Consider the following 144,179-nt stretch of genomic DNA (forward strand, 5'->3'; position numbering starts at 1 on the left):
TAAATGAGGAAATCAGAAGCAGTCCTTTTAAAGGTCTTTTAAAGACCTTCATTTGAAATCCAGAGATTCTGGGAAACACATATGACCCTTGAAAGTGTCCAGTCAGGTTCAGCTTGCAGACACCTCTTGTAACATGGGTGCGTGCCCACATTATCCAAACCTCTTGTATCTAAAATTAGAGTGGAGGTATAAAAAGCAGCTTCCCTAGGAGACTTCCTAGAACTGGTGCTTCTGATGCCAACTGAAGATACTGGGAACAACCACTTTTCTCACAATGATTTGGAACTGCGGCTCCTGGATGGCACCTTGAAGCACAAAAAAAGAAAAGGAAAAATGATCTGAACATTTCCGGATTTCAGCAAATCTTTGATTTTCAATCTGGAAGGCTCATGTTTGAACTGAGGAATTTATTTGTTCAGGGATATTTTTCACCTTCTCTCTCTTTTATAACACCAGTAAATCCATCTCTGGCTTCACTTCTTTATCTCTCTTTATTTTTTTTATTTTTTTTAATTTTTTTTTTTTCTTTTAGAAAGTCAGTGGGAGATAAACTGCAAAGGAAAAATATATCTGCCAGCAGTGATTTCTTTCATAGAAATGAAAACATTGAAAACATGTGTTTTGGAGAGGTATGCGACAAAGGCGGCAGGGAGTGAAAGAGATAGAGCCTTTCCAAAAAGAAAACATTTAGTCTGCCTTCCAAGCAATGGAAATTCCAATTTTAGAAATTGTGCTACAGGGTAATAATGTACAATATTGTTGGCTATGGCACATGGAAAAAATAAAAAAAAAAAAAAGCTTTTGTAATTCTGCCCCTCTCGCCAAAGGAATGATGCAAAACCAGTCAAGCACATCAGAGGAAAATGCTGTTTTCCACAGATACAGCCTAAGAGCTTTCAGCTAATATTGCTCATGCGTAACTATGTTGTGTACCTATGATGCAGAGGTGTGTCATATTGTTTGGTAGAACATGAACTTTCAAGTTCTCCAACAACGGCAACCCTGCAAGCTCCAGTTAGTTAACGTCCCTGCAATCAGCATGTAGGGAGCCTAGTGGACTAAGAACAGAAGTTCGTTGCATAGCTCTCCTAAAATAACGTTGTTATTTTGTGTAGCTTATGCCACAACTCCATGACAACCCATCCAGGGAAGATGGTGACTGAATGGTGACAATGATGCTGAGTTATATCCTGATAACCTCACTCACCCCCTTTCTGGACAAAGTGTCATGCTAGTCAGCTGCTGATGGCATGTTGCCACCAACCTCCACCAGACTGAAGGAGAGAAAAGTTGTGAAAGAACTGCTGAAAAATAATGCCAAATGTATGCCTGGACTAACTGTTTAGTTTAGCTGTTACCACAAGAGTGAATTTGGCCTATGGCTATGTTTAAACCACTTTCTCAAGGATGCTGCGCTGTTTCTTTGGAGGCAGGGAAGATAACTTGTGACACATGAGCACAGTAATCAGTGCAGATATGTCCTCTGTGACTCCTGGAATATGCAATATGGCTCATGGAGAAAGAATGATACTATTAACAGCTGACACGACAGCAGCGGGATGCTCAGGATGAACAACAACAACAAAAATCATTACAAATGCATGGTACAGAGGAATTCAAAATATTTCTGCATGAAATCCCCACTTTACTTACAGGCTTGAACTGTATATATTTGGCACAGTTTAACAAGAGAGAAAAGAATAAATCCATAACTGTTTTCCCATGTTACAGACCAATTTGTGGTTGGTAGCTCCTAATGCATTGCAGAGCAGCATGAAGAATGCCCTTCCTTGAGTATTGTTTCCTTTGGTCATGATGGGTCAATTCAACAGTTAAGGATCTAGTAGGGCTCAAGGCAGCTCTGAATGTATCCACTACTATTTGGGCACACCTTGAGATAGCCATGAAAGACCAACAACATAAAGCAGTGACAAATCCTAATCCTGTGACTAGAAGAGTTGTCCCTTCTCAGAGTAGCCAAGGTGGACCATAACTACTAATCACACATATTGATACTTAAAATCCCTAAGTTATCCTATAATCCGCTATAAAGCTGCAGCTGAAAGTAGGGTTTTCATTTAAGTGAAAATCTAAAAATTTAAAAAAAAAAAAAAAAAAAAAAAAAGTAAATCCTTCACTTGCAGCCAGGGACAGGGTTTCAGATACATTTGGGTACCTTTGGAAACAGAGAAATACTTCTGTGGATTGGAAAAAAAAAAGGCAAAGGACAAAACCTGTGAAAAGCTTTAAAGCTTAAAATGTCACCATACTTAGCAAGATGACTGCTAATTTGTAGTGGTCTGGCCATGACACATCCTTGGACTGAGCTGTGTGAAGGCCAAGGGAAGAGAACCTGTAAGAACAAGTTGCTTTTCCCTCCTCAGCTGTGTCACTAAGGAGTTGTTTCTGAGCATCTCCAGAGTTTGAGACTCCCTTTTTATAAGGAGTCACAGGGAAAAGAGGGGTGATGGGTACAAGTTACTCCTGTGGAGATTCTGATTAGACGCTACAGGAAAATTTTTGACACTGAGAACAGTCAGCTATTGGAATAATCTCTCCAGGGCAGTGGTGGGTTCCCCAACATTGCACAATTTCAAGATTCATCTAGACAGAGTGTTGGGCTGTCTTCTCTAGACTGTGCTTTTGCCAAGAAAGGTTGGACTAGATGATACTTGAGGCCTCTTCCAACCTGGTATTCCATGGTATTTGATGTTCTCTTTCACTGCCAACAGGACTTTGCTGCTTACTCCTACAGGTGGTAGCAGGATGGAGACTTTGAGACTTATGGGATTGTATTTAAGTGCCCCAAAATAGAGATTAGACAGAAATTTATTGAAACTTTGCACACCTGACAATGAGTAACTTCCACTGATTTGTGAAGTCCAAGGTAATGTGCTTTGGAGAGTCCCAGTCAGTGCCTATCTACATGCTTAGGCATCAGACTGCATTGACACCTTTAGCCGACAATGATCAGCTTTAGCCTTAGTTCCAAAGATGATACTAAAGCAAATAGAAGTTAAAAACAAAACAAAACATGCTTGGAAGTAGCTTCCAGAAGGGGTGTCCCCAGTTATCCATGGTAGCAAGCTCTTCTTCAGAAAAAGTATGATCATGGAGGCCTCCTGGAACCACTGCCAGAAGGCGTTAGCTGCTCACTTTGGACCATCTGATACTGAGAGAGTGACAGGCTTTGTTGTAAAAAGCAAAGAGATCCTTCAGGAGCAGTACAACTCATCAGTCAAATGGTGATAGATATGGATAGCTTCCGGACCAGGCTTGAGGGCTGCCAGGGAAAGTGACTTGCTGAGAAAATTTATGTACTTTTGTCACTGTTCCTAGTCTGCAAGTTGAAAGTCAATTTCAGACTCGGAAGATCTGCAGCATTGACAATAGAAATATATAGAGATGGCACAGGTCCTTAGCAAAATTGGAGAACAAATGTTAAAGCCTACTTGTTAAATGAGCATGATAAATACCATTTTCTTGGTTGTGTACTCTTTCTTCTGCACCCAAAGCCATGCTGATGGCATGAATATTTCTTAGAGCTTCCCCTTCAGCATTCCTGGTGACAAATTGAAAATCTCAAAACAGAAAAAAAGAAAATGGGGTTTCTTTTGTTTGATTACTCTTTCCTGGCTGTTCCATTTGTTTTGGACATGCACGTTTCCAAAGACATGCAGCTGTGAAGCTGCATGAATTGACCTTTCCTAGCTGTCACTTAGGAATATAGTCAGTTGGCATTTACTGCTAAGGTTGTTTATACTGCTTGAGCATTAAAAACACTTTCAACCTTAGAGATACACCAGGTCCAAGTAACAAAGTTGGTATTTTCTCTTAGTTAATGCCATCCATTTCTGCCTGCACTTCTTCACATCATTTCCAGGCATGGTCATGATAAAACCACTGAAGAAGACTTCGTCATTGGTGTTCCCTTAGCACAAATCCAGGTTCAGGACTGCATGAGCCCAGCTTTTTTGCTTTGATAGAAATCCATTTAGCGCTAGAAAGGAAAGAGAACTGCTGGCTACATTTTGTTACTTCTTAGCTAATGTACCTCAGTTTACTCTGATCCATGACCCGGGGCAATGACTCTTGACCACACACAGCGGAGATGGCAGGATCTGTCAGTACAGACATGTAGCAGGCCTGGCACATATTCATCTGATCAATAAATCTTCCACCAGCTCTATTTACTCAGGTTTATCCCCACCTGACTTGCTGCAATCATGACACCGTAACTTACCTGGATGCCAACTGTACACCTTGTTCCAAAAGTTTCTGAGGTTCCATTGCCTTCCATGAGGACAGTGAAAGCTTTCCATGGTATTTTTAGAATATCATGGTGTTGGAAGGTTCAGTAGTTCCAATCACCACATGTAGCCTCAAGTTAACATGTATAAACCCCCCCTTTAATGACAGGTTTTAACAGCTAAATACTATATATAGCTTTGCAGGAGATAAGGCTAATTCAGCCTGATACTCGAAGGCGTAAAATCATCAGCAGTGAGAGCTGGAGAGAAATGCTTTACTCCATGTATTGCAGTGCCTAATTGGGTAAGGACAGCATGTTTTGTCTGTAATTCCATTTGATCACCACGTGCTATTTGTTACTACCCAAGCTGAATACCAGATAGAACTGACTAACAGCTTCATCCAGCGGGCTAAATTTATGTTCTGAAATTATGGCTATTTTTAGAAATGCAAATCAGTACAGAGACATACACGGAATCAAACTTAGGCTTCTCATCTTTACCTCAGAAGACCTTCTCAAGTTTTCTATTTCTACTGTAAAGTTATCATAAAGCTCCTATCTTTTATCAGTGTCAACACTTTGGACTTCACCACCTTCTCTTTATGTAACACAAATTTGTTGATTTTTTGCACAATCTAACTCCTTCTTTGAGCAGATCTCCCTCTCTTCTGTCAATTCCCCTCCTAAAGCCTGTATCTTCATTCAGGGTCTTAGGCAACATAAGCAGAGCAGCTTAGCTGAGCATTAAACTCAAAAGTTCTGTTGCTGGTTCTGAGCAAGCCCATCACCCACTTTGTACCTCATTTCTCTCAATTGTAAATGCTGCTGATGGCAGGTTTTAGATCTAGTTACAATCAGAGCACAGTAGGCAGCACATACTACAGAGTAATGTCAAAACTGGGGTCTACCTGGCTGTGACTGTATTGCAGACTGAACAAAGTGGCTCCTAGCCAAAAGGGTGGTATAATGTCCTCCATCCATGCAGCTCCATTCCAGTGGTTCTAGAGCAAACTGGCTACATTCACGCATTGTAGCAGTTGGCCCTGGGTGTCCTTAAGTCCCATGGGTTATGTCTCTGGCTTTAAGACATAATAACTATCTTTTTTGTGATTTTTTTCTCCCCCAATTTAAAGTGATTGAAATAATGATAGGGTTGTTTTTCAGCCCACCAAGCTGGTGGTTTTGTGTCCCAACACTGAGGGCACGCATACCATGGCTTGAGGCTACAGGAGCCATTCCAGGGGACAAAGCTTATTGGGGTACTACGTAAGGAAGGGATGCCAACTCTAGAGCATCCATAAAATCTTTTGATACTTGTCTGTTAAGTGGCCTGTCACTCAATCTGTGTTAAGAAATCTGGTTGGAGTGATCCAAACCAAACTGAGATAAGCACTTAAGCAATATATAGACACTTTTATGTATAGTGCCTCACAGACCGTCTTCCATTTAACATATGTCTCTCAGTGACACCAGTGTATCAGAAATCTAAACCTAAGGCTTACAGCAGGAAGCTCTCCAGTCTTATAGTCACAGTGTACTGTCAGCAGAAAAGGTCTATAAAAGTCACCTTTGAGGCATATCTCTGTGTGTGAACAAGAAAGACTGTCGGAGGAGACCCTGGCATGACTTCTTCCCCATTTCTCTTGATAACCATCTTGCATTGCAAAGGGGAAATCCAGAAACAGGACACTCACTTGTGATGCGGATGCACCAGCGGGGTGTTTGACCAGGGTGATATTCTGCCGGGTGAGAGTAGTGCTTATCACTTCTGCAGTTGCCTTTTCCTTCTCCCTCCCTGCGTCAGCCTCTTCTGCAAAGACATGCCAGCTCTGAAGCTCAGGTAGATACGTGTACATGTGTCGTTGTAGCCTGCCTATAATGCATCCATCCTGGCTTATGTGGAGCTGTAAAAAGATGTGCCTTTCTTTCCTTTGCATTTGCTATTACTTACGCCAAGGGCTGTTCATACAAGTCTGGGGACCAGACACATAAAAGCTAGGAGCAAAGCATGACAAACTGAGGTTCCTTTGTCCTTGATCCTGCCTCAGATCCAATGGAGTGATATGCTGATTCTGATTCATGTGTATATCAACAGCAAATACTCACACTCCCCTTTGGGCCTCCTCCACTTCCCCAGCCTTCTCCGCAGAGTCTCCGGGTGTATTAATTCCAGCTGGGCACACAAGTTCAGAGAGCCCTTTTGGAAGAGAAGTGGTGAAACAAAAGGAAGAGACAGACGCTTTTGATGCTGTTTTGTTTTGCTCCAGGAAGTGAAGAGACAGCCGTCCAGACAACAGAAACCTCAGGTCATGGAGCAGGCACTTCCTACGAGACAGGAAGCCATAGCACCCTTTACACATGGTGCCGCAGTGGGCTGCAGGCTCCATTCCCTCCTTTGGATTTTTATTGGCACAGCAGGCACCGTGGCAGCTCAAAGGCACTACTGCAGTGGGCAAGGCACTCTGCTGCAAAAGAAGTTGTTTGAACAGCCTTGTGTTTAGTGTAGGATGCCACCATCAAGCAGAAGTCTCCAGCTGAGTTATGAAGAGCTGCACAATGCCAGCCAAAGGAGCACCAGGAGCACAATCTCTGGGTCCCAGAGGCACATACTGAGTCAATGTGAACCATGAGCGGTGGTCCTACATCACCTTTATGAGGAGAAAAATGCAGCTGGCAGACATCCAAACTACATAAAATAGGTCTTCATTGATCTGTTCACTGGTGTCATACCTTAAATGTAAGTTCATCAATGTGAAGGGGTATTTGAGGAGAGCATAACTTTTTTTGTGTTAAATAAATTCTAAAAGAAATTACAACTCTGCCTATATTTATAGCCTATATTTATCATTCCAGTGTACTTGCTGTTTACATTTCACAAATGTGTAGAAGCTCTGGGCAGGGATTATAATGGTGGGCCATGTACATATGGCTGACCAGCTATTACAACAGGCTTCCCAGAGAAGTGGTGAAATCACCATCCCTGGAAGTGTTCAAAACAATATAGATGAGGCCCTCAGTGACATGGTTTACTGGTGGTCTTGGCAGTCCTGGGGTAATGGTTGAACTTGATGATCTTAAAGGTCTTTTCCAACTTAATTGGTTCTGTGATTCTAAGACTCTTGCAAATATTGATGAAATACACTCCAAGGAATGTGTGTGTATTAGAGAGCAAATTAATACACAGGAGAGGGAAATCTGGATCCTGTCAGGAAATGCTCACAAATATAAACATGTGCATATACTTGTGCATGTATATAATCAGTTTCTACTAGTTCAGCTGAAGGGAAAGCACAAGAGTGTCAGCTATGACACTAATTTAGGAGTCCTGGCACTTAAAACGGTTGGTGCATCCTGATAACTTTCCCACTCTGCTGACCAGTAATGGCCCATTGCCACCTGTGCATTGGCCCAAAATGGCTTTAACTTCTAGAACTGATAGAAGGTGGCATGATAGTGCATGTACAAGCCCTTCAGAGCCTGTTTTGCTACTGGTGCAGCCATCAGTGGGGGATACCTGCCAGAGATTTTTTTCTCATGGAAGTACAAGATGGCAATTTGGCTTCATATAGCACAACTCATTTTGATTCCAGGGATGTCACCAGTTGCACTATAATGATTTATAGCTGATAATACACAGACACTAATAAATACAATTAATGCTCAGAAATCTGGAGTTAATTTTCTATACCACACTTATTAGATTGTCTTGAGCTCAGGAACCAGATGTGACATTATGTTTCTAAGCTTAGGCTTTCGAATGATCTTCCCAAGACAAAACATGTTCACATTTTCAACAACTAAATGTGTGAAGCTAAAACATGCAAGTTAAGACAGGAACAAAGAGACCGAAGTATGGAAAGACCCCAACTGCTCTTTCTGAAAAAGCAATGAGTGTGGTGATATAACAAAAAGGGAGAGGTGAATGAAGTTCTGAAAGCCTCAAAGTTTTCAAATTGCTCCAAAAGTTGAGTTGTTGCAAAGCAGACATGTCTGCATTGCTCTTGTGGTTTGTGCTGGAAACTGCATAGCTGTCAGTAAGAAGAAATGTGACCTAGTGAGGTGCTGAGATATACACCAGTAAGAATCAGCTACCAAATGGAACAAGCATGGTTTCCAAGCCTGTGGGGAAAAAGATGAAAACAGCATGGAGAGTTATGTAGGAAAATTACTGGAAATTGGTTAATTACAGGAGTTACGGAAGGAGATTTGATACGAAGACCCACATATTCCTTTACTTACTGAACTGTGCGTTTCTAAATGGATGAATACTTCTGAAAAAAATCTTGTCTTTATTCCAGTCAAGCTGAGAGTACTGTAACAGCTCATATTAGTTTTCATGAAAGATTATCCAGTACTGAGTAAGCCCTAGGGGGTACTTCATTACACAGTAAAAGAACATGAAGATTGTGCAGAATATCAGCATAAGTTTGTTTCAAGATTGAGTAGGTTCATTTGAAAAAAATAAAAAGGAAAAAAGAAAAAAAGCCACTAGTAATATTTTAAGAGTTTTTTAGAAAATGTTTCTGCTAAAAAGGTGACATCTTTTAAGTTGCTGAAAGATTTCAAATGGTGTAAGATTTAAGTAATTTCTGAATTTTCAGTATTTTTCAGAAGCTGTTTTCCTTTAAAAGAAACAAACAAAACGAAAAAGACCCCAAACCTCAAACCACACCATACTTCTATTGTATTTGGAAAAGACTACAAAAGTGCATCACACTGATTTCGTCTTGCCCATAAGCATTCTTTTTCTATATCAATTTTGCCTTTTATAGAGCTGCAAAAGAGCTAGTGAAAGCCAAGTGAATTATTTCACCTTTTACAGAGCAGGAAACACAATAGAAAAATTCCAGTGACAAATGAAAGCTGTCATCCACCCTCCAGTCCCTTGTTCTTACTGCTGCACAGAACAAGGAGGTCACCTATAGTAAAGTAAAGCTTTATAAGTTATGAGATACCTTAAAATGACTGTACTGGGTAGATCATGCTACCTTGCCCATTCCCTTTTGTAACCGTTTATACCTAGGCCAAGTACGCTTCAAGTAGTACCTTAAATTCACAACTGCTTTATGTTGCCAGACTGTCACAGAGCAGCAGGAGTAGATGGATAAATTTGATTCCAGTCAATCAGCTGGACTCAAAGGAGAGCTGGATATAGTCCATCCACATGATGCTTGCATTTTAATTAGGGTATCTGCTTCAACAAACCATGTGCTGTGTTTGCTAAATAGGTCAGATTTCAGCTCAGGTGTCTTGGCTGAAGTGTGATCTGAATTCAGTCCTAGCTAGTGTAGGAGGGCTCCAGCAAAGGGACTGGTTTTTGCACTGAATAGCCCTTTTCTGCAAGAGATGAGAACTCTGCACTTCATCACAACAGTGGTGAGTTGGATCCAAAGGTTATTGAAGCTGATGGAGGAAAAGCTCCAGCTGAATTCAATAGCCCTGGAGCTGGCTCATGTGTGTAATTTATACTTATCCTTATCTCTTTTTTTTTTTTTCTTGAAAATTTTAGATGCCCATTTTCCTGCATATAGCCACAACTTTCGTATTTCTTATTTCTTGTTTGCATTTAACAAATATTGAAGAGTCCTTCACAGACTCTGCAAGAGTGAGATAAAGAGGAAGTGACCAGAGTTATTAGTCAGCTTGGGGATATTTCTCAAGTTCTAGGGTAAAAAAAAAAAATCCAATTTTTATTTGTTGTCCCATACTTCTGATCTATCGTCATCAAGCTGGAACACTTGCCTCATATTGCTAAATAAAAATATCTTTAGAAAGCTTTGCAAAAGTATGTTTGTTAGTCACTGTTTTGTGAACTCTTTGAGCATGAGAAATTCTACCTTGTATTTGTTTGGATTAAAAAAGCAGAACTTTTTCTTCCAAAAGGAGTTGCGCATGTTGATTAAACTGATATTCCTGTTTTTCTCTGAAAATTGTTCCACTGTTTTCTTCCTTACCTAGAATGGACAGAGCTAGAAATTTTCCACCACCCTTTTTATCTGCAAAAGTGCTGTTTCTAGGCCTGACAAGTGCTGCCCTTATTAAGATTAACCAAAGGAAATACAAACAGCATATTCCATTTTACCAAACATGACGAACAACAGATAAAATAGTAGGCTTTGACTTGCTCTGCCCCATACTTGAATGCCATGCTCCTGCAGTGCATCATTCTGCATGTGGTTTTGCATGGAGCACTCGGTGTGGATGACCATTTTGAAGGACGTGGTAATTTCACTGTTTTATTATTAGTAGTAGTAGTAGTAGTAGCAATAGTAGTATTTATTAGACTTCACGATGTCTTGCCAAGAGGTTGTTTTGCTACTTTCACTTCCTCAGTTTTGGGTGTTTATGTTTTGCTGAGCAAATGCAGCACCAGAGGTATGAGACTGAAACCATGGCAGAGACTGTCTTCATCCCTTCTCATTGAGATTATTTGAAGTGTTGGTCACAGGGTGCAGGAAAGCTGTGGACAGAATATTGTAGAGTATGAGAAAAACAGTATGGAAAAGAATGAAAAGCTTTCACATTCAGTTATGGGGGTTTTGCCCCTTGCTAGCAATTGTTGTTTCCAAGTGAACAGTGTGACTAGGCATAGGTAAGGTGGAGTGTGCTCTTAGTTACTTTGATCCCTCTTACCTCCTGAGGTCTTATCCAACCTTGTGATGAGGAGAAAAAGAGCCTATTGTTATCAAGGCTAGTTACCCCCTAATAATGATGGAAAAAGTAGGATCTGACAAAATAACGGGTTTTACTTTCATTCCTGAAACAACACTTCCTTTGTGGTTGTTGAAGATATTTGTTGCCAAGAAATTGTTTTTCTTTATAAACATAAGAAATCTTTCAGACACTAGGTAATCTGATACTTGGATAAGAAAAAGCTAGATTTAGCTTCAACTAAATCAAAGGCAGACTTTCTTCTGACATTTAAATCTGAAGAAAAATTACCACTATTTGCACAATTCTTTCAATTTCTGAAGGAAATCAGAGTGCTTCTCTAACACAGAGAATTGATTGTGTGGTGAAAGAGCAATCCTAAGAGATGGGTTTTCCTTTTAAGCTGATTTCCTCAGACAGGTGAAGACATCAGCGTTTTGACCACCTTCTGTCCTTATATCTAACATATATGTACCTTTTGGTTAGTTTGAAAAACAGAGATTGCAATGGGAAGCGGTTTATATTTAGGTGGCAGTTTAATGCACAGTACAGCCTCTTATAACATTCTTGTTTAAGTGCTACTATGTAAATACACATGGGCACTCCTTTCACAGGCAGAACTGCAGCCATCCATGAGCAGTTATTCAATGAGGAGATACATCTTTTTTTCAGTGTAGCTATTCAATTTTTAAACTTTCTTTTTTCCCAGTCAAATGAAAACACATTTCAAAATCTACATCTGTTTTCTTGTTATTCCCACTAGCAGGCTTAGCACTGAATAATTCAGCAGACTGACTAGCCTATGCCAAGTATAACCCAAAATCCCCACACTTACAAAACTCAATTTCAAGTTTCTCACCTTAAGCAATACGTTTAATAAATTATGTGTTTTCTCTTCTAATATGCATTTTCCAATGGGTTGCAAAGAGCTGAGATACTATCCCTGATACTATTCATTTTCATATTAAAGGAAGAAAAAATGCTGAATGTGGTATAAATATTCCCCTAACCAAAAGCCTTAATGCTTTTTTTTTGTTTGTTTGGTTTTTTTTTCATTGAATCTAACCCTGAGAAAATGTGACCATCCAGAAAAATCATTCTGAGTTCCTGTAATCTGCACTAGTTTATTACTGCATGAAGAAAACAAGAGGTAAACATCTAATTAAATGTATAATCATCTCTTCGTGTAATTTGCAAAAGATATAATTTATTCTAAATTTACTAAGAAAAGTACAGAAGAAGGAATAATCAGCACAAGCTGGTAATTAGGTATGTGTCCTCTGGCACGTGGCCTGACATCTTTTAGACCAAAAGCAGATCTGAGCTGCACATTTTTGGTGCAGATCTTGACTGATTACGAACTCTCCAAAACTCAGGGTGTTTGGCTTAGGACGCTGACAGAGCCCAGCAGAAAGGGTACAGCTGTGCCCTGTATGCCGGTCAGATTTCTACATCTGTGGACACACACGATTTCAGATTGATTTTTAGCCTCATTGTGCTCTCATTGATACATACTACAGAAAGCAATTAAGATGTTGCAAAATCTAAGTGATTGTGAAGCTTCAGAGCTTGTTAAAACTGCTTGTTATATTCCTTACAAGAAGCAAACATGGGGGAAGAAAACCCATCAAGAGCTACTGTGACCTCTTTTGACCTATCATCTTTTGAGAGCAGAGTGAAGAGATGTATAAGTGCCTGTGTTAGTAACAAGCACACGTCCCTGTAGGTGGATCAATTCATTTCCAGTAGCGTCACAAGTGGAAGCAGAGCAGTGATCTAATCTACAGAGGCTTTTATCAAACAGCTTGCCTCCTTCACTGAGCTTTTTTCTTTAGTCCCTTTTTCCAAATTAACCTTGAATGTGTAACATGACTTTCTAGATCCTACCCAGCATCTGCAAAGGAGTTGTTTTTTATTTCTGAATGCTGTAGTGGTGGGAGTCAAGGACAACATTTTAACATTATTAAGTAAATAACAGATTAGTCTTTCTTAGAATAATCTTCAGATAAGCAAGGAACTGATCGTCATGCTCGATGCCTTGTAGCTATATCCACAGAATGAGTAGAAATGATAACGTCTGGCTTCACATTCCCAGAGTCATTCTACAGGAGATGAGTCCTCTCACTTATTCTGAGTACTCACCATTTATTCTAAAGACACAGCAAGACTACTGACAAGGCAAAATACTACACTGCATGTCCCCCTACATCTCCGTGATGAGAAATGACCTTCAGTGACATTACTAGGACCAGTTGTATAGGAGACACCTTTTGAAGAGACAAGAAATCATAGTCTTGCCAAGAGAAAGCAATGATGTTGGAATTTATCTCTTGAGGAAATGTGATTAGAAAGGTGCCATAGAAAAGGGGATAAAAGAGAACTAGAAACAGTGGAAACAAGAGAAACAATTGGAAAGTCTCTAATGGAGAAACATTCTTTAGGAAGACCAAGGACAAAGCCTGCATTATATCAACTGTTGGACAGATTGGCTGGACATGGCATCCGGAAACATGTAGGAATTTGCACAAAAACTTTAATTTTCCTTGAAAGCCATTTTTATGTTAGATGGGATTCTCGCTTCAAGTTTGTTCGCAGCACTAATAATTGCAACTTTGTCCTGTCTGAGGAAAATAGAATAAAATTCTTCATTATCCTTTGTCTTCATTTATAACTTTCATGTACATTTGAAACACTTTATGTGGCAATGAGAAATAAGTGGCCACTTTTCTGGGAAGAGCCACTTGAGCTGGCTCAGCTGATTCAGTCCTGTGGAGTTTAATGAAATCTGAAAGAAATTTTTCCATCCCCCACAACCATTGCAATTTGCTGCTTGTTTCGAAATAGCTCCTATCTTTCTTAAGCCATCTTTGTAATATCATAAGACCTTCTCTGCTCTTTGGATAGATAAGGTTTTTAAAAGCATATAAATTAAAAAAAAAAAAAAAAAAAAAAAAAGACTATATGAACCCGATTTTGAAGGAAGAAACTCTATACTTGGAATAACAAACATTTTAATGCCCTCAAGGCAGGTCATATTCAAAGATGGGCAATAGAAGAAGAAATAGTGAAAAAAGGGATCAGAAAGCTAAGGATCAGAAGTCACCAAGGTTTTTCCTGCCTCCATACAGTGACATAGATCTATGTTCCATGAGTTATCTCCTCTGTTTTCTTCCTTTGTCAATAAATAAAGCTCAGACAACTACTGAATAAAGTCCCCATCTCCTTCTAGAAGAGCTGACTGGTACGCAGCTATGGGGATGCTGATCTGAGCAGAGCCTCCTATCGTGGGCCCCTGATACAGCTCACTCTATCTGGGCAGGCAAGGTGCCTGTGAGGCTTCCGAACTCCTTCTTCTTATCAACATGTGATTTTTCTTTTTTTCAGAACTAGTTAACAGATCAAAAATTGTATCTTTTCCACGGTGCTCTACTGTTCAGATAGAGTATTAAATACAGATATTACTAATATACCTGGTGCACCAAACAATGTAAGAGTAGTGAATTCGTATTAGAGTATAAATAAACCCATATAAATTCTCATCTTTGAAGATCTTTTTAGTTAATTTCTCTGGCTAGGACTTGAGATTAAGAAAACAAACTGTAGCTAAAGAACCCACTGCAACTGGGTCAACACTAATTACTTGATCATAAGTGTTTATAAAGGAAATAGGTAAGGTGAAAAGGGGGAAAAAGTTAATAAGAAAACATGCTGCTGCTCTAGCTTTCTTTTCTTTCTATCTTTGATTTTCTTTCCAGGAAGCTGCTGGCACTTGGAGCAGAAACCTCTGTTGCTACACATGCAGCCGCTTACTTGAATAGATGCCTTTCAAATTCAGAGATCAGCCCAACTAATGAACACGGGTAACTATATACAATTAGCTCTCAGGACTTGGTGCATGTTGCTATGAAGTCTGAATGTGTAGGCAGAGATGAGCTGCGCTCACATTTGGATTTCCCCAAGGAGAAGGGTTGAGGTAAGCTTTTATACACTCTCCATTAACTCTCTATGACTCAGCTGAGCACCAGGAACCAACAGGCATCTGTCCCCAGGCAGCACTGTGCCATTTTCCCACTGGAAAAAGGCAGTCCTCTGCTGTCCTGCCTTTATGAGAGCTGTGCCTGCTGTTGGAGCTGCCTGTGCTCCCATCTGTTGTGATGGGAAACTGGCACTCTGAGAGGGGTGCAAGTGTCAGAGTGGGGAAGTGAAAGCCTGAAGACAGCAGGTCTTCCCAAAGGCAACAAAAGTACTCAACATAAGTATCCATCACCAGTTCCTGGCTACCACAGCTCATAGAGATTGGAAACTTGGGGATGTGGAGGAAGCTAGAGAGCGTAATACAGCCTAATAAAAGTCATGACTGATCTTCAGTTAATATATGAATATATAAGTTACTGGTCAGAGAAAGATGTGCAAGTAATTTAAATCCAATAGAAAGACAAAAGTGAAAGTTATAATTTGATCTCAGCTTTATAGCTTGACAGGAGCAAAGAAAGATGGGAAAGGTGGAGGACTGGTGAGGAAGGGGATGGATAGGCCTTAACCTGCATACGCAACATGTAGCGTGAAAACTGGAAGATACAGCATTGTCTGCCAGAAAGAAACAGCTATTGTTTTTAATTGACAACAACTTGTAAGAAATAACTATAAAGGCTGAGAAGGGCAGGAGAAAAGCAAAAAGCCAGCATGAGCAAATCAGGAGGAGGCAGACAACGTGAACACATTCTCAAGCCATTGGAGAAAGAGCTATGTGCCCAGCATGAGCGGGAAGCAGCACATGCACGGGGCACGGGTCACAGATACTGCAAATGGAAAAACCTCTCTCCAAGCCAAGTATTGGAGATGTGAGCAGGCATGTTGACAGGCAATTGAAGAGGAGCCAGTGCTTATTTTTGCCCTTTAAGTCTACTGCGAAATCATCTGTTATGCTTCAATTTCCTCTTTGAAGGTCTGCATCTGTTTGTTTTCTCCTTCCATGTGCCAAGTGTATAGTGACATTTTACGCGACGCTGTTCATCACCAGGAAAAAGATGGAGAAGAATCTTGCACAAAGCCCAGATTCAGCCCTGCTGTATCCAGAGGGTCTGGCCCCAGAGTCACACCAAGCCTTCGACTCTGTCAGCCCAAGAGAGTCACTGTTCTCAATGAAAGCATAATAATATCAATGTTTCACAGTGTGATGGCACAGTAACCCGGATGTTGCAGGAGATGCTTTAAACTTCTAGGCATTTCATAAAAAAAGTGGATAAAAAACAAGCTGGAAGACTAGTCAGTTCACCAAAAGCTTATTACTTTTCCTCATTCCACTGACTGGATGAGTGAAAAATGACTGTAAAATTACTGAAAATCATAGTAATTTTTCAAAATGACTGATTTCACTTGTAACTCATCTAGACGTGCTTAGAATAGGAAATTACATGGTGATCATTGCTGCAATAGTGAGCTGTACGAAACTCATAATGTCTCTTCTTACACAATGAAAAAGACTGAAATAATAGCCAAAACCAGCTAGAAGGCAGAGGAACATCAGTGTGTTCTTTCTCAGCTTAGGGTATCTCTAAATTTGACTTCACACTTTGAAGGAATTGTTTTCCTGTGTTAGGTCTGTTATGATGTTTTAATCTGTGGCAGCAGTGTCCTGATACTTTCCTTAACGTTCTGTTAAACTTGAAAAGGCTGGAAACAGCCAAAAACTGTGGGGAGGGAAAATATGGGGAAGAAGGTGTCTTTGATGTGCAGCATTCTGCTTCAGCAGATGTAAAAGTACAACATACCAAATCACTTCTTACTCTGTAGGTTGTGAGGAAAAAGAAAAGCCCACTTTCATTTTGCTTTCTTCTCACTGAGGGAGCAGAAGAGGAAGAAGTTGTGTGTCCCCTGCATCTTCTGTAGCCATTTCCTTAACCCCCCTCCATCACCCTTCTAGATCCAGCCCTCCTGGCTCAGCAGTTCAGTGAGATAAAAAGCTTACCTTGAATAAGGCCATGTCCTTTGGCAACAGGCAGAAGTTTGCTGTTCACTAGTGGGCCAGACAGATGGCTTTGTGCTATGAACTTGCTTGTTACTGCAATGGTTAAAAAGAAAGCCAAGAAATTCTAAGAATATGAATGAAGAAGGGACTTATGTAGTATTCAAGTATGTATTATTAAAGGAAATACTTATGTAAATATTTACGCAATGCTCAGAACTCCTGCTCACCTTCTGTCAAATCCTGGAAGTATCTAAATTCCCTGAGAGGCTTGTTAGTCTGGTTTTCTAAGGAAATCAGTTTATGAGATTGCATTGGCTGTCTGTGTCATCATGATAGCTTTTGAACCTTTAGGACAATTCACATCATGCTTGGAAGATATCTGGAACCTCAAAGATAGTTTTGTTCCTATGTTTTTTGGGAAAAGTTGAAGACAGTGTAACACTCAATCCTAACAGAAAGCCAGAGGCAAAAGGCTTAGATATCCTAAACATCTGCAATGATCAAGTGAAGTTCCTGAACACTGGAAAAAAGGAAATACAACCCCCATTTTCAAGAAGGAGAAAGTGGATGACCCAAGGAATTACAGGCCAGTCAGTCTCACGTCTGTGCCTGGCAGACTCTTGGAGCAGATTCTCCTGGAAGGCATGCTAAGGTACATGAAAAACAATGAGGTGATTGGTGACAGCCAGCATGGCTTCATTAAGGGGAAATCCTGCCTCACCAATTTGGTGGCTTTCTATGATGGGGCTATGGAACTGATGGACAGGGGCAGAGCAGTTGATGTCATCTACCTGGACTTGTGCAAAGCATTCGACACTGTCCCACACGACATCCTTGTCTCTAAATTGGAGAGACATCAATTTGATGGGTGGACCACTCGGTGGATAAAGAACTGGCTGGATGGCCGCATGCAAAGAGTTGTGGTCAACGGCTCCATGTCTGGCTGGAGACCTGTAACGAGTGGTGCCCCTTAGGGATCGGTGTTGGGATCAACCTTGTTCAACATCTCTGTCAGTGACTTGGACAGTGGGATTGAGTGCGCCCTCAGCAAGTTTACTGGCAACACTAAGCTGTGTGGTTCGGTTGATACGCTGTAGGGAAGGGATGCCATCCAGAGGGAATTTGACACGCTTGTGAGGTGGGCAGATGCCAACCTTAGAAGTTCAACCAAGCCAAGTGCTTCATTAGGGACTGTAGTGGTAGGACAAGGGGTAACGGATAAAACTTAAACAGGGGAAGTTTAGATTGGATATAAGGAGGAAGTTCTTTACTGTGAGGGTGGTGAGGCACTGGAATGGGTTGCCCAAGGAAGCTGTGAATGCTCCAACCCTGGCAGTGCTCAAGGCTGGGTTGGACAGAGCCTTGGGTGACATAGTTTAGTGTGAGGTGTCCCTGCCCGTGGCAGGGGGGTTGGAACTAGATGATCTTAAGGTCATTTCCAACCCTAAATATTCTATGTTTCTATGATTCTATGATTTGGTAGTTACCACCAGCTTATGTAGGAATCCCATATTTACATGGCACTCTGCTCAGGTGTAAATTCTTCCACCACCTTCCATCACCATCCTCTGGTGATGATTTCAAATATTTTCCAGAGTATATCTTGCACATCAACAAATGAAAGAACACCTTCCTAAGACATCTGTGGCTTTCTTCAAAAAATACAGCCAAATGAAGACTGGTGCCCTGGCCCACTTTTAATCTCTTTAACTTAGTATCAGCAGAGGTGTATTTTAAGGAGTGCTTTGGTTTAAGGAGTGCCTTTCGTATTAGTTGGTTCTACGTAGCAGTTCCTTGTGCTTGAATGTGATTTTAAAGCAACCATTTGTTCCTCTGTACTGGCCAGGAGTTTAACATTGAACTCTGCACAGCAAGGCAGGCACCTAAAAGCTGATACTGCAGCGTGAAAAGGACATGTCAGTATGACAAAGTCTTGTACAGATGTAGCCTGAACCTCTTGCAGTCCTTAGTTGTCTTGGTGGTCATTAATATTCTAACTTTCAGGGCTCCCCCAGCACTGACAGAGACCAAGAGTGTTACAAGAGTGCTATCGCAGACAGACAGCTAGGTCAAATAATGTAAAGTTCGAGTGACTAAGACAGAATCAGCAACTCACCTGGTGAACACTGCCATGGGCCCACTGGTTCTTTAATAGAGTTTTGACAAGCTTTAATGTCAGCTGAAAAGAGAATACCATTTCTCGGTGGTGTAAAAGTTGCCAGTGCCCATCTGTCTTCATATTCTTGATAGAGAGGTCAGGCAGAGCTCTTGAAACCTGGCTTTGAAATTTTTACAATGGTATTCTGGAAAGTAGCAACTTCGCTATTATCCTTTATTGGTTTATTACTTATGTGTGTTTTTATATACGTATACATATACATACAATATACACTATACTTTTGTATGTATATTTAGCATACAAGCAGACAGCTCTAAGTATAAACTTTTCTGTGCTTTTTTTTTTTTTAAGTAAATTACGTACTTGTAGACTCTGTGTATTGCTCTGACATTAAGGTTGGAGACAGCCTTGAAAATGTGCAAAGTACATAAAGAATTTTCCCAGACAGATTAGTAAAATACTTAAGTTCTATAAACCTAGTCTTAACCCTCTTTTTCAAATCTTCTTTTCTAGGAACTCCATTAAAGCATGAAAAACAATAGTTTGATTTTAACTGTTGTAAATAAAGCTATATTATGTCCTGGTGTCTTGCTCTTGCTTTCAGTGAGCTCTAGAGCAAAGAATTCTTTGATTCAGAACCTTAGGGACTAATTTTGTCAGGTTACCAGAAAGATGCCTCTAAATGCCCTCATTCACCTGCCACAAAACTGTTTGTATGTCATGCTTTAAGAAAAAAACAAAAGTAACCACAAGTCTATCATGCTGTTTGCTCTGGCAGAGAATCAAAGTTACCTGCCGTGTGGAAAAGGAGGAGGTTGTCCTCATTTAGGTTTATCAGTGGCAAGACTGACTTTTCTATATCATGTCCATAGCATAAGCCCTGAAAACTAAGTTTCTGAGGCCCTCTGGAAAGGCGTTTGTGGCTGTGCTGACATTTTGGCTTGGAGTAGCAGCGTGTTTCTGCACAAATATCCTGGTTGCTCCCTGACAGTGCTTTGGCGGGATTTGCATCGTGATGCACTAAGAACAGAAGGGGAAGCTTCAATTTACTGATCCCCACCTACTGCACAGAATTACATGCTAATACAGACACAATCTATAACACCCTGGTAGGTCCTTTTCCACACAGATTTTACATTTACCTACGTAAGCAAATGCCTACCCCAGATACATTGGAAATGTATTAAGCCTGTCTGAACTCTGTGGTATCATGACTGCTTTTCAGTTGTTCTGTAGGTTAAAGAACTGAAATGCAAAGCTCATTGCAGAATCTTTTAACTGTGTCACTGCCTCTGCTGTCAATGCAACCCCCAGTACAATTCAGGGAATGCTCTCGGGTTTTGGTTTTAAATGGAGCACAACTGATCCTATGAAGGAATGGCTAAGAAATTAAAGCTGACATGATCTTGCAGCTATACGTGAAGATTTCTTTATATGTGTACAATTAAATGGTACAAAAAAAAAAAAAATTACATTTTACGTAGGTGCAGTTGTAGATACCTGAATTGTGCATGCAGTCTCCCAAGAGGTTTTCTTGCATCAGTGACAAATAGCTCTCTGCAGCTTTAAGATCAGATTTCTCATCTGTATATACTACATAGAAATCTGGACACAACTGTCTCATTGTCGTTTGATCCAGCCACTCTTAAGACCTGGAACAGTACAAACAAAGGAAGACGTGAAATTAGCGGTAGTCTGAGCACAAGCTAGTTTCAATAACTCTACTTAATTATTCTGGAACCATGGTAACAATATAGCTTACCTTAGAGCTCAGCTGTATGGTCTGGTGATCTGTGGTTGCAGTGTTATAAAATTAATGGTATTTTCATTGTGTACTGTTTCTACTTGGTTGCTTGACCATATAATCCCAGGTATTCTTTTTACAATTGATCATGAAATCATAGAATCATACAATCCTAGATTCACAGAATGGTTTAGGTTGGGAAGGACTTTCAAGATCCATCCAGTTCCAACCCCCTGCTATGGGCAGGGACACCTTCCACTAGACCAGGTTTCTCAAGGCCCCATCCAACCTGGCCTTAAACACTTCCAGGGATGGGGTAGCTGCAGCTTCTCTGGGCAACCTCTGCCAGTGCCTCATCACCTTCACAGTAAAGAAATCTCCCCATTTGCCCCTGCTTAATTCTGAGAATTTGAACCTCTGTTTAGTGGGCAGGTATTTTCCAGAGTCTCTAATGAGCGCTTCGGGTGGCAGTGACTACTAACAAACACACACAGAATCATAGAATCGTAGACATACACCTTTCAATAGAGCAGTTTGCAAAGGGTTACTTCCATTCTATGAAAAATTTGAATATTTCAGATTTTATTTTTAGTCCCAATTGGGCAAAATGACAATTCAGAATAACTCACAGAATATCAAAAGGATCTTATAAAATTGCTATGTCAGAATGTTTCACTTTGACTCCTTGTTACGACACAAGTCCATCAGACCCATCACATGTATGTTTATAAAATTTTAGAAAAAGCTATGTACATTCCTGTGAAATATTTTGACTTAGTGAAATCAACGTTTTCTAAAAGAATAGTTTTCTATCAGAAAAGTTTCAGCAAGTTTTATTCTTGGTTCCCAAACTCTCTGTTAATATTTACTGAACTTTTGTCTCCTACACTTCTTTGGAAATCCCATTGTTTTTCTTAGTCTAGTGCTTGGTTATGACTTAGGATGCTTTTCTAGTTGACATGGCTTGTCAAATAAAATAGTGTAAAAATATGCCATTCAAACTAGTTTGTACCTTTGGATTTCTAATCCTCTTAGTTAATGAGTGAGCTGCACCTTCTTTCTCTAGACCTCTGTCATCCTTTGTTTGGAAGAAAGGCAACAACACAATTCTTCTTAAGGATTAGAAATTCATCTCATCAGTGCTTATACTTGTCAGTTAGTTACCTGTTGCTGCCAACAAGAGCCAGTTCCAGCAATATTTGGTCAGAAAGTTATGTAGTACGATGAACAAGACAGCCAAAAATTTACTCCCGCTGTTCTGTGTTCTTTGACCTCTCAAACCTTTGCTTTCAAGTATTTTCCAAAAGCAAGTCATTCATGGTGGTTATGTAAAGACCAGATTTGGCTTTTTGCTAAATAGGTTAGGCTTTTTTTTCGTTTCCTGGTCCTGCACTGTAATTTATAATTGAATTGAAGGAAGGTTTGCCAAACAATGGTCACACAGAGAAGATTTGAATGCTTCAGCTGATCTTTGGTCTGGAAGGTTCTCAGAGTTGTTGTTCTCCTATCTGTGCAAGCGTGACTAAAAGAGCTAAAACTTACCCTGCTGTAATTCCTCCCCTAAAAGATGGGCATACAATGTGTCTCCTGCTTCCCCTGTGAGGATTTTTCTCCTTACAAGTTGAAAGTTTCAGAGTTTCAGCCCTGAAGTGGCCATTGTCCCCTGATGCAACACCATGTACTAGGGCAGAACAGGATATACTAGGAAGTAGGGGAGAGGGTGAGGTAGGGCTGTAGGGGAGTAGGATCACCTTCCCCAGCACTTGCAATGCAAAGCCTTCCCCTGCTGCGCTAATTGCATGTGACCAAGGAACCATCAAGAAACTGCTGTTGCTGTGCTGGCAACACTGAGTTTCCTCAGCTGCAGCAGGAAACTGGGAGAGAGAAGTTAAAGTCTCTATGGTTGCTGCAGAAATGAAGCTTGTGGGAATTTCTCAATGTCAAGCACTTCTGGGCAGAATATCAGTGTGGCAAAAGCAGGGTGGAAAGGCCTGTCTCAATCTTCAAGTAAATCACTCATTTCCCCACTCATGAGTGAATGTAAGAATCACTCTTCCTAAGTTTTCCAATCTGAATGAATTTAAAATAAACCTAATTCAAGATCCCCTACTTCTTCCACAACTTTATACACCTTTATTCCTTCTTTGTGTGTAGCTACCAGTTATGCTATAGCCTCAAATACTTTGTCTTTGAGAGTGAAGACATAGAAAAGAGTGGAGCCAACAGAGCTGCAAGGAATTGCTCTGCCAGAAAGTGCACTCAGGGAAAATGGAAACTATTTGTTATGTTGGATCTAAATCAGTAAATGGTTTCAAGCAGCAGTTTGCATTTGAATCAATCAGCTGCAGTTGAAGGGTTGTGTTATAAAAAAAAAAAAAAATTTGAAACATGTTCATGGTTACATTTCCAAGAATTTCAACTTCTGGTTTTGAAACAGATCTGATTTCACCCAGTAAAGTATCTCTTTAAAGAAAGAATTAAATACTTCAGTCTTAATTGATCACAGCCTTTCAACCTAGCAGAAAATGAGGTTAGTCAGCTATTTAATTAAAAAAAAAAAAAAAAAAAAAAAAAAGAAGAGAACAAAATCTGTTGTGAGTACCCTGGACCAGTTAGGATCTTTCAGTCTTAGCTTGGCATCCCAGAGAAAAGCAAGCTCATGTGGGTGCTCTCTGTAACAGAGTGCATCTTGCCTAATCACCATGAATATTTATCGTGATCACTGTCTGATTTGAGCTGCTTGCCTGAGATGCAGATAGGCTGCAATGATATTTAACATTCTGAAAATTTTATAAATACCAGGAGACAAGAGAGACTTAGGCTTACTACAGCAGAACATAAGTCAAAAAGAGGAAGAAGCACTGTAATGATCTTGATTAAAACCCATCCTAAGGCAGCACTGCAGATGTAATAAGGCAGTGAAGATGAGACTATCCACTCATCATGAGCTGTTATGGCTCCTGCTGAAACACAGTGTCTCATACAGTGTCAATACTATTAACACCCTTTAGAACTTCCTCATCTTCTTTCAGTACAAGATAACAAATAATGTGCTTTTTTTCCACTAGCACAGCATGTGAGGATCCTTCCATGGATTACTGCAATTTATAGATGATGAAAAGCATGCTAGCAAGAAAAGGAGCTGAGATGGACCCCCATTTCCCCTGTACTGACACTCCTATGCTTGTTTACTAAGCTTCCTTGCCTAGATTTGGTTAATTCATAGAATCATACCATAAAATCATAGAATGGCTTGGGTTGGAAGGGACCTTCAAGATCATCTAGTTCCAACCTCCTTGCCATGGGCAGGGACACCTTCCACTAGACCAGGTTGCTCAAAGCCCCATCCAGCCTGGCCTTAAACACTTCCAGGGATGGAGCAGCCACAGTCTCTCTGGGCAAACCTGTTCCAGTGCCTCACCACCCTTGCAGTGAAAATTTTCTTCCTAGTATCTGATGTGAATCTACCCTCTTTCAGTTTAAATCCATTCTGCCTTGCCCTATTGTTCCATGTCCTTGTAAAAAGTCCCTCTCCAGACAATTCAAGACAATCTGGTTCAGCTACTAGGAGGAAAGGATGATTTGCTTGTATACATTGGTAAGAAGATAGAAATGAATAGAATTCTGTTAGAAGATCAATCACCTACAAGGTAAAAGCCAAAGGAAAACAGCTTTTGATGACTCTCTCAAAACACCAGGCTTCAAACATCTCTTGAGTCTACATTGTACATAAAAAATCTCCATAGCAATCAAGAGTTGAGGGTATTGTTTTGCCTGCATAAAAAGAAAAGGGAAAAATAAGCACATGGCATTCTGTACCTCCATGGAAGTGTGGCCACATATTTGCTTTCATGATGGAAAACCACTTTCCTAATCAGCACAACCATTTTCATCATGAAACTATTGTGCTGTTTTCCATTCAAAAGAATCTAGTCACGCTGCCTCTATACTAACAGCTTAAAGATTGGCAGAAACAATGACGAGAATTGACCTTACGTAATCCTCAGCTGATGCCTGGGTTTGAAGTCTTGCCCAGTGCTCCCATGCCAACTTCAGCAAAACAAGCTCTTTCAGGACGCTGCACTTCTATTATTTTTCCAGATGTAGCTCTGAGACTGATGAAGGGGATGAGAAGGAGCCACTCGAATTTTTACTGAAGATGCATTTTGCAGCTCTTGGATTCTGCACAGTTTTATGATTATTCTATTTTCATTCACTGACTAGATAAAAGGACAAAATATGCCTACTTTAACTCAGTTAACATTAGACAGGAAGAATAATCCTTTACATCACATTCTGTGGAAATGCGCTCACAAATATACCGTGTTCTTTAGCTTCAGCCATTTACTACACCTCATATCGTTTGCTGGCATGGATTAACTAACAGAACTACATCCCTAAGCCCTTCTCTGCCCTAGCGGTGGTAGATTTAGCTTTGTCAACATAAGGGAAACTTTGCTAAAGTTTTGCAGTTTGCCTGTGTTTGTTAAATATGACTCTTACATCCATATTCCTAACTGGTACTGAGCATTCGGTGAAAGAGCTAGTTTTGGGTGGAGTTAAATGCTAGCAGACTTCTGTACTGTAGAGATGGAGACACCCTGATCACATTAATTCACCAGAGAATGGTGAGTTTCAGCCACGTCTGACTGCCACTAGGATCAATTTTATTCATGGGTAGAATTAGATGGATTACGGAAAAAGTATTCACAACATTTCTTAGGAAAATTAAATCACTTCTCAGCTTAATGTGAGCCATCACTTATTTTTTTCTCTTCCATTAACATACCTGCAGCACATCTAAACTTTTATTTGAATGACATGATCATTTTATAGGTTGCTGTTGTTGTATCTACTGCACGTTTACAAACCTGAACATCAACTATATTTGCTGCTGTACAAGCAGAATAAGAAGACAATGAATTTACAACCTGTGTACAAAGAAAAGTAGAGAAGAGGCCTAATGACTTGGACTTCCTGACCATGCTACCACCAGTGACTGACCTGAGATAAGGGATGGCAGATCCTGGCCCAGGATGACCCTGTTGACTCCAGAGCAGGGTACCCCTCTAAGGTAGGTACCCTTCATGGTAGCTACTACATGATAGCTACTACAGCAACAATAGATAGCTACTACCCAGCCCTACAAAAGCCTCCTACAAAAGTAGCAGAAGTCAGCCTGGCTCTCTGGCAAAGGCAAAGTAGGCAATAAAATCATGGTCACTTTGCTGCCTGTAGCAGAAGAATAAAACTCCTAAGCACTTTGGGTGATGCTTAATACCTTCAGTAAAAGCTTGTATTTTGCTAAGGACTCTGAAATAAAGCAGTTATCTACTTGCTTTGTTTTAAATAGGAGAAATTATTTTTTGCCATAAGCTCTGAAATGTCTCTGTTAATTAACAAAAGCAGAAAGTGTGACATGCAAAGCACTTTAGTGTGTAGGTCTCTATTACTAATTTATTATTTTAAGTATTGCAATGTGAGTACTTTTGCATTGACTTTTGATGATTCATAGAAGAACACCTACGGTAGACAACTGCTCTCCTTTTGGAAATGTAGCAGATATTAAAAAAGTTTAAGAAATGGAGTTCAATGATTAGACCATTGATTTAAATATCTAGCCATTAGTGTCAGACTGTTCTTACAATGAAGGTTCTTCCTCTATAGTGTCACAATAATGTGATTCAGATGAAGTTCTATTACTAAATTTCTTTCTTCCTCTCTTTCTCCCTCCAGAAAACACTCTTTTAAGGTCATTAATTTCCATGAAACCTGCAAGCTCTTTCTTTTTGTGGTGTATTATTGCTTGGGTCTAAATTAAGTATGGACAGCATTTCAGAAAGCAAGGAATAACTGCACGTGTAAATGAACTTGGACATGTGCTTATTCACAACTTACTGAACTTTCTCATTTCTCTTGGTTGTCCAGCAGGCTGTGATTATCTAGATGCTTCTACCCCAGCTAAGCAAAATGGGTGAGATTACTTAACTTACATGCTGTTCTGCAAGTTTTGTAGCTTTCCTGCTTTACATCAGTCACTGTGAACTTTGAAATGGGTGACAGAGTAAAAGACAGCAGCAAGGACATTCTGCTGTGTGCTTCTTAAGTACTATGGGAGATAATGTAGCAGGCAGGCAAAAAGCAATGGTTCTGTCAATTTTCAGATGGCCTGCAGGAGCCAAAACCTGGCTCAGCAAGGAATTCCTGCAAGATGAGGTGGATCCTGCATAACTGATACAGAGATGTGGCTTTTGCTCCAAGGCCAGCTATCTATCCTATTTCCTGGTGCAAACTGTACATTAGGAGAGAGGATGAGCATGTGAAGCATCTGAAGGACAGTAGTTCACTACTACTGTCCTCTATAGAGAGGTTATCTTTATCACAGATATGGTGAGTGCAATATGAGCCCCTCCTCAGTTCTGTCCCTTGCACGTGATAAGTGGGCTGCTGGTGAGTGCCACAACATGGCAGCAGACTTAAGATTCCCCTCTGCTTGATGTAAGCTGCCAGCAGAAGAGAATATGGTTTTGTGTTTTTTTTGTCTGCCTACTGATCTACACTTTAATTTTCAGACCAAAGAGACTATTCTGACCATGACATCTGACCTTCTAGGTAAAAAGGACTTAGAAAATGACCAGGAAAACTAACTGGCCCAAATGGTTAGCTTCATTACACGGTTAAGTAAAGGCTGGATGACAAGAAAAGGAGGATTTATTACTTTGTTTTTACAAATAAAACAACAGAAATTAATCTGCCTAAGCTTTCCACTTACTGAAGCTATATTTACATATGTATGTCTATAGGTGCATACAAGTTTGAGCTATTATATAGTACCAGATTCTGACTCAGTTCATAAAACAAAGATATCTGTAAATGTGTTTGTCACTCATTAACTGTCCTTTTCCTTATATGTAAAACCTTAGGGCTTGCTCCCTCTAACTGTTTAGCAATTTCAACTTCAATATCACCAAAACTAACTTAAAAGATCCAAGATGTTCTACTTTGTCTAGCTTGCATTTCACTTCATAATACAAGTTCATAGATGCTGAAGGATAGCCCACCTAATTAGGCTAGATGGCACTTGAGTAATGTCAGTTGTCATTTTAAAATTTTCTATTTTTATAAGTACCAATTTCAGGCCCTTCTGAAAGAACGTAATTTAATTATTTAAACATCTATCAATTTAAATTTACTGTGATTTATGCCCACTTTCTCAGTAGAAGCAATCATTGCTCTGTTAACAAAAACAAGAACTAAACCCAGTGGAAAATGTGAGCAAAGTGAAACAACATAAGAATCTTTTAAAATGCTGCCATTTAGAAACACATTAAAAAAAAAAAGAAAAGATTTCTATTGTGAAATCTGTATGAATAGGTAATACATACTTTCTTATATATTGATAGTATTTTTCCATTTATATGAAGGTTTTGATTTTTAAGTAAAAAATGGCTGATAATCTCAGCTGTGGATATCTCTGTGCTTCCCATGACTACAGCTGATAAAATGCTATAAATGAGCTTTCTGAAATGTACTATGACATATTTCTTTGTGAAACCCATTTACTTCTGAGGAATTGTGGTAGGAATGAATCTACTTCCACTTAGTTTAGTAAATCTGAGCATAACTAAAGGCACAGTCTGTATAGAATGTGGCAGTCTGTATATCATGCGGACATATAAAGTTCATGTGATTGTTGTACTTATTGCTATGAATAAGATGAAGAAGTCCTTCTTCCACACTGACAGAGGATAGAACATTAATATATTTGTAAGATGTTGAAATGTATTGCAGCTGTCATGAGTAGTGGTTGTGAGAAAATTCCCCTTCCTTCTGTCTGTGCTTGAAATTTCTTACATTTAAATGAGATCTCCCCACAGTTTGCTTGCTGCAGCACTGCAGTGGAATATTTGCTAATACATTACATACTAACATGATGAAATTCAGACTATAATCTCCCAAGAACAGAGAGGTTGTCAGGTCAATCTTTTGATAAGTATGACTGATTTGCCTCAATACAGCAATGGAAAATATGCAAATTCACAGAGTGACTAATTACCCCTTAGGAAAACTTAAGCAACTGGTCTGAACTGTCCTCTAATTAAAACCATCTAGATAATGTAAATAATTATCTTGTAAACATTTCACATTGGAAACTTTCTGCAACTACTTATTCCAAGGCCTGGCTTTGTATTTGCCAAACTCCTTAATTCATTTTAAGCTCATTAAGGTTTGGCTCCTGCCAAGGACTTTCTGTCCCAAGTCACCCAGTTCTCGCAGGTGGCAGTGCCAGTTGGAAGCTTGAACTATAACATTGCTAACTATTCATAGCTGAGGGGGCAGCACATCACATGTCTGTGTCGCGCAGCTTCAGCAAACCTGGCAGCAAGACTGCGGCAACCAGGCTTTTCAGAAGCACCTGAAACTTCAGCTGGAATACTGAGAGCTGGAGATGTAATGATGGGGGGAAATAAACTGGGGAAGGGTGGGGACTGGGGATGCATACACATGTGAAGCAAGGGTACTAGGTGTAAGTAAAGTCAGTTGCCTGTTACTTTGTTGTGTAAAAGCTCCTGCTGTATTTCTTGCCTCATTTTTATTCAGAAATGTCCTTCCAAAGGTGTTAGTAAAACGGTGAATCAAAAGAGTCTTAGACCCAGTTAGACTTCTAATCTAAAGAATAACAACTCTCTGTAAGTAGAGTGAATTGTTGATAAGTACATGAAACAACAGAAGTGTTTTGTTGAGTGGGCTGTGAAACTTGAAAGTGATGCTCGGAAAATTGGTTTTACTAAAGATTTGTCACTGATCACAATATTTCTCTATGTGACATGCTTTGAACACGTTCTAGACATCTGTTACTGGGCACTGAGAATTCATGTTGTTTCCTTCCAGCTTCCCTGACTTTTCCCCTTCTGGTATGAGAACAAATTCGCTGGTAATGGTAGAGGATCTCAGATCTCTTGGTGATGACTTGCAGAGCTCATGAGCTACTAGTAAGTAATACTGCCCTTGGAACGGGATTTGGCTTGTGCAGAGCAAGAGCCACTAAATGAAGGAAAAATGTAACATTCTGTAGCTGCTCATCAGCTGAGCATCACATATTTCAGACCCTGACTGAGGCAAGGGCCACTGTAATATGTATTTGTAATAAAAAAATCTTTGCCATAAGGCATACATCCAGGACAGCTGAAATAAGAAAGGATAGAGAACCGTAATTCTGGATTTTGCTGGTTTCTTGAATGCTGGAGTATGCAGCACAGTATCTGCATGCATGCATATGCGGATCTGTGTTTTGTACCAGAAACTGGTCACAAGAGAGCAGTGAATTGAAATTCCAGTTGTATGGGATTTCAGCCAGATCTATATTCAAAAATGAATTTGAACCTTTGTAACAGGCAAACAGTTGGACTGAATGACATCATGTTTGTGTTGTGCTTGGAATTCAGCACTGAATCTGAATGCAGCTGAGCTGTGAAACTTCAGTTTGCCTTACAGACAAAATAAATGCAATTTCCAGAAGCCATTTGTTGATGGTCCAGGAAATTAGTCCTTTGTTTAAGGACCACAGAAAAGGTATAGGAGAGCAACACACAGATTTCCTTGTGCATTATGCTGAGACGTCCCCTTCTCCAAAACTGCTTGTTGGCTGGGAGTAGGCATATCCCAGAAAAAAAGATGGGGAAGATCAGAATCTGTCTTTTGTGTTAGTTCCCAGCCTTCTTGACCAAGGTCTTTGCAAAACCTTTCAGGTTTTAAATGTTGTTGGCTGGGAGCTGCTCTTTCGCTGAGGCTCTGCTGCCAAAATGAATTGCTACTTACCGCTATCCTCCTCTATCAGCATTTTCAAAACATTTGACAGAATTTACCATGACTGCAAAATGGGGCAGAGGAGCACCACAGGGACATTTTCTTTTCTGTTCTGAGAATTCAAGTTGCTATTTCTTTAGTGTCAGTGTTAGGACTAGTCTGTAGTGTAAGTTGCAGAAGAGGAAGTAGCGTCTTACTACGGTGTAAGATGGGACAAAGACCCTCTTATCACACCCTGTAAGCACATGGGTGTCCAACTACGGGCCCTAGCTTTATTTTGTGATGTCTGGCATTAGAGGAACTGAATACAACTCCCATCTTCACTCTCCAGACCTTCTGCAAGGGGATTTAATAAAATTAACATGTTATTCTGAGGATTTATGGTAAACTCTAATTGAGTAAAAAACTCTCCAGAAGGTTGATCTGGAGCTGTTTCAGTAGGCTTGGGTTGTTCTAGCACCGTGATATGAGCATAGTGTCAGAGGTGCACTTTCAAAGTCCAGCTTCACTTCTTTTGTACTCCACTACTTTTTATGTGCCTGGATCAAGAATGTGCATTGCCTCCCTCTCAGTAATTTTTATTTAGAAATATTGCTACTGAATGCAATCTCCAAGGCAAGAGTTATATATTTGTTTTTCAAATTGACGGAAGTTAGCTTTTTCCAAAATTTTTGAAACAAAGATAGATCCAACCCTGAGTCAAACAACAAACTACAGACACCACAGCACTTTACACAGTCAAGTGGTGAAGGAGCTTATATCCCTCCAGCCTCCCTTAAAACAGGTGATGGAAACTGAATTCTTTTCAGTTCCACCTCTAGATTTGTACTTGGTTAAAAACAGAAACAGTAGAAGTAAAGCAAGGGAAGTGGTTGCAGTTTGGGCTACCAGAAGTATGTATAAAGGGCATTTGTTAGCATTAGATATTTTTCCAGTCCAGAGCACAGAGAAAAGATGTAAATGTCTCAGAAGAAACTCAGTTTCTGTTCCTCTGTCTCTCCTGCTGGTAGCTAAATGTTGTGGAAGTTTGCCTGAGGCTCTGTAACACTAAAACCATTATCTATCAAAATCTGGGGCAGCTGAAGTTGCATTCATATGTTCATTAAAGCTATTCTGGCAACAGAAAATGAAAGATTCTAAGGTTAGATTACATCAGAGAAGAGTCCTTTTCCATTCTCACGGCGCCCCTGAGGTTATGTCAACACTGTAGGTTGCCCGTTCTAATGTTAAATCAAACCAAAGATAGCTGTGTACTACCACAATGAAATGCCTCCTACCACCCAAGCTGTTTCACTTAAAACCACCTGGCTAACCTGCTCCTCATTCTGCCTGTAGAAGTTCTTACAGTGGAAAAAAGTTCAGGCTTTGCCTGAGCTGCAAGAATTCTCTGAACTGCTGACAACAACTGAGAGATCTGAACAACAAGCCTTTTAAAACTAATCATGTTTCTGTTTTTGGAGGAGGAGGTACAAGTACTGTACAAACAGTTAAAAAAAATCACTGTCAAGTTGCATGTCAAGAATCATAATTGCATTATCATTCTTCAAAAGTGATTTTTCATGTTTCCAGAAAATTGTACCTTCTTTGTCTCAAATATGTTTTCCCAAATATAAAGTAATCAGATTTCTGAGTATTTGCCGTGTAAGGTTTGTTTAGGTTTGGTTTGTTTTCCCTTGCTCTTTCCTTATTTGCCATCTGCCTTACTATCTTGATTTGAAATTATATTCTTTATTGTTTTCATTGTCATGGAGTTTGAAAACCCAAGAAAAATATTGTCACCTTAGTGTCAAGCAATATAATAACACAAGTGGGGAAAAAGGAGCGGGAGTGTCTTTTACAAAGTTATAAGGTAACTAAAAATTGAGAGGCAAAAGATGGATACATCCTAAATGGTAGATGCAGTAGTACAGTACTGACCACTACATCTTGGATAATTTGCTCAGCATGTCAGCAGATAGCCAAGTTTTCTGGAAAATAATAATAATAATAATAGTAATAATAGTAATAATAGTAATAATAATAGTAACAACGAAATTTACATGGGCATCTGAAGAACAGTTTCTTGCAGTTGTTTACAGAGAACTTCCTAGTGTTAACTACCTAATGCTAAGGGTATCATGAAGTACATGATAAAAGTTCTCATTTCCAAGCAAATGCAAATCAAAGAGGAAAGACCAGTCAGTGAATGACTATGTTTATAAATGTTGAAAAAGGAAGATAAGGAGTCAGATAGGAAGTAAAGCGGGAAAAAGTGGAGAAAGAAGAAATGAAAGAGGAGAAGTTGATTATTACACGCTAGGGAGTGTGAGAGAAGACACAAGCAGCAGAAAAACTATCAAATACATCTAGGTGTTCAGCATAGCCAGCAGCTGAAGAGCACAGGTCATGTTGAGTTTAATAGTGCTAAATCATGGCAGAAATTAAGCTGGCTCTCAAGAAACAATGCAAGAGATCAATAGGCATGAGATGATGAAGGTGTTAAGGGGGCCAGACATAGGAGCTGAAGAGTGTAAGGCTGGAAAGAAGCCAGGGCTGGCAGCAAGGTGAAGAGAAGCCAAGTCAGGCAAAAGCAGGATGGCATGGGTATGGGATTTGCATTTGGCTTAATAGAAGAGAGGAAGAGATTCCAATGGAAGTAATAAAACACAATCACAGCTGCAGAGACATAATCCCAAAGGGGAAAGGAGAAGAGCAGAGAAAGGGGAGAAATGACAGAAGATGGGAATGACGAGAACTGTTGGCAAATGACAGGCAGACAATGAAGGGGAACATGCTCGAAATCTTTCAGTGGACACATCTGAGAAAGCTGATAGAAGGAGCATTCTGCAGCAGCAGTGATTTCCTGTGTTTTCCTCTTTATGGGTATCTTATTTAAATGACCCAGATAAAATTGCGGTGTTCTCCATCTGACTTTTCTACTACAATATTGACACTTATTTTGTGTGTGTGAAGATACTCATGACTAAGAAAAGATATTTCACGCAAGGAAATTATATGAGTTTTATCGATCCCTTGTTGTTTGTCTAGATACTTGGTATTTCAGACATTATACCTATTGGAAGAAACAGCCTTTTGTTTGGTGTAGGGGTATCATGTTGAATGGTGCATGGAAAATATTTTCGCTCATAAACACAGCAGGATCTTGCACAATAACTCCTAAGTATTTCATACTTGCATATGAACCAAACCACTGGGCCTGATTCACCACTATACTGCCGCAGTTTTCCACTGCATGAAATCTATTGACACACGCAGACTCACACTAGCATAATGCTGGAGTAATGCAGGAGAGATTCCCACATCCTAATTGCATTAGTGGGACATTTGCTATTGCATAAACTTGTGCCATTTGGACTTTTTAAGAGATTTCAGGGAACAGTGAGTTTATATATGGCTTTTGCTTTTTAAAACAAATAAACAATTTTCCAGGGCTTAGAAAAACCAAGCTGGAGAGGAGCAAAAACTGAAATGTGCAGATTTAGAGCCTCATTTTTTTCCAGAGTGTTTGGGTTTGGCTCATTATAGGCAAAAGTGTAGCCACAAAACCTGAATTCAGATCAACACTATTATTAATATGCATATCAGCCCTTGGCTGAAAATGACATAATAAAGAAAAAAACCAAAATTCTAGGGAGACTGTCAAGCCACTGTGCACTTATATCTTTCAGAAAGAGAATTTAAGTCAATAAGCAGACTGTTGGCTTGGGTATGCTCAAAACTGCTGCTTTCCATGAACTCAGAAGAAGAGGTATGAGAGCATGGCAAGATCTCCCTACATCTGTGAATCAATATATCAAAAACTTCACTAGAAAGGACCACTTTGAAGAGCAGCAGACAACCGAGTCTGTTGCTGCTGTTATTTATCCTGGCACATCTTGTCTAAGACTGAGAAGGGAGATGACAGTTATCTTGAGATAAACCCTGACCTGGAACCATTCATTCATTCATCTGTTTTAAAAACCCATTTGATAAAAACCTACCTTCTACATACATTGCATGGCTGGCGTTTCACCTTTTTCCTCCATTGTAGATAATTTTATAAGTTTCCTATTAATACCATCTGCCTTCTAGGTGTACTGGGACAGACGAACACCACTGAGGAGAGGGGTTGCTATGCTATGTTTGTAAATTCTGCCGTGACTATTTCATGGCTTATTACCATTTCTGGATACATGCTTAATGTATTCATTACATTAATGTAATAGCTAAGCCAAGAAGAATGTTTGGTTGTGTTGAGTTGTTCGGGTTTCTCTAACTAATTGAGGCTTTGCATATTTTAGACTTTTCAGTGGTGTGTCTAAAACCTCTTGGCTTTCACTTAAATGAAAGTTGAGATTTCTCAGAAGTCATTGGACTTCTGATGAAGCCTTTAGAATAATGAATTGTAGAGATGACTTTAAAGTCAGCAGAGCTAGTTACAACACACCCATACCCTAGAGATCCAGTCTAAATTAAAGTCAAGTTCTGATCCAAGCTGTAGTGGTATGAGTGTGGAATAGCAAGCATACAGATGTATGCTATAAAAACTGAAAACATGTATATACTGAAATGAGAAGATCCAGATTTATTTGTATGTTATGTAGGTTTTCTGTATTGCTAACTTAAAAAAAAAAAAAAAGCATAGAGAGAAACTGGAATAAATAATTCTATTTTGAAAAACACAGACTATGTTCCAATAGAAAATGTATTGAGATATTAACCAATGATGCTGTCTAGACAAACATTATAAGCTTCAATGTAGCCTTAAGCTAATAGCTATTGTTACATCAGTCTCCTTAAGGTGTGTTCATCCCAGGAAATTTAGTTTGTTGAAGAGACTCAAGCCAGTAAGTTCCACACATTGTGCAGCCCAGTCTAACAGGATTCATTATCTGGAGGATGCTCTGTGCCAGCACTTGGCTGACAGTTTTTAAGCTTGTTTTCTGCATAATAAATGTCTTGGCAGTTCTGGTACTAGACCCGGCACAGGCGATGTGAACTTGGATGTTTCTTTACCTCCCATAACTTACATGTCTGGTTCACAACTTGGGCATCTAAACCAAATTTGACTTAAAGTCTCTCCTCGCTGCCTTTCAGTTCTGGTGACTGGAACAACAGCAGCTGTAGGCCATGGGTCCATATTCCTCTTTTGGAAAACCAGACCTGGTGAGAAGCAACCTTTCCAACATTTATGAGTGGATGCCATGGCTAGGTCTTTTTCACAGAATTGCTTTTATTCTTACTCACTTACATACTAACTGACTTAAATACTTACTTTATACTTACTCTCTAGCTGTATATTTAACCCAAAATGTGCTGAATATATAAATTGACTTTTGATTTTATTGTTGTCAATGACTTATAATTGGATATATTTATGTAAAATATGTCACCTATCATATCATATCACATTATATCATAACATACTGGCTTGCAGCTGACACAGTATTGCTTGTTAATCAAGCAACCTCTCCAAAACAAGTTGGATAGAGCAGGGAAAAAAGCAGCAAAAGAGGGTTGTGGGTGAGTAACAGAAAAGATGCTCAGGCATGGAAGATGAATGGTCATTAGAAAGTAAGTGGAGTTATTTAGAATCTCCAAAGATTCCTGGCTGCCATTTGTCAGTGCTGAAAACTTGTATTGGACAGGACATGTGGAGTCAGTTTGTGCATGGAGCCTGTGCCAGCGCTCCATGCACAAGGAACTCCAGCACTGATAGGTATGCGTCTGCCGATGAAGTCCATTTGGCATCAACTGGCTGCCTCATAGCTCACTGATATTTTATCTCCTTGTAGTTATAGCTTAATCTACAGAGCTGCTTCTTTTGCACACTATCCTGTATTTATATGCCTCTATAACCAGGATTATTATAGCATCCAAAGTGGAATATCCGGCCGTTAGTACCTTCCCACAGTGTTGCTGTTCTGTAGTGAGGGCAGGGTTGGGTACTAATTAATTGCAAAGGGACTTCAGCCTCTTTTCGAGGTCTTCTTCAAAGACGTACTCCAAACAGCCTGCATAAATCAGACCACCTCTAGACTTACTGTCCAGACCACGTATGAACTTATTTTTCCATTTATGTTTACTGAAAACTGCAATTCAACTCGTTAGCCAGCCAAATTATAAAGTCTTTACCCATTCCTGTAGATTTTTTTTTTCTTTTCATTTACTAAGGAATAACCAGGCACTTCTAGCTTTGTCAGGGAAGGTGAATTACAGAGGCAATTCCTTCTCTTACTTTCTTCCTCTCCCTTCCTGCACCCAAAAATGAGAAATAAAATTAGTCCTATTAAGGTAACAACAGATAAAACAGACCCATTTGCTTTACTGTAGTGACTCAAAGCAGAGTCTCTCTTGCTCTGCAGAGAAATTGCCTGGCTTATAGTGCTGTTCACCTTACGTTGAGGGAGAGGAGATAGATCTTCAGAATAAGGTCTTACAAAAACATGGACTTCTATGGCAGAGCTAAACTGTAAGCTGCCTTCTAAAAGTCAGATATAAATGAACACCATGACAGTTCACATTACAGTTATAAATAAAAAAGGCATAGAAAAGGCCTGACCTGGCATCCTGACTGGTTTTTGCAAGTGCTATTTCACATTCCTACGAGTCAAGTGAAAATCCCCAAGTACTGGCAAGGATCCAGTGATATTTTCCTGTGTCCTGGCTTGTCTCCTTGGCCAAGTTTGAAGTGCGACAGTGGATTGCAATTGGTGGTTTTTCTGAGCCCATCCAGGCGGCAAGTGTAGCCAGGGAGCATAACAGGGGATTGCAGCGACTTAGAGCCTTGCTCTGAGGCTCTCGGCAATGCAGGATACATGTGCCTGCAGCACCCCATGTGTGCACCAACTCCAGAAGGGCGAGCACCAGGCAAAACGAATATTGAGGGAATGGTGCTGCCCAAGCTGTTGTCATCTCATTTCGGTGGCTAACAAAGTTACTGGGTTAGGGATAAGAGAGCATCCGAAACGCCAGGGCAAGCTTTCACAATTCTGGAAAAGGTTCAGCTCTTGTTTCAATGTGACCTTCTAGGCCTACTTCGGAGTTGTCTGCAGCTCAGCATCAGGTGGTTTTGCATCTGAAAACCAGAATTTAAGTATCGTACAGTGAAACTAGTTAGGGCAACACAACTGAGTGGGAGGGAATCTTACACAGCAGTAAAAGCATAGGGCAGGGAGTCCAGAATGTTCCTTGCAGTGGCACTTTCCTGATGTTACTGACACCTCTGTGTCTTTTAGTTCCTCCCAGGTAGGGTTGTCATAGACCTTAAGGGACATATTCATCCTGTGGCTTCCTCCCACCACAGTTGCTGGTTCCCTTCATATCCTTTTGACCCAGAAAAACACTGGAGCTTTCTATTTATTTCAAAATGTGCTGACGATCCCAGGTGGCTGCAGTCATGTCCCCTTCTTCAGAGCCTTGGGGACACAGTGTGGTCTTTTCTGCATCTCTAGTTTCGTGGCCTAAAAGCAGGCTGGGATTTTTATAGTTTTATGTACTGATTGTAAGATGCTACTCCGTGCCACACACAGATGAGAAATGCTGTGGGTGTGAGGGTGGAAAATATTCTTCCCTTGAATATATACTGTGGAAAGAAAAAAGTCTCTTCAGTGACTCAAGAGCAGCTTCATTCAGTGGGGAGAAGCTATTTGGCCTTTCCTAAGGAACTTTTGCTACCACAGCAGCCAGGACTTCTTGAGAATGAGGTTGTTTCTGTGGCACAGGAAGAAAGGGTCTTAAAATTTGTCATTAAGGGCAGGATAAGCATCCAGGCCATAAGTTCTTAACAACTTGTGGTTTATCACTAAGAAAACAAGGACAAATGAGTCACTTGTTGCCCAAGAAAAGAGGGAAAAAAACCAACCCCAAAACTAATAAAAGCTTTTCCTCACACTCTGTAGTCCAGTTTCAGGTTGGAGGTTCTGTGAGACACTGTGTAACTGCAGCTTGTGAGTGGCAGAATTAAGATGACTTGATTAAACCTGCACTGCAGACACAAGCTGGAGGGGAAGGAGAAATGGATAGGTTATTTTGATAGACGTGGGACAACTGTGTTCTGTGCTTCTGTTCAGGAGCTATTTTAGTCTGCCTGGGGAGCAAACAAGTCAATATCTCTAAGATAAAAAACTCTTTTTCGTGTTCCTTCAAAATCAGAATTTTTTAATGTTTAGGAAAAGAGGGTGGAAGGTAAATTTAATGTGTACTTGGATGAGCCAGCCTTTTTATAGAAAATAATAAACAAAGCACTGTTCGTTTTAGGATTGAAGAGTCAAAGTGTATGTGTGCTGGCATAGAAATAATTTCTGAGATTATCTGAGCTGGAAAGAAGCCTTTGCTTACCCCTGTGAACTTTCACAAGGGAGCAGAGAGCACCCAGATCCCTGCCCTCACCAGCAGGCAGTGCATGGTGACAGTGCAGTGTTTGACTTTCCACTGATGGCAGCAGCATTCCAAGACAATTCTTCATGAGGTGGTCAGCAGGAAATACATCTTGGTTTGCTCTGGCCACATGACACACACACAGTTAATCCAGCTGCAACTCTCATCACAACTGTAGACTCCAATTTACATCGTAGGAAGACACTACCTTGTTGTTTTCACCACCCACTGGTTTTTACACCAGCTGTTATACCAAGACTCAACTTCCAGACTCTTCTCTGCGAGTCAGACAGGTCCTCACGAGGTCAGACTGGCTAACATGGCTGTCATTCCTGGCCGTTCCAGCGCCAACAGCAGTATCTGCTAGACACCAGTGCTATTTGTTGGCTTGCCCAGCAGGCAGGTGACAGAGAAAGGAACAGTTCAGTCAGGGATATGTTGTTCCAGGATATACTCCCCACTTTCCAGTCATCAGTTTCTTACAGCTCCTACCTAAAAGTGTCCTCTGTCAGAAAGGACACGCTAGGCTCAGTATGACTACAGTATACATACACTGCCTGGCTGCCAGATCTAGCAGCAGTCCCCCAGCCATCTGCTGTCTCTCAGTGAGCAAGCCTCAGCATGAGCCCAGTCAGCACTTCTGGAAGCAGATGCAGCTCTTGGGACCAGAGCAAACTTTCTCACCTAACTTGCTGACTCAGGCTGCTTCAAGACAGTGATCTCACGTCCATTTTCTCTAATCCTGTCTTCCCTTTCAGGAAGCAACTGTTTACTGCTTGTCGGTTGGCTAGCTGGTTATATTGCTGTTGTGAAATCAAAGGCATCATTAGTTGTAATGCTCAGATCCACTTGCACTGACCTTCAAAATATTCTCAGCTTAAGGGCCACCTATGATAACAGTCTAGAGAGCCAGTAAGGGATACCATTTCTATTCCATAAGAATTCACAGCAATTGGACATTTGTTTTCATTCCAAACTGGAATGAAAATGCAACACACTCAAAATTTGCATGTCAGTGGAATTCTTAGTTTACATCAAAGAAATAATTTTTTATTCTATAATGCTGCAGCATTTGCTATGGTAACAGTACTTGCCTTCAGTAATGCTGCAACACTGCAGTATATTGTCAGATAAAATTTATGAAATATTAATATGTTTAATTTAGTGTTGCATTTGGATATATTGACTTTGTAATGAAACATGAAAACATATCTAAATGAGGAATTCAAAATATTGTGAATGCATCAAACGTAATTGGGAAAACAGAGGCAGCATATTTAAATCTGTGGTTTGAAATGTAGTAGAATTTAGCATACTTTTGCAGCATCGTCTTTCTGACAAGAGACATTTTTCTGACTTCTGTCCAGAAAGCTATGTCTGGTTCTAATAATCAGATGGAGTATCTTCTCTGCTCATCAGTGCAGCAGTTCTAGCTTCCCTTCAGATGCTTGTTCCTTTTCCTGTAGCTTCTGGGGACTTCTTCTGGGTGAAGGACAGTGATCAACAACCCTCTGTGAGACCCCTAAATTGCCAAACACTTATCAAGGAAGAGCTCCCAAGTTGCCCATGTGCAGGAGTTTTCAAAGTGCTGTGTGAGCACTGCCCCATAGCTGAGGGACTCATTCCGATTCCCTGGCTGAACCTAACAGGAGTTTTGCCACTTCTCCTTTTTCCACTGTTAGCAATGCCAGTATTTTAAGGAAACATTTGGGAGCTTCTGTGGCAAGAGACATGTTGGGACCATTCAGGCACTTGAATTAGTACAGAACATATTTGACTTCAGACCTTTGCTTCAGACTAAAAAAACCCCATATTAGGCCAGCATTCAGCATTAGCCTGCCCTATTTTCTAATTAGTTCCTGTTCTATGCTTAAAATATGATCTTTGAACTCTACAGCATTTAGCAGTGTGGACCTCTATCACCCCAGAGACTACTTTCCTCTCCTTGAGATACGGCAGTTGGTTGCAGTGAAAAGACTGAGATATGCTTTGTATGGGTAAAAAACTCCTTGGCCTGGTGGCAAAAGAATTAAACAGAAATGTCATGTGAGTTTCTCTCTGATGGCATCCAGACTGGCTGTCTTTCTGGAAATCCTGGAAGGTTTGTCCATTTCCTTGGACTTTGAGGAAGAAGACATACATAAGACCCGGTTAAAGAAGGTGATTTTGGAAAATGATTCAAGGGCATTAGCACTATATGTTTTTCTTGTGTGAATGTTAAAGCTTGCAAAAGTGCCCAGACTTTTGGACAGGTGTGTTTTCTTTAAGTTAGTGTTATAAGGAAACAACTCATATGTGGCCTTCCTTACCCTCTGCAGTGGGGTACCAGACTTACGTTTCATGCATGACCTCTCATGATGGGTTGCTCTTACTGTTTTTACCTTATTGCTTGCCAGATTGTTTTAAAAGAGAGCAAAGATGCTTGGCCCTTTTTTTTTTTTTTTTTTTGCCATGGAGGTACTATTAATTATGGTGTTAAGAAGTAGGATATTATAGTAAGAGTATATGAGATCACCTCACCTACATCAACAGTATCTAAAAGAAGGAAAAACAGACTAACTCAGGCTTGTGCCAGAGCTCAGAGATAAACATTAAAAGGGACATCTCACTTTTTGCATTCAAGGTACAATATGAAAAAAATCACAGGCTAAATACAAAACCAAGAAAAGATTTAGCATTGTGAATAAAGTGAGCATCTCACTGTGATATAGTTATGCTCCTCTATCTTGCTATCACTTTCTAGCCTTGTGAGTTCTCTCTTGGCCTGACAGTGGCTAATCTTGATCAGGAGACACCTCATCTTACTTTTTGTGCCATGGACCATCTTCTGAAGGTGTAGAAGGTGACCGCCTGTTCCTGAAAGCACACAGCTCTTTGCCTCTTAGGTAAGTGTTTTAACCACAAGCACTCAACAGCAATGGGAGTGACATCTCCTCATGAAGGAGCAGCAGGTATGGCCTGTATGAAAAAAATGAGATGGCTGTCTGTGCTTAAATGGGTGACTTAGGTGCGTATGTTTTAGAAGTGGCTTCAAAATAGTTTCCTCTTTCACCCTGGCATACCATTCAGGATGAGCAGCAGGAAAGTGTCTCAGTCCCTGAGAGTGACAAGGTTTCAGATGAATACCACTCTTTAGCCTTTGCCTCTTGGCTATCTTATGGGCTGTGGTGTTGTGTGTCCGGTCTCCCCACTTCTGAACTCCCTGTCTGTGGCGCTTGGAAAATAAGTGGCTCAGAAAGGCTGTGAATTCCACTCTCATAGCCAGGACCTTCAAAATTAGAGGGTATCAGTGTGTGGCATCATCATGCCTATATCCCTTCAGTTCTTAGAAGTGGAAAAATAGCCTCTGGGAACAAATGCTATCATAAATCAGGTGAAGAACTGGGAATATCTTTTTTCCCTGCTGACCAGTGTGTTTCAAACTGTCATTTTAATTAAATCAAACCTACTGCAAACATTTGGGCACAATGATAATGAGAAGCCACCATAAACACACCGTAACCCAAGGAACAATTATCAGTCCCATATCCAGACTAGCTATTCACAGGCATCAATTTCTCTTCCAGCATTAGAAAGGAAAGAAATTCAAATGAATAAATGCATTCTTTTTCCTTTCGTGCCTTCTGTTTTGTAAACATTTTCTGACATAAATTAGCACTTTGATATTTTGGTACAAAGTTAGAAAAGCAGAACCCTAGAACAGAATTTTAAAATGTACAGTTTTAACTTTGTATAAATGTTTACTAATTCTGGAGATAAAATGGAACTCATCCTTTACAGACTGGTCCTCAACCACCTTATCGACTGGTATTACTAGGCAAACTGAAGTATTTTCCTGCAGGGGTCCATCTTTCACCCCTCTTTCCTAGTTTCTTCCTCCTTTGAAATGCTTCATTTTGCACGTTTTATTTTGTTGAGCAGTTTTTAAATGTTTCTGGCAGAAACATTTTACAAGAGGGGAGGATGCCCTGGGCTTCTTCCCGGAAACTAAGAGACTGTGTGTGGGGAGGCTGACAGCAGCTCTGCAAACCTTGTAGCTTTGCACTTCAAAAAAAGTCTTTTCTTTTTTTTTTTTTTTAGTAAACAATGGAAATCCATTATTTACAGACTGTATTGTAAACATCTGTAGCACAGAAGTCTTCTTATTGTATGCCTGTAACAACAAGGGCAAACCAATACAGGAAGAAGGAAGGACCAACCCACTTAACAGAATGAGACTTGAATCCATTTTAAAGCCACCAACAAACAACTGAGGATTTAGCTGAAGCAGGGCATAGACAAATAAGAAATATTCAGGATACCTACATGACAGTCTGGCTTCATCAAAATGAGCAGGATGTTTAATGCTGGCATTATGGAGTCAAGGCTGAGTTTCTAACTTTTTTTTTTCCTAAAAACAAACCAACCAAAGTTGCTCATCTTAGACTGTAAAAAGAGTGTTAAAACTATGGTTCTGATCAATTGAGGTATTAGACACACATTTTTTAGAAACTTCCAGAACACATAACTATAGAAAAGAAAAAATATAGTGCTAACTCTAAAAAAAGAAAATACTATGATAACTTTATGGACCTTGGCAAAGGACACTTCCACATTGCAATTGGCTGGCTGAGCTTTTAGCCTTAAGCAATCAGTTGTTTCAACTAGTCATTTCTGCTATTCACTTCAACTGTTGTCATGGCGTTGTAACTGCATTTAGATATGGGAGATTGTCCACCGTTCTCTGCCATGTTGCACTGAAGGGTCTCCCCAGGAAATCCCCACAGCCCCTGTGATATGTAGCTCATCCCAACTCTGAGCCTCCAAAGAACGTTGGGGCAAATGTTTCTTGTTATACATTATGTTTTCACACAGTTAATCAGATACAATAATCTGGCTTTTCATACTTGTATCAAACCTTTTTCCTATTTTATATTATCTGCTGTAGCAAATCCCTCTGCAGACAAAGATATAGTGTGCATCCCCTGTGCTGTAGCCTTCTCTTCTCTGCTCACACTGATGTTCCTACACCCTTAAGGCTGACCTCAACTATCAGACACTTTTTGTGGGCTTTAGACAAGGCAGACCTTGGTGTAACTGGAGTGGCTAATTACTCTTCCCAGTACAAGATGGAAAAACCCAAATATGTCTCTGCAGAATTCAGTCCCAACTAATGTATTTTTATGTTGGTTGAAACTACTGAAGAAAGCTTTCTTTTCCCAGCATTCAAGAGAAACAATTCACAGAATCTAGAGTAAATGCTGTACCTTACATACTAATATGTCAGGCAGTGGGATGTTAGTCTTCAAGAACAATATATTGCAAGCTACTCAACTTCCCCTCAGTCATAAAAAAAATGTTAGCGATACCATCTATATCAGGTAGCAGATATCGGTGCATGTTCACTGGCTAAAGCTATTGTTATAAACGATTTTACTTAAAAAAAAAACCTAATAAAAGAACTTTTTTTTTCCTTTTGTCATTTTCTAAAATGCAACTCAGAGAATCAACTGATTTTGTTATTGTTGTTGCCAGCTTTCAGCCATGATGTCAATAAAAGTGCCTCAAATTCAGCAGAAAAAATTATGAGGTTAAAGAACTTAGATTTTGTTACAGTGAGCTATACAGTCTTATGCAGAATTCCTCTGTACAGCACTACAAAGCTAGGAATAACACGGGAGCCTGTGAGATCTATTTGACCTATTTCTACTGGTTTTTTTATTTTTTTTTCTTTTCTTGATGATTTTTTAAGGCAATCATATTTAGCAGAGTGGCTTGATTTACTAAGCAAAGACAATTATACAGACAATTATATACGGCACAATAAAACACACTCACTCTATTAAGGTTTGAAATAATTCTGTCACACTAGGAGTGGATCTTGCCTGGAACAGTTAGCCAAGAACAATCTCTCTAGCAAAAGGGAGTTTCTAGTGACTGACAAAACAAATATTCTAATTGTACAAGCTGAGCACTGGTCAAGACAGACTCACAGAAGTTGGGCATGATTTGGTCATTTAGTCCCATGCTGTAGCAATGCAAGATTGTTCCTTACACAGTTCCTTCATGCAATTCAGATTTTATGAGGTCTAGGCTGATTTTAAACTACCTAAATTTGCATTTCTCCACTCATTTTGTTTGAGCTGCTATTTACAGTCTAATAGAGCATAAGAAATAATTGTTTGTCATTCAACCTACAAATCCCTTTTAAAGTGTAAATCATGACTTTCTATGCACCTCAGTGATTCTGTCTCCTGTCACATTATAGACCCCATGGACCTCTAGAGACATCATTCAAACCTACCACATTCCTGCTAGCCAGGCTGTATGCATTTAGCATTCCCAAGCAAACCAGAAATCAGTGTCATCAAGTATGAAAGAAAAGGGTGGAGGCAGAGATAAATTAGTTAAAGAATGCAAGCTTACATTGGTATTCTTCAGCAGCTTTTAAATGTTCTCTGTGGCTGAGGGTAGTATTTGCATGTCTTTTAGCCCAGTTCTGGTTATAGTCAGATAGGTGTTAAATGACTTAAAGCTGTGTAAGTATCAGCAGAAAAGGCCCAACAGGTGACCATGGCAATGTCAGCTACAGCTTTCATTTGCTGGGTTCATTGCTGGGGATCCTTGCTATGTGCCTAATCCCAAATGTCTAATTTCCCTAAGCATTTGTTTTTAAAATATTGACTTAAAGGGAAGGGACAAAACACGTGGAATGTGTCCTGAACACTCATAGGAAAGGAAATGGATTAAGAGGCTGTTGTAGCTGCCAGCGAAACTGCAACTGGACTTGAAAATCCCAGTCCTGGTCTCTGACTACAAGCAAAAATATAATATGCTTTGGCATAGACATTGATGCTGCTGTCTAAAGTGATCCAATTGTAATGGTGGCAGAGTAGGAAGCAACGTGTGATGACAGGTTGACGTTATGGTTTCCCCAGTACTGAAAGGGTAGGACTTCACCTTGGAAGACGAAGCCATCTCAGCCTTGGATCCTCTGTCAGTGGGCTGGCAGCCAGGCTGTTGGACTCCACAGCAAAGAGCAGCTTTGTGCCTCTCACTGTCAGCAGTTTGGCTTTGAAGGAAATTGACATCCTGAATAGTCCTCCCCTAAGTACACAAAAGTAGATACATGATTTTGATCACACTACTTGTGACATCCTATAAGATTCATAAGAAGAAATAATAGGGGGGGTTGTACTTTTCCCAGAAGACTAAATATAAAACGGAAAATTCAGTGGGTGATAATTTTTCCTTGCCTTTTTCCTCAAGGTAGTTCTTAAAAGCACAGAAAATGGCCAAATAAAGTTCATGTTAATGATGGAAAGCTTTAGGTTCCTGTGGCAACTCATATTTAATTTCATTAATGAAAAGAGAGCAAGAAAAGTTATAACTTTTCCCAGAACCATAACGAATTTTTCCACTGTTATAGCAGGAATAACTTATATGCTAATTGTACATAAATTATGCAGATCTCCTTCAAATATTAATATAAGCATATAATATGAACTTTATGTTAAAACAGGAAGGTAATGTTCTGCCATTCTATGAATGTGCATTTCTGACCTTAAAACAGAAGTGACTAATGATGATTGTTTCAGCCTGATTTAATCCGTTCCATTTTACCAGCATAACCAAGTGATCTGGTCTTTTGAGAGAGTCTAGGACTGGCACCTGGCTAGGTCTAGCCTAGCCTAGTCCTGAAAAGGGAATAAATATAAAGTCCACTGGCAGGAAGAACTTTGTTAACACCTGGCTTATTAGGAAATACAAGACTAACCTCAGGTTTGTAGTGAAGAAAATACAGGCAGATTTTGCTGTGAATGTTTTGATGCAGACTGAGAAATGCTTCATAAAAAACAGAGAATATAGCCTAGACCATGGGGAGAAAAAATAATTGGTTGGATTGAGAGCTACAGAAGAGTTTATGAAGGAAACAGCATTTGTTAGGTCACTGCCACAGGTTAAAGAAAAGGGACAAAAGGAAGTTTAGTTCTGAGAGTGGATGGACAACCTGTTCAAAAGTGTTTTGTTGGGTCTGGCTATGTGGGAAGAGGGAGCTGGAGGTCAGATAGCAAAAACACTATGAAGAAGGACAATAAACTGGAGTTTATCTGGATACATGTAAAACTAATTAGTAGCATAAGCTCCTACGGCAGCCATAAGTCTAGGCTGCTGTCTGGCTTAGAAAAGGTAATGGTTAGCAGATGGGAAACTGATGCAGCAAGCAGGCAAAAGAGCAGACTGTTGAAGTGGCTGCTGTGGCATGTAGCTCTGCTTCTGTTGTTACAAATGCTTTAATTATATTTGTGAAAAGTTCAAGCTTACTGTCCCTGAGGTCAAGGAAACCTTGACACAGGCTTCATCTAGCAGATGCACTGCAAAATTAAACGAAATCAAGTCATGTTCACTTGGAGCTGAAAACTTGGATGAGAAGTTCATATTCACTACTGAAAGCAAGTTTATCCAGAACAAAAAATCAGTGTGCATGTAAGATCTAACAAGGGAGATTTAAGAAGTCAATACCCTGTAAAAGATGGAAATGGAATTGGTGTCCTGCCTCACCTTTCAAGAAGCTTTCAGTTCAGATCTGACGGAAAATGCCATTCCTCTGTTCTTTATTACTGCTTAAGGACAGACGTTTTTCAGGCCCTTTTTCGGCAGCTGACTCACATCCTAGCTGCTTGGTTTTGATCCTTAATGTCAGATTCATAATAGCATCATTAATAACATTAATTGATTGTCCTATTGAAGTGAGTTTCAGTCCAGTAGAAACAGCATTAGGAGGCATATGGCAAACCCACAGCAAACCAATCTACCGCTGAAAAAACCCTCCTATGTTTCAGTGCTTTAACTTTGCCAATGCCTTTGTTTTTATCCAGCGCTTGAGCATTTCACTTGTTTTACATGTATTTAGGGGAGGATAGGCTTCTGTAATATTTTCTCTGAAATTAAATCCCACCGCTTTTATTCTGAAAGTGAAAATCCCTGCTAGAAATTCTTTCCAGCCTCTCCGTGCCCTTTATAGGTACCCTGCGGCTGCAACCTCTTCATAACACAAACCCCATGCATTTCGACTCAGCTGTCTAAACACGTGGATGACCTGAGCAGTTGTAATAACTCAATTTTTTTTCTCTATCCAGCTTTGGCTTTTTGGAAACAATTCTTTATTTTCTCAGTGTTTGTATCAAGATTAGTTTGAATCAGCAGCTCTTATTCACAATACAGCATCTCTAGGAAAGACATTAATAACTGTTAAAATTAAGGGAATGAAGCAAGCAAACAAGCATGTGTTGACAGGTCAATTTTAGTGTTACTGTGCTGGAATGTAGCTGCTTGAAAGAGGGAGGAAAGAGCAGTTATTCTTTTCTTTAAGTTCCAGTATTAGAATATCCCAAGACATGGACATAGTCTCTTCAGAGCAGATATATTACTTTTGGATTTTGAGCCCATCTGCCAATGATTCAGAATATATTTCAAAATTTGAAATCTATAAAGATTTCTTCATCCTCTAATTGCAAGATAAAAAGAATTTTTCAAATATAGTCTATTGAAAAATGTGTCTCTGTGTTATAGATTTGCACAAAGACTGATCATCCATTTCACTTACTATTCCTTTGCAAAGGCAGAAGTGGATGATATGAGAAATACTAGTCATATATAACAGAACAGTTGAGACTGAACTTGCTCACAAATGGAAGTTCAGGCAGAAAAGACAAGAGTTGAAAAAAAAACCAACCCAGAAACAAAACAAAGTATTCTTAATGACCTGTTCTAGTCAAAATGGCAACATGGGCAACTAATTCAGATTTCAAAAATAACACAGATCATACTTTTTACCTGACTTTGCACCACATACCTTCTCTGTGATGTTAGTGTATAATCTGCTGCCTGGAGCTTCATGAACTGAAGAGATGCGCTATCATAATAAAACTCTGCTGTGAACTCTTTCATCACAGTCACATTTCTCTCCACATGTGGTTGCTTTTTGGTGGTTGGTAAAAGCAAATCATACACACAGAGGTTAAAACTACACAATGCTTTGTGTTGAAAAGCACTACATAAAGCCAAGCTATTCATATTATCTGTATTATTAGAAGTGTGATTCACTTTTTCCAGTCAGATGTTGCCCGATCTAATTTCTATCCAAGCTGATGGAAAGATTCCCATTGATTTAGTGGAATCTGGATTGACTCAAAACTCACAACAAAAGGAAGCAAAGAAATGAGACTGCAGGCAAATCCTTAGTGTGCAGGGTTTGTTCTCAGTGCTCTACAGGAGTAGAGATATTGAGAGTTTCCTAGTATTGGTGGTTTTTCTCAGCCATGAAGGATCCAACATATGAGGAACTGAGGGAGCTGGGTCTCTAATCCAGTCCTACCTCGTCTGCCAAATAGAGATACCCATCGGGTGGGGACATGGGCTGTATCTCTGGCCCTGGGATACTGCAATTCTAGCTCATCCATGGCCTAGCTTCAGAAGGAAGGTGAGGAGATGCAGTCTTCTGAACTGTATGAAATCTTGCAGCTAGGGCACCTCTTCGGGACACAGGAAAGAGAGTTTAAACTGTAAAGCCCAAGGTCTCACATTTTCTGAGAAAGAAAGCAGGCAGATAAAACAGATACCATGACTAATTTTGGAGAATGGAGAGGGAGGCTTTGGACACAATTCACAAGCCATCTCCCAGATCACGCCTCAGAGCATGTGTAAGAGCCTGAAGACTCCCTCCAAGGGAGGTATCAGGCAAGGTAGGCAATTAACGAAAACAGGCACCTCCAAAGTAAAAGGGACCTTGTGGTATCTAGCTAAATGTTAGTCTTGTAAGTCTGAGGTTTGACAAATGGGATCTCACCCTAGACCTTCTTCCAAACTCAGTGTTCTCAAAAGAGTTGTCCGGACGCAATGGGCTGTCCTGGTGTTTTGGTGTTCCTGGTCAAACCTTTGAATTATTCTCAAAAGACAAACTGTAGACAGGTCTTACCAAGTGTGGATTTATTGTGCTCAAGTGCACCTCTAGCCTCTCAAAGCAGCAAGTTTAGCCTGTGTGATTCATCAGACTATTCGTAAGTTTCCCTCTTCACAGCTCATGAGTGAATTTATATGATGTAGGGTATCTTGCACTAGCAGAAGGTGATTTTAAATGATAGGTCTCAATCAACTCTTGTATTAATCATTTATATAGATTCTCCATTCAGAAGTTATTTCTATCAGCCTATGGGAACTCTTGGTGCCTATTTCTTAAGGCTGTGAATTCACCATCACTCTTTCAGTCACAAAATTTCTCAACGTCTTCCCTGTGAATACATTGCTGAGAAGTCACTCCAGTCAGAAAAATGTCTGGAGGGGGAAACATCTTTTTTTGTTCTCTTATCAAAATAGCCAACATGGTAGTTAGTGTTGATTGTGGTGCTACTAATGGAAATAATGAAAAGAGATGTGAAAGAGCTACATTAGCATAGCTAGGTTGGCTACAGACGTAGATGTCCCTCACTTCATCTGATGCATAACTAGCTGAGAGAACTCCTAGACAAAGTCTCTATTCTTGTGCAAGCTGCTGTGAAGATTGCCCAAGTTGTGACTGAAGATACAATCTGAGCTGCATTCCCAGGAACAATGACAAAGTTTTAAGAAGACAAATTTACATATTTTATCTGAAGGCTGAATCTGACTTTCAGTATCTTGATCACAAGTGACATATTAAAGAGAAAGCACCAACTTAACCTCAATTGCACATTGTGACTTTGTGTGCCTGGTGAGCAGGAGCCTCACCCTTTCAACTGTCACTGAAAGTGATTTGATATGGAAATAAGGCTGGAATTCCACAATGCCATTGTCAGAGTTATTCACGTTGACTTCAATGGCTATTACCATAATAAACATCACTCAAACATCAAATACCAGGTCCTGATGGATTGCTTCACTAACTAATGGCTGGAGGCCATTACCAGCTTGACCCTGTACAGTGTGTGCTCTGTCTCCTTGAAAGCAGCTCTCCAGCAATTACCTGGTTACTAGTGAAGCAGCCATCACTACTGTTTTTAAAACTTTCCTCAGAAGTTCAGGAAGTTTCTTGCAATGCACTTTTAAATTTGTTAAGAAAAACCCCTCAGTTTTAACAGTAGGTGTTCAGAGTCAGATGACCCCTCTCGTACAGCTTTGCAGATGATAGATTTGAGCTGGATAATACACTTTAGGATCATCTGAAGACCCTTTTATACCAGTGGGGCAACACAAAGTTAGGTTTGTGGAAGTGTAAACCATGATCTAAATATTCAGAAAATATATATTGCTTTCAAAATACCAATAAGCATTTAATAGAATTACAAGTTTTCTTCTAATTGAAAGCAGAGCATTGGTCCTACAACACCAAAAACTCCCTTTGTGACTGTAATCACTGTAACAGGGTCTGCGGTTTTTGTAGAGCTGGGTGGTTGGAAATCAAGCATATTAAGAAAGCAAATCAATCCACAGGTGTTGCCCAGATATTCCTAACTCTCTTGGCTAACATACATGCAGCTCCTGTCCAAGCCTCGGGGAATGCTTACTACCCTGAAGCTAAACCAGGACACAACACAGGACACATTGTTCCTCTTCAGAGTTTCCTCAGTTCCCTGTACAGTCCCAGTCTGTCTGTCTCAGCTCTTCCTGTTCCTGAATCATACAGGTCTTCTGAGTCCCAAACAAAGGATACTCAACGCAAATAAAAAGATAGGCAGATAATGACATCTTCTAAATATTTGGTATGGGTGGGATTTTCACCACCAGCTAATGCAGGAGAAAAACGGATAAGGCACAGTTGCCTGAACAAAGGGTTACTAGCAGCCAACTTGGAAATGCATGCCAATCAGCAGAAAGACTTTGATTTAAAGTATAAAAAGATAATAAATTAGTTAAAAGGTGTATGAGTAATAAGAAGCCCTTACCAACAGTCACTGATTTCACATTAGATCATGTATCCTGAATCCGTTTTCATTGTTGTAACAGATCCATGAAAATCTTTTTAGTGCTTTGAGTATCACCCAAGTGGTATGTGATTGCTAAGAGGACCCAGGAGGGAGGGGGATGAAAGACGGGGCTATGAATGGAAAGCAGAAATGTGTGGAAGGCCCAAATACCTATCTCACTATAAACACGGCTAGCATGAACCCCTTGACCTTTTGAATTGCTCACAATTATTAGATGTTAAATCCTTCTGGAAACAGAGCAGTGCTGGTTTTGTTTTGCATAATTAAAGGAAGTTTGCATTTTAATACCTTCATCTGTGGTGGTGTCACAAACCACAGAAACTCTAGGAGCAAATTATGTGAAATGGAGGTGTGACACAGCTTCCTGATTTGGTCATTTTGTGCTTATAAGCTAAGGCAAATGTCTTAACATTACACATACAGTTAAGCGCCATGCATGAGGAAGCACCTCAGGCTGGAATATCATCCTCAATGATAACTGTCTTAATCAGCAAACTGAAGTCATCCCATGTGTTTGGGATCCACAAACATCCAAGCCATCCCAAACTTCCTCAAGAGTTCCAACCATGGATCAGAAGGAGGTAGTCACAGACACAGGAAGTAATCAGGCTACCAAAACAAAACCTGTTTACTAGTTGACAGCCTCATAGGTTACTTGTGCCATACCGCACTGAAAATTAATAGCAAAAGCACATTGATGAAGAGATTCAAGCTGTAAGCATTTTTATTTATCAGTTCAAGATGGACTCCTTGTGTTTTCATGCTACTTCATGCTTCATGTTTACATCCAAATAACCAACTTCCTGAAGCTGATTATGCTGTCAGTTTTTCTCCCTGGGGCTGAGTTAAAACAAATTTTAATAGCTAGTGAAATCATCACAGTGTGAGACCCAATGAGTGGTTAACAGCTGAAGAGCCTCTATTTGTCTGGGTCCTAAAGCACTCTAGGAACTGGACTGAAAACAAATTCTTAACAAGATGACATTAGATTTTCCCACGTGATTGCCTCATTTCCTGGGTTGCAACTGAACATGAGCCGGCAGTGTGTGCTCACAGCCCAGAAAGCCAACCATATCTTGGGCTGCATCAAAAGAAGCATGACCAGCAGGTCGAAGGAGGTGATCCTGCCCCTCTACTCTGCTCTTGTGAGACCTCACTTGGAGTATTGTGTGCAGTTTCAGCATCCTCAGCATAAGAAGAATGCAGAGCTGCTGGAGCAAGTCTAGAGGAGGGTCATGAGGATGATCAGGGGGCTGGCGCACCTCTCATATGAAGACACGCTGAGAAAATTGGGGCTGTTCAGCCTGGAGAAGAGAAGGCTGCGTGGAGACCTCATAGCAGCCTTCCAGTATCTGAAGGGGGCCTACAAGGAGGCTGGAGAGGGACTTTTCATCAGGGACTGTAGTGATAGGACAGGGGGTAAAAAGTTAAAACTTAAACAGGGAAAATTTAAATTAGATATAAGGAAGAAGCTCTTTAACTCTTTATTATGAGGGTGGTGAGGAACTGGAACAGGTTGCCTGAAGGAAGTGATACATGTTCCACCCCTGGCAGTGTTCAGGACCAGGCTGGACAGAACCTTGGGCGACATAGTCTAGTGTGAGGTGTTCCTGCCCACGGCAGGGGGGTTGGAACTAGATGATCTTAAGGTTCTTTTCAACCTTAGCCATTCTATGATTTCGTGATTCTATACATTCCTACACTATAGAGGCTGATGTACAGTTTCATTTTCCCCTCTGGTCTTCTTCCTTTGTAGCCTGCATGTAATATAATTTAATAGTCAAGCTAGACAAGTCTGTGGCAAGTCTCATTGTATTGCCAGCAATTGTGTTAGCAATTGTATTAGAACCTCCAAATGTGTAGGCCATTTTCAGATTTCCATGGTGGGCCTAGCTGATGTGAGTGGGAGGCACAGGAGCTCACAGCATCCAGCTGGAGAAACTCAGTTTCAGGTAGAACAGATCAGGAATTAAAAATACCTAAAAATAATAAATTGTCTATATATATTAATTGCCTATATACATAATAAAATGTCTATATACATTCAGACTGAAAAATCATGAGATTTTGTCTTGTCTCCCCTCTTGTTAGGACTGTGTCCTTTTAGAATTTTCTCCATTTAGCACTTAAGGTTCCTTTGGACACCACGAGTTTCATAGTAGAGCCAGTGGCAAATCTGATGTTGGGTTTGATGTGACCACAGCCATGCAAACACCTCAATTAACAGCCACAGTCAAGAGATGAAAGAATAAAGCAGAAGTAAAAAGAGCTGCTGCTTGCTTGGCTTTGTCCTAATTACTCCTCTGGCAACAGCCAGCCACAACCTGCATTTGAACATGTCTGGCAGTTCAATGCCTGTCCAGCCCACAGTTGCTGGGAAGTTGTTTTTCTCCAGGAGAGGGTGATTCCCCAGAAAAGCAACCTGTGGGTTCGTGCTCCAGCAGCCTGCATCTTTACGCTCCAGTGCTGCTCCCAAAGGCTGAGCAGTTACTAGAGCAGCGTCGGAAGGCAGGAAGTGGGGAAGACAAAATGCGCCAGGAGCAATTCAAATGCCTACGCAGAGGTGTCTGAGGTCACCTTTGGCCATGCACTTGACCTTCCACTGCTGTTCCAGAGGGGTCTGCTGTTGGACATGAGTCATAGCTGAGTTGTCTTCTTGGTACCCTCAGGTCTGGGCACCTGCATTGCTCTGCTTGTGTTTACCCTGTGAGTAAAATTGTCCTTCTCACTGACCTGTATCTGTGCTCTTTCACATACAGACACAAGGATCAAAATCCTGATCCTTGAACAATCCTGTCATCTTCACTGCCTTCCAGAGGCAGCCAGGTAGGTCCGGAAGCCTGAGGAGATTATCCTCATCCTCACCACAAAACCCTTATGACCAGCTTGGGAATTGCAGCATTGACTTTAAATTTGCTCTTTATACTTAGCAGAGCAGGAACAGCTGTTTCAGTCTTTTGATGATGTACCTGACATATATTTGGAAATTCCAAATAGTAAACAGGCAAAGCTTGTAAGTTCTGTGAAAAAAGTGTGCTTGCTTAAAACGCAGTATGGGAGTGCAGCACTTTTACACAAGAACATTTGAATTCTCATGAAAATGATTCATTTCATGGGAAGAAAGATGCAATAAAAATGGTTGTTTCAAAGTGACATTGAGAAAGAAAAACATTTTCATATAATTTCAACTCACGATGTCATTTTATTATTTAAAGAACATGTTGTAATAGAATTCCTTTGGTCCAGACAAAACAGTTCTCTCTGTTTCTCCTCTAGCTCCTTCACTTTCCGTATCTCTATCATTTGTACAAAATCCAACATTCCTAAAAACAGCAACAACTGTGTAAAATTTATTAAGCAGCCTAGGGACTCATTCTGGATTTTGTTCACCTTCCTCTTTAACTCTGAGTGAAACTGGTGGGAATTTAACTAGTAATCTCAACAGGAACAAGATCATGTCCTTTCGGTGGAAATGTCATGACCTTCTTCCATAAACTTGCTCATGCAGCATTTGTTTTCTTTCAGATTGTGTATGCATATGAAAGCTATTCCAAGAAAGAGAGGGACTGGGAGAGCTTTCTTTTCCTCTTTTCTATAAGGGACTGTCTAATGGGTGTCTCTGTAAACTAATGTGGGATGACATTCACTTAGGTTTCCAAGATCCTGTATCCTGAAGTCTGCCTGCAGCACCAACATACTTAGTTTTACCAAGTACAGAGAAAAGAATGATGCCTGTTTTGCCGTCTACATAAATTAACAGAGAGAAAGAACAAGCAGAAGAGGAGTTTGCACCAAAGACACACAAAATTTAGTGTGTCTTCTATATGTAACTAATTTTTAAAAAATTCATAAATCCTGATGACTTTGCCAAGGAATTTGCCAGTTGGACTTTCAAAGTTGTGACAAGCCACAGGAAGTTAATCTGAGCATTGCTGCAAAACATGGATTTAGTTGCTGTGAAACTGTGCTGTTCTGTGAATTTCCTGCATGTGAGAAGCAGAAAGGTGGCTGCTACTTAACTGTCCTTTCATGGTAGTGAAGCATGACTGGAAGATGTTCCTGCCTATAACACCAGTCCTAGATACCTGCTGTGTCCACACAGCACCATTGGAATGCCAGAGCTTTGACCTCAGTATCTTACTTTCTGGAAGGAGAAGGTGCTTCAGATGTTACACCTGATATTTCTGTGTGTAAACATAAGGCAGTTTAAGGCACTTTCTGGAATTCAAGAGCTGGCTGTGCTGTCACGGCTATAGTGTAAAAGTGAAAGAAGGGGATCTAAGAAGGGGATGATAAAGGGAGATAGAAGACAACCAGGACCTTTAAGAATCCCTGGTTTTGAACTGGAATAAATCCAACTGAAATGTGAAGGAGCATGAGGATTTATTAGAGGCTGCTATGTGTACAGTTCTTCATGACCTTGTGTGCTCCAGTACTTACAGGCACTACCTGAATGGTGGCTCACAAATCTCTTACTTCACTTCTGACCTTTTGCCTGCTGTCCAGTATCATATTTCTGGTTGTCACACCAACATTTACTACAGTTGTCCAATACTCGAATTTAAAAAATTCTACTACTTTTTACCTCTACAACAGACCTAAACATTTTTCCTCACCAACTACATTTCTAGATGCTTCGCTTCTTGTATTCTGTCAGCTTCAAGCACACTGCTTTCTTGGGATCTTTGTCCTTCTGGCTGTTTTATCACGCATTTCCTCGTTGTGGGTGCTACCTCCACTTTCTCATACACTAAGCCTCTTTCCTTTTATTGTTTAGATACTTCTTTAAAGTGTTTTTATTCCACACCCCACCCCATCCCTATGCTACACTTGAATTTCTTTGCACTGAAACTGCTATTCTTTGTACCTGTCTGAATTTGATTGGAAATGCCTTCAAACAATTTTGAGTGCAAGAGCACAGTTGCAGATTCAAAGTTGCAGAGTGCAAGCTCTACTTTCCTGCAGTGACAAAGTATTTGCTGCTGAAATGCAAGACTTCCTTCTCTATGAAACACCATTTCCTATCTTACTGCTTTATCAGAAATTACAGGCATTCAGAGGTGAGTCTTCTCTTGGATCTGGTTCTTATGCATAAGGTCCAGGAGAAAAATAACAGTTTTCTTTAATATATGGAAGTGTTCCGTTCAATACCTCATTAAGCAGTATGGGCAAGTGTATAACTTGTGTTGTTCTATGAACAATAATGCATTAGTCACAAAAAACATCACCAGTGACTTAAGGCAACACATTTCCTTGGACTTTCTAACACTAGCCCCTCCCTATGTATTTTGCATGTATTTCCTGTTCCTTTACAAGGTGATTGACCCTTTGTACATTTTAGGTATTCTCATTAAGAGCATTATTGAACCCATATCTTAAATAACGTTAGAACAAAAGACTTCCCAAGAGGTTACAAACCGTTCTGGCATGGAGCATGTAACACTAAGTGATTCTTTGGAGACACCATGCACCATGTAAATGTCCTGCTGGCAATTTTCAGCATGAGGTATCAACACGCAGCTTCAAATCAAGATGCTTCAAGTCTCCGTTTCAGTTTCACGGAGATTAATCACCATTTTCAAATGTTAAATCCAGAAAACTGTTCTGAGTCTCGCTGCATTTGATTCACACTCTGTCCTTGCCTGTGTAGGAGCATCATTTGCTGCCACAGACAGCGCACACTACTGCAAAGTATCTCCCTGCATTGTCACAGGGGAATTTTAAGCTAAGTGAAGCAATAGAGATTGCAAAACTACTGAAAATCAGACTGGCATTAACTTCTGTGAAAGAGAGGACATTTCTAGAAGTGCTTTTATTGACTTGAGGCCCAAGCTAATTACCTTTCCTCCCAGTACTGAGAATTTCATCAACTTGAGCGTGATAAGTCAAGTCAAGTCATGCATGGTAAAAAGAAAAAGAATCACAGAGCAACAAGCCACTAAGGTGTGTTTGTAAGGGATACAAAACAACTTGGAAAAACTGAATATGTGAAAAAACTGAATGTATGAAAAAACTGAATATGTGAAATATCTCTTTCAGAGAGATGCATCTTTCAGAGATGCAATTATTCACCTTTCCATCACTATGTTTGATGTTGCTCTGCCTTCTGTCCTGTCAGTTGTATTGCACTCTGTGCAGCTGTACCATAAGCAAAGACAGTGATTTTGCAGTTATACAACACCTAGTACATCTGGAGCACTGTGAAAATTATTTAGTTATGGAAGAAAATAAATCAAAATAAATCAGGAATGAATCTGTGTATTGCAGTTCCTATTCTCCTGTCCTGGCTACACCTTCTGTAAGCAGAGCATAAGTAGCAATAGTATTTTATAGCAGCAATAATGCTGACTAAAATAAGGAACAAAAGGTTCATGGATGCCAAATCAGGTTGTCCACAGAAAAGGAGTTTATTGAATGTTAAATTAGAAATCTTTCTCAAGGACCATTCTTACCTACTCCTTAATGAATAAGTGATAAATATTTCCCCGATGAATTGCTAAGCAAGTAGATCACCAACACTTGTCAGTGGTACATAAGGACCAAACAAGAATATCCTACCTGGTACAACTTGTACTTGATGTTTATCTAAAGCCTTGTCTTCTATAAAGATGAGATTGTGTGTGCATATTTGCATATTTGCCTACATCAGGGGAGTGCTTTTGACGTGGGTCTCTCAGTCACCCACATAGCTCTGCATGCTATATTGTGTATCATCTTGTGTTTCATGAACTGGACTCCTAAAGATGTGCCCTGGCTGCCTGTGGATACCCCGTTTCTCAGACCAGACTGTAGGCAGTGCATAGGGAAAACCTTGTAGATGTTGGGTCCTCCTTTTGCCTGCTATGGCTGTTTAAAATAAGACAGAGTGATTTGCCCTCTGGAAGTTCCTGTTCTCCGCAATTGCCTATGCAAGCAGCCAAAGTTGCCTATGTCTGATACAAATGACTGACTTGACAGACATATAAATCTAGAAAAGATAATACCCAACCTAGGCGTCTAACTATAGGCAACATGAAATACTCTGTTCCTTTAAACACAGTCACCGTAACAGGCAGGTGTAATATATCTTCCTGCTTATTTTTTGCCTTCACAGTGCGGAACATACTGTTGACAACACATTAAATAGTAACAGGTATAAAACTGCTCTCACAGGGATGTGACTGAGTCTCTGGCTCTTGGAAAGCTCAATGGTTGTTTGATTCCTCTGGTCTCATCTCACACAAAAAAAGAATCACGTCTCAAAAAGGTAGGGAAGTTTCACATTTGCAAAATCTGAATAGTTTTTACATCAGGATGGGATAATGAGTAATGCTTGTATCACAAACAACTGGCACTGCTCCCATGGGACCAGCCCTGACCTTTGGCCAGTTTGCTTCACTATACAGGCCTGAAGGCTTGAAGCTTTGCCATCAGCAGCAGGTCAAAGCACAATAGTGTCATAAAACACATTGCCATAAAAAAAAACCATAGAACTATCAGCCTTTCAATGGTTAAAAGAAGTCCATGAAGGTGCAGGCAAGCCATACAAGGTTGTCTGCCTGTCTCTCCTTCTGTTGCTTTGACCAGGTTCTGCAGGCTTTCTGGGGCAATCAGCTGCTCATGTCTGTCAGCTCCAGGCCCAGTCAGGCACATTGGCTCCTCTTCCTCATATTGCCTCTACAGCAGCTTTTCCCTGTCTACCTCTATAAATTTTTACTGTTCTGAATCTTTTATACTATGCTGGTTTCAATGGTTTTCTGTTACTGATGTGCAGGCCCAGGATTACAGCAACCAAAAGGAACAGCCAAAGATATTACTTGGGCATACACCCCTCAGATCAGATGAGCTTTCAGTCAACTTGCCACTGCAATCACTGTTACTGTGATTTCTCTTTGCCACTTTCTCCTATGCTACTTTTATCCTGTGGCTCAGCACTTATGGTCATAACTAACTGTGAAAAAAAAAAAGCAGCTGCAATTCTTGAAATCTGGCTACCTTGCCACATGTGAGATGACATAGAAAACAAATGTGTCCTTATTGCATGAACCAGGTCCAGTCATGAGAACATGAGTTCTATAACAGGAATCTTGGTCAAAGTCATAGCCAAAATTTCCTATTGTGGTTTGCTATGTTAAAGTAATAATACACCCATCAAGTTAACTTATAATATACTCCACTGCACTTTGCTTCACTGCCCTTGGAACTAACAAGGTGTAAGTGCACTTCCAGTGCTGAGTTCCAGACACTGATTGCCTCTAATTTCCTAATGAATCTGAAGAATATTTTCCTAGTTCAGCTGGGGACTTTCCATGCATTGATGAAATCTGGATCATGGCACAAATGTGTTCAGCAGTTGGACTTGGTTTAGTGGTTCCTATTATCCTGCCTCCAGGGCTCACCTGTGCTAACCCCAGCCACAACTAGGAACTAAGTTCAAAAACCACATGGAGGAGAGACAAAGTTAGCTGTCTTACTTTTGCACAGGAAAAATGCATTTCCCAACCTGCCCATCAATCCTCCTCATTTTTCAAGGAGAGTCAGAGTGTAAGAATGAGTTAGGCTGTTCTCTAGTAAAGGAGTGGACCATCCACTCCGGTTTTCTGTGTCAACATCCTCACAAGTTACAGTCAAATGTTTTTATACAGCAGGTCTGTTCCTCCTTTCAGAGGTGCTACATGATGGGTATATTATTGGTCATCTTTCTTTTCATTTTATGTTTTTCCTCTACTGTGTTTCCTGGCTTTTGTCTTTATCTCAAGAAGCATGAGTAAGGGTACTGCCCTGCTTTTTACTTGGAAAAACTGAATTGTCCTGTGGTAAAGGCAAATGGTGTAAACTACAGAGGCTGATTATTCTTCTGGCATCTGGGAGGGCCAAGACAGAATGGCAGGGGGTGAGCAGAAGGAAATGAGCAAAGGGCGAAATGTGGGAGGCACTTGACACCAGGGCATCTGCTCTTGTGGAGGACCTGTAGCCACCATCGTCTGGCATTCACTGCAGCCTGGCACTGCCAAGGGCCTCTCTTCCTTTGGGACATTGGGACATCTGGGCTGTAATTCTACCACTTTTAGTGAAATTAAACCCCATAAACTCAGCTGTATGTTTTCCTGGGTAGGAGAGTTACCAATTAATGTTCACAAGCTTATGCTGCTAATCTTCTGGGAAAATTTAGCTTTCAGCTGACCTAAAGCTATGCATCATCCTATTACTTCACACTGCCAGTGAGCATAAATTCTGATTCATGATTGTTCACAAGCAGAAACAAGGCAAATTCAGAGCAACTAGTTATGAACAAGAGGACTGGTATTTCACTCCATATGATTAGCTTTTGTCTCTTTGCCTGTGCATTCTCAGAATTTATGGTCTGAAAGATAACTAAATCTTTTCAATAGTACCCTGGTCATCAACCCTGTGCTGGAAATATGATTTTGATGAAGCAATGCACAGCTCTGCTGTAACTAACTTCTGTGAGCTCTGGGCATTTTTTTTTTTTTTTTTTTTTTGCCATTCTAGGTAAGTATTTGGTTTCTAAGTGTTCATCTGATCGTAGTAAATTCAATTTGTATTTTGATGGTTCATCTGTGATGTGGATTTCTGGCAGTAGGAGAATTACGTAAGTGGTTGCTTTGCCAAGACTGAAGGATTAATGGAATCATAGAATAGTTAGGGTTGAATAGTTCCTTAAGATCATCTAGTTCCAACCCCCCTGCCATGGGCAGGGTCACCTCCCATTAGAATAGCATGGCAGGTGCTACCTGCTGAGGCATCCATGCCAGTGGGATGTGCACTGCTCGTCAGCAGCAATTCTTGGATAAAAAAAAGAGTAAGAAAAGAAGTCACTGCTTTTGTGATGACATCTGCTTTGACTGATCTGCAGGGTTTAAACCCATGACCTTCAGTGTCATAACAGGCATTACTTAAGTAACATCATTAACTGGTGGCAGAAGGAAGGTGTTATGCTTTAGGGAGACTGGTAAAGAGCACACATGTTTTATAAACCTGTCAAACCAGAATATTGGGATGTCATACAAAGACAGTGGCAGTTTTATTACAGTACTGTTTAATGTTTACGTAAGGACAGTTTTGATGTATCTTAGGATGGAGGGGGAAGAGGAAGAATGAGGTGTTTCCCTAATAAGGAATAAAGGTTCCTTTTCCCTCACATGGTCTCGTTGCTAGAGGAAAAGTGTCTGGCAGGAAGTAATCCTGGCCTGAATCCGAGGGAAAGTCTGCGTTATGCAAGGCTTGCAGGGAATGTGGATTTCCCACAGGCTCCCTCCCATACTGATGACTGTCTGAGATCCTCTGGTCGTTATAATAAATAAGTGAAAGACAAGCAGGCAGAGGCTCAAGAAAAGAGCACAAAATTGCAGAAAGGATTTGATCCCTTTCCCTCAAGCTGGGCTAGTAAGGCTTTCTGCAGTTGCAGGCTGAGGACATCAAAGGGGAAAAAAACCAACCAAACCGAAACTGATTACTGCTGACAAACTTAGCCACTGCTTTTTTAAAATTCCCTTTAGCAATTGACTTGTGCTGCAGAGTCCCAGGAGATTTTATTCCATGGGAATATATAGCAGAAGCAAGGGAGATGAAGAAGAAATTGTATTCCATCTCAGTTATCATTAATGAACAAAGATACCCAAATGTGTTCTGTAATAAAGGCTTTTCTTGGCTAGAGCAGGGCTCAAAAGGGAAGCAAAGAACATGCAGCTGTTAGGTACATTGCTGTTCTGTGCACCGTAAGATTGAATTGAAGGAAATGCATTAACCTAGCCAGCTTGTGATAACAGCTTCCACCTAATCCCCAACCAACCATCTCCAGCCTCCAAGGCCTCACTGGGGACTTTGGAAGCTGACTGATAGGTTTGCAGAATCCACCTTTTATATCTTTCTGAAGATTTTAGAGGTATTCTGGCTGCTGTTCCACAAAGAGGCTTTCTCCTCTAGTGCAGTGTATGTGCAAAAGACAGAATTGCACCTTGTCGTGGTTTAAGCCCAGGCCATAAATCAGAACCATGAAGTCCACTACCCCCCCCCACCTTTCTTCCCTCCGCTTCTGGAGGGACGGGGAGGAGAATCAAAAGAATGCAACTCCCACGGGTTGAGATAAGAACAGTTTAATAACTAAGGTATAACACAAATCACTACTGCTACCACTAATAGTAATAATGATAAAGGAAATAACAAGGAAGAGAATACAACCGCTCACCAACCGGTACCTCGCCCCCACCCCGCCGTGATCCAGCCCTTCCGGGCACTCTCAATTCTACCTCCTGGGCATGACGTGCTGTGGTATGGAATACCTCTTTGGCTAGTTTGGGTCAGGTGTCCCGTCCCTGCCTCCTCCCGGCCCCTCCTCCTCCCTGGCAGAGCATGAGACTCACAAAGTCCTTGGTCAGTCTAAACATCGGTGTTATCAGCTTTGTTCCCAGGCTGAAAGTCAAAAACACAGTGCTGCAACAGCTACTAAGAAGGAGAAAAACTGACTGCTACTGCTGAACCCAGGACACACCTGCAGTCAAGCTGTATTAAAACTTGAAACTACAGGAAAATATGTCAATTGACAGCTCTGAAGAAAACAGTTCATAAACCACAACAGCTGATATCACATGCAGAACAACACAGCTATATAAAGAAGAAGGCTGGCAGATATAATTGCCAGAAACCCATCCTCGTTGATGGAGTCTGCCAACAGGTGATGTAAGAGCTGGCAGTGAAAGAAGCTGTGAATGCGAATGTGACATTCGGCAGTATTTCTTGAGAGGTGTCCACAGCATAGCAGGCAGAGACTTACAGAACACTGTTAAAAAGAGATGCCTGAGGATAAGCCTGTGCAGTCTAACTCCTACAGCTAACAGGAAACATCTCTCTCATGTTTTGTTCCTCTCTTCTGCGCATCTGGCTTAAGCATTATAACTCATGTGCAATAAACTAAGACCTCTAAGACATTCTTTGCCCCTCAGTTGTTTGTTCCACCCCTCTCTCAGTGTCGCCACAGTAAGGGGTCAAAAGATGGCATGAAGTAAGGCAGGGAAAACAAAGTGTGCCTGCGTCTTGTGCAAAGAATTGTAGGACATGGTCAGTCATGTAAGTACAAGTACACCATCGTCAGCACTATGAACTGTGGCAGCTGCAGGGTGAAAGCACATCACCATCTGCGATCCCAGCTGTGACCCGGAGGTGGGGAGCTGCTCAGAGAGCTCAGAGAGATGGCACTTATCTCATGGTTGGCAGAGCCTCGCTGGGTCTCACCAGAGCCCCTCTGGACAACAGTAACCCAACTGTGTTTGCAACACAGTGTTATTACCTGCGACTCGAGTGAGGCTACTGCATAACAATTCACCAGCACTTTCATTCTCAGTTACCGAGTGTCATTTGAACCTAAGCCCCGGCCAGACTCTATCCCTTCCTATTGCCTGGTGTGCTCAGCTGCCTGAAATGTTGGAGCTGCATTTTCTCTGCCAGGACACTGTTCAGGCTAGCATATTTGCATTTGACTGGATAAGCCTCTTGTCACCCTTTCCCTTTCTTGGTGTGTCCTGTATCTTGCTCAGTGCTCGTCAACTTGGCTTGCTGTTTCTGGCTGCCCTGCCCTATGAAAAGTGTCGAGCAAAGGCTGCAATCTGCAGCAGTCCCAGGCAGCATGGACAGGCTCTGGCTAAATTGCCTGGGGTGCTCCAGCAAGAGGGCTGAGTGTGGTGCAGGGACATTTCTTGAGTGGCTGTTTGAACCTTTGTCATCTGTTCTGCTCTGGAGGGAGGAACGACAAAGCACTGAAATGAAATTCAGGGACTGTCAGTCTGTTCTCTGGAAGCAGGGTTTTTACTGTCAGTATGATAAGTAATTCTGGTATTATTGTGCAACCAAATGGAAAAGGAAACAAATTTTTAGAAGGCTTCAAGGGAAGCAGAAAATGCCTCAAGAATTAAGTGGACTGAAGAATAAGGAGTCTTTCTCAGAGAGTGAGTCAGTGTAGCCTTAAATTTCAGTTTAATGCTTAAAAACCTGATGGGTTTTATAGAGTGAGATCATGGTTTCTCCATATTTTGAGAAAGTACATTTGTATACTGAAAATCCAGCAAAGTCCGAACTCATGTGCATCACTTGGCAAGTGCAGCAGACAAGCCAGATGGATATCCAGTATGCTGCAATCCAAATAGCAGCCTGGATAAAGCACTGCAGCTGGGCAGGAAAAAGAGGAGCATGGGCAAATACTTGCCATGCATATGCTCAACAACCGCTGCATGTCTTCCACAACAAAAATGCACATTCTCACGTGTAAGGTGCCACAGTAGCAACCATGGCTGAGGAAGGGGCTGTTGCCATGTGGCTCCAGAGTGTGACATGTCACTTCATGTGTGCCTGCAAAATGCCCCATTTTTCTACAATGATACAGTTCTAGATTACTAATAATTTAGATAACACAGTAATTAGGGTCATATAAATATCATCTAGACAGAAGATGAACTCTTTTCAGCTGAGACAGCTCCCTTTGGACTAAGCCACGTTGCTGTTGCACCAGAGCTGGAACAGCTTGTGGGTGTATGTACGTCCTTGTGCATCTCTGAAGGACCTTCAGTCCTATCAGTTGTTGAATTGGCATCTTTCAGTAGCACAAAGTTCACTTTGAAAAGTAGCTGATAAGTAATCAGGAAAAAACCTTTCCATAGAAAGGATATCTTCTGGAGAATCTTGTCTGCAGAGAGAAGTAACTTAGGAGAGGCCTTCACCTAAAAAATTGCAAGTCCATGACACACTTTTAAGTAGTCCAGAATTTTTCTTTTATTCTCTAGACTTTTGCTTTTCACACCAAGACCTCATCATTCAAATCTGGGTTCGTAAAATACTTTCTTTTTTGGCACAGAAGCAGGAACATGTGAACTGCTTGTAAACACTTCAAATACCGTGAAGCATTTCTCTTCTGGGAGGAATTCTCACCGTACCTCCTGTAGGTACGTATACTGCAAGACAAAAGTCCTGTTATCCTCCTCTAACAAACCTGTCTACCAGGGAGCAAAATGTTCTTTAGCAGTGAGTGCCCCACTCTTGCACTGACTTAGGAAATTCCCATCTATCATTGCAGAAAAGCTTGCACACCCTAAAAACATCTTAAAAGGAGCTGGCAAGAAGAACAGGACAGAGAAGAATACAGATTCTCTTACAGTGTCTATCTTTAAAGCAATGCTGAGGACTTATCCAGAATCCAGCATGGGGTACCAGCCACATGATCTCTTGAGAGGATACGGCAAAACTGAAAGAGTTTGTAGATGAGTGATGAGACAGAGCAAAGGCTTAGAAAAACTTTCATATGTCAGAGAAATTGAAAAGAATGGAATCGTTAACCCTAGAAAAGAGAATAATAGGGGCCACAATACAAGTCTGTAGGATAATGAAAGATCTAGACATGATAGATATGGAGTATCATTGCTTGTGCAGCAGCAAGATAGCATTCAATGAATGGAACGATAGCAAACTCAAAACTAGCAAAGGACATATTTTCTTCTCACTGTGCATAACCAGACTGTGGAATCACAGTAGTCAGGAACCTATAGAAAATGAAAAACGAGTGAGCATTTTAATAAAAATCAGGAATACGCTTTGTCTCTACACGCATATTTTAACACCTACACATTACACAACATAGATTAAAAAAATGAAATTAAACAAGGTTCTGCAGAGACATATTGTAAACACCATGTTTCACTTTGAATTAATGTGCTTATAATCTTTGTGATTGAATAACTTCATAGCCATTTGCTATGAGGAAGAAATTTCTTCAGGTGAAGATCAGAAAATATGGCTAAAAGGCACGCTCATGCACACTCAGTGGCATAGCACAAGCTCTCCTCTCTGGATCTGAAGTAAACCAGTTTTGATACTCTGCCAATACATGGAGGTATTCTTAGGAAGGTGTTATTCCTTCAAAAACGGTTTTGTTTCTGACTGTTCACTGAAGAAAATGTGCAGGAGGGGACATACATTCGACAGCATAACTGCTACAAAAAAAATAAAATGAAAACAAGACAGGTAATCATGACCTTGGAAAGCATTCTCTGTGTATTATTATTTTTTTTATTATTATTAGTGTTATTATTATTGCTATTATTATTATTGAATATTTAACAATAACTTATCTCTGTCTTGATTGAGAGACCATGGAGCATTCTGATGGCACTGTCAGATAGCAGGGTCTGTCACACAGGATAGGGAAAAAAATATGTTATTTTCTGACAGATTAGGGACTGAGGCACATGGAGATTAATTGAACAGCTGAAGGCTGTGCTTGAGCCAAGAGCTGAACCCAGATCTCTAGAGCCCCATTAATCATAAGACCAACATTCATAACCTCAAACTGTGTGGTCAATGTAATGATCACAGCTAAACAGAAGACTTAATTCCAGGTCTCCAAAGAGCGATATTAAAGTATTATTTTCCATATTATTCAGTACTGCCCAGAGACCCCACAACTGGTTGAGGACTCTGTTCTGTTGGACACTATATAAATTCAGCAAAAGAGACACTCTTGGACAACCAAATGACAAAATACAACAACTTGGGAGCAACAGTGACTTCAAATTTACTCCTATACAATATAGGACTTATTTCCTTAGTAGTTATGCACAGGGATTGCCTGTAGTCTATACTTAGAGCAATTCTTTGGTGTATTATTCTTTAAGTTGATTGCACAGCCTGCTCTAAAGCATACTGATATTTTTAAGATTCTTTTCCCTGCTTTCTGGACATTTCAGACTTCACGCTATGAAAACCCTGCTCAATCACATTGCTCTTGTGTGTACAAAAAAATCATCTAGCACCATTTTGAAGTTTTCCACGTAGAACATGTCCTCAGCTCTGCTTTCACTTTTTCGCCCTGTGGTCTAAAGCATATGGATTAGTGTGCTCTCATCTGTAAATCTGATGTGCTTCTCTTGGCAAGTCTGGGTTAAATCAAAGACATCAAATAAAAATATAACCAATGTTTAAATGATTTTTCTGTGCCAGATATTTTGTTCTATTTGGAAAAAGAAAAAATTTTAATGAAGATCCAGCAAAGATTGTCACTGATTGATTTTAGAGGGTGTTCATACTTCAATAGGCAGCCCTTAGTTAAGTGACAGTTAGACCAAAGCATTGCGTTTTCTTAGTTTGATTTCTTTTATGTAATGTAACATACTGTAATAGTAAATATAATAATGTCCTTAGTTATTTGTGGGTACAACTCAGCCACAGAAAAGGACATTCTGAGTCTACTGCAGTTTTTCCCTTGATGTCCCCTCTTAATGCCTCAAACACAGTTGCCATATATTATCTTACTATCTCAGTCATACGCATCTTTATGTGGTGAGATCTAGCATTGTGCTGAGAAAAATTATTGTTACTCTGCACATTCCTGGGGACTGAGGAGCTTTGGGGACGCACATGCTGCACGTTTGTCATCTGGAGGCTTTGCTGTAGTGTGGGTGGTTTAAGGACATTTGTTTCTTCCTTCTGAAAGTATCTTGGTAAGACATGAATGGACCTTCCAGATGTGAGCACATGGGTACAAATGGCTGACACCAGCTGGTGCCTGGGCAGGCCATCTGGCTGGGCTGAGATGGGCTTGCAGCAGCATCGAATGTGTGTCCTTTCTAAAGTAGATCTACCAGGGCCTGGAATACTGGGAATTAGAAAAATCCTCTAATCTATGAGCTGCTTTCATTGGAGTGCTTCCTGGAACACAGTAAAGGGCATTATTAAGAGAGATTAATGAATGTACCAGTCTCCATCAAAACACGTGTTGCCCACGGACCTATATTCTCCTTTCTGTTGTGGGAGGCAAAATAAAAGAGTTGCCACACCACAGGGGGCAAGACCCACTACCTTCTATCACATGCTCTGAGAAAGTGCATCTCCATCAGTGTCCAGCAGCCAGATTTCACCAGACCTGAGCTATTTACCTCTTATCTAATTCTGATGCTCCATTTTTCCTAGAATTGTGTTTAGGTTTTTCATCTTCCAGACATGCTTTCTATGTTCCGTAGAATCCAAGCAGCAGAAAATTTGTGTCCCCAGTCCCCATGCAGCCTGGCTAATAGCAAAATTGGTCTTGAGTGGGTGAAAAATTCAAGTCAGACCATTGCAGGTTCTTGCAGTAAGATATACTACCAGAAATACATAATGAAAATTCATCTCATGTTGTGAAACATATTGAACTGCTAAAATCAACAAAAAGTTGGCAGGGAATGCTAGCTGAGGTCATCTTTAGATTGAATCTGCTTGGACTTTTGACACCTATTCAGCAATATCTCTTGGCACATAAGAAACATCTTATCAAAATGCTGAAAATGCTTAGTCAGTAACTAATTTTTCCCTCAGGAATATCTTTGCTTACTGATTTCTTTTCTCTCTCCTTTTTATTTAGTGTTTGGATGCTCAACTATCATCATATAATAAGCAAAAGGTGATGGTCTTGGGTAGGACATACAGCTTGTGGCCTGGAGAAGAACTCATCTCTATGTAAATGGACAGGTTTTCATTTAAATAGTCTTTCAGTAGTTTTATGCCTTCAGTATACTGTCAACTATTACTGCTGTAATGTTCATGCATATATTTTACACAGGTATTACCTGTAGTTTTGCCTACTGGTGGGCAAATTAATGACTTTTAAGTAACTATATACTTATGCATAACATGTACATACATTAGAGTGTGATGGACAGTGTGACAACAATACATGCTTATGCTTCAGTTATTTTTCTCTGTTTGTTTTGCAGCAATTATACAAGTAACACATACACATCTATTTTTGTATAGATAAATATTTGTACAAGTGCTGATGTCAAAACACAGTGTTGCAGAACCATCGAGATATATATATGTACATATAAAAGGCGAATATCTATTGGCAACCAGAGTAATATCATACAAGATGACAACTTTACAACTCTGTCTTACATCTATTAATGTGTTCATACAAAGCTAGGCAGTCTGTTTCATGGAAAATAGTAGAAGTTGAAGCCTTGTGAGCCATTTCTTAGTATAGATTGTAGCACATGACTACCCAAAGCATATATCTTCTCAGGCAAGCTTATAACCTTACATTAAGATTGGAAGCTATGACAGACTAGTGCCAGAAACAAGTCAAAAGTAAAAAGGACAATAAAGATGGTACACACAGATGAATGACACATTTCACAGGTACGAGAGATCTAAATAAATTCAGCTGTGTGGGAGCACAAATCCACATAAAGATACACACATGGAATTAGCACACATACAAATGAAACTATGTGGACTCACTCTTACAAACAGTACCATTACCTCAGCTCCAAACTGATGACTTTTTCCAGAGTATAGACTTATTATCTACTTACTGATTTGCACTCTGCTTTATTAACTGTAATTCAGCACCTTCATGAAATGCAATCATATGTTTTCTCCAAATCTCCAAGCTGTCTTGCCTTTGGATTTTATTTCTGCTAGAGCTTGTTTCATGTATTCTTTAAAGTTTAATGCTCTGCCCCTCCCTAGTTCAAGTAGTCCTTGAACTACTTCAAGACAAAACAACACAAAACTAAATTCTAAACAAAAGATAACACAATTCAAGTACACAAAATATTTCAAAAGTAAAAAGACAACAAAAGAGATATATCTCTTCTATCTATAAAATCCCAACAGGAAACTCTGCTTTAGCAGAGCAGCAAAAATATATATGCTTCAGTTTGAAGCTGTGAACGTGCAGATACGTTTCCAAGGACGAAAGCAAGACTTTAAATTCTGAGCTCCTTGGACATGCTGCAAAGAGGAGTCAGAAAATTCTCCTTAAATGTTGTTTCTGCTAATCACCAGAAAAACAAGGATGCTAGAAGGTTAAAAAGGAAAGCATTCTTTTTCCATAACTGGTAAGCTTGTTGTCATAGAGGAAATCCACCCCAGAAAAGTTTTAACAGCAGTCAAGAACATGCTTTTTATTGTAATTATAATATTAGATAACACCAAAAAAGTAGCAATGGTCGAGAATGAGAGATGAAAGGTTTTAGATCTCATCATATGCCACATGTGAGTTTTATAGCATTCCCATGTTACAGAATTAGAGCAATACAAACCCTTCAGGTGCAACAGGGTTGAAATTAACAAAGACAAGTCTTTAAAGTAAGTGAACAGCTTTATGTGACACTTCCTTTCCTAGCCTAGCAAGCTTTACTGCAAGCAGGTATTGTACATAAACCTTCTCCCTCAAATAGGTTTTGTACATAAACCTTCTCCCTCAAATAGGTTTTGTTGCAGTCAGTAGCCAGGAGCACTAAAGCACTAAAGGAAAGTGAAAGAGGAAATGAAGGAGAATACCACACTCTGAGGAATTCTTATCGAATTCCACTCTATATTCCTTGTCCTTAAAGAAAACAGTGTTATTTCCAGACCTAATCTCATCAGGAGGAACCTTGGCCAAAGAACCCCTCAACACAAGCTGATTTAGACCCTGGCCCTCTGAGCACTGAGCAGGCAGCTCTCTGCTTCTGTGCAGAGGGGATTGCCTTTAACAGTATTTGGCTCATGTGTTTTCCAAAACAGGAATAAAGTCTGAGGCTTTTTTCTCCCATTAATATCTTATTCTGTGTGGTCTCTGGGGCAATAAGTTTTTAAAAAACAAACCCAAAAGGCTTCTCTGTGTAAAATAATCCCTAGCCAGAATGGGTTTAGTGAGTAGCACATGCATTATTATTTCATTATAATGCTTCTCTCTCCACCTCTCTAGTCCCTCATGGTCAGGCTCCCTGTAACTGTTCTTATTTTAATATGCTCTTGTTCTCCATTTTTCTCTTACTTGAATTGATTTTTCCCCCTTCCTGTTTCCTTCCCTAGCACAACAGGGACACACTGGCATTTTACTTTGCATGAAACTTCAAAATGTACCCTATTTGAAAAGGTTCCTCTTTAGTAGGAAGAGGGAAGGCAACTTTCCTTATTATGGCTTCCATTAATTGTGCTTCAGCAGGTCGCAGGAAAGCTCAAGAGGAGTGCACAAAGTTGACTCTATAAATCATTAGTAATGGAGATGAAATTTTCTTCTGGAGTCTCCTAGAGGGAAGTGATTACAGCGGTAAAATATCATCTTTGCAAGAAAAATTGTGTAATAATAACTTTGTGGGGTTTTAAATCACTGCTGTAACTTAGAGAAGAGCACTTGAGCTTTAATAATATATGTGTAGGTGGCAAATTACCCATAAAGAATCTACTGAATTGTGGATAATATTCATTTTATATTCTCAAAGATAACCTAAGCCTTTGTACAGATGTCATCTCATGCCCCATGCTCATGACATCTCAGAGGAATATTGAAAGTACAGTGTGCTGGCCACTTCCCTGAGGATAAACCTTCTTTCTCCTCCACGCAGTATGAATTCTGGGGGATGAAGCTCATTTATTAGAGGCATATTGACACAAAATAAACTGAACTTCATGTCCAGGGCCTGTATCAGTCTACTGTACAATATTGCTGTGCTCTACATTAGAGTAAACTTCTTACTGCAATCACTTTGGTGTCTCATTAATCAGAAACACAAATAGGAAATACATAAATGAGAGGGAGGCCTGTGATCCTGTCTCTTTACCTGCAAATATTTTGAACAAAGTAATGCAATATCATTCATGCAGCAGCTGGATTGCTGCACTTTCTGCTTCATTCACTGGATGCCCAAAGTGGACTCTCTCTTGCTCTCTCTGTCATTAGGAACATTTGGTTCCATGTTAATTAGGAGACCTCTAACAGAAAGGGTTAAGTATCACAAAAGAGGTAAAAGAGGTAAAAAAAAAAAAAAAAAAGAGGTAAAAAGAGGTAAAAAAAGTGTTCATGCTCAGTCCAGTGCAGTTTTTTATCTAGCAGGACATATTCAAAGGAAGCTGTGCAATAGAATGTCAGAGCTTTTGCTTTTAACTGACAGCAGGGTAGACACTTGTATTAATAGAAAATAAACAGCCATGAGCTCACATGAAAGGAAAATATCCCTCCACCCCTATCAAACATTCTCAAGCATCAGATATTTACCTTGTCATTGATTGGAGGCCAAGATTCTCATGTAATCACCTGACAGAAATATTTTGTTCTATCTGAAGTGATTTGGGAAAAGACACAATGTCCCAGTGTGGCAATACCGTAAGTTTATCAGTCCTTTACATAAGTTTCAGATATGAACACACCTTGAACTTCTGTATCCTCCCTTTCCTTGAATCTTGCCACCTCAGATAGTCCCTTACCTCTTTCTGCCGGAGCTCCTGTTCGCTACAGCTGCTTGTTTGAACCAGACCTTTTCCCAGCCTATGTGGCTCATCTCAGTGCTATCTCTTTTTTCAAGCAAAATCAGAGCCGCCAGTGACCAGCTCCATGACAGATCATCAGGCTGCAAACCAACTGTTGCTTCTAAACGAGGCAGCAGTGTCTTCTAAGCCACTTTTGCTTTTGTCACTGTGTAATTGGAAAGTTGGTATCAACTCCATCAGTCATTACAGATGCAGATGGAGCCAGAGAGTCAGTCCAAGGTTGGAACCAATCTAATCACAGCTGTGCTGGGTAGGCAGGTCTGCCAGAGAATCTTGGGCTTAAAACTGTGTAGTAAGCAGAAGCAGAGCATATATTCTCAGGGCAGAAGGATATTAAAAAAATTAAACCCCATTTGGTTATTTTTAAGTGGCAGAACTAAAAATCTTTTAACAGATTATTCTCTTTCAGATCCTTCATAGTACAAAAAGCTTCTATTAAGGACAACTGTAAAAAAAAAAAAAAGAAAAAAATTTCTCATATGCTGGCTATTTTGCTAAGGATTATCATTCTGAAAGGTTTATACATGGAGAAACAATAGACAAATTCATACTTCTGAATAGTCATACAACATTCTGGGAGAATATTAAGACATTTATTTAGCTTTTTCTATTTATGCCTTTATGGTGTGTGGCAGGAAACCCTGGACTATATTAGTTTGATCCCTCAACACCATGCCCTTGAAAACACTAGAGGATTGTTATGAAAGATACTCTCAGTAATTCAAAATCCTTGTTTGCACCATGCACAGCAAATCCAATACATTAAGTGAGTTACTAAATATAATGAACTTGAGAGACTTGCCAAGCTCTTTGTACTCTCTGTTTGGCAGGCAGGTTTTGTCCTTGTCTCCTGCTAGAGACCTTTGTGTGTTTATTGATCTTAGTTTGTCACCCTGAGGTCAAATTACAGCTACGTGGAACTGTACCTTCAGGCCTCTTGGAAATTATAGCTGAGGCAACACAGCAGGGCACAGTCTCTCAAGCTGTGCTTTCCACCAAGAACTCATGAGCTCCAGGGTCCTGGCCACAAGCTGGACAACTCCCAGGTGATGTGCAAGCTGTTCTTCAAGTGAGAGGCTCCAAGATTCTTCCTTTCCATATGTACCTCTGTCATAGTTACACATTGATGTTCAGACTGGCAGCAGCTTCTTTCTCTGAAGGGTTCTGGGACTGGCCATCAGGCAGGGCTGAGCAGTTTGCTCTGTACACCTCCTTGCTGATACACTGATAACTGGATCTAGAGGGTCTGTGAAAGTTATTTGCTCTCCTCAGACACAGGCTGCTGGGAGCAAAATCAGATTAGAAAAAGAAGGGATTTTTCTTCAGTCAATGCCTTTATTTTATCGTAGGTAAGTTTTTAAATGCAAGGTTTAAAATGGAACTGACTCAGATGCAGAAGGAAGAAAAGTAGCCCCTCAAGCGTACCTGATCCCTTGAGGACAATGCCTGAAATATCACTCATGACAAGAATTTCTGGACCTCCCCATAAAACCTCAATATATCTGATTTCAAAACAAATAGAAGGAAATCTTCTTGCCCAAAACATGCAACTACACTTACACAGCTCAATGACACTCACCATCTGCAAGATGTTTTAAGCTGAAAAGACTACAAGCAACAGCTGTGCCTGCAGGTATCTGTCACCTAGAGGAGTAGCTAGACACAAATAGGAGCTTGTGTATGTAGAAAGTCCTGAGAAGTATTTAGAAATATAATAATCTATGCCAACAAAAGTATTGGAAGAAAAAATATCTCTTGTTCAGTACTTCCTTGTGCAGGAAATGTCGTCAGAGTCCTCAAAGGTCTTAATGAAACAACTGCCTTGCACTCTGCTTTCTGCAGTTACTTCGAGGTTTTTTTCACGAATCACTTCTAGCTGCAGGTTCTAGCAGCCTGAAAACACCTCTGAAAACCTTTCTGAGTGCACCTCTGTATTTCTGTTACTGTACCCCCACCAGAGGTGACTTCCCATGTCATTTGGAGAACTCAGCTTTGGTCAGCAGGAGCCTTGCTGGCTAGCTCAAGCAGTGTGCACTTCTGGATGGGGATAGGATGAGGCAGAGGCCACTTCTCCCACTCATAACTTGAGGAAAAGCTGCTAAAATGGTGACTAATTGGAAAGTGAAGAGGATCTGCATGTATTTTTGAACAAGGCTTTAATAATCTATTCTATACTGTTGGGGTTTTGTTTGCATAAGCAAATATGCAACATCAGGACTAAGTACTCACATAAACTGAAAATACAAACTAATGCATACATTGTTTCACTGCATCATTGCACAGACTAAATTTCTATTTCTGTTGATCTTTGAACAGAAGACAAAGGACAAGAATGGACTATTGGTTTCTTTCAAAAAGAAATTAGGATTTCTTTTATTTTTATAAATAAATTTTAATTTAATAATATATTTAATATATTATTAATATATTAATACATTTAATTTAATAATAATAAATATATTAATATTATTATGTTAATATTAAATTAATAATTTAATATTAATAAAATAATATTAAAATTTTAATATTATTATTTATTATTTAATTTTTTTTATTTAATTTTTTATTTATTTATATATAAATGTAATTAAAATTATTTAAAATAAAAATTTATTAATTATATAATTATTTAAAATATAAATTTTAATATTAAATTATTTTATTTAATATTTATTAATTATTATTTAATTAATATTATTTAATATTAATATTAATTGTTATAAATAAATTATTAATTAATAATTAATATATTAATATATTATTAATATATTAATATATTTAATTTAATAATAATAAATTTTATTATTCTTATTTTTTTATGAAGATTTATCAAACAGCTTAGAATAGTGTAAAGATAAATACATGTTTATACAAAAATTTTCCTCAGCTTTTGACTGTTATTTTTAAGAAGTTTCATAATTCAGAAATTTCACATCTTATGAAGTCATTGAGAATTTCTCAAAATGGAAATGTAGAAGAAAAATCTCAAATCTGATTTTTTGTCCTAAATGAGACTTTTTTTTAAGTTACCAAAATCTGCTTTGGAAGTTTTAAAGAGGAAGAGCTTTGGTTTTTTAAATTGTTTCCATTTCATTTCCAGCTTTTATTACACCTCTAGCTGGACTGGTTTTTATAGCTGTTTATAGTAATCACTTTTAAAATAAATACTGTCTTGGGATGCAAATGTTCTTTTCTATCCTCCACATGGTCAAATTCCTTTTGTATCCTAAACTTTATGGGGGTAGTCTTATGACTACATAGGTTTAAAAAAAAAAGCATGCACCTGGCTGTATATAATGAGGGGCTGAGTGAATGGTGTTGATGATATAAACTCAGAAGGGAAGTGATAATGTGCATTAGAGCATTATATTCCTTACCCATTGGTTGTGTTTTATTTCACCTGCAAACAGGTAAACATGGCAGGAGATACATCTTGTACACCTCCTGAGCTGAGCACCTTGCCAGACTTAGCTTGCTAAGTGTGCAGAACCCCTGCACTGGTTTTGCTGCTCACAGACTGTCAAGAGTGATTTGCCGTCTCTCAAAGGAGACCTTATTCAAAACCCAGGGCCCCATCCTGGCCTACTTGTCATGCAAAAAGACAAAAGAAAGGCACAGGCACTTGAGAAAAGTCACCTGCATCCCCGTTCTTGGAGCTGAGATCACCGAGAAAAATCAAACCCGGCACCTCCTGCAGGCTCTGAACCACAGGGTGCCAGTGAGACTTCTGTCCTGCACTGTGGGGTGGACTGCATGGGGGCTATGTATCACCTGATAAATGGAGGTGAGTATATGAGGTCAGATGTACGAAGAACCAGCTGGAGCCTTCATCCCAAGGTTGAGCCAAACCTGTTGGGAAATATTTTCCGTGTTCAAAATACGTCACTATGAAAAAGAATAATAATAATCTCATGCTGGGCAATTTCCTCTCCCTTAGTGTTTTCTGATTCTGAGACAAAATGACAAATTGCTTTTGGGTTTCTTTTGTTACATTTTAAAGAACAACAAAGCAAAAAAATGCAGATTGCACAAGAAACTGAGTTCCCATGAGAGATTATTTTTATTCAATTTTTCAGGTCAGTGTGTTCCTTGTGGTTTAGTGACATTTCACTAAAAACAGACTCTTGACTGGCATCTATTTTAAATGAAACTGCAAATCCAGCCATCACTGATGAGAACCGTGATGTTGGTTGTTCTTATTCCATTCAGAGCACTGATGCGAATGACATCACTGGGTACCTAGAAGACCTGACATCATCACAAAATTGCATTCTACCTTCTACTATAAAAATACATCATCATTATATCTGTGGTCTCTAAAAAGAAATTGATTTTTTGTGCCTCCTGTGGATGCTGCAATTCTATTTTAGTGTAATGCTTTTATGTCTATAGCAGCCAATTGCTTTGACCCTGAAGTCCTTCTTGCAGCGCTGCTGACTTGCTGAATCACAGAGTTTATTCACATCCTCTTGTCAGAGAATAATGTGCTGAGTGCAAGATTTGCTACAGCAACGATATAAAAAATGAGATAATACAAAAGTAAATATAAAATAAAGTAAAAGAAAAAAACGCAAAATACATGAAATAATAATGAAAGACCTGCCAAGTTCAAGCAAATGTAATGGCAGCATGAGTTAATACATCATAAATGACACACTTGGTATATGGGGTCATGCAACAGAAGAAGAGGGCTTTTCCTTGGTGCAATTTCACATTGAAGGCACCTCTCCACCATGCCAGGTGATTTGTTGTGCCCAGGATTTACCTGACCTCTGAGCAGGTGTACCTGTACACTCATTCCTGCCTCATGTCTGGCAGGTGAGACTTCTGTACTGGGAATTCAGGGGATTTACATGCACTCAGCTTTCTTCCATGGCACCTCTGTCACCTGAGGGAGTCATCCTGACCTGCTTGCACAAATCCAACCAGCTGCTAACCTCCGCCCAGGTGGAGACTAATCCTCTTGTAATTGTTTCTTTTCTCAAGTCAACTCCTTTAAGAAAAGGAGCTCAGAGGAAGGCTCTGCCATGCCTGTTGAAAGCAGTGTGATGTGCAAGTGCAGCAGCCTTCAGTACACAGCTGCCTCTCAGAGATGCATGGGGTGAACTCTCTCTGCCTAGTGGGATGCAGCCCCTCCATCCCAGTCTTCTGCCAGAGAGTCAGCAAAATGTCCTTCTTCACTGGTCAGGGTGTGAGGGAGCAAGGTGGATGGGCAGCGACGGAAAGAAGCTGGGTACACTGAGATGAACCCTGACCTCCAAATTTCTAGCCTGTCTCCCTTTCTGCATATTTTTCTGAGTTACTTGACCTTCTCCATACAGGGCAGGGAGAGTCTGTATACCTAAAGTAGGTTTTTGAACCCTGCTAAAGGCACAAGGCTTGTGACCCCAAAATCCTGTTGAGGATCTGAGCAACAGTTTCAGCACATTTCCCTGTTAATCACAGCTATAAACGGGCTCCTGTGCAAGGTGGTGACTGTGGTGACCCACACTACCTTGCTTTCCATTGGCAGAAGTATGAAGTGCAAAATTCATTATGGACAGACAAGTGTTTAAGTGTGCTTGGATACCTCCCTACCCAACCAATGATTTCAGAATTTCCTTAAACTCTTGCACCGATCAGATCTCCAGACCATGATGGAAGTCTCATTGCTTTTTATTTCTTCCTGCCATTTCTTCCAGAAATAGGAGGAAGAAGCAGAGTTTGCATATGGTACTGCATTGAATGCAACCTGAAAGTAGAGAAGCATGAAACTCAGAGGGAGAAATAAAGAGGAGAGAGAAATTTTTTTTCCAACCACAACTGAAACAAAGGCTTATTTGGTTTCCGAAGGATTCTGGGCTTCAAAACCCAAATAAATCTTTATAGCCGTATTATACAGCTGGAAGAAAAGAGACAGCTAGGTAATAATGGATAACTTACAGACCTGTATCTGCAACTTGAATTCCTCTTTTAAGAGACATTGCTGAAAGATCAAGGACTTTCTCTGTATACCAGCTGCAAGTGTTATATCCTATTATAAGTAACTGAACTAAGTTCAGTTTCCAGCCTTACTTTCTTCTAGATGGGCTCCTCCAAGATGCTCTGCCTGTCCGTGGCAAAGCCTGCAGTGACACCTTTTCCCCAGCAGCCCTTCATTACTATGGTGACCTGGCAACAGTGGGGCATGGACTGGGGCACAGACCCCATTCCAAACTCATCAGGCACAGCAGGCTTGTGGAGTGAGACCACCCGACAGTGTTCCTCTGCAGCTTAACAAGGGAGGCAGCTAAGGAGTCACAGCTTACTCACAGAAGGTACTGGGAGGGGTGAGGAAGGACAAGTGGTGCAGTTTTCTCCCACCCATGGGCTGCTCAGTTTCACATAATGTAGTTATCACGCTGTAACCTTGTACAAAACAGAGATGCACACTATAGAGCAGGGCTTTGGTACACAGCTAATAACTTAGGGTTATTAATGAGACCATTTAAGTCAGATTCTTGCTAAAAGCAGCACTTTTACCTCATGAGATCTTAGCCGGGACTCAAAGCTGTTAAGTGCCATTCAACTCCTACTATGCCTGGAGTCGGTTAATGCCTTATATGCTCACAAGCTGTATGACATGGTTTGCATTGCTGCTGCTTTTGAAACTGGTGGGTTGGAACACAAGTCTGCTGTGCCTCAATGCTCAGCAATCCAAATAGTTCATAAAACCTCCCCCCACAAAAACACTTAAAAAAATTTCTTTTTCTTTTCTTTTTGTTGCAGTAGTTTTTAATGGAGATTAAAGACTGAGCTTAAGCTGTCCAGCACTAGACTGCATTCAAGAATGTAGCATAAAACAGAACTGAATCTGTGATGTTGCTCCATCTCAGCTTCTGATGTAAAACAAATACACCACATCTATCTTCAGAGCAATTCTTGAAAGCCTTACATGGCCCGTTTTCAAGTTCTGCTTCTGTTGGCTTTCTCTTGCATATATCATGTGTTCCCAGATAAAACAGAGGTTTCTAGACAGTCGTATTCAATATCCTCCTTGAGAAGGAGGAGACTGTTTTTGGAAGAGTAAGAAATAGAAGGAAAGGAGGAAGGGAGAACAACACATTAACCTAGGATTTACTACCACTGCAAGTAAGCTGTGTTATTCAGACACAGGATACCCTTAGTCTGTTAATTCACTGGAAATATATCATTAACTAACCCCTCTCTTGGTGTGATGATCACACTGGGCAATCCTCTTCTCTGCACAAACATGGGAGCAATGACCCCGAGCTGCAATGAAAGCCATCCTGATGTTTGGAGGTATAACTGGGTATAAATTACTCACTAATCCTCTAATACTTCCGCTCACAATGAGGCTCAAGTCTAAATGACAATGACATGATCCTTTTTCAAAATGAAAGGGATGAGACCCTGTCTGCTCCCCACTGCGTTTGTTGCTGTTCTTATATTCTGAATCAGATGGTGACTGTGGAGAAGCAAAGCAAGGAACAGAAACTCTTTAATTTGCTCCAGATGCGTCTGACGAGACTCTACGTCTCATCACGTGATCTTGCATCTGTAATAACTGTTGTCAGTGTATTGATCAGCTGAGGCAGCTGGAGTAAAGTCAGGCTTCTGCCGCATACGGAAAATCTGTTGAGTTTGCAGAGGAGCTGGGCTGGGCTCTGCAGGGCACAGTCAGAGTTGACTTATGTCCTATGAAAATGCAGCATTGTTTCCCCATCTCATGCAGGGGGTGCGTGGCTAACATCCACTCGCTGTGGGAGAGGGAGAATGAGAACATGCTCTAGGACTTGGTAATTTGGCTGTGTTGCTGAGGAAAATAAAACAGATGAGGCAATTGCACAGCTCCTGTGAATGACCATGATGAAAGAGTCCTTGTCTGTCTGCGTTGCCTCACCACGGTCCTACATAAACAGCAGAATAAGCATGCTGGGAAAAGAGATTCTGGTCATCTAATAAAGATGACTACACAGATGAAATCAAACAGACCCAGGCTGGGATTTAACCATGTTACCAAAGCAACCTGCAGCCTGTAAATATCTGAAAACAAATTTATATAGGTTTCTGCTGACTCCTGCCAATGTGGAGTCTGGCAGAAAACCCCAGGGGAGGAGAACCTGCCTGGAAGAGCCCAAAAGGGTGGCATGCACCATCTTCCCTGGCAGCACCGGGCAGGCGAGGGTTCCTCCAGGACTGCCAGGGGATGCTCTGATTCAGGGTCACCCCTCAGCCCTTTCCTGCCCATCTGCGGGGCTGCCATCAGGGAGAAATGTCAGCAAAGACCTAACAGCACCATGGTACTACTTCTGTGAACGGTGACTATGTCTTGAGTACATGAAGGTGAGATTAGCTCCAGCTCTCTACCCTGCTATTACTGCATGTGACACCAGACCTGTAGCATACTGTAGCAATGTATTAAGACTCTCTAAGTATTGCACTGAGTGACTCAGACATAGCTAGTGTATAGTCAGTTCATCTCAGAAGACTGGCTCATTCCTTTGGAGATTGCCCTGCTGCCACTTTTAGTTTATGATGTAGGATTCAAGGACAATCTGTCATCAGATCATGAAGACAATCTCCTTACGCTTTATAGGTAAAGAGAGATTAAGGGTTTTTTTCTTAAATATAATTATTTTTATTACTGTAAAATTAACATGTTCCTGTTTGTCAGACTTTTGATAGGAGCTCTAGGGTATACTTATAAAAAAGTCACACTACCACCACTAATATGACATCGCCTTGATAAATGCTATTTCTTGGCCAAGTCAGTATGACTTTAAAGCACTTGTGACTCAGAGGTTCTTCAGAAACTCTACCCGCTAGTCATGTCAACACTGCCTGAAAGATCTAAAACACTTAGATTTAAACCAAAGCTCACATGTCAGCTCAGATCCTACTGGAGATTACTAAGTTTAGTTCATGTTGTTAAAGAAGCAGAACTAGAAATATTTGACTTATTTCAAAGTATTCATTTCCAACAGGAATGAAGAAACATAAAATAACAAAAGTGATACAGAATAATGCATTTCCCTTTAAACCTGTATTTATACAGCACTTTTCACATAAAGACTAATCCACTACTCCAGAATGATTTAACAAGCAAGAAATGCTCTTCCCACAACCTTGGTATAGTCACCTGTGCAGGGGAAGGAAGTAGAGCTTTTAACAGCATGACAGAGTACTGTGAGTTTGAATGTAAACCACAGTGTCTCCAAAAATATGGGGGAATGCAGACAAAAGGAAACTAATAACTTTAAATAGAATTTGGTCAGGAAATTAGGCTGACTCACTCTCCTACGAATTATATTGTCTTCTTCTAACTTTTCCTACAAAAGATTAAAATTTAGTGACTTACAAGATATTGTCTGGTTTCAATTGTCGTGATATACCCTTATCAAGCAGGAAAGCTGGAACTTGAAAGGACTGTGCAACACAAGGCAATATAAAATGCAGAAAAATTTCCTGAAATATCTGTTTCTGTTGTGTCTGTGCCTATAGTCTCAAGATCAGTCCTACTGCCACTTGATGCAGTGGCAGAAACAACTCTGATGACAACATTGCAAGTTTGGGCCCTGAGGTTCCTCTTCCCCTACCATTCTGCTGTTGGGAGGAATGTCCGCTTGAATGCTTCTGTACACAGATGCACACAGACTACAGATGACAATGACAAACGCCAAGGTGATTGTGTCAAAAATCTTTCTCAAAAACTATGAATGACCTGGAGATGTAGCTTACAGTCTTCAAAGCTGTTTCCAATACAGCACACTCTTTCCATATGCCTGTATACATTGGCTTAAATCTTCCAAGCACTGTCATTGCAAGGTGATATTTATGAAAATAGCTGGATTGCTAATATGGCATTTTGGTCTGTATTGATAGAGTCCACGGCAGTGATGCAAATAGCAACCTGAAAACACATTATCTTGGTGCCTGTACCTGAATGGATGAAGGGATCCAATTCGTTTGTTTGGAGCAACTTGGTCACTGAGCTGTGACGCTCTGGCTCCAGCTTCTGATATATTTCAGATGTTTTAACTGCAAATCCTTTTAATGTACCAGCCCATATGCAATTCAATTCACTTTGCAATATATTCATCTTTAAATTAAAACAATTGTGTATAACTAGAAGAAACTGTTATATCTTTATGATGGATAACAGTGAACAAATGAAGAAATTATAACAGCTTATACAGTGTTTTCCTTAAAATGATTAACAGAATAATTAAACTTCATCATCTGGATGTGTATTCTTGAAAGTAATGCTGTTGCTAGATTGTTCATTTAATATAAAAGACTTTGTAGACAAAGACACTAAGACCATTTAAGGCAGGAAGACTGTTAATCTTAGATTTAGGAGCCGAGTCAGATTACCAGAAAGGAAATTGCTCATCCTTGCCTGTGTGACTCTAGAAATAGCCCAGACCTGATGTAAGTAGTGCTTAAAAATAAAGCCATTTGCATTGATAGCAAACAAATCAAGTTGTCACTAGGAGAGAGAGAACCCCTCTGAGGCATCCCCCACAGTCTGTACCTGGCATGACAGAGGGACTCCGTATACAAAGAGTGAAAAGGACACTCTATGTGGTTCAGCTTGGCTACTGAGGAGCAGCAATGTTAGAATAAGAAATAGATAAGTAAAAGTTGCATCAGTGATAGAAGACTATTTCTGTGCAGCATTTTTTTGGGGGGGGTGGTGGGATTATACTGAAATAGATCATTTCCTTGCACACTTGCTGCAGAGAGGCTGTTTACTATCACACACCACTCTCCCAAGGCATCTTCCCCATCACCAGAAAAGAAGTCGGCTATTCACGTCATATGTTTTCATACCATTTTTAAGCTATTATTTAGTTAAGCAAAATATTTAATTAGAGATTTCAATATAAAAGCAATTAACAAGCTTCCTATGTGTAAGCCATAATTATGATGCAGCTTAGTAACAGAAGAACGACTAATGAAAAACATTTTGTTGAAATTCTGTTTAAAGACTTTTGTGATATCTTTTAACTGCTGATTTGGCTTTGATTCCCCAGGCTTGGTTAAAAACAAACAAAATCTTTCAAATTCTCTTATTTTGGGTTGCAATTCTTCTTGCTTTGCAAATGCCAGCATGTCACTTTGAAACACAGCAACATAACAACAAAAGAGCATGTGGCAATGGCATCGCATGCCTACACCATAACATTGCAAAATAAAGTTTTTGTGAGCAAGAAAATAGTTTCCAGGATATTAAAGTGCAATTGAAGGTTCCAGGATGTGGGCTCGCCTTGGTAAAATCAGGCTGATCCTTTATGAAAGCCGAGGCTTCAGCCAAAGCATTTATTTGTAGAAGCATACTTCGTAAGAACAGAACCAGATAAACAGGAAACACTCTCTCTGTCATCTAAATAATAAGCATCCTCACCAGACTTCTATTTGTGTAGAAGTCTTGTAATTAATGATTTATGATTATGGGGTTCAGGTGAGAGGTAAAAACCACTTTGTCTGATGAGTGAGAGGCAGGAGTTTGCGAAGTAAAATGAGGAAGGAGGGATGGAGCTGCTGGAGGATAGAACAGAAGAAGGAGGGAGAAACAGGCAAGTGTGGAGGGAGTGGCAGCTGACATGCAGGACCTGTAAGCTGTGCATGCCTGTGGCTTCGTGTGTCACTAGAAAGGCACAGCAAAGAAGCAGGTAAGGAATTCAGCTCTGCGTCATTCATTTTGTATCCGGTAGCGTCCCAGAAAACTCTCCCATTGGAAACAATTTCAAAAAACACTTAACAGCACTTGTATGCAATATCTTCAAGCAATTACAAATACCAACTTATAAAGGAGCTAGCAGACACTCAAAGCTCCTACAAACCTCAGAGACCAGTAGACGTTGGCTATCTTCATTTAAGTTCCGCCTCCAGAAATCAGGTTGTCCAACCACTACACATCAGTCCAGTCTGCCAATTGTCCTATGCCCGTTTTCACGTTCATTTTATCCAGGGGATAGGAAAGATATGGAGAAGCCATTTTGTTCCCTTCACATCTAAAGCAGGAGAATCTTACCTGAATAAAAATTATTCAATGGTATCCATGCAATCGGCAAGACTGGAGACAGGCAGAGGCTGAATGCTGTGCACCAAGCCTCCCCCATGTTGCTGTCTCTCCACCCCTGCCTCTTTCTCTCCCACTCCTGAAACTCAGGCATCCCCAGCAAAGTATGAGAAATGATCTCCAGTAAGGTGGTGAAAGACGTAAGATGGTCACTCTGCCTTTACCTTCATAGACTTCACCACCCATAGATACATAGCCTAGTTAAGGTAAACCAAGGTCAGCTTTACATATATCCTACCCAGGTTTCCCAGCTGCCATTATAAAGTGGATTTCTAGAGAAGCTATAGACAAAGTCTGTCCTTGTGGGTTGATATTCTTCATGCTATAAAACAAGAAACTACCAGCTTTTTCCATTCTCAGATGCTCTTTCATTATCACCTTCACAGAAGGGAACTAGTCAAAACTGAATGTAGGTAAAGTTAAACAGGTGCAGGCAGAAGAGAAAATCATTTGTATGCCAAATGCTCATGTATTTTAAAGCTTCCTATATTTGCACAGTGTTCTTGGATGGAGTCTGCTACAGCAGAAAACAGCCATTTCTTGTGGCTCTGGGAAAGGTATGATTGAACAGGATCACTTTATTTCAAGGAAATTATTTTCATTTCAGTGTTTTAAACAATCTGAAAGTCTGCTAGGTAGAAAAAATAAATACTGAAAAATGTACGCTATTGTATCCTGCACAGAATTGGTTAGGGTATGTTTCCATTCCTGGGTAATATGCTTAAGTAAGCTTCATTTTGTTTAGGAGCAAGACCAAATACCCTGGAAAAGGCAGCAGATACTCACTTGGTGAAACTGGGCTCCTTTCACAGTTTAAGCCAAATCTCAATGAAGCCCCAGTAACATTTGGTTTAATTGGGCTCAATATCAGCGCAAGTTGGTATAGTTTTTTAATAAGAGACCTAACACTTAGAAATGCCTCCTAAGTTTACTGGGGAGATGATATGTCATAGAGTCTGTATATGTCCTATAGTACAAATCACCCTTTCCATATTCAGCTAAATACAAAGCTGATCTTCCCAATTTGCCCTTAACATAAAAGACTTACAGAAATACAAGCTAGAAACAAAGACTTGTAAGGAGAGAAAAAAAAGGATTTGGTTTTGAAAACTCTTGGCTCATAGGAAAAATAAATGAACCAGGGTATTAAGCAATGGCTGGCTGGTAGGTAGGCAGATTATCTGACAGGAAACATTTGCAGTTCAGATCTATGTATCCAAATTCCAGTGAAAGACAGTACAATCCTGGGGACTGTGACAGACTAAGTACTATCAACAGAGAGAGTATACTCAGTGTGACTGACAGACAACACTGGGAACTATGGACTAGGTAAAGATGCACACCTTAACATTGCGTTTAATGGAGAGCAATCTGCTGTCAAATCATTAATTTTGGGAAACCCAGCAACTTCTTCAGGAAAAGAGGAGTACTGTTGTAGGGCCAAACACTGCTTCCACTGATATTAATGGTAAGACATTCAATTATTTCAATGGGGAAAGGATCAGGACCTTAGGTGAAGGCATGAAAATATATCTACATATTAATGAACCAGCATCAGCAGGAAGTAAAACTTGTTGTGTGGAAAGAGCTAATTGTAAATCCAAGTCCAAAAGAGATCCTGCGTTTATGTTTGTAAAAAGACAGGCAAAACATGAAAAACAAGACTTTTAGCCAAAGAAAATGGATATTAATTCAGTTCCCCAGCTAGGGCACCTGTGCAAACAATACCACCCCCAGGCAATTATAACAGAGAGCTCCACAGCTAAAGCGTAATGTTGATTAACACCTGACCATTTCACAGGGAGAGAAGAGTAGAGCTGGCAGATTTGCAAAATGAAAGGATGTCACCTAAAAAGCCATTTCACACTCAATACTTCTACAAGAACATTCTAGATTTGAATAGCTTTCCTCATCCAAAAGTGGAACATGCAACTGCTTCTGTGAGGTTAGAAAAAAAGTTTTGATTTGGTAAATCTAAATATTCTAAATGAAGCTGAAACTAGAAAAATATTTTGACACAAGTATTTTAGCAGTTTAAGAACATTCTCCTAATGTTTTTACAAAGCAGAAATTTAATTAAATCAACTGATGTTCATGAGTAATTTTGATATCAACTTTTTTAAAATCTCCAGTAAAAATCTTCTTATCAGATCAGCTCTGCTCCAGAAAGTTCTTGGACAAGAGGTTTAGGGTTCTTTTCCAACCCTAAGTATTCTATGATTCTATACATAGTTTAGTGGGAGGTGTCCCCGTCCATGGCAGGGAGGTTGGAACTAGATGATCTTAAGGTCTTTTCCAACCCTAACTATTCTCTGATTCTATGAAAATCAGTTACAACGCTTGGAGACCTCTCTGCAGCAGACTACATCATGCCATGATCATGCAGGTGGTATTTGTGGCTTCTTTGGAAGACTAAATTTGGAAGTAGCCCTTAGAAACATGTAGGAAAGTGAGACAATCTCCTTCCCCACTTCTCATTTTAGTTGTTTTTTATTTTATTTTATTTTATTTTATTTTATTTTATTTTTATTTTATTTTAAGAACAGCAAGTTTCCTTGCCCAGGAGCGAAAACTTCATTTGTGTTCGCATTCAGCTCTGGTGGTTCCACTTTGAGAGAGAAATGTGTTGTAACCATGTGTTGGTTACTGGTACTAAAAAAAAAATCAAGGATCTAAAAAAAATAGCTGAGAGGGCTGTTCTTATCCTATTGCTAGGAAGAGATTTGTGGGACCAGAATAGTTCCTATCTTATATTAAGGTCTGTAACTAGATTGACAGGAGTTAAAGTAATCAGAACCCTTTAGATGTTTTTAGTATCACACATATATATCACCTACCTAGCCTCAAACTGACCTCAGTTTAAGGTAACCTGAAGTCTGTTGCAAGTTGATTTAAAAGAAAAAGAACACCAAACCCCAAACTATTAGGTAACTGCGACAGCTGAGCAGGGCAGCTGCCTGTCATGCAGACTGAGGCTTTTCTGAGCCTCTGACAGGCAGCTCAAGCCATTCCTTGGCTGCCCAAAACAGTCTGTTCACAGTCCAGCAAAACACAGACAGTTTTTATTTACAGCTTGCCAGTATCATCCAGACCAGCGGCTAATTGAAACTGTACTATTTTCATGCTTGATCTTTGCTGAGCTATAAATTATGGGCCTTGAAAATGTATTTTCCCTCATACACTTATACAGTGCACCTTAAACTTGAGCTCCTCAAATTTCCAAGCAGTCACTGAACAGTGCCAAAAGCTCTTTAAAGATGGACCACTGAATCATCATGAAAAGATGTTTGAAAAATCTAGGAAAGTATTTTATATAAGAGACTTTGTGGATTGAGAGGGAAGAATATAAGCAAGCCCTTTTAGAACAGGCTTGGAACTAGGTGTAGGACATTAGACTTAGAGCTTGGAAACTGTGTTCGTTTCAATTTCTTCCAATCCTAGATTTGCTGGGTGAGTCAGAGAAATCCTGGCAAGTAGCTGCATGAGACTACCCTCACAGGAGATAAAGAAACACTGAAGGATACACTGAATACCTCTATCAGCTTGGTTGTGTCACTGCTTAAAAAGAAATTGCAGTGCAAGACCCTACCCCAGCTTTTACGTGTTCTGACTTCTTGCAGGACTCTGCTGTTAATTAGGTTTGCAGATTACGATAGAAGAGAGAATTTATATAAGGCTGTGGATATGGAGACTGAGAAATTTGAATTGGGTCTCTGGGAGAAAGGAAAGAAAAATAAGAGTGAGAAATTATTGTGCTAGAAAAGTTGCTATATAGCCACATATAGCTGCCTGTGGAAGATAAGAATACAAAACATGCTTAGAGTGAAATAGGCACAGGAGGAACTCACTGTAGGAGGACAGAATTATTTTGCTTCATATAGGGAGAGTTCTGGGGCAAGAATTGTGCTTCTGTACCGTTTGCTATCTAGATGAGAACATAAAACTCTGCTGTCCATTCTATTTACATACTTATTATTCATGTTGTTAAGGATCAGCTGGGAACGGAGATCTGTCCTAGGCACCGTATGGATGAAGGGAAGGAGACAGTCCACACCCTGAATTGCTTACAGTCAAAACAGACAAGACAGCCAAAAAACTAGGGAAAGTAGGTGAAAGACAGAAATTCCATGGCAGCAACCACGAAAGTACTTTCACAGCTCTGGTTTCACTGGGGGCAGGAGCAGGATTGTGATAAGCGAAAGGGAAAGACAAAGCAAAGGAGGAAGAGAAGGAAAGCAGGAAGGAGGGAGGAGAGTGGAATCATCAGGGGCGAGTCCAAGGGTAACTGGTGATGAAGAGCCTTGGATAAGGCAGGCATCCTACCAAACAGCTGCTTGGCACCAGGTAGTCAAAACTGTAGAAAAATATTATCAGTGTCCTTGAGGCTCATTACATGTTTTCTGTGGCTGTTGGCAGAAATGCCCAGTTACACCCTCGATGGCCACACATTTGGAAAGGCAAGAGATTCCAGTCCTACAAACAGATATGATTTTTCACTTAGGCTTTTCTAAATATGGAAAGAACTGGAAAGCTTTTTGTCTGCGTACATTATTCTCCAAAAAAAGGGGGGTTGGATCAGGCAAAATTGCATGGAAATTCCCAGGAAACTCATGAAATCGTTTCAGCCAGGGGAAAAAAATACAAGAATATGTTCATTTAAGTTCAAATGTTTTGCTTTGATATTTTTAAACAAAAAAATACCTGGATTTGTTTTTTAAATTAATTAAACTGTACCTTCATTTCATTGGGCCTCAAATGATTTTTTTTTTAATATTGATTAACTCTGAAAAGTGGTTAAAAAGCATCTTGGATTCAATATATAAGCCTAATGCTATTTGCCAGCAAATGGAGGAATGCAATGAAAAGCTTGTGGTTGTGCTAAGCACGGCAGTCAGAATTTATCTTGAGTGTTACCTTTTAACATGTATTTTACATTATACTTTGCTCTTCTGTTTCTTTTTATAAAATGATCTAGACAAATGTATACCTGATCAGTTGATCCAGAAAATTCTCCTCGTTCAGCACCAGCTATGCTTGCTTACCCTGCCCTCAAAACATGAACACTTAACCTACTTTCAGCTTTGCAGAAACCAGACCTTTTCCCTCAAACACTGCAGGAAACAGAACTGGCTACCTGTTATTCTGCAGGTTGGCTGGTTCAAGGTGAGAGGAAAGGGAGCTCTGGAGTTGAGCTCTTTGTGTGGGAATTATCTTTCCAGAAATATTTTTGCATAGAAAATGAGGGGTTCATGCGATGCAGCGCTCCTCTATTTCCATGGTCTCACACAAGCAAAAACATAGCCTTTAAGGAGCCATTTCCACATTTGGTTTAACAGTCAAAGACAATACCCTAATTTGCACTCAGGAATGAAGTCGAAACAAAGTATAGCACAGACTGCATCCTTCATGAGAGCCTGGTCAGCAGGCTAGCAACAGCATGCCACCCCAGCTGTAAGAAATCCTAAACCATAGCCAAAATATGCAGGGCCTAAACTGTGCTCTGCACTTGGCACAGCAAATAGGCAATCTAATGGGCAAAGAATTTACAATCTAAATTTAGATGTGCTGCTACAATGAGAACAACCAACATGGTCATTATGGACTAAGGGACTATGCGAATCACAGTCTTCACTTCAAAAGGTAACTGCTTGAGTCTGTCACAAGTATCTTTGAATAAACTTGGACCTCATCACAACAAAAACAAGCTTTACAGGGTGGTGGAAAGAGAGAGGGACAATACCCTCGTGAGTAAGACTTCAAGAGCCCTTCCGCTGCGAAGAAGTTAAGGACAGAAAGAAGAGGTCACCCATGATCAGATCAAGGACCCAGTCACTGTGACATAACTGTGAACAAGCGCAAGAGGCACTTGAAGTTGCAGTCTGGAGAGTTACAGAAAGTCTTTCAATCCAGTACAAGGAGACTGACTGTGATCTGTAGGTCATTAAGAAAAGAGTGATGGATTTAAAGGGAAGAGAGCCTTGCATGAAAACCACTTTTTTTTTCCAGACCAAGAAGGAACAATGAAGAAGACCATAGAGGAAACCACTGCAATAATCACCCAACCACTGGTGCATTCCTGCACCATATGCAGCAGGGGTTCCTTGCACAGTTTAATCGGGGAGGATCCATGGCAAACATCCCTTTCCAAACAGGGACCTTGGGACAGTAACTTGGCTCTCGCTTTGCTTGTTGCCCAGAGGCAGCAAACATACATAACCAAAAAATGAAAAGCTGTCTTGCCTTGCTATGAAAATTTTAACATGTTTTGTTTCTCTGCATAAGAGAAGTCCAGTAAAGTGACAAAAAGAAAATGTCTGATGGTATCCAAGCTCCAAACACACTAGCCTCATATCTTTTCATAGTTGTTGCTTGAGGTGTACGTATAAGCCTCTTGTTTAAGAGATACATGCACATAATTCTGCCTACCCACTTTCAAAATACAGAAATATTTAGATCAGTCTAAAGATGCAGGTGAAAGTAAAAAATGGTTGGAGAAAATGAAAAAATTATGTACAGATACGTTCAGTATGATTCTGCTCATGTTCTGTAGCTTCAGAAACTCACATTAAGATGTTTGTTTATCTTCGTCTCAGCAGGCTAATGTTCAAAATGGCAGCTGAGAATGAAGTAAGTTTTTAAAATTACAGGAAATATAAGTCCAACATAAAACATATAACGTGCAAGATGCCATAAAATTGAAAAAGAAACAAAACATTACTTCCTGAGGTATTGCACAGTGATGTAGCTGTACTCATCTTCCATTCACGCATAGTGACAAAAAGAGTTTCTAATTATTCAAAAACGAAAACTAGCTCTCTGGCAAAAGAACTGTGAATTACAATCATAAAAATATTTGGTGGGGTTTACAGAAGCTTATAAATGTGTAGAGATTCACCATGAAGAGTAAGCAACTGAGAAGCCTTTTCCGACCAAACAAGCATCTTCTGTTCTTTCATTTTGCAATCCTCAGCAATAATCATGTGAGTTGAACTGCCATTGTTGGAGTTTCACGTTTTTCAGAGAAGCATCTCTTCTAAACTTTACTTCAATCTTTCTTTAGGACCAGATTTTGTCTTTCCTTTATCAGAGCAACAGCCCGGGGGATCAACATCTGACCTAAGCAAGATATCTACAAATGCTGTCATCCGCATCAGTTGTTTTAACTCACATCAGAGTTAATGATGAAGAACAGGCAATTCCAGAACCTGATTTCCCTCATCCATAAGTAGACTTCTAAAAGAGGTCAGCTGCACTGTGTCCTCAAGATCAGGAAACGGCTTCCTGCTTGACACTGACTGAAAAGTGGAGGACATGGAGACTAGCTAAGAGACAAGAGAGGAGATAATAGTAAAGACACTAGATATTCAAATTTTAGCTACAAGACAGAGGCATGGTGTCTTGAAAAACAATTTTCTTCCATGTTTCAGAAGCAGCAATATTTTGTCCCTGACACTGTGTTGCTATTATATTTTTTTACTCCTGTAATATAAAATAACTCCACAGCATTAAAATATAAGTCTTTTTCTTTTTCCTCAGGGAGAACAACTTTTAAGATTACAAAATGGAGATGAAAAGGAATCCAAAACCTGGAATAAATATGTTTTAATGATATAATTGGGCTTAGCAGAGGAATAACATTATCTAAAGAACACCTAAGGACAATCAAACCCACACCTGCAGCATTTTGTTCACATATCTGCCTGGCTGAGAGAGAAAACACAATTGGTGCAGAATTTGAGCCCCATGAAAAACAAAAGGATTTTTTTTTTTCATTGCCTTTTGTGGAAATCGGATTAGATTCTTGATGTTCACAATAAAACATCTAGTTTATTAGAGTATCAGCTAATGAAAAAAGGAAACACAATGGGAAGTTACATACATTTGGTGAAACTGAAGGATCTTTACCCTTTTTCTTCATCCTCAGGGTCTTAATTTTGAATAACGTTTAAAAATTTAAATTTAACATTTTTAAATAAGGTTTAAAAAATTTAAATTAATCTACAAGCAATTATAATTCCCCAGGCAACCACCGTGTTGCAAGCTTTGGCCAAGTTTCAGAGGGCAGAAGAAGGGTAAAAGCAGATAACCTGAGTGAATGACCAACCTCTGTTTATTTATCAAGAATCAGAGAAAACATTTCTTGGAGCATGTACATGTTGGACTTTGTGCATACTTGCTACCTATCTTAATGCAGTTATTATATACAAGGTCATGATGGTATTAAATATGAACTGCTATGGCACCACACCCAGGTGATATCTCTGGCATTTAAAAGGTCTGGAAATAATCTGCTGCTTATCAGAGTTTAGAGCAGGGCTGGACACTGAACTGAAGGAGGAGGGGGGGAGCTGCAGGATGTCTCCTATGACCCCATGAAAGCCACATTTGCTAACCCACACAGTGCTTCTTGGATGAGAGTTACCAATTCTAAAGTCTCTATGCCTTCCTGGAAAATCTATGCATTTTGTCATTCTAAGCAAGATAGAAAATGAAGCTTCAGGCTACTTTTGTCAAACCTGAGCTTTGTTACCCTGTTGCAAACAGCATTTTAGTAAAACTCCCTGTTTTCAGCCAAACGGGTGGCGCAGTATTGTGGCAATGTGCATTTTTCCAGATTATGTCAGCAAAGTATGGGATACATTTCTTTAAACCTTGGAAATGATGGGGATCAACATACAAAATGTTTAAATCTGAGAGTGCATTACTGTGATACACTGAAGTACGGCCTAATAATCTGCAAGCAGGGTTGTTACAGTTTAGTGGTGATGTGAAATTTTCTAAACATTAATTAATGAAATAATATTTCCGTAAACTTTTGTATGAATTTTCTTCTCATTTTGTGTGTGAGATTTAAAATTTTGGAAGGAAATGTTCTACTCTGTGGTCACAGGCCTTCCCAAAAAGACATCTGCTTCCAGGTATTCAAATGCAATCTCTGCTTCCAACCTGAGTATTACAGTTTGATATAGAGAGAGAACAAGTATGGAAAGAGCGGGTGCTTCAGTCACAGTTCTGAACTGAATCACTTTGAAGATATAGTTCAGAATTTCATTTTAGTTCAGACTCAATCAGAATTAATTTTGTATAGTGTTTTATATGGCTTTGTGGTACTTGGATCATTCGTTCTTATTTCTGGTCTGATTAGACAAGCAGTCTTAAGAGATCTTGTCTTCAGATTAACAAGCCGAAGTCATGTACCTTTCCTGGTTTGAATAATGCATGTCATTGAAGAAGCGCGAACAAGTTCTTAGTGTCTTGAAGATTTATATTGCTGCACACCACCATCTTGACACATTGAAATCTACATCACACAAAACGTGAATGTTCTGTCTTTCACATACTGCTTGTTACTTTAAAACTCTGCAAGACAATCAAGGAAGTGTGAGAAAGTCATAGGGCTGCCTTCTGCTCCTATGATACAAATTACTTTCGTTTGTTTCCGTGAATGGTCTATCCCTATTTACAGAGCAATACCTCTGTAAATAAACATTTGATGGAGAAGTAGAACTGCTGAAGAGAGTTCCAGAAGTTTTCATATTTCCTGCAGATTTTGCCTGTTCAGAAAACACAGATCTGCTGTTCTACATCATGTCAGGTTTGCAGCAGGTTTGAAAGGCCATCTGCTCTGTCCTGTGTCATGCATTTTCCCTTGCAGTGCTCTAAGAGAAGACACTGAATGCTTTGTGGGAAGTTTCCTGAATTCCTAACACTCGTACCCTTAATAATTTTTCCAGATTAAATAAATTATTAAATGAATAGTGCTCATTTTGACCATACGACTAAATTTCTCAAGCATTAGCAGAAGTATGTGTTCATCTCAATAAACCTCCCTAATCAGGAATCATTGAAGTTGTTTGAGGGTACCCCTGTGAAACACCATGTTGTTTTGAGCAAATACTCTGAAAGCCTATCTTCTGAGTTCATGCTGAAGCCCAGATCCTCAAATGCACTGATGAGCCTAACTTCGTGAAACGGGGGATTAGGTTCTAGCTGTTTATCCTGGCAGGCTTTTATAGCCATAAACCAGAGGAGTGGGTGCAGACAGAGAATTAGTTTCTTTTCCACTTTTAGAAATAAACATTTGAGCTGAGGAGAGAAGCACACTGGAGGTTCCCAAGACATTTTGAGGATTTATCTCTTTGTTACAGAAAACCTAATGCATAACCATGCAAAGCACAGTCTTGGTTCTGGTCTTGTGCATTTTGGGAGTTCATGGCTTCATTTTTTTAAGCCCAGTGATCTGTCTGTATTTCTACCTGAGGCATCTGATGTGCTTCTGATAAGCTACAATTACAGGTGAACAGGTTAAACAAGAATTCAAGGGCATTGCTGAAATGCCAGGTTCAGCATCCCTCACTCCTCCCCTTCTACCACCACCTTTGTTTTTCTACATTAAGTACATAACAACAGCTGAAAAAAGAATTGCAAAGACCCATGCCATTGTCTGTCTACTTATCTGTGACTCATCATAGAATCTGACTACTTTCTATTTGCATAAAAAAGGAAAAAAAAAAAACCAGAATAACGCTAAAGTCCATTAGGAAATGTGAGTTAGATAGCAATGAGATGAATTCAGATACACAGTAATGATAGCAGTGGTTGGATGCATGGATGTATGGAAATGATTCTGCATAGAGTTTAGTTTCCAATGTGAAGTTTTATTTTTCACTCTTCTCCCATAAACGTAGCCTGAAGAGTAGAACAGGATAAAAAAATTCCTGAGATAAGATATTGCAGATAAGCCGTAGATTTCATCATCATCATTTTAAGCCATAAATGCACCAGAAAGATGCAATCTTGTCCACCCTCACATTCAGTTTCTTGCTACCACCTTCTTTCTCTTCTATTTCACCTCCACCAGTGCAGCATGAACTAAACCAGGTCCAATGGGCGATATAGACTGAAATTAACTTGCAGAAAAAGAAAGGGTGCCACTCTCTCCCTCCCTGCTCCATCCTCCCAGTCTAGTTGGGCATAGATCCATATTGATTTTTCTAGCACAGAATGAGAGGTAGAAGTGGGCAATCAAAAGGCAGAGGAGGATGACAAAGGAAAAATGATGATTCTTCAAGCTATCTGCCTACATATCTACTTACAGGAAGACCAAGGGAGGGTCCAGGCACAACCCCCACACTGTGTCTTCTTTTCCAGCTCACCAGACCTCTGCAATTCTCTTTCTTACAAAACTAAAACACTGTTTGGTTTCTTTATGTAGTTGTGTGTATATGACTATGTGTGGAAGTGCGTAAGTGTGTGTAGGAGACCCAGTATTTCAATGAGAAATTAAATATTTGGGACCCCTACCTGGTGATAAGTTCATTCCAGTATCTCAGCAGGGTTCTTTGTGAGGTTAACTAGTCATTGCTAGAATATGAGGGCCATTGCCAACTCCTTCAAAAGTAGGTGCTTTCCTCAGGAAAGTTGGGGTCATCGTGATACCAAACAGTACAGTCATGCAGATCTATTACTCAAACATGAGGGCTCTTGTCCTTTTTTGCCACCAGCCCCTCCCTGCTTTGCACACATATTCCTTGTCATACGATGCGGCAGTCTTGTGACTGCGTTCACACTCAGGTTTCACTTGTTTCTGTAACCTTCATCTCCACCAGCTTGCAGAAGGTGAAAAGGATGCAAGTTCAGCTACAGTCTCAAATCAGCTCACTTGTAAGATAGCATAAAATGTGAGCCTTGCAAAGCTCAGTCCACGCTGTCTCATGAATCCCAATGGAAGAGTCATTAGGGGGACCAGCTGGGTTCATTTTATTGTCACCTTTGGTGCCTTTTCATACAATCCCAGCCACAGTCAACGAGCAAGCAGTTTCTTCCAGGAAATACCAACATCATTGTGAAGGCCTACCCTACTTACACTACTCCTCAAAGGCTGAAAGCGAACTGTATCTGCATGCAAACACCAGGGGTGAACAAGCTCAGATGATGCTGGCTGATTGCTTTTAGCTAAGTGATCCCAAGCAGTGTGGCCTGGTAGCTTATTCTTGCTCTTCTAAGTCAGCAAAGAAAACCAGAAAGAGTTTATTTTAACAGCCCTTTTCTATGCTTAGTGTTTAAAGGAACGAGAGCTCTGAAATATATTCCTGCTACATGTAGGAATTAGCAAGACATGAAGTGTGCCCAAAAATACCCGTTCAGTGACATGAAATATATGCAGCATTCTTGCTGCTACCCTGCTGGATAGGCTGATACACTGTCTGAATAGGCAGGCACCTTGAAAGAACAGACATTGTTGCTGATATATAAACATATGTGTATATGCATGAGTCTAAACTTTTGTATTTACTGCAAACAGAGCTCAATAAATTATTTACACTAAGGACTTTTCAATGAGTATTATTATCTTCCGTTCACTGCTTACCCGTTAATGCATTTGCCATATGTTTCACACATTCTTTAGTATTAGACAAATGATGCCTAGTCAACACTTAAATTATGCTACTTCCTTGGAGCTGCCTGGACAAGATACCCATTCATCCTCTAACCAAACAAGGAGCCAGACAAATCATGAGGACTCCAGATAGTAAGGCTGTCTGCAAAAGGAGACATTTCTTCAGTGGGGAGGGCTGACAGGAGTAGTAAACTGATGTTCACCTGAAGTCATCTTCCTATTCAACCCCCTATTTAATTTGCTTTCTCAAATCCCGAATCAGATAGGGAAGATATCCTTTTCCTTGACACACGAGGAATCAGCCAAATTCCTTATTGCCAGGTGGGCTAGGGGAAAACTGAAGTGTAAGAAAATGAAAAGTAATTTGTTAATTTCAAAAAAATCAAACAATGTCTACAGAAGAAAAAGCTTGTATTGTTTCCTCAAGTCTGTTTCAAGTGCAGTTTCGTTGATGGACTTGGTTACAGCAGAAGCCACTCCCTGTACCCTTAAAGAGTGTTCAGATCATTGCCTCATTTGAAGTACAAGAGCTTTTTGAAGGAGTTTCCACAGCAATCTTGTTCTCTGATCAACTTGTCAGCTACATTTACAGAACTCAAGTGGCTGTACAAACTGCCTACACATACAGTTGGATCCTGCATGATTAATCTGTGCTACTGAGATGACCTAAGTCAGCTTGCAATCTGTGCAGAATCTCACCTTGCAAATAACAGAAAGAAAAGTTGTCAGTGCTTACGGTACGAGAAAAAATTCCCCAGAAGTTGCTCTACAGCTGCCACTGTTGGACAGGGAGTTTTTCATACAGTCCTCAGTTTACTTTTCCGCAATCATCTCTGCAGCTTGCCCCACAAGCAATGTGACAGACTTCCACAAAACCTTACAGCACCTCTCTTCGAACTCCAGGTGTGGCCCACAGTACACCTCTGATGAGTCCGTCACCTTTCCACACAGCTCTGTAATCCACCTTGTCCCAGTCCCATGAACAACTCAACTCTCCTACTCCTGGAATGCATCCTTAGCCTATTTCCCCTTTAACACATGCACGACTCTCTACAAAGCTTTTCACCTTATCTCCCCAAGTCCTGTCTTATTCACTGTCTGCTCCCCAATCATGTCACTGCTAGAGCATCAGCCAGGTGCCAGGATCTTGGAAGCTATGTATCTTTGGCATTTTTTTTAAGTCCATGATTCCTATGTTCTTGGTTTCTGTGCAGCCAATTGAACAAGCCTCCAGCGAGTGGTCTGGGTCTGCTTGAGCAAAACAGAAGCTGAAGTGATGGCATTAAAGGCAACAGAACTATTCACAAACTCATAAATAAACATTTGCACCACTGCTTTGCCAGACTGGGGCTGATTCCATTCAAAAATCAGCCTTATAGATGAAGCCCTTAATGTCTGAACCTTTCTCCTGCTGTTTTTAATAGAAAATGCCCTCATTTAGAAACAAGTCTTTCCCATGCACACCACAGGGGAGAGTAATTATGTGTGATAGGAGTCATGACTTCTAAGAGGAGATACAAGGTATCTGATTCCCTGTCTTCTTTATAGACTTATGCTTAGATCATTGCCGGTTTAATTAACTCTTAAATTCTAATTATCTTGCGGACTATAGATCTGAATAAATGATCTGATACGTAAAATCTGTCTTTTAGGTCAGCATAGCAAAATTATTTTTAACATTCAAGGTAGAAAATTCTTGATTTAGCTAAGCATTTTCAAATCCCCCTACTCTGCTTTGACTATCTGATTTCATTAAAAGTCAGAGCAGCTCCCAATGAAGCAAGGCGTATGCTCAGGGTAAAAGGAGATGCATGACTCTCTTGAGCCTTTTTGCAGTACCTGTATTGTCACACTTGGTCCCTGTATAATCACGCTGACAACAGCTGTCAGGTCTTACATGCTGAACATGAGTCTGGGAAAGCAGATATTTTCCTTTTCCCCCCTTTCCTCTCCCTTTCCTTTTCCCAAATGCCGAATAAACCTGCAGAACAGTACCTTGGTACTGCAATCCCACCCATTGGGTGTGGCTGGTCAATGGATCACACATCAGGTTGACCGTCATGGGGGTCTGGGATGTGTAGGAGATGCCCTGGCAGCTGGAGAATTACCATCTGAGAGACCATGGTTCTCTGGGACCTTGCAGGAAGCGGCAACAGCCAGCCACTGCCTGTGCCTCGTGAGGCATGGCTTCACCATCCTGGGGTGATCCGTAGGGCTGGATGCTTTCCCTTTTGGGTTGTTCCACAATGGAGCAGCCTTGGGCTTCTTGGGGCAGTGATATTGCCCTGATTCCCCGTTCATACCAGTGTCATCCTACTGGGCAGTGGAACAAAATCAGCAGAAGCAAGCTGCAGTCAAAGCTGTTGTCTTTTCCTGTGCCATACATACTTATCTTGTCTGTATTTTTTGCTATGCATAACAAGCTAAAGAGAAACAAGTGAACCAGACATACTAAATGTATCTGAGAATTTAGCAACCCAGCTTGTGCTTCCAGTGAGATTCAGTGGTACTAAAACTGCAAACATTTTGACATACCTGCCTTAAGACCTTACAGAAAAAAAGCTGAAAACAAAATTTAAAAAGCACTTTTAAATGAAGAGGAAGAATTTTTAAAAGTGTGTTTTCTTAAATGGGTTTCTCGAGCCATCTGAGGAAGAACAGCCTACATTCAGCTGATACCTGAATGGCAGTGGCAGATACCCTCTTGAGGTAGCGGAGGCAAGAGGCATAAGGCTACATTTGGTGCCGATACAGTCACTGGGAAAGAGAAACAGGTGCAAGTGGGTTTAAAGTAGAAAACTAGTGTAACTTCCTTCAGATTCGGTATGCAGGGGGTGTGCAGATCAGGACAGCTTGCACATTCAGGGGCAAAGAGGTCAAGGAAAAAATGGCTTGGCAGAACAGAGAAACAGCCTGCTACACACACTTAAGTCTTCTGTTTGCCTTGACCAGCATCCGCACCTTAACCATACACAAAGGTATGGTGTTACATAACACAAGGCCTGGCCAAGGGCTGAGGCCGTCATGCCTGTCCAGAATAGCCATGCCTGTGTAGGCAACCTACACACAGGACTGTGTTTCCTATCGTGATGTTGACAGCTAGGTAACGTTTTATGAGCCACTTGTTTCCAGGACTGCTGTCCTTGGTCAAGTTTTGATAAGTTCACAGGTAGCTGGGAGTGCTCAGTATTAATGCAAATCCATCCACTTTTGTATGAATGTAAATGCTTGTCTCGAAGAAACTCTGCTCAAAGATATCTGTAAGATGCAGCTGTTCGCTCCATTAGTCATTTTGCTGGGAAGATTCAGTCAACCTAGTAGAAGATGAAAGTTAGGGCTGGGATCCCTCTTGCAGCTCTGTGCACTGGTCCTGCACTTCCCTGCATACAAGAGAGCCTTTCAGATTCACTTTGTCCATAAGAGAGAAAAATGGGTGCTCCCAAGACGTGACTCCCCTTGGCCCGAAGTAGATGTCTGCAACAGGATGAGGAGGTGCCAGCAGCCCCCCACTTGTCCCCATCCTGTCCCTGGAGAGGTCCTTGCAGAGGTCAAGGGCAGATGAGCTCAGCCCTTTGTCTAACGCTTGCCATTATCTCCCACAGGCGGAGATAATGAGGAGTTTGGGCATTGCAGAAGCCCTATGGAGGAATGGGTAGCCCTGGTGTGCCTTGAGCAGCTGTTCACTCCCCTTGCCTAAACACTTCTTTTTAATAGCTGATGTAGTTGAATTCTAACTAAAATCACCATGGCTGGAGGCAGGGATAAACACATGGGGCAAGGAATTAAGTGATTAAGACCAGAAAACAAAGCTGGGGCTGCTGCACTTCCGGAAAAGGCACCAGCACCCTGAAAAGGAGCTCTTTGTTCTCTGCCAGGCAGCCCAGTCACAACCATGCCACGGCCATGGCACCGTGTGTCTTGCTCTCTGGAAAACAAATCTCTGGCCAGTTGTTTAATACAAATGTGCTGGTATTCCTATGGTGGCTTTTCTTCCCTTCCCCTTCCCATTTTTTTGTATCCATCCCTTCTCGCTGCACCACAGCACGCAGGGACAGCACGGCAGCGCAGGTAGCCCCAGCTGCCACCCTCCCAGGCTGCCTGCAGCTGGTGAGCAGCACGGCTCCCCACTTTTCCTAAGTGCCAGCTTTTCAGCATTGCAACATTATTAGCTGACTCTACCAGAGAGGCTTGTGACAAGGGACAGCTTTTATTGCAGTTGACTGTCCTTTACTCATAAAAACACTGCCTTTTCATCTTCTTACTGTGTCGCTTGTCAAGGTCCTGGTTGGGGAGTGAAGGAAATGCCTACGTAGACATCAGGGAAGGTGACATGGCTGTCAAACATGCAGTCAATTCAAAATCATGGAGAGCCACGAAAGACAGAAAGGAGTGTGGATACATTGGGCCAAAAGTAATATTGCAGCAGTTAGGAGTGAAATGTTAAACTGATTTAAATTCAATTGTGTTAATCACTGGAAATGCTGTACTGCCACTTGCACTCACCTTTCTTCATACTTTGTCCCAGTTCTCATCTACTGCTGCAGCACTGAGGATCTCTGCTGGAGTTAGGGATTTCCCAGGCAGGAATACAGTGTTGTGAAGCATCTGTGCAGAGTCTGATCCATCTGCTGTGTTTGCATACTTGCTGTGCGTACTCGCTCTGCTGTGAGTCAGACCTAAGAAGTGAATCCAGCATACTATATATGACTACTGTGCACGCAAGAGATAATCTGTGTTGCATGTGTGCATTTGCAGTTGTATAAAATCATCTATGTGAAAACATGCAGATGTTCTTGACCTCTATCCAGATATGTAGATTACAATCACATAGCTCAGAAGTGTGAAAGGACCCAGAAGAGAGAATATGAGAAAACTGTATTTGGCTTGTCTCCTTTTCCCTGCCTTAATAATGTAGAAAGCCATTAGTGTAAATGTAAATAGGGCCTGCAAAATTTCCTCAGCAGAAGCCTAATAGCACTCTGTTATCAGACACACAGCTAGTCCTCAGCAAACGCTTCATGCCTTAGTTGACATGTGTCTCTGAGCTAATGTAACTTATGCAATTACCCACCAAATGTTTATCACTGAACCAATGGCTTGTACAGTAGTAGCTTTCATGGCTAATAACTGAAAAGTGAATCAGACCTCACATGAGCTATTAACTGTGCACTGTAAAATGAAATTATTTTACAAAGTAGGACAGGTTATATTTACACCATAGAAGCAGATACCAAACATAGTTTTTGTGAAACTAAAATTACTATAATTATTTTAATTATGTTGCCTAGAAATTGAGATTTTTCATTTCTGTAATTTGAAATACATATGGACACAGAAAAAATGGATTTAAAGGTCAAATGTGTCATTTTTTAATGTATGTGCATTGGCCATCATGAATGGTCAGTAACAAGATTCTCACCCTGGAATGTTGGACATGAAACTCAATGATGACTTTGCAACCTCTTAAATGCATCTTTAATATGCAGACAGTCAGGATATAGCAATTTCTATGCATGATAGCACATTGCAGATGTTTCTCTCTCATGCCTCTCTACATGTTGATCAATTGACGCTTGCTGTCCTGGAACTATATTTCATCCACATGTTCCCTCTATCCTCACCCACTCTTCCTAAGAACAACAACAGAGAGCTCTGCATGGATATATTAATGAGAAAGTGATGACTTGGTTACATGAGTCTGGACTTGCCTAGGCTCACAGCTGGCCAAACAAACCTCCCTGCATGCTGTAGCCCGCTATCCTATTGATGAATCACAAGCAGCAGTTGAAGCATTTAAAAGCAATAAACTAGTTTCTACTAGCCTGTGTTTCAACCTGCTTTTTTAAGGGGGATATGTTGGAGTGGGTAAAGTAGCTTGAGCCCTTCTCCTTTCATTAGCTCTGGCTGGTATCGGGTGGTTTGGTCATGGCTGCAGAGCTGATAAGCTTTCCCATTTTTGTCAGGACTGCACTCTGCATACATTTTCCTTTTCAATAGGCACAGAGCTTGTTGGCTGATTTGAACTAAATTTGACAACCCTCAGACATATTGTTGCTGAAAAGTTCCTGCAAGGGTAGCAAGAAGAGGCAGCTATTTAAGGGGTTTGCAAGTGAGGTGCAGACTTTCAGAAACTACGGATGTTTTCAACAGGAAGCAAAAGTCAGAAAACAATGAGTACAAAACATGAAATCAGGTTTCTCACAGGGCTGTGTCTCTTGACTAATTTAACAGACCAATATTAAGATTTTCTGTCCCCTCTCTAGATTCCCCTGCACTTTCTTATCTTCCAGCTTCCCTCCAGAATGATGTTCTAGCAGTAGAAACCTTTGAGGGTTCCATTCTTATCTAAGATTAATTCACATCAATGAGTAGGTTCAAAAGCTAAGGGGAAGCAGAGTTACAAAGACATACAGAACACTTAGGTGCGTTTACATTTTTAAAAAAGGCTAAAAATGTGAGTAAAATAAGCATACCAATAATTCTTGTTTCACACCAAAGACTGGGTTTGTTCTTCTGCTCAGAGAATAACTTGATTTGTGACAAAAGGTTCTGTAAAAGCCCAGGTATTTCTCATGGGCCGCTTACAGAAGTGACCATATACTGAAAATAGTTTCAGGTTTCTTCTTCTGGTATAGCCTTTCTCTGTTTCTCTCTTATTTGGCTGGAAATTTCAGAAATCTTTAAGCTTCAAGTTCACAGAAAGACTAACATGCACAAGCTCAGTTATTTTCTAGCCCTGGGGTAGGCTTTTCATACAGTGCAGTGGTGCACATCATGCCACAGAGTGATAAATCAGGAGGGAAGACAAACTGATGGGGCACTGACAACGGGCCTAGAACTCCTGTATTCCACTTCTCCTTGAAGGCAGGTGTCTGAGTACTTTCACTTAGTATTCCCAGGCCTTAATTTACATTAGAAAGGATTTGTCAATGCTCATCCTTCAAATACACTGAGTGGACATTACACTTGACTGATGGTGTTTACCCGCTTGTAAAATGTCCTTTTAACTAGAGTGTTCAAGGGAGTGCCAGAAGCAAAGATTTCTTCCTCTGGAAATCTGGGGTTTAAATTCCCTCAGACAATTAAACTTATGTCAACTGGCCATAACTCAGATGGCCATGTTCACTCTTCACCACGTAAAGACCCTCTTCTTCTCCAGCTATGTTTTAAAAGCAACTGTCATTGCATTTTGAGCGCAGTGTGCTCAGTACAGGATATTCTCAGAACACCTGACAGATTAAGAGTTCCAATTTATTGGTCCTGACAGGGAACAGAAACGAGATGGGCTTCAAGCTGCGCATTGCTGCCATCCTGGGGGTCTTGCATGAGGAGTATGGGCCAGGATAGGACAGTGGCTGAGAAGGTTTTTTTTTGACTTTGTTTAAAGTGTTAAACTTGGGTTGTGATGTCCTTTTATTGGCCTGAGAGAATTGTTTAAATTCCTGCATGTCTCAAAGACTACACTTATAGTAAGAAGAAAAAGCTCTCCACCAGGTGCAAAGAAGAGACAACCAAGTATCTGCACCTTGAAGGCCTCTGGGACAATGAGGAATTCCAGCCTGCAAACTTCACTGCTTGCTGAAGATAAAAGCCTTTTTAGGACCCCTGCCTGCCTATCTTTTGAAGTAAAAAGCTTTTCCTACCCCAAATCTCACCATCGTCATGACCGTGAGCATTAGAAAAGGGTACACGAAGCAGAAAGCTGAGACTCTGTGTGTCTTCTGACAGTGGTCTAACTTTGCCATTTCCAACTGGTGACCAAGGTCTGATATTTCAGAAAGTGGTAGGTGGGTAGGGAAATAATCAAAATATATCTCAGAGACAGGCAGAAGGAATTCTTTTATAGCCTAAAGGCAATCATGTGAGGTCCTTACCGCTGATTGCAGGCTGCGATTTGGAGTTTCTCCCACCAAAGGACATTTATCACTGATTGGATCTTGTACGCCTTCGACAGTAAAAGTTTAAAAGCTGCCTCTTGTCAGATATCCATCCCGTGTGCTAACACTTGTACAAAACACCCAAATCACCTCAGGCTTCTTTTTTCAGTAAACTGAATAAATTACGGTCTTTAGCTTTCCCCTCCTACAGTCATCCTGGCAGCCCACAACCCAGCTTTGTGGCTCCCCTTTGAAATCTTTGTAGTGTTTCCTCAGCCTCCCCTAAGCCAGATAGAGACTCAAGCCAGGTTGTAGCAGTGGCTAACTAACACCAAACACCCACACCTCTACTTCTGCTTTCTAAATAACTGTTAAACACTTTTGACAGAGCACTTAAGGCACTCATTAAAGGTAGCAGCAATAGTGTTCCTGAAGGTAAACCTCCACTGCACTCGCAGTTACGAACCCAGGATTCAGGAGGTGATGGAGTTCAAACACTGGATTTGGCATGTGCTTTTTGGGAAATCTTAACAAATGAATTTGACCTTTCTGTGTTGCCATCACTCTTACCTCATCCCTGCTTCTGCAGGACATGTACAATACTTGCACCGCTCTGTTTCCACCCAGTATATCTGCAGGCACATCTGCGCAGACAGTAGCTCTGCCTGCACTCTGAGTCAGCCAAGTGAAAGCCTTCTCCAGGTTGAAAGCTGTTTAGACATGTTGCTGAAAGCTGTGCCCATGCTAATTTTTCCTGCTTCCCCATAATGAAAAAAGGCATGTCAAGGAATTGAATTTACTGGTTTGAGTCTCCTCAAGTGTAAAAATTACTGGTGCTTTCCAGCACACTGGGTAGATGCAGAGCTCTGGTGCTGAAGGAGTCTTCAGTCTCACATTTCTCTTGTCCAGCATCTAATTTCTCCCAGCTTGGGCTCAGCCCGCTTTCCTCTTTCAGCCCCTCCCCAGCCCTCCTGGACGGCTGCATAAAGGTGGTGTTACAGCAGACAGATAGAGATCTCAAAACCAAATGGGCTGTCTCTAACCCCAGGTATTTAATTTCCCCCAAGAGCTGGGAACATGCTGTCCCTGTGCTGCTGTGGGGAAATGCTGTCGTGACACAGCAGCACGGTCCTTTCTGGTGACAGATTCCTCACTGGGAGCAGACTCTGGGTCAGGTATCTTCTGCATGCCCAGCTGACCCAAGAGCTCTCCTGAGAGTCACAGCTACTGTGAAACACCAAACCCCTCATATGCTGTCCCTTGCCTTCCAGTTGCGAGCTTTTACCTTGCAGTGAGTTTAGGATGAATTACTGCATATAGTCAGTCTATAAAATTGCAGTTAATTACGTGATCTCCTTGCAGTGTTGGAGATTTATTACAGCTTGGAATTATCATCTATAGGTGGAAAGAATTTAAAATCTTTTTCCTGAAGCTGTTGTCCTTACAAATAATAAATAATAACAGTGTGAACTACAAGACTCTTTCTCCCACCATCACCACTAGTGCTGGAACAATGTTAAATTTAAGTCTCTAAATTAACTAATGTCAAATGATACCTAAGCTTCCTAATGCACCTGATTTAAAATAGCCGTAAGATATTCATGGTAATCTTTCAAAGTGTGAGTATACCCAGACACTTCTACTGCACAGAAACAGAAATCATGTAATACTTCCTATGACTTCCAGTACCTAAAGAGGGATTACAAAAAATACAGAGAAGGGCTTTTTATACAAGCAAGTAGAGATAGGACAAGGGGAAATGGCTTTAAACTGAAAGAGATTAGGTTTGGTTTAGATTAGATATTCAGAAGAACTGCTTCGCTGTGAGGGTGGTAAGGCACTGGCACAGGCTGCCCGGATAAGCTGTGGCTGCCCCATCCCTGGCAGTGTTCAAGGCCAGGCTGGATGGGACTTTGAGCAACCTGGTCTAGTGGAAGGTGTCCCGAGCCCATGGCAGGGGGTTGGAATGGGTGATCCTTAAGGTCCCTTTCAACCCAAACCATTTCATGATTCTAGGATTCTATGATTTGCTGAGACTTCTCTGCATTCTGCCTGTACTCACTTCTGAGCTTGTGACAGCACTGCAACAGGGCTATGTCGCTGCAGTAAAGGGGATGATAATTAAAATGGTAAACTGGCAAAGGAACATGTAAACTAGTAAAATTCCAGAGAGATGATTTTGGTATTGTTTCAAAAGCATGGCTCAAACTCATTTATTCTTTCATTTATCAATTTAGTCGTTTATTTGTACAGTTTAATTTTTTAATATTTGCATGGGATTTTCTTAATTCCTCCAAGCAGTCAGCCACCAAATAATATCTATGATGCTTGTTGTAAATATATGTCTAGACATAATTTAGATTAATTCACTATTACAATGCTGTCAGTTTGAATATATTACAATGCAAGTGCATGATGTGCAGTTGAAATGCAAACTGCAAACAAGCTTTGCTCTGACCTGCTTGGTGTGTCTTAATATACTGTAATTACTGTAGTAGGAAAAACAACAGGGAGCATGTTCTTCTCTCAGTTAGAAGGTGAAGCATTTAAAGAGTTGTGTGGAATTCAGTGGGCTCAGACCATATATATTCAGGGACTGATCCTACAGTGTTGCATGGCTTCCCCTTTAATGACCACTGGTCCCCTTTTCAAAAGGGTTATTGAGAAAAAGCAGTGAACATCTTTTTTGGTACTCATCTCCAACAGACGTTCAAGATGAGCTGTCTTATTGTGCAGGTGTGTTAGCCTGAGATACTTGGGCTTCTTATCCCAAACATCAATATTTCTTTCACCATTTAAGACTCATCCGTGGGTGCCTGGCTTGCAAACAACATGGAGGGTGTGACTGAAGGCATCCTATCATGGTATGTTAAACATAACTGAACATTTCTGAGGTCCTTTTCCATGACACAGAAAAGTCTCTGTGTATTGTCTAACACTTTACTAAATTGGTCTGAATGTGTGCCTCTGAATTTCTTGCTCGTTCTTCTATTATTTGACAAAAATAAGATCACAAAAGGGCAGCAAGTTACTTTGCATCAACTCGAACGAGAGGCCAGACCCCGTGTCTGAGAAAATTACAATCTACAAAGGTTTTTATAGTACATTTTAATGATTTTGTGATGCTTGTGTCAAGCTTATTGTTACAGAATGTGAGAAATTGTTATAGCTTATTATGTCTGTATAGTACTCATCTAAAGACAGTTTCACTGCCATACAACTACAGACTGTACACAACTGGCCACATGTGCAAGACATTTATGACTAAGCGACAATTAAACCCCTTCCTAGTAAGAGAGAATGTGAGTTTCTAGAAGTTGCTGCCCCAGCCCACTGGCCACATGGCAAGCCATGGCCACAAATAATGCACATGGTCTGAGGCGTCTCCTTGCACCTCTTGAAAGAAGACAGGTGGTAAGAAAAGCATGGTCACCTTCCTACAGGGTGCAAAGTCAGAGCTTGTCATGGTAAGAGTTATCTGGAAAAGCAATCCTGGAAATGGAGGACAGGGAAAGGGTTGGCTGCTTTTTGCTCTGACTATACTTTTAAGGGGATAAGTTCCTCATATGTTCCCTGACAATAGATGGGATTGCGAGGAAGGGAAATGTCTGATTTATACAATCATTTTATACCCATAGCTAAAAGAATTCTGGATGCATGTTAGCAGTTTATAGAACCATAGAATAACAGAGTTATATAGGTTTATCAGTCTAATTGGCTGATACGTGCATGTAGACAAGTATATATGGATGTGTATGTATCTACGCTGACTCTATGGTATGATTTGATTCCCTGGGCTTTCCCAGAAGATGTTCAGCTTCCTCTGCTGCCCTCTTGGTTAGCAGAAGATGTGGCTGCTTGGCATCTTTCAGAACCGTGTCCATCCCAACTTACACCTTAGGAACTGGCAATTTGAAAGTGTGATACAAGCAGTGATGAAGTGAATCTTCCAGCCTGCTCTTGTCCATACTACAAGTCCTGTCAGTGTAAAAAGAAGTTCTAATATTCTACCTACTTGAAAGGTGGACAAATTTTACCATTTCAGAACAAATAAATCTGAGGCACATAAAAAGCTAGGTGAAAAGCTTCAGGCCACACAGGCTCTCTCTGCTGGATATAGACAAAGAACTAGGACTTAGGAATCTGGTCTTAATGCTTTGACTAATGTCCTTCAATGCTCTTTAAACCTCCTTGAAAGCATATAGCAAAAGGCGTGAAGGTTAAAAAAATAACAAGTGTAACCCACCACAGGAGGGCTTCTCACAGATTATCTGTCTCAGAAAGATGAAGAAATCTGTTCCAAATTCATTCTGACGGCATGAAATCACTACTGGCTTTGCAGGTATGAATCTAAATAAATAGTGCATGCCAACCCTGCAGTACTGCAAACAGACTTCTCACATGCCTGCCTACATAAAACCCTGAAGGCAAAAGAGTTAGTTTACCAGAACATTTTGTAAATCATTAACCTAACTTATCCTTGCATGAAATGTTAGTCTTACAAATGCTCTTCCCCTCACCTTTCCAACAACGAACAAATCACCCTATTAACTAGCTGCTTTCAGGTACTTGAAAAACATACTCCCCTTCCATGTTTTGGTTGAACTTCTCAAAAATACCTCCTGTTTTTCGTATACTTGTCCTCAATTTTTCACTCCAAGTATTCTGTTAATTGTGGAACAATATGATGAGTGTGTTAGAAATTCTGAAGGAAATCAAAAAGCTATATTATTATATAATACTATATAATATAATAATATATGGAGGCATCCAAAGAGACCTTGACAGGCTTAAGAGGTAGGCCTGTGCAAGCCTCATTATGTTCAGCAAGGTCAAATACAAGGTTGTTCATGTGTGTTGGGGCAATACAGGTTGGACAGAAAATGGATTGAGAGTAGCCCTGAGGAGAAGGACTTAGAGGTGGTGGTTCATGAGAAGCTCAACATGACCTGGCAGTGCGCACTTGCCGCCCAGAAAGCCAACCGTGCCCTGGGCTGCATCAAAAGGAGCACGACCAGTAGGTCAAAGGAGATGATTCTCCCATTCTACTCTGCTTTTGTGAGACCCCACTTGCAGCACTGTGCTGAGCTCTGGGGCCCCTGACACAAGAAGAATGTGGAGCTGTTGGAATGAGCCCAGAGGAGGCCATAAAGATAATCAGAGGGCCGGAGCACCTCTTCTATGAAGACAGGCTGAGAGCTGGGTTTGTGCATCCTGGAAAAGAGAAGGCTCAGGGGAAACCTTAGAGCAGCCTTCCAGTAGCTAAAAGGCACTTTCATGAAAGCAGGAGAGTGACTTTTTACAAGGGCATGTAGAAATAGGACAAGGGGGGATGGCTTTAAACCGAAAGAGGGTAGATTTAGATTAGATATTAGGAAGGGATTCCTTACTGTGAGGGTGGGGAGACACTGGCGCAGGTTGCCCAGAGAAGTTGTGGTTGCCCCATCCCTAGCAGTGTTCAGCACTTGGTTGGATGAGGCTTTGAGCAATCTGGTCTAGTAGAAGGTGTCCTTGTCTCCTGGCAGGGGTCTCCTTCCAATCCAAACTGTTCCATGATTCTAGGATTATGCATTATACATAAAGTGCAGGCTTGGTCTAATCAGATTACCACAGAGCTATTTAATTATAAGTTCTTTGCTCTGTTTTTTGAGACATAGAGCACTATTACTGCCTAAATCCTTTGGCTAGCACATCTAAATCCTATAGAGTACTTCTGAGCAGTCTAAAACCTGTAAGTTTTCTTCATCACTTCTAAGCAATTTTTTCAGATAAATAAATTTTAGCATGAAATTTAATAAAAGCCTTCTTTGGTTCAAAACAATAAATAGGGTATTTGTTGGGGATGCTTACTAACAGGAGGAGCTGAAAGGATCCATGGGATCCAGACAGTGAGCTGTAATCAACTCATATTTTGTAAATGTGCAACCCTCTCTTATCAAATTTACGGTTGTAGAGAAAGAAAAGACATGGGGAAATTGCATTAAAATTAAAATTGGTTTGAGTTTTTTTTATGGTATCTAGTCTTTTTAAGTTCTCAGACACCTGGCAAACAGTACCAGAAGTAAAATTTTCACACAATTTCTGTCCTAGACATTTCCTTCACTAGACCAATTTTACAAACAAATGAAATAAGGCTTATAAACTCTGGTCCTTCTTCTAACTATGCAATTACTGAACATTAAGCTCAAACATAATTACAATGACAGTCCTTGCCCAGTTCTTCATGTCTATTTCTACTATTCTCTCACAAGGGACTTGACGGAATAATTACCAGGCATGACAATATATCAGATTGATAGTCATCCTTTATGTCTCTTGGCATGCCGACTCAACAGGAAATGCTCTGGCAAGCAGCAGTTGCAGCACTCTGCATGCTGGGGGTGGCCCCCATAGACAGAGTTTGTCCGAGGACACTCCAAGAGTTAAAGGCACACGGTGATATCTCCATACTATCACAAACAGTTGATCTTATTTAAAGGAACACATTTTGCCTATAGACATCATAGCCTCAGGGTGTGACTGGGAGAGAGGCATGCAAAACAGAACAAGAGTGGCCATGACCAGAGGGGTTTTGCTAGTGCAGGGCACAAGGGAAATGCCTGGGAGAGAGCTGCCTGCTTACTCCCCAGGCAAGGACACAGCCCACATCCAGATAGGGAAAAGAGTAATTTACTTTGTCCCCTCATATCTCACGGCTCCCCCTTACCCTTCCACAATATAAGTGAAGCCGTTCCCCTAGGGGAGCTGCTGGGGGAGCAGCTGTTAAAATGTCCATGGGCTTCAGTGAGAACAGGATTTCACCAGTATTTCTCAAAGAAACATAGTCTGCTACAGGGAACTTATGTTAATATCTGTTAGTAATGGTTTAGACCACCCCACACACCCTGCCCTGAAGCCTTTCTTCTAATACAAGAGCCATGCACACTACAATGTCTGCAAAATCAACCAAATTGTTACAGAGAGATTTCATTATCTAGGTGATTATGAAGCACTTGCTAATTATAGGAACTGCATTAAAGTGTTCCAAAAGAATATATCAGCATAAAAGGAGAGATCTGTTCCCAAGAAGTAACATATTAGGCCACTGGGTTTTTCTTTTTTCTGCTTGCTAAGCATACTCAAGCAATATGTATTTACTGTAAAATTATTTATCTGAATGCATTTGAATTGATTTTTGTCAGTATACTTCTATCACGGGGAATTATGGTGCATAACTGTAACTCAAGCTGTGCTGCATGGTTGAAAGCTGTCAGACAAGATGCAGATTTTATTCCCTGAGTGAAGAATGCAAGAGTTTCCATAGCAAAGCATTCATGTTTAAAGTAAAGTCTCCTTGAGTGGGGGTGTTTATAATTCCAAATTCCTTTAGAGCAAATATTTGTGTTTATAAAATTCATTTGCAAGAGATTTTACAGGATGTGTGCAGAAAATAAAGGTCAAAGCCATAAAAGTGTACTGAAAAGAATAAAAGTAAAGTCTTTGAGGTATGGTGTGTGAGTGTTGGTATGCCTGTGCTATAGGTATGGTCCATTTGGTAAAACATAACCGTACCTGTGTGGCTGTAAACGCGCAGTTCAGAAAATACACACATTGTAGGTTGCTACTTCAATAGCCGTAGAGAGTGCGTGTGTGCTCACATGCACGTGTGCATAAAGGAGAAGGAAAATGAGGGGGAGAGTGGGAGAGAGACAGGTACAGAGCCAGAATCCTTTTTTTTTTAATTTCCCATCAAGATGATTATAATGTCCTTAGAAATGAAAATACTAAAGATTTTCACTTCAAAGAGAAGTTCTCGGTGAAAGCTCATCCTCTCGTTCTCTCATTAGTAGGCAGATAAGTCTTTAACATAATTGATAATCTAGCATAGAAAAGTAGAGGATAGAACTTGCCTCTCAAGTCAGGCAAAACATTTCACAGGCATGTGACTGTCTGAAGTTAAAGAACAAAAAGAAACAGCAAGACTTTTAGAGGACTGTGAACACAGATGTGCAAGTATTAATGCAACTCAGAGACACTTCTGGTTGTCTGTGGGTAACCTTTAGTAAGACTCCTCTGGTAGCTACCTTTCTGCTGTCAGTGTCAGTGTCCTGTTTTCTCTACCAAATGTTTTTGGGTAGCATTTTTTTCTTAAATCTGCGTTTTAATTCCCCAAAGAGACTGGCTGTGTGTGAGAGGGAAAATCTCTCTTACCTGCCTGCATCTAGATGGCTCCATGTGCTCCCTCATGACCCAAATGCTCCTAGCCATCTGCTGAACATGCCTGCAGCTTTGGCACACTGTCTGCAGTTGCAGGTGTGCAGCGAGGCAGATCTCATGGCTGTCTGCTGCATATCTGTGCAGTCTGCACCCTCAGTGTGTAGTGAAGAAAAGGCACATCTGAGCAATTGAAAAGAAACTCAAAAAACACTGAGCTCCCCAACCCAGCTTAAAAAATCACATCCAGCAGCTTTCACTCCTACAATGCTTATTGGGTCTTATTCCAATTAAATGAATCCATGTTGAATAAATATTATCCTGATTTTAATCATCATGCTCATTCACAGCCAAATCATAACCTAAGAGGTTCACTTTGTTCAATACATCAGAACCTAGAGAATTTCCATAGCCTTTTGAATCATGGAATAATTTGGGTGGGAAGACACCTTTAAGGCTTATCTAGTCCTAACCCCCTGCAATAAGTAGGGACATCTTCAACTAGATAGGTTGCTCAGAGCCCCATCCAACCTGACCTTGAATATTTCCAGAGGCATCTACCACCTTTCTGGACAACCTGCACCAGTGTTTCAGCACCTTCATTGTACAATTTTTTTCCTTATATCTAGCCTAAATCTCCCCTCTTTTAGTTTAAAATCATTTCCTCTTGTCCTATCACAACAGGCTCTGCTAAAAGTCTGCCCCCATCTTTCTTGTAGGCCTCCTTTAGGTACTGAAAGGCTGCCATAAGGTCTTCCCAGAGCCTTCTCTTGTCCAAAATGAACAAGCCCAACTCTCAGTCTGTCTTCATATATGAGGTGCTCCAACCCCCAGATCACCTTCATGGCCCTCCTCTGAAGTTGTTCCAACAGCTCCACATCCCTCTTGTGCTGGTGGCCCCAGAGCTGGATGCAGTACTCTAGGTGGGTTTGGTTCAGGATACAGTTGGCTTCTTGGGCTGCTAGCACACGTTGTTATCTCATCCACCAGCACCCCAAGTCCTTCTTGGCAGGGTTGCTTTCAATCCCTTCAGCCTCAAGCCTGTATTGATATCGCCGGTTACCTTGACGCAGGTTCAGGACCCTGCATTTGTCCTTGTTGAACCTCACAAAGTTCACAGGGGTCCACTTATTGAGCACTTCTTGAGAATCTCATCCAAGAGATTTCATCGGTCAAGTTTTGTTGTCTCCAGTTGCACTTGCTCTTTTCCTTTTAATATGCTGTGCAAATGGACTTTGTGGCAGCTTCCTTTTCAGCACTGAATATTTTACAGTCCTTGGATTTAATTAGCTGCATTTCCATGTTATTACACAGAGGTAAAAGCTACTATTTGGCGACAACAAAAATAAATACTAAAGGAAGTAACACTCCCCCCCCAAATCCCACCCTCCCCCCTCTATTTTCTGCTCCTTCAAGGAAGACTCAGCTGCAGAAAGGGGAGTTACAGGTCCTTTTACTGCCACAGCCAAAAGCACAAATCAGACACTGACATAATGAGCAATTCTGTACGCATGGGAAACTGTCATTCAGCTAATTTGCATTACAAAGGAGTCAGAGTTATTTAAATGGACAAATATGGGTTGAGAGATGCTAGGTCTAAGGCACTACTAACCTGTGTCAAGTATGAAATCAGCTGTCTAATATTGGATGCCAAGTTTCCCAGCATAAAGCAGTGTGAATATGGAAAGACACTTTTCTCTGTTTTTCAATGTCATCACTGTGGTTGCCAAAATATATACAAACTGTAGAAATTTTATGTGCCAGAACAAAAGAATGAGGAAGGACAGGCTGATTTACTGCCTGTAGTAAGCTAGCATATGTATGGAATGAATTTTTATGAAATATAGCACAAAAATGTGATATAATTTTTCCAAAGCCATATGTCTCTTAAACACACTGTCACTCTTAACCTATACTGCTCTACCTTTTGCAGTACTTTTGTCAATAACATTGCAAAACCAAGTTGCATATTTGCTAGTTGTATCTCTTTCCTATTGAGCTTCGGAAATGCTACCAGATCAAAATAATAGCATGTTACATCTGTTTTAGTCCAAATGAAATGCTATAAGAACTGGACAAAGCGAAAAAAAACCCAATCCTGTGACTTGGACATGCTGACTGCTATTTAAGACCTTTACTGCGTTTACTTTCCTGCTCCGGCAGGGGGTTGGACTAGATGATCTTTTGAGGTCCCTTCCAATCTCTAACATACTGTGATACTGTGATACTTTTCACTTTGCACCACTACACAAGTTTATGTTGTAAATCCATAAACAAACATTTTATTTCAGTTCACTATGGTATGAGAACTCTTCAGTTTGAGTGGTGTCAGGAGTCAGCTTGGCCATAGGAAAACTCTTGAGGATTCTACCATTTAAATTTAAGACTCACTATTAGCAGCTATCTCAGCATGTTTACTGTATATTAATTTAGCTATTCTGATTTAGACTAGAAAAGGGAAATGATTCCTCTGTCCAGTCACCAGTCCTGTATTGTGATGAATTATGGACATTTGACAGTTACCAAAATATACCTTAGAGACTAATGAAATAAAATTAAAATAACAAAATATAAATAATTTTTCTGAAGTCATAAAGGACTAATAGGAAGCTATACATATATTTCATTTCAGGCCCACAAAACTTGGGTTTGGCAGAATCAAAAAGGATTATTTTGAGAAACATACCATATCAAAGGTAGTTTTATTTGGAATGAATCCATTTTTGCAGGACTGCTATGTCTTATTTCACTTGTTACCATTTGGTAGGGTTTTTTTTGGCACAGAGCAACTGAGCATAACTGCACTTTGTCTCTGCTGTTCATAGAGTAGTCGCTCTTACTAAGCTCCCTTATTCACTCTTCTAAATGTGACCTTCTCAGGGTTCAACACATAATTGCTTGCACTGAATTTCTGGGCAATGATCAAGACTTCATTTTTCAGGTAGCTTCAGGGGGAGTGTCTAAAATTGACATTGAAGCTAAGTGCACTAGATTAAGAGAAACAGCTAAACCTAGTAGGTCCTGAGTCACATTGTTGTAACATCAGAAAAACACCGAAAGCAAGAAATCTTTCCTGAACTCTGAAGAGGTTTATGGCTCAGTATTTATCATCACTAGGTGGAATTTTCATGCATAATGACATGAAGCAGCCAAACTTCAGCATATTTCACCCATCCACATGCAGAATTTGGATTCTATTAAACATAACATGGCATAACATAATGTTTGTTCTGGATGAAGCATGAGCAGTTGCTGTTATTTTCTGCTGTTGCTTTTGTGATCATTATGGCTCCAACTTGCCCTGATGTCTGTATCTGACACCAAACTCCCTTTTTATTATGAGGCTGATCTGGCCTTCTCTGATGCAAATTTTGGATGCATGGTCCTGAGGCTGGTGTGGTAAGATTTAACCTTTCAGCACTGAGCACAACCTAATGCTAGATGGTTATCTAGCATTTACCTGAGATATACCAAACCTTCTTGCCCCTTGATCTTTTATCTCTAGGGAGAAAGCACTGAGCAAAGGCCAGATCTATCCATATCAAAATTCAACGGTAGAAGGTGGAATGGCAACTTCCAGTCCGAACCTTCTCTGCTTGTCCTCTCCAGATGGACACTCCTGGATACTGATGCATGGATGTGCACGCTAAGCCTCGAAAATCTCCTGTTCAGCTGCATGCTTGAAATAATTTTCTTATGTAACATAACCTCAAGGCCACAGAAAAACTTGTGTAAAAAGAGCAATCTGTGCAAAGTGCAGCTTGAGTGCAAAGGTGCAAGATTCCACCACCCATAATAGCAAGTTGGCTGGCTGAGGTTGAGCCTCTGTACTACTTATGGTAAGGCCACAAAGCTGAAAACATCTGCCTTTGGATTTGGTTCTTAGTATGTTGCTGCTGACTGAGGTGCTAAATTATTGCCATCTTCAGCTCTGTTCTGAAGATGCCACTGTAGCTGAATGTTCTGCTTACACTCAGTTTCGTCCTATTAAGGTAAATGTCAATGTATTCCAAAAACTTGTTTTTTGCACGATTTCCTAGCTGGGGGGACAGGAGGCATCAGGACATTTTTAGCCACAAACTGGATGCTTGTAATCTGAAGGAGGCTGTTGTGGTGCCTCTTTCTAGGAAACAGTATACTGAAAGTGTGAATCTTTTTAGATAAAGCAATTTGTTTTCTGGGAAATTAAGTTGACAATACGGAGCATTAAGAATCCATGTGGTGTTCAGAACAGTACAGAGAGGCCATCAGACAAACATCCTAGACGATAAGCTGGATAATTGTTCTTCTAATGACAGATTAGGTAACTATTTGTTTTCCTTCTTGCATATCCTATACAATCTATTGATTGTAGTTGAGTTATTTCTTATTTATTTTTCAGAAAAGTAAGGCAAGATTGGGACTTACTGGGATTCAGTTTATCCTGACTGCTGACAGTCAGAGTCTGAGCACCTGCTTTAACTTGCACATAAACAAACCCCCAAAACTATGCATCATCCACTGCCTTCCATGCCTTATACCTGTCCATCTGCACTCAGAAGAGATGAAAAGTCACCTGTTACTGATTTTGCTAATAATTCTTACTAGCTCTTAAAATGCCAAGAGCATTTCTCTCCCTTAGGAGTGACTTGTGGGAAGCTTTGGAAGGTTATTTAGTGGGTGGGAGTATTTTAGCCTAAATTCTACGTAGCCCCAATTCAAGCCTGCCCTGATTCTTCAGAAAACACAATCAGATCTGATTATTTTCACATTAATCCTGAGGTTTCCAGTATGGGTCTAGAAACAGAGACCTTGGTCAAAGTCAGAGTTAGGTTAATTCAGCTAAGTGTAGCCATCAGTAGGATCTGTTAGTGAGTGACAAGGTGACCCTTACTGGTTCTCAGTAGGGTGAAAGACTGATGATTTGAAGCTTTTGTTTCTTTCCTTGCTAAACATCTGAGGGGGTCAGATGTCAAACAAAAAAAGGGCTAAAAGCACTGTCATGCAGCATTGTGGCCTCTCAACTGTCCTGTTGAACATGTATGAGTCTTACTCCATTATTAAGTGATAGATCTGTATCCGTATGTTAATGATTCCTGGCTCTGCATGTCCATCTTCTCTGGCCCCATACACCTAAATGAATGACGTGGTGCCTTTCATAGCTGTAGTGTCGGCCCTGCAATCAGCAGCTGGCTGAGTACCTCCCTAGATAAAGCATGAGTAACATTATGGGGTTGGTGGGACTAATGTCAATAGTTCCACTGCATTGCTGGTCCAGAGACACCAGCCATTTCCGTTTAGCATCTGGTTCTTTTGAGGACTTTTGCAGCTGCTGCTGGTGAAAGGAGTACAAGCCTTCCTTGAGTCACTTCGGATGGGTCAACATGGCATACAGGGAGATTGCTTTGTCTGCTCTTTGAATAAGCCAAAAACTGAGCAGCTGTGGACTCCTGGAGCTCAAACCTGAGATGTATCACTGGATAACAGGCACCTGCCAGCCAAGAGCTCTGAATGTGGTTGTGCCTTGCCTGAACACAGAGCAGAGGTGCTGCCTCACTCACCAGAAGTCTTAGTCACTGTGGGAGGAGGCTGCTCTCCTGCTCATGACAAAAACTTGCTGTCTGATTCTCTGAAAAATTGAAGCTGATACAGCAGATAGCTGCCTCTGACTCAAGTCTTAGTACATTGAACTAGTGCATTGACGCTTAGGTTTAGTTGATGATAAGGATCTGTGTGAAGGTTAAGGTCTTGCTTTTATAAAGTAGTCCCTGCACTGATTTCAGAGCTGATACGGAAGAGACATTTTCTTTTGGGGCATAATGACACTGTAGTCTTAACTAAAGACATCCAAGTAATCAGGGAGTAGTTGAGAAGCTACGTGCATAGATGTTATTTTTAAAATTCTATTTGAATGTGCCCAAGCTCAGACACGCTGTCCTGCTAAACGTGGCATGAATTTTAACATTCGTTTTGGCATTTGGGAGAGCAGAAGTCAAAAAGTAGTATATTAAATGCTTTTATGTAGGAAACTTAGTCAGTTATTTGTGGTTCCAAAATAATTTATTCAACATCAAAGGAACTGCATATAAAAAAAATCATGGAACTAGCAATGGAAGTGTTTAACAGAAAATGAAAGGATTTGCACATGAAACACACTGATGGATCAACTGTCTATCACAGGATGATGGAGAAAGGCGTAATGTCACACTATAGCTATTTATATAATGTAATAAGGTCTAGGTGGGGAAAAAAGGAGTGCAAAATGTTAAACATTTAAAACGTCTATCTGTCTGAAAAAAACATGCTGAAGAAAGTATGTCCCCAGATAAAGAATTTGGAGATTTGGATAGGTTTCACAGTACTGGCATTGTCTCATGATTCCTAACTAAAACCAATGGTACAGTATACTGACATAATCAAATGCTGACATGTGTGCAAAGGCTGAATGTAAAGCAGGTTTCTAATGTGAAGGAATATGTGAGATTTAGAAGATCACTCAGGACAAAGAGAGGGAGAAAAAAGAAATTCTGTGTGATATAATAATAAAAGAGATTGGTTTAATCAAAATAGGATTTTCTTTCTGATACCTGATTTTTATTTTTAAAACTTTTTTCATGATATATTAGTGAAAATTGCTGATAAAAAAAAAAAAAATATGTCAGCAAAAAGACATCCTTTAAAGAACCAAAAAGAGGTATTTTGACAATTTGGAATTTAAATTATTCTGAGACATACTAAACCCAAACCCTTTCTGTGAACAGTTTCAGTTTTGATGTACAGAACTTTGTAATGAAAAGTGCTTTTTCCTGGAAATGCTTGAATTAGTTTTACCTTTTCATTCATTGCAGTGCCTGGCTTATGACATTCTAACACAATAAGAATTCTCTTTAGATTCCTAAATCTCTCTTTAGATTCTGAATAATTTTCTATATGTGAATTTGGTTTATAATAGATTACAATCAAATTTGCTAATTATATTTTTCCATGTCTCTGTGTGTTTGATCAAAAATTCAATTTGACATAATCTGTTATGAGCTGTACCTGAGCACTAATGTTAATTGTTAATGGATATTTTTAACAGTATACTAACCAAGACATTTCTTATAACTAATAAAGGAGCATTTTAGCCTACATGGAATTTCATGACATACTGAGAGATGCAGATGCATTTACCATAAATTCAGTCTCTATGAATGCAGAATTATTGACATTTCAAGGAAGTAAATACAAGGTTGCTGAAAAATCTTCAAAGACACAAATCAGAAGAAGAAATTTGAAGACAGATTTTTTGATGGCACCAGATTCCCATAATACAGTATTTCAGAAGACTGCAAATTCTGTGTAGGGATGAGCAGATTTTAGAAGTATCAGTTTCTCCAGTTAAGAACACTGAGATCTTCTGAAATAGTGACACATCTTGTTCTATGCTGTGCCCAAATATGTAGCAATGAATGCCTGTGTAACATGGATGACTTATAACATGAGCAGCGAAACATGTTATTAGTATTTATAAAATGTAAGCATAGGAAAAGCTTCTAAACAATGCAGGTTAAAATGGTTCCACTTGTCAATCTTAATATGGCAATTTTCCCATCCAGAGGTGTGTCATACGTAAGAATTCATTAGCAATGCGAGCTAAATGTTAAAGCATATTACTGCTGATGCCAATAACTGTTACTCAGAAAAATGCAAGTCTTATTGTGGAGGAGTGTTTAATATGAAAAGGCTGAAGTCATCTGGCAAAACAGCCTCATTTGGGGTATTCCTTTTTCATATCTTGGAAATACGTTTCATTTTCACAAAAGGATGCCCAGAAAGCGGCCTAACACATTTTCCTCATACTTTCAGACTACAGAGAATTGATCTCAAGGAAATGGAATGCTTCTCACTCCAGCGATATGAATATTCACAGTTCCATCCTGGTGTCAAAGACATGAAAACAGCACCTTTAGTCTCAGCTGCAACTCACCTGCTTTGAACCACAACTGCACAGTGTTGTCAGTCACAGCCCATATCTGTTCACATTAATTACAAATACTTCTTCCATTCCTGTACTTATATGTAACCACCCCAGGGTTTCTATGGAACTGTGGGTGTTAAGTTGCTCCCCTGCTATGCCACCCGATAACTACACTATTCCTTTGTAAGAGGAGAGGACAGAGGAAAAGTTGTAAACAAAGCACAGATGATAAACTTCAGGTTCTTATTAGTATTGTTATGTATTATCCTATAAAGCTTTCAGGCCCATAAACACTAGACATAGAAATCCAAGAAAATCATAACCCTACTGCAGACAGCTCAGAGTCCCATACTGCTATCTCACCATTGCAAACATATACGAGAAATACAATAGCTATAACATTCAAAGTTATGCCAATCACCACCTCAGCGGTGATCTTTGCAGACGAGTTTAAAGCAAAATGTGTTACAAGAGGGAGAAGATAATGAGAAATGTGATCTGTGCATTTAATTACCTGAGGAAAAAGTTCATGAAGGTCTTTCTAATGGTATTATTTCATTCCAGATTTTCAGTGCAGACATGCACATACTTTGTAGGCAATTACTAGATACACTCTGGTAGGAAGTGGCAGAAACACCTTCTGCAAGGGAACTGTGGTTTCTGTAAGAGGAAAAGCATTACAGGACATACCAAGTGCAGAAACCTGCCGAGTAAATTAAAAAGCACGAGCTGGTATTTCCTTTGGGATTCTGCACAGAATAGTCAGGACTTACCAAGCAACCCAAACACTGCATTTCTGTTTGCTTTTCCATCTAAAAGGGAGTATTTCCGTTGAGTTTCTTTGGATTTTGAGAATCAGGCAATATGAATCACAATTCTGGGAAAGCCTGAAGAGATGTGATGATTGCATGGTGCTAGTCAAGGAATATAAAAACTACTGCAGACACGGACACAGTCTGAAAACACAGCAGAAGCCTCTGAAAATGGAGACATATTTCTGCCAGAGCAATTATGGTGTAATCAAAGTTTCATTATAAATGAAACTGCAATTCCCACATTGCACATATGAAACAATTAGTGACTTTAATTTGCTTTGCTATAAATGGAGGTTTGCTATAGCTGAGCTTACTGTGAAAATAGTCAGGTAATTCAGTCATAACATTACCTGAATGTTTTTGAATTGCCTTTACACAGGTATTTTCTGATAGAAACCTCTTTTGTCTTTAAACCACCAAAAGCATAGTCTCCTGGAGAGGCAACTTAACCCCTTTCTCCCTAAGGATATGCTGAATGTTCTTATGGACCCCACTGCTGCTCAGCCCAGGTCTTTGAAGCAAATACTGGTTGGCAGACCTGGAGATACAATGCAAAAGTCAGCCAGCATTGCCACTCAGTTTGCCCTTTTGCGGAGCTAGATGATAATTTGGCTTATTAGAGTGTGTGTCAGTGTCACCCTGTGCCTTGCTTGCAAACACTCCTACAGAGACAGCTCATACCTTGGTTCTGACTGAATGCAAATCAGTGAAGCTACAAGTTTGGGAGAGAAGCAATGGAGGCTAGGTGGATCTTGGCTGTGTTTCCCCTACATGACTGTAAGTGAATCGCATGTGGGTTTTTGCAATTTTTAGATGTTATGCATCAATATTGATAACGTATTTCTCCATGCCCCCCTCCCCAACCAACTGAAGGAGGGAGTGAGTGAGTGAGTAATCGTGACTCATCTGGTACTTCTAGGGGATCAAATGTGTTGGGAATATTTCTACATTGGTGTTGGTCCCATGAGAGACTTTTTCTCATCTCTGTATCAAAGAGTCATAAACAAGCCCATTTGAGATTGACTATGTCTGGCTGGATCACTTCTCCTACGAAGACAGGGTGAGAGAGGTGGGGTTGTTCATCTTGCAGAAGAGAAGGCTCTGGAGAGACCTCAGAGCAGCCTTCCACTACCTAAAGGGGGCTACAGGAGGTCCAGAAAGGGACTTTTTACAAGGACATGTAGATATAGGACAAAAGGTAGTGACTTTAAATTGAAAAAGGGTAGATTTAGATTAGATACAAGAAAGAAGTTCTTTGCTGGGAGGGTGGTGGGACACTGGAACAAGTTGCCCAGAGAAGCTGTGACTGCCCCATCCCTGGCCAGGTGGGATGGGGCTTTGAGCAACCTGGTCTAGTGGAAGGCATCCTTGCCCAGGGGTTGGCAAGGGGGTTGGAACTAGTGGATCTTTAAAGTCCCTTCCAACCCAAACAATTCTGTAGTGATTCTGTGATTCTGATCACTATGATTCTATGATAGTTACTTACTGTACAGGAGTAGCTGTAAAACTACAATTCTTGTTGATTCATTTTTTAAATAAACAGGGGGGAAATGTTACAGTACAGGGAATGTGGAGGCACTGACCTAGAATATGCCATGAAGAAGAATCTAGAGGGAGATGTCAAGAGATACTTCCCCAAAGTCCAGCTGACTAGGGAGGGGGTTAACAAAAGCTGAGAATGGTAGTCAGTGGGTTTCATTAGGGTAATTCAGTACAGTTCATGCCTTATGGCTCTGTAGTATGCGTGAAAAAGGCAACAACACCCTGGGAAGTGAGCATATGAAAACAAACCTCATCTGCAGACCAAAAAAAAAAAACAAAACAAACCCCAAAAGTGAAGGACAATGAGACCTCACACCTAACTACTGTGACAATGAACAGGACATTTTTGGTGTGAGGGAATGGTTGCTGTAATTCATTTCTCCACCTGCTAGTCAGAAGGAGCAGATTTCCACAGCATGAGAACTCCAGCATGCCTGCTGAGCCTGCTGACGAAAATGAACAGCATCTCCACCTAGGTAGGACCCGTGTATACCTGCCTGTAAAGCTGCCCTTGAGAGCACTGGCAAATGTGGAGAAGATTATTTTTTTTTTACAAAATGCACACTTTTAAACAAACCTGCAGTAGAAAGCTGAGAATGACTGTCGTGGTTTAAGCCAGTCAGCAAGTCAGCCATGCAGTTTCTACTCCCCGCCCCCCACCTCCCGGAGGGAAGGGGAGGAGAATCGAAAGAATATAACTCCCACGGGTTGAGATAAGAACAGTCCAGTAACTAAGGTATAACACAAATCACTACTGCTACCACCAATAATAATAATGATTAGAGAAATAACAAGGGAAGAGAATATGATACCACCCGCCGAAAACGAGCCCGATCGAGCAGAGTGACTGCCCTTCCAGGGTAACTCCCAGTTACATCCCCTGGCATGACGTGCTGTGGTATGGAATACCTCTTTGGTTAGTTTGGGTCAGGTGTTCTGTCCCTGCTTCCTCCCGGCTTCCCCTCCTCCCTGGCAGAGCATGAGACTCACAAAGTCCTTGGTCAGACCAAACATCAGTGTTATCAGCCCTGTTCCCAGGCCGAAAGTCAAAACCGCAGCGCTGCACCAGCTACTAAGAAGGAGAAAAAATGACTGCTACTGCTAAACCCAGGACACTACCAAACCCATGCTTATTTTCAATGTCTTCTAAAACCGGCTATGATTCCATGGTTTGAGGCATCAGTGGTGGAAATGAAGACCAAGTCTTCTGTGATATTTCTTTTTAGCTATTGTTAATGACTTATATCCTGTCCTGTTAAATAAATAAGGCTGCTGCTAATCCACCCGAAAACATCATGGATTTTGTTCAAATCTGTCCAAGCTTGGACCTTTGCCAACATCTGCCTGCTCAGGACCTGCACAGTTCATAAACCCACATACCTGCAAATATTATGACATGGCCCTATCCTGGTGAATAGTAGCGGAAGTAAGTGTGATTGAAACTGTCATGCTAACACTTTTATTCCATATTAACACTTTTTAATTTATCATTCACCATTTATCAAGGCATTTTGGAGGGGTTTTATTCCTTGCAGGCATCCTTCTACCTCACAAGTTCTGCCTGTTGGCTGGGGTCACGCACCCAGCAGCCCTTTGCTAGCAGCTGGGAAAATCCCAGTGATGCTGGGCTGTGCCCCACAATCACTGTTCTGAGCCAGGTGCCTGTGCCTGCCTGTGAGCTGCTGGTGAGCAGAGGAGAGCTGCAGAGACAGTGGGCACAAAGAGCTCATTCAGCCCGGCACTGACTCTGGCAAGCTCTGCGTGAAGATGCTGCTGAGAGGATTCACTTTGTGAATGGCTTCAAAGAATGAGAGAAGGAGCCAGGAAAAATTATTGACTCGACAACGTTTCCATAAAACTGAATTTTACCCTAATGTTTTTTGGCTCCCTACCTCCAAAAACCTTACAGATCAATAAAGTTACAGTTTGAAATCTAAGTGCCTGCAGTGATAATGATGACCATCCTCTATCCTGCTTTTTTTTTTTTTTCTAGATTGGACTTTTCTGGGAAAGACAGAGTTCTGGCACAAACAAAGCATCTCTGTCTATTCCAGTGAAATTATGCTTGCTTTAGAACCAGATCTCCTCTTCTGTTAATGTCAGTTTCATTTCATTTCATGGTTTTATGTATCATTTTATTTTCATCCCTCCTCTAAATAATACTTCAGGAAATGAGATGCCTGACATAATCAAACAGCAGAAGTCAAGTATGCAAAAATTAAAACCAGCTACCCACTTAGGCTTTTTAGCTAAACCAACTGATTTTGGTCATGGAAATTTTCACAGTCTGAATTCTGCTCAGGTCAGCAGCAAGCAAAGCTTATTATTTTCTGGTGATTGTTTTGTGGCCTATAGAATATATATGGATGTTTTCTTCCTGTGGAATAGGTTTTATACCTCCAGCTCTCTGCAGGCTAGAATTGGGAACTACATGTTTTTCCACAAAAGGAAATTTCAGCTCACCTATGAAATATGGAACAATAACTTCTAGGCCTGGAAGGATTTCAGACTATCAGACCTTCAAATTGCTTCTGATATTGTGTATGAACAAATACTGTTGAAAGCCATTTTTAAGAAGTTGAACTACTGGAGAACAGCTAAATCTCCATTCCTATTCAGCCAGCATGGGCTGTGAAAGGCCGGCATAGTCAGTCAAGTCAAGAGAAGGAAGGGCTGGAGTGCTCTGGCAGAGGCCGGCTCAGTGGCCCTGGCTGTGCCATGTTTCTGGGCAGCACTCTTCAGGAGGATCTCCTTTCTTCATTTGTCACAGCTGAGGAAATACCCCTACACTTTTCATTCCTCCTTCCTACAATATGTGGGTATTATGCTAATTCAGGGAAGTACTGTAATTTTCCTAGGGTCCCATCATGTTTAAGTTTGTCCCTAAATAAAACCAAGTTTGACTATCACAAGCCTGTCAGCACTATGAAAAGCCCCTCAAAATACCTCCCAAATGAGAGATCAGAAACTGAGTGGATGCAGTGCTAGTTTTGAGCAAGTTTACAAAGTGCTAAACATGTTTTTCTTTCTTCACAACAGCTTTATTTATGTTAGTCTTTTATTGCTAGGCATTGTATCGCCAGATTTAACTTCTGGTATGTGAACGTGGTGGTTGTATGTTGGGGCTGTTACTATGTCAGTCACTTCCCCATTCCTCGCAGTGACACAGAGCAAGGAGCAAACACAGATGAAGAACTGCAGGAAAACCTGGCCACCAAGCAGCAAAGCAGTCCATATGATCTTGAAATGCATATGGTCAGGAGCAGGGGTGGAAGTGGACCACAGTGGCAAACACAAGGAGGAGCTGAGGGACAAGTGCTTCTGCTGAGTGATACAAGAGGAAGAACACATAAGAGCCAACATAAGGGGGTGTCCGCATAAGGAGGTTACATGGTAGATGCTGACAAGGCTGGTAGCTAGACAAGCAACTAACGAATTGTGAAGAACTGCCCTAAGGCACAGCTGAGATGAAAGCCATATGGCAACTCAATTAGTCTAATTTCTGGAGATGGAATAATGACTGGAAGTGTATAATGCTCATTTTTCTCTCTTCAGTATTCATTCTTACTCTTTGAGCTGTTCCAATGGTACTCTGTGAAGCAAGCTGTGTCAAGATACTAGAAATGGTCTGCAGCATGTGGTTTTGTCCCATGCCAGAGATGTAGGCAACATAGAAAGCACATCAGAGGGAACCACATTAAGGGTTGTGATACTAAAACCCAAGGCTTCACGTTGAATGTTCTTTTTAGGCAAGGGAAGAAGAAAATTTAGGCTATTAAGACTGTAGCTGACCAAACTCATCAGTATAATTTATTTTTTTCCTATATACCCTGGACCGATTTACCACCAGTTACCTGTCACATTGCACTTGTAAACATTGAAAGGCAAGGCCAAATCTTGGGATGCTGTGTTCATAAAAGGCACAGCAGAACTAGAATTCTTATCCATGCTTAGTACCCTCTGCATGCTATGTTAAATTAAATTTATGATGCTCCTTCAAGAAGATCTATGATAAAAAACCTCCATACTCTTCTATGGGGCAGCCTCCCAGGGACTCAAATATTACCGTGTGTTTTGCAGCTCTCCAAAATTTTGCAGCTAGGGTATCTGTGCATTTCTTTCTTGACTGCCCTAATAAAAAACTTATTTTATCATTGGGTGAGTATACGACAGTTTAATGGAAACTGCTAAAGGCCGTTAAAACATAAATTACCTGTAGGACTTGTTTAAAGTGCTTGGTACATCTGGCAGGCCACCAAGTTGATGAAAGCCCTTGGTGACAGTCACAATAAAGCACTGCTGAGGGTATTGGCTTGGCTCAAATTCTTTTTTTCCTACTCAGTTTTTATGCTTTTTGATTACAGTTAAATGAACATGGAATTTAACGCTTATATCAGATTTAATCATGAAGCCATGATTTTGGCAGCATAATGAAGTGGAGCACTTTTTCTTAGGAAAATCCAGTTTTAAATCTTTGTCTGCTGGTGCAAAAACAGATATATGGTGTTTCCCTGTTGCTCCTCTTTAAGACTTTTGGTCTCTTGTGCTAGATATAAGCTCTGCAGCCACTGAGTCTCATTTCTCATATCTGTGATAAAAAATGTTTGCAAAAAGAAAGTCCTTTAAGGCCACAGAGCCCAAAGGATTTCAGCTGAGAAGAATTCTTACTAAAATATGGATTTCCTGGAGAGGCTAGGAAGACTCTACATGATGCAAGGGTAGTATCCTAGCTCATTCCCCTCGCAGTAACACACCTGCCTCAACAAACAACTCCTATAGTACTTTAAAACTTCCAGGTTACTTTAAAAACAGTTCTAGCTTTTTCTCCCTAATAGAAATGTGCTTAACTTCAGTGTGTATTTTGTCCAGCTGAAAAGACGCCAACACCTACATAAAATAAATAGCAAGAAAGATCCGAAGGCCATGGCTCTGGCATTAGGACTCATGAGATACATTCACGGGGAAGCCACCACCACCAGCAATATGCAGGGTGCCAGGTCTGGAAGGCTTGAAGGAGAATGGTGTTTGAGCCAACAGTATAGAAATCTTATGGAGGAGGTAGAGGCAACACAAATGCTTTCGTGAAAGAGAAGATAGTGCTGAGCCCTCAGGAGAAATATCTGAGGCTGAGAGAGATCAAAGCTGTGGCTGAATAAATCAAAGATCTCAAAAATAAATGTACGTGCTGTGCATGCTGCCTGGTTTGCATGAGTGAAAGCCATTTTTCAACAGTAGTTTCCTTGAATATCAGATTAAATGAAAAAACACGTGGTGCTCAGAATAGAGTCCTGGTTGATGTCACCAGTACAAATTGGACACTGAACATTATCTATTTCTCTCTATATAAGCACTAGAATATAGCTGGTTTACTAGAATAAAGCTGTAAGATGCAGGAGAGGATTAATGAGAGATTTTTCCCAAACAGCTACAGACTGAGGGACAGGCTGTGGGGTGAAGGGGGTGGGGGGAGGACTCAGTTCAGGGAGCCCTGGCTGAGACATGCTGAGAGCTCCAGATTTTCTGAAAATCCCTTCAGTGTGCCTCTAGCTGGGCTCTCTGAGTCACCGGTCAGTTTTCAGAGGCTGGGCTGAATTGCTCCTTGATGAAATCCATTAGCCCTAGACAGAGGAGCAGAGTGGAAAATTCCCTCTCTCCTTGCTCCAGTGACAATTAGTTAATACAAAGTGAGACACTGACTCTTTAGCCCACTGCTCCAGGCAGTCAAAATGATGTCTTTTGTGCTGCTTGGATCTTAAACTTGTAGCTTCCCAAGGGAGTATTATGATTTATGACCCAGGATGGGGCTGTACCTTTCCCCTGCAGTTTTGACCAGAATTGTCATTGTAGGCCCAAGGAATCTTTCTCTATCAAAATGTTACTGTGACTTCTTCATCTAAAGACAAAGCAGAAAGGCAGAAAAAGAACAGGTCAGGACAAGGGAAAGGACAAAGTACAAAGGAAAGGACAAGGGAAAGGGCAGAACAAGAACAGGATAGTTTAGGGCAGGACAAGGACAAGGACAAGGCCAAGGGCAAGGACAGGACAAGGCAAAGGATAGGAAAGGCAAAGGATAGGAAATGCAAAAGATAGGAAAGGCAAGGCAAGGCAAGGACGTTTTGAATGAATGACATGACACTAAGAGAATTGTTTCCTTAAGAAATTACAACTCTGAGTGTAGCCAAATTACATTGTTTACAAACAGTTAATGAGGACTAGAAGTACAAAGTGGGGAAGTACATGTTACTGATTTGAACAAAGGTCATAGCCTACAAGCATCTTGGTATGGGGCCTCAGTGAAGTGCACAGGTCAGGAGACCAGTGGGATTCTCTGTGGAACAGCCATAGAGGTAAGTGTAAGTTTTACCTTTACATGCAAGTTTTACCTTTACATGTAAGTTTTACCTTTACATGCAATAAGGAGAAATGTGGCTGGGGTAGGATGTACAACGTACGTGCTCTTATTTTAAAAAGATCTTCAAGAAAGGGATAAAAAGGACAGAGAAGAGTGACAGAATATTTTCAAGGAGTAGTGAAAATGGCTTCCACTGAAAAATGTGAAATGCTCAGTCTATTTGCCTAACCACAGAGGTGCTTCAGAAGCAACTGATTCACATTAGACCAGTATCCTCAAATGTAATTTGTACTACAGGACTGACCAATCTCATAGACAAAGGCTGGACAGGAAGCTATGGCTAGACCCTGAAGCCAGGTCAGTATAAGAAATAAGGTAATTTCTTGAAACTGAGGTTTATTAACCTGGAACATAGCATGAGAGGAAGTGATGAAGTCTCTTTTATTTTCCAGACCTTGCTGGAAATTATAGCTTAATTAAAAGATATTTTACAGTTAAGTTAAACACATGATATTGGATTCACTGGACTTGTTGAAATTTAACCCAATTGGATTTAATAAAAAGGAGATTAAACAAGGTGTCCTTTGAAGATCTCTTTCAGCCCTATTTTTCTGTAATGAAATATTCCTTTTGGTTTTAAAATCTAGATGTTCCCACAGAAATATCTGAGCAAATTTGTCCATATCTGCTTGCTTTACATTTATCTGTATCACATGTGATAAATGTATTTTATTAGGAACTGCTGGTTTCCTTTAAGCTCATTGAACTCCACAATGAAGCTTCAGTGCTTCTCTGCCTACAACATGTCCTGTCACATAACCCAGTGTTGCACTGATCATCAGATGGGCTTTTATCCAAAGTACCACTGTCTAACTCGTTGAGAGGAGAGCAACATAAGAAAACATTTTTTAATTAACATCTCCCATGTCTTTTTACTCAGGGACTGTCCACACATAAAATGAGAGCTAGCCCTGTCACTCTCCCAAGGGAAACATATTCCCTTTCAGCACTTCTTTCCCTGAGCCTTCCTCCTATCTTTTGTATGGTTATTTGTGTTCAGCTGTTCTGCCTGTGCATCTCTCTCACTCTCTCTCTCTCTCTGCTGCTGCTGCTGAACTGCAGCTCCCACTGGAATTTGCACAATCGAAACCAGCTCTCATCTCAAACAGCAGTGAATCACACCACCTGAAGAAGAAGAATAGCAAATTGAGCGCAGCAGCCTCTCTGCTTATGTAGCGTGAGGAATCAGTAGCACCCACAGGATGGAAGGACCTGCGTTTATGTGAGACCCACTTAGCCTGAGATCTGCTGCCTGTGATCTGAAAGCTGTCACAGGATTTTGTAGGAGTGTGTGCGTTTAAGGGATGTTTTTAAGAAGCTAATAGGGTGCTGCATCTGAAAGCTGGAAAAGGCTGCTCCTTGCTGCTGCTGCTTGCTGCTGCTGCTGCTGCAGTAGCTGGTGTAAAGGACAGCTGCCTGAGCCGTGCCGGTGAGTCTCCTGTCCTGCTCTGTCTTCATTAACTGAAGGGATACAGAAAAAAGCAGATGGACTAAGAAAGTACCACACTGGATTTATCACTGTGTACTCTTCACTGTGGAAAATGGTCAACAAAGACATGAATGGATTTCCAGTCAAGAAGTGCTCAGCCTTTCAGTTTTTTAAAAAGAGGGTAAGATTTTCCTTCAATTCCTTTTTTTTTTTTTTTTTCCACTTTCTTTTTGTTGTTGTTGCTATATTTATTACTGTGCTAGAGCAGAAAGTCATTGAAGAAGTGCAAGGTTTTTTAATACCAGTCTCTTACTGTAACAAGCCTGTGGCATGGGCAATTCTATCAAACACCAAGGGCAATAGCACCACAGGGGAGGGGAAGCTGGGAGGGGGAACAGGGATGGGGAAACAAAAAGGCATTACGTCAGCAGTCTTTGCTGGGGAATGTATATCTCAGTTGCAGCTGACCACAAGGCTTGACGCAATACATCCAGCTATTCAAACTGGGATAATACACTCCAAAACAGAGTGCAGGGCTGTTGCATCTTGTCTCTGACTCCCTCCTCCACATCCACCTAGGGGTATGACTCCTTCCACACCTTTTATTCACTTGCCTGAAGTGCGGCATTACCCACTTCCATTCATCATCTCCCAGAGGGGGAAAAAAAAGAGAACAAAGAGGTGTTTGTGAGCTCAGCAGGATATTTCACAGCTTGTAATTTGCCTGTAATTACAATTAATGCAAGAGAAAAGAATAAGACTGAGGTACACCTGGATTTGGTTTTCTTGTATATTCTTTAATTTAGGCAGATATATCAGGGTTTAGAAAAGATCTGCTATGTACTATATTTGACTGCTGATTTCCTTGAGGAAATGTAAGTGTAATGCTCTACCTCATCACTTTAGTTAAATACTTGCTGTTTCTTTGACTCTTTCAGTGATGGTGCTGGGGTCTCTTTATTTAACTTGAGCAACAAAGTCACTTCCATGTGGCAGCTGGATAGGTATTCTGAGTTTATCTGGGTAGACCCAGACAGGAGAAGCAAAGCACCAGAAAAAGACAGATAGTAGGGACTCCCCTATGAAAAGGATTTCCTGAATGATTAAAACGACAACCCTCTTTTTAAACAGACTGGAGTACGAGCAGATAAGCTGCTCCATTCACTGGTTAGTTCATTCATTCATTCGTCTCCATTCATTCTCTTCATTATGCCAAGAATATGGCCAGTCCACTTAACCCTTCAGGAAAGAAAGTGAAGCCTACACCAGCTACTAATTTGAAAGCCAGGGTCAATCCTATTTGGGCACAGAGATACCAGATTTAAGAGCAGACCTGGAAAATACTAGCAGGGTCACTCAGAGGAAAAAAATGCAGTGTTTGTTGACATTTGTTGTTTCCAAAGTGGTTTGTGGAAGCCTCAGATAGATAGCCCAAACACCACATAAAGTCAGCCTATAAAAATGGTTCTCATCCAAAGCTGCTTCTCATGGAATCATAGAATCGTAAAATAGTTAGGGTTGGAAAGGACCTTAAGATCATCTAGTTACAACCTCCTTGCCATGGGCAGGGACGTCATTTAAATATATTACTCTTGGCGCATATAAGTTTGATACTCAGCTCATCAGAAAGTTTTATCTGTTTTTCAAAATTGCTCTAAGTTTTTTAGACAAATGTATTCTTAAAGAAGAAACAAGAGCTTGAGGTTCCTGTATGAGGTCAGTTATTGGCAATTTTCTTCTACCTCTATTTATGGCTAGGACAAGTTATCACTGGAAGGCTGTACGTCATTTTGTTCTAGAAGCAGAAAAAAAGGGTTGTGTGTTTTGTTTTTGTTTTTTTTTTTTTTTTCAGAGCTATACTGATAATCAGTGACTTTGTCATTGGAATAGATTGTTAATTGCAGTCATATGTGAAGAAACTGTCATAGTAATACAGTCCTGGACAGTGGATCAGGATAAATAGCCATCTTCAGTTTCTAAGGGGTATCATTTTATCAGATGTTCCATTTTTGCTATTGTGATAAAGATAGATGAAATCAATAAAATGAGTTTAGAGACATAAAGGAAGGAAATTCCCTCCCTATACATTTCTGTCAATAGATATATGTATTCATTGACATTTCTTTTACTCTATTATCTTCCTGACAGAAAATCCTCTGTATTCACACATTAATCACATTGTTCCTACGTCAATGCTTGAAACTTGTGCAAACAAGAAAACCTACATTTTCATAGTGTGTTGCCGGCTCCCAGGAATATATCTTGCATTTGCTGAACTGGTGACTTGCTGCATTTAACTAATAGGGGGATGGGGGAAGATGGTTAAGGAGAGTTGATTTGGTTTCCCACCAAGGCTCCAGACACTGTCTGAACAACCATCAAAATCCTGTGCATACAGAAGTATAGCTGCTAGGGTTCTTGATATGAGTTTAGCATGTGATGTTGTTGTTTGACAACATCACCCCAGCACCAGAATACCGTAACAAACACCAGCAACATGCTGAATGCAACCTACATTCATAGTGAGAGGCAGGTCTTGCCCTGCAGAGCTTAGCAGACCTGACTGCAGGGTGAAGTATTGCTATCTCCACATTACTGACAGATGAGTGAAACTGAAAGGAGATTTGTTGTCTGGGCACTGCTTAGGCTTCTCAGAGATCACCATTAGGTCTATGACAAAACAAGGGATTGGACTCTGATCTCTCCAATTTAAAATTACTGTGGCTGTCTCCTCAAAAAGCTCATATTTCTAGCACAGGTGCTTTTCATGTCTAATTCCAAAACCTCCATATCAATCTAGATTAGAACACCCCATGTTTCAGGAAATGCTACTATTTTTTCAACTCAGATTTTTTTGGAAGAGAGTACCAGATGTATCTGCATTGTTTTCATTTTCCACTGAGCCTTATGTTTTCATCGAATTGCAGTCCTCTTTGTTGCTTTGGCCAAGAGTGCAGAAAGGACTGGTAGAGCTCTGTGTGTTTTTAGGTTTGGATGAAAGTGCATTCAAACATGGATTTCAATTTGAGAACCAGAATTTTGTAAAGCCTGGCTTATTCTCTGATGACAAAGCAGTGACCCTCTGGGATGCTGCCTGCTGTGTCAGATGATTCAGGGTATGGGCTAGTCATGTTCAGAGGTCAGAGAATAGGAAGCAAAGGCTGAAATTCAAAAGCAGCACACTTAATTGAAATAAAAGGGAAAATAGAAACTATTGGTTTTGCAGAATACCCTGTAGCATTCACTGCCGGCAGGGTTGGAACAAACAGACAAGGACATCATCCACTTAAAATTTGTGGAGTTTGAAAGAAAACCAAATGATGTACAATACCTATCTTTTTTTTCATTGCAAGAGGTGTAAAAACTAATTATGCTTAGCATCAGGATGATATTTTAATAATTAAATATTGTTTTTTAATTAATGACAACACAAATCCGAAACAAGAAGGAGAGAGAAGAAGATGTGACATATATAGGCACAAGTAGAGAATCTGAAGTTACTACAATGAAGAACTTATAAACACCATTGTTCACATAATCTTAGGTCTTGGAATAAAAGCATGACTTTCTGGCAAGGCTGTGAGGTTAAAAGAGAGATTATTGTCTCATAACGCATAATTACCTTCACTCTTGTTACTGTCCCTTTCCGTGTCCACTTATGTTGCATACTGGATACCAATATAAATAGCCCATTAACTTGATTTGGTTACTAAAGGCTGGGAAATGTCACTTTTTCATATACTAGCTGCATTTTGACTTTCCTAAAGTTCAGTTAAAAAGATTTTGTTAATCGGCAGAAGTCAATTAAGTCCTCTGTGAGCCCCTCTGGGAGCTCACAAAACTCATCCTTCAGAGCTGTGCAGGATTATCCACAGAACTGGGCTGTACCAATTTAGAAGTTCACTGAATGTGGCAAACCTGCAAGTATTTTATTGCTGTTCAGCCAAAAGGATATCCCAGGGCAGAGGGGCCTTTCATTGCCACCTGCTGCCATCCCTGCCGGAGGGTTTGTGGAAGTGGGGGTTTATGGTATTTGCACTACCTTCTGCTGCTGCATTTGCTTTCCTTATAAAGCCTTTTGGATAATATTTTGCAATGTATGACTTCCCTCATCTTGAAATAACATACCACGTTGCAAAGCGCAATGCAATCAACATGGTTAAAGCAGGACAAATTATGAACTGCCTGTGCCAATTAAACACTGGCTGATGATAGGTTAACCTCTGTGAACACAGAAATTTATTATCCGCTTAGGTCTGGCCAAGACCAAATACAAATTTATTCAGAATGTGAAGAAGATAAATGACTGATAAATGGGAAAAGCAATAGCTATCTTCCAGAAAAGGTAAAAAAAAAAAAAAAAAGGAAACTGGGCATGTCTTAGAGAGGAAGTTTATTGCAGGGATTAAGGATTTGCTAGTCTGAAACCTGATAAGGGAAAGATATCCATAATCCCTTTTCACTGATAAAATTTATATTAATTAGCAATTTAGGTCAAGATAAAGCGAATGTGCAAAAAAAGAGAAAATCCCTATCTTTGTTTCTATGCAGTTTTTCCAAATATGTAGTTTGTGGAAACCATGCCCTTTTCCATTCTAGGTTGATATTTCATGGCATTACACACGAGTAGCTTTCTCCATGTACAAGCTGAAGAGGCTAACATAAACATCATCACACATGAAGATGACAGCTCAGCCTGCATTAGAACTTAAGGCAATGAGCATCTGAAGGACTGAATTACCTGAATACCATTTTTAGGCTTGTAATAATTTAGTGATGCAGATAGCCCTTGAAATCTGTACTTCTAGCTGACCTACAGATTATGTTCCCTCTGGTAGATTGTGCTGCAGTGGGGAAAGGGTTGTGCTCTCTGGTCTGCCACTTTTGCAAGTCTAGAAGTCCATTTCATGACTGGAATTACCTTTTCTTAGGGTTACTGGGGGCTTACCTAGAAGTAAATAAGTGAGAGACAAAGCTGACTGTACTTCATAAAAATACCAGCTTCATATGGGATTACTGCTCCTTTTCTTAGATGTTTGGTCCAATGTCCCAAAAGTACATAAATTTTAAAGTTGGTATCCTGAGACGGGGATCCTGGCTGACTGCAAATGAGACAGAGTTTTGCTGCAGTAGAGACTTCTTTCTCATCCCACTACTATGGAGAGAGGTGCTGAGCATCCATGGCTTTCTTGGCACCAGCCAAGGCTGTAAGCACCCAACCTTGCCCTTTCCAAAAAGTAAGTTAACTTCTTTTAGTCTCTTAAGATAGACTTTCCATTCCCCAGTCACCCTAGCAGACAAAGGCAGCTGTCACATTTGCTGGCCTGGAGATCTCTTTGGGGTTACCAAAGCATATGTATATTCCTCTTTTGCTGTTCTTTCTCACAGAGTCCACTTCACACTTCTAACCTCCATCCCACTCCTCTCTTCCCACTCTTGCTCTGTTTTGCTGAACAGGTCTCCTGTGTGTCACTGGCAAATTCTATGACCACAAACCCTGGTTCTGTATCCAACCCAATTCCATTACTGACCTTCCTCTTGTTCATACAGTTTTAGCTATTTTCTTTCTCATTATTGTTTTTGCAAGAGTACTTTTATTTTCAATTTTAACTAATTAATTCCCTTGTGTTATCGCTGTCTTACTGAGTTACCAAAGACCATATGAATAAGATTATCCACATTTGCCTCATCAAAGGAGAACATCGGGCAAGTTTGGCATCCTGGTAATGTGTTTCATATGTTATCTCCTTTTCTATTCAACTCTTTAAAATTTGCTCTCTCTTCAGATGTGGCAAGTTTAGTTTCTGTACACATCTTCCCAGAAAGCTTTTTCTCCCATGCTGTACATCTTTCTCCTCCTCGAGAACACAGACCACAGGATTAATTTTAAGATTTGCTTTTTATCTCAGCCCAGTCCTTCTGAGAAACATTCTTATTTTTCCCTCTCTTTTTTAGTTTCAGAATCTGGCTGGGTTTTACCAGACCCACTCACAGCTGTTCTACCACTTTCAGATCCTGATTATCCACCATCACTAATGTAATAGCAGTGGGAGGAAGGTTCCTTTGAGAGCCTGCTCTAGCTCATTCCTTTCAAGATCAGATTAGATATTGCTTGAGCCTGAATAGTGCTTTAGTCTAGTGCTTCATTACATGCATTCAGAGTTGAAGATGGCTTCTCTTTGGGGAAGGGCCAGCCATGAGATCTCTGAGTCTTCTGCCAAGTGCATATTAACACTGTTTTAAAGGCCACAAAGTCTGGAGTTAAATTCTTAGAGTAATCCTACCCCGAACACAACGTCATCATTGCTATCATAACTCAGCTCAGCAGCCTCAGTATCATTTACCCTCAGTCTGAACATCCAAATTGTCTGAAAAACATTGTGATGCAAGAAACCGCCAGTAAGAACAGCGCAAAGAGTTTTGGATACCCTTGGCTGTGTGGGAAGAGGTAATGCAAACTGAGATACTGAGAAAGCAGACAGCTGTGTCTGCTGAAAAATCAGTGTAGTTCCTCCACCAAATGGGAAGCGTGATAAATATGATCTGCAGCGGCTGTAAAGAACTAAGAATTTGGAGCAATTCAGTGTATATGTTACCCTATCTGCTAATTAAAGACAAGGTTTTGATGAGGGTTACAAGCTCAGAGGAGGTCAAGTGTTGTGCCCTTGGAGAAAGGAATCAGAGAATTGAAAGCAAGGGGAAAACTTATATCCTTTTAACAAATTGGCTGATGTGGAGAGGGAGAAATTGGAAGGACAGCAACTGTCTCTGAAGAAAAACATGTAAAGGGAGATGCTAAAGTAATGGAAAAACAAGCAAGATCTAAAATCACAAGAGAGGCTTGCAAAATCAAATCAATAAGGCAGAGGTTTTTTTCTAAATAGCATGTTATCACAAAATAATTGCTGGTGGTTGTTATTTACAACTGTTACTTTCACAGCAAGATGATCAAATGCTCAGAGAAAGAAAAAATTGAATAGCTCTGAGAGCAATAAATTTTACTGTTTATTGAAGGCTCTGCACTGACAGATTACCAAATCAGCTTACAAGCAATTAACCAAGTCTCAAATATCCTGATGAGGTAGAAAATCATTCCCATTTCACAGATAAGTGGACAAAGAGAAAATAGGTAACTAAGTTCAACAAATTATTATAAAAGACAGAAATTACTCTTCTTTCCTGACCCTCACTGTAACTTTCACTCACTAAAAGCAAAAAGTTATTTCCTTTTCCTGGAACAGCAGCAGCAAATATCTGCTAAAGTGTGCTGTGGCTGGAAGTTACTCAGGACTTTAAAGCAGCTTAATGACACAGGCACAGAAAAATACATATATTTCTTTAATGGTCAGAATAAGTGTCTGATACAGTCCTAACATGTGGCGGTGGCACCAGAAGATGCTAGAGACTGCATTAATTTTGAAAAGCTGTTATTTCCAGTCTACTCAGATCATATGAAATTGCTGAAGAAAAAAGCATGAAAAACAGAGGTTCTGCCTGCCTTACAAAAACAAGAGTGCCAAGGGATGTGTTTGTATTATCAGAGTCTTCCAGCATGTCCAAAGACTCTTCCCATACTGTGATGCATCGGGAAAAGCTGAAGAGGTGAAAGCCCGAGTCTGTAGCCTGCTGCGCTCTGTAACTCAGTGCTTATTTCACTGCTCTTGTGTCACTCAGAAGCAACACACACCACTGCCTCAAACATGCAAACTTCCGTATAACATCAGAAGCACAGACAGTGAGCTGTGCACGGGGCGAGGGCTGCTTCTTTTTACTGTAGATATGTGAAGACATTTATTTGATGTGCACCACCACATCATAAGTGTCAACTTATTTATTTCCCAGCACCAATGAAAGAGGAACTAAATATGCATGTGGTCAGATGAGGAAGGTCAGTAGCCAAGGGTCCACTTGTTCAGATGCCAACAATCTTCTTAACTGTGTTTTTCAGGGCCACGTATCATAGAATGGTTTGGATTGTCAGGGGCCTTAGAGATCATTTAGGTGTCTCATAGGCAAGGACACTTTTCACTAGACCAGGCTGCCCAAAGCTTCATCCAACCTGGCTTTGAATGCTGTCAGAGATGGGGCAGCCACAGTTTCTCTAGCCAACCTGTTTGTGTCTCACCACCCTCACAGTGAAGAATTTCTTCCTTATACCTAACCCAAATCTACCCTCTTCCAGTTTAAAGCCATTATCTTATCCCTACATGCCCTTGCAAAAAGTCACTCTCCAGCTCTTCCTCATCCAGTGGACTACACATGGTGAAAGTGCCTGCCAGTTAAGTATACATCAGGGCTTTCCTCAAAACATTCTAAGTCTAACCTATGAAGAGGAGGCGGAACATCTGCCGCTCCACTGCCAGCTGCCTACAGATGTGACACAGGGCTGGAACATGCTTCTAGGGTCCACACTATGGAAAGGTTCCACTCTTACCTACCCACAGCAGAACTCTTCCAGCATCCCAGTGGGCTGGGAGTTTTTCAGGTGGCATTTTTAAAGGGCTATCTTGCACTAACACTGAGTACTCAGGAAAACAGACTTCTCATTACAACTCTGACTGTGGTGTAGTCTCTGACCCTGGGAAGCCACCTTAGCTATCCTAACAAATTCCTTCAGCCAAATGTCTAGATTGCAAGCTGTTTGAGGTAGAGAAAAAGAGACTGAGTTTCTACACCACCTAAACAAGTTACATTCAAATCTCAGTTGAAGCTTCATGAACACAAATAATATAGTGAAAATCACTGGCTATTGTTGCTATTAAAATAACTTTTTATATGGCTGATTGGGTGAGAGTTAGGATTTTTTGCAACTACAGATGGGAAAGATATCTTCTGGTTTATTTCCTGCTCTGTTTTTATTAGATATTTGCTAGACTGTCTCGCTTCGGTCAGTTCCTATGTATGCTTTTTACTGGGGCAGTTAAAGGTCTTCAAATAGATAGCAAAAATCAGTAAAAAAAGTTATTACACCAAATGCTTGAACTGCAGGTCAGCAATAAAATTTGTAGATGTATTGCAAAATAAACACCACCCAATAGGCCACTAAAATTGCTTGAAATTCTTTCCATTTTATGTAATAACAGATTAGTGAAAAAAGATGTAGTCCTTTCACTATCTCTTGTTTTGGTAAAAGATACCAGCATTTATGTAACAAAAGACTGTTAAATTTTAACAGCTTAACTGTAAATAGGCTGGAATTTGATTATTATAATTTATTTCTTGCTTTAAAATTAATGGCATTTTAAAACACATTGTAATTGTTTGACACCCTCTGATTCATGTAAAATTTTGGACCCCTCAGTCCTAAAAGGTCATCTTAAAGCTGTGCTCCTTACAAGAACAGTCATTGTAACACCGACTTTTCTGCTTGGAGTGTTGGAGTAGCCCTCTATTCTGTGGCAACAAAATCACTGTAGGAATCTTCTATGTAAAACCTTTCTGACTAACAGCTAGGCTGTGATGCAAAGAAGACCTATAAGAAAAGGAATTCGAAGAGAAGATAATGGAAAGTAATGTTGGAGGAGGACAGCCTGTGATATAAAAACCTATAATAAAGTTAACAGCTCTGCTGCTGATGAAACTGTGTAGTTGGGAGAATGCCCAGTATTGGGAACTTACAACCTGCAGCTAATTATTACAAACTGTGATTCATTTCTTGTTTGAACTCTTGTAAAACTTCCTTCTATTGTTCCATTATAAGAATCCTTTAAATTAAAGGTTATGTAGACTATTTTAATAATAAACTAAAGGTAATTCAGCGTGCAGTGCTCAAAATGTCATCTCTGCCCCACAAATAAAGTGGTATCTCCATGATATGCAAGGACATGTGTTCACTCAGTCAAGACCTGATGTCTTATTGGAAAAAAGGTCCTTGAAATCAACAAAAATGTATTAGATTCTCAGGATCTTTACCTTTTGATCAGGTGCTTAGGATTATAACCCACATGCTGTGATCAAGAAATGCTGAAATGTTTTCCTAACTGTTTTTTTAAACTCATAATCCTTCATTCTATTACACGTTACACCAAACTTGCTGCCTGTCCACATAACCAGGATCTCACCCTATTGTACAGCAAGTGAGAAAGAAGCAAGATATGTCTATTTTTGTGCCCAAAATACCCAAGTACCATTGTCTTGGTCTGAACTGTCTTTGGTGAGCAAGCTCAGCTGTGACACAGAACTAATTATTCTAAAGCACCATTTAGTTCGGAGCACATGTGGAGCAGAGGTAGCAATAGACATTATCTAATCTCTCTGCCAGAAGTACCTTCAGAGATCTGCTCAAGTACTTCAGCTCATATTCAACCTCAGGGCCCAAAACCAAAGCAATCTTTAGCATGACCCTTTCTTCTTATTCTGACAGACTGGAGGTGTGATGAAAAGCACGTTCGCTGTGCCCCCAAGCTGTGTGTTCAGTTTGCACCCTGGCTCCGTGTTGTCATCTCTCTTGCACCATGGACACTCTGTCCCTTTCTACAGTGATATCACTGACTTCAGCCTGATTTCCTGTTTATCTATAAAACCAAGACTTTTTATTTAGGACTATTAGTCAGGGCTGATCTTGAACTCTCAAAAAATAGATGAACATAAATGCTGCTCAATGCTCAACAGCTCTGTGGCTGTGCATCCTAAAGATGCAGCCTTCAACCGGAGGTGTTTACTGACTATCAGGCTCCCAAGATCTGACTTTTGAGCAACTAGTCCCTTCCACATTGAGTAAGGCACAGTTAGCATGTGGTTGGGCCAGCATTATCTGTACTGCTTTAAAGGCTTGGCATTTTGAGAGAACCAAACAATGCCAATATTTCCATTACCTTTCTAAAACCAGGGCTTTTGATGCATCCATATCTCACATTTCCACAGTCACTTTTCTGTCACTGTCTGTTCATAATTCCTGTTCTGGTTCACTCTTCCTGGCTCTGCTTCAAATGAAACAAACAGGTTTATCAAACAAATGGATTTTGCAGAACAGATCTCTGTGTGGTAGGGCAGAAAAGACACTCCTGCTGCCCTGGCACCAGGGCAATACCTGAATGTCTCCTCTGCCTGTTATCACTGTAACCAAATCCTTGGCTGCATTGGGTTGATTTAGGTGCAGCATCTCTGGCCAGCACTCTCCTAAATATGTGTAGACAATGTGAAGTATCTGCTCCTACATCCAGCCTTGGCCAAGAGTTTTCTTCCCTTTAGAACAATCATGCAGTGAAAGGAGAATTTGTGCATGTGTCATTTCAAAAAAAGGAAAGACCCTGTTATAAATCTTCATGCACTGATCTACAGTTCAGCCAAAGTGTATGAGAAGTCTAGGAACAGATCTGCTAGATTTGGTGTAGACCTGTGTCTTGAGTCCCAGCAAGGCAACTGAGTAGCATCCTCAGTGCTTTTCTACTGAATTTCCTCAATTAGTCTTGACGATTTCCACACTTCCCAAAGTATTTCCAGACAGAATAACCCCCAGCTCACTGAATTGTTCAAAGAGGCGCAAGATCTAGACCTAACCATATATGTTAATGCATATTAACATACAGCTTATGTGTATATGTACGTGTACATGTATCTAGGCATACATTTTTATATTGTCACTTATCTTCCTGCCTCATGAAACAGGGTGAGTTTTGATGCCACACCATCAGCATTTCTATACTGTGTCTCTATTTTTATTTGAACAAGCCTGTATTCTCACATAACATGCTGTGGACAGGGAAGTTCTGTGGTACATCACTGCCTGACTAAAAGAAAAAGAGGTGCATAACCCTCTCTTAAAATTACTTTTTGTAATGGTTGTTTCAGGTATAATATTTCATACAGCATGTCAGACAAAACAGTCTCTTAGCTCAAGGCCCTTGACACCATCAAGACTCTTGCAGACATGGAAAGTCAAGAAGCAATGTAGTCCTCGGGAGAGATCTTACTCCATTCATTACCCTGGCCCTGACACCTCTCTTTCAGTTCCTGCGTTTCAGTTTGACAGTGTCTCCCCAATGCATAATGTCAGGAGTTAAATGCTCTTGGAGGAAATGGGGGATCTATGTTTTTGATAAGGAGATTGTAAGATTTGATTCATGTTGTCAGAAGTGTCCATTAGTGCCCAGTTTACCTAAGCCTGCAGTTTCCATGAGTACACCCTCTACCAGCCCTTCTGTGAGAGATTCAAAATTTTTTATATTGTTTATGGCTCTTCTTTTGTGCTTTGCTTCTGAGTACAGCGTTGAGGGAGCAAAGGTGACTGTTCTGGGATGTCTTGCCTGGACTAAATAAATTCTTGCCTTCTCTATTTAAGATTAATTAAGAAACGCTGAAAGAAAAAAAAGGTCAGACCTACCCTGAGATTGTTCATTCCATCCCCCAGTTATTCAGTATATAGTAAGCCTGAAAGAGCTGTAATTAGG

This window comes from Psittacula echo, assembly GCF_963264785.1.
Source record: "Psittacula echo genome assembly, chromosome: 4".
NCBI lineage: Eukaryota > Metazoa > Chordata > Aves > Psittaciformes > Psittacidae > Psittacula > Psittacula echo.